This window comes from Saccoglossus kowalevskii, chromosome 19 (assembly GCF_978046115.1).
Source record: "Saccoglossus kowalevskii chromosome 19, keSacKowa6.1, whole genome shotgun sequence".
Lineage (NCBI taxonomy): Eukaryota > Metazoa > Hemichordata > Enteropneusta > Harrimaniidae > Saccoglossus > Saccoglossus kowalevskii.
In genome coordinates this window covers 26,661,958-26,806,136 of record NC_140659.1, presented here as the reverse complement: position 1 = coordinate 26,806,136, position 144,179 = coordinate 26,661,958, and the positions used below count along the sequence as shown (strand labels likewise).

The 144,179-nt window shown below is 34.4% G+C and overlaps 4 protein-coding genes across 4 annotated transcripts; 3 read left to right on the top strand and 1 right to left on the bottom strand.

Moving 5' to 3' along the window:
- Positions 1-35,587: 35,587 nt before the first annotated feature.
- On the top strand, positions 35,588-59,593 carry LOC146731441 (QRFP-like peptide receptor). Its single transcript, XM_085493771.1, has 5 exons — positions 35,588-35,998; positions 37,504-37,923; positions 56,449-56,661; positions 57,055-57,207; positions 59,564-59,593. The coding sequence occupies exons 1-5, from the start codon at positions 35,588-35,590 to the stop codon at positions 59,591-59,593; spliced, it is 1,227 nt and encodes a 408-aa protein (XP_085349897.1).
- A 22,190-nt stretch (positions 59,594-81,783) lies between these two features.
- On the bottom strand, positions 81,784-100,351 carry LOC100377077 (uncharacterized). Its single transcript, XM_002735353.4, has 13 exons — positions 99,812-100,351; positions 90,751-91,000; positions 90,215-90,323; positions 89,983-90,080; positions 88,956-89,035; positions 87,522-87,728; positions 87,140-87,214; positions 86,109-86,209; positions 85,387-85,514; positions 84,698-84,853; positions 84,222-84,449; positions 83,410-83,502; positions 81,784-82,885 (listed from the first exon to the last, which is right to left on the bottom strand). The coding sequence occupies exons 1-13, from the start codon at positions 99,934-99,936 to the stop codon at positions 82,826-82,828; spliced, it is 1,710 nt and encodes a 569-aa protein (XP_002735399.1). The 5' UTR covers positions 99,937-100,351; the 3' UTR covers positions 81,784-82,825.
- A 98-nt stretch (positions 100,352-100,449) lies between these two features.
- LOC100376166 (cilia- and flagella-associated protein 299-like) lies at positions 100,450-107,085 on the top strand. The gene is made up of 5 exons (XM_085494024.1): positions 100,450-100,966; positions 103,267-103,397; positions 104,201-104,434; positions 105,452-105,581; positions 106,742-107,085. The coding sequence occupies exons 1-5, from the start codon at positions 100,856-100,858 to the stop codon at positions 106,838-106,840; spliced, it is 705 nt and encodes a 234-aa protein (XP_085350150.1). The 5' UTR covers positions 100,450-100,855; the 3' UTR covers positions 106,841-107,085.
- An 8,063-nt stretch (positions 107,086-115,148) lies between these two features.
- On the top strand, positions 115,149-136,517 carry LOC100329016 (bone morphogenetic protein 3-like protein). Its single transcript, XM_002735352.4, has 3 exons — positions 115,149-115,713; positions 133,799-134,697; positions 135,840-136,517. The coding sequence occupies exons 1-3, from the start codon at positions 115,431-115,433 to the stop codon at positions 136,029-136,031; spliced, it is 1,374 nt and encodes a 457-aa protein (XP_002735398.1). The 5' UTR covers positions 115,149-115,430; the 3' UTR covers positions 136,032-136,517.
- The last annotated feature ends 7,662 nt before the right edge of the window (positions 136,518-144,179 follow it).

The following is a 144,179-nucleotide window of genomic DNA, read 5'->3' as shown; positions in this document are numbered from 1 at the left end:
TCATTCGGTTCAAGTTGTTCTTCATAACGAATATGCCACCTGTTCACATACTCACGATAGCATAATTCAATTATGAATAAGCGTGCGCACGACACTAGTTACAAGTTACTTGAACACGTAACATACATTAGTGTTCATCGTGGACACGGTCGTTTACATGCTAATAAGTACTGTGTACTGTGGACGGCATACAACATTGTCCTGCATATGTACACTCGGGTGTTCTGGGTTGAAACATTGTATGTGTATTTGTTTTGTTAGGTGCTTCAAAATAAAACAGTTTGGAAGAAAGGTGTTTAGTTACTCTTGTGAAAAGTTACTCTTTAGTTACTCTTTTCGAGAATTTTTTTTAAATCACTTGTGAGAATGCAAGGATGTGATTGGAACTACCGTCCACCAATTGCGAATTAATAAAATCCGTTAGGCCACGAGGTACTTAATTCACCACGTGTCTCGATTTCTAGTTATACTTAGGTTGGTGAGACCATATAGGTTGGTGCTTGACATAAAATGATTTTCTGAAAGTATTGTCACAATATGCGTTGAATTACGTTTCTTTCGGTGATTGTCTAGTTGGCATATATACCATTAATGTTTACTCACGAGTACCCAGACTTTTCACTCAATTGTTTAATACTGTTTGCATAAGGTTGGACGCATTAATCCATAAATGTTCTATCAATAAAAGCTTCAATGACCCCATAAAATACTCAGTGTTTTATTTTGAAAAAGTGTATTTTTGTGTGTTTACAATGTGCTTAATTTTCATCAAAAAGTGTTTTAATAATTCCCTAATACACTTTTCTAAAAATACTAAAACACTACTGTTTTATTATATAATACACATATTTTTAAATACAACAGTGTGTTATCAATTAAAACGGTGTGTTTTAATGAAAACCATTAATGTGTTGCCAAGATTTACAGTGAACTGTTTATACGCGACGGATCTCTTACTAAAGTGACGTAACGTCAGGAGGTTGTAAATGATAAAATTGCATCAAGGTCAATTGATTGTCAATATTTAAACTGAAACTGCTCGAGAGACATTTGTGACAAAACACACATTTATATAAGAGTTAGCTTATTCAGATCCAGCCAATTGTGACAATGATACAGCTCGGAATTAAATGTAGATTGTATCTCACAGATGCCTTTGACAACATTTTACATTTCTCTATAACATTAGGAAAATTAATAATATAAATAATAAATATTTATATATATTTATTATTTATATTATTAATCCTTCAATGTTAAAGAGAAATGTAAATATCGTGCGAATGACACTGTTTTAAAAGCATCTGAGATACAATCAACTCTCGATACCGAGCTGAATCATGGTCATGATTGGCTGGATCAGAATGAGATAACTCTTATGTAAATGTGTGTTTTGTCAAATCTTAATGTCTCTCGAACAGATTTAGTTTAAATATTGACAATCAATTCATTGTACTTCCAAAACGACTAATTAAGTCACAATAGATTTTATTCTATATCATTGTCTTTTTTCACCTACATATAAATAAAACCTGCCTATAGTGACTAAGACGTGTTACATTTCCCTCTAAATACATGTATTTACATGGCAAATAAAAGTATTGCAAACCCGGAATGTTTCACAAGTACCTTATTGGTCACTATTAGAATACTTGAAATGATTCTTTTGTCGCTTTATATACACACTCGATACGAGGACAAGGATATTCCACAAACAATGTGTACATAACATTACCTTCACAAGGAAGATATATAGTTTTTTTTTTAAATTAGAAAAGTAAACAGGCCTCAGTGCATATTAGGCAGTTGGGAAATCGATGCAGTTTGTCGCTGCTTCTGGTACTGTACGAGATCGAAATTACTTTGGATTACAAAAGTATCCGTATTGGTTCCAATTTTGAAAAGTCTAATATAATGATTGAACACGTAATTATGTAGAAAAAACGATATATCCAATGTTGTTTTCGAGCAGAGCTATCCACGACATTTCAATCTCTGGCCTTAAATATTTAACAGCTCATTGCCTCAGAAAAAATGCATTGGATAATACCCACAAAATTGGAAGGCAAAATTTAAATTTAAATTTAATAATATATTACATTTTCTGTATTCTTTTTCATGTAATCTCAATAAGTTAATATAATGATTGTGTATTTTCCTACAAGATGTCAACAAAATTACCAAGAGATAGTACATCCTTAATTTATGCCGACAGAATTAACTGATTGTCCATGTAAACTACTATTTTGGACAAGTTTCCATAGCAACCGGAACAATTACCAAGTGCGGATAAACACACGTTATACATTCGAGAAAGACGTAACAAATAGACTGATATTGTATGTGTGGCATTTGTAAACATCCTTTGTGATTTTCGAGCTATTTGATCAATACATTTATATTGTGCTGAAATCAATTAGAATAACAAAGATTTTTGAATGAAATGTATACGTGAGATTAAACACATTGAAACGAAACTATTCCAAATGCAAAATGTGTCGGCAACTATTCTGATCTGTCAGCATTGCGAAATAAAATATAATCGTTTTTCTCTTCACGTTCCATTATCTGTATTGAAAATTGTCACGGGGCTTATATATAACTCGTTGCCCCTAATTTATTTAAGTCAATGAAAATTTCTGAATATTGGGACCCAATAATTTGTCAATTTTACTGATTGATGGTCTGAGCTATTTTATTGAAAAGATACTGGGTTTCATTATTGATGTGATGATAAAATGCTTTGATTGCTGAACATTCTAGAGCTTTCAATTTGTATTTAATTAGATATACTAAAATACAAACAGTTGCGTATCACTATGGCTGTGGTTCTAATTTATGCTTTATGCTTCAGAGGACTTACATACTTTTTTTGTTTCGTACAGTACTTGTCAGCGAAGAAATCTTTCGGCAGGTCCCCGGGTGGTATTTGCATTGCTGTCCAAACACATCAAACTAAATTGTTAAACGCAGAGGTTTAGATTCTAAAAAAATATTTGTGTGTGTGTGTGTGTGACTGGGAGTGTTTGATGAGGATGTTTTATTTTGTGACGAATATATATCAACATTCTACAATTTGAGATGGGTTAGTTACTAATAATAATGCCATACGCATATTTGAACATCAATTGTAAAGAATCACTCTAAATTACTGTGGGTATTTATGCTAATTGTTGTTGTTTCTTTTTTTACTGTGGGGTGATTACATTTTTTGATGATAATATGAGGTTATTACGAGGATACTTCAAAGTTTGCACGAAGACAGTACAAAGAGAATATCGACCGACGCGAATCGGAGGTCGATGCGACGGTGTACTGTCTGAGTGCATACTTCAGGTATCTTCGTAATAACCTTATTATTATACATCTTTTCTTTCCAAGGATACATCATGGGAATGCCGAAATCCTAAATGTTTAGATCAGAATCAGCGGACTTTTTTGTGTGGAGTCCGGTCAAACCCTGATTGCAGCCATGTTTGTTATTCCTATTAGTGGACGCTCACGCGCGTAATAATTCCATTTTGAGTTTCCTAATATGGTAGGACGAAAATACCACGTAAAATACCGCAAAATTACGGCACGCTGTAACTTACGACGTTACGGTGACAGATGTATAATAATACATATTTTGTGATAAATATTATAAATATGTACGATATGGATGCATTTAAAATCCCGCGTGTATCAAATACAAATGAAACTATAAACACTTACATAAAACAGGCGAGGTATCGGTAGTAAAATCTTCACTTCGAATTTGAACGCAATGTTACAATTGGTGTAGTACACAATGGTCTTAGACAAAGTTACTCCATAAGCAACGGGTTTTTTTACAGGCCGTCATTTAAATATTATATCTTACGAGAAGATGATGGCAAATTCTATAGAGCGTTTATAGATTTCGCTAAAGCTTTAGTTTACATGAGGGTCTCGCATTTCAAACAAAGAAAAAAGTGTTTTACATTGGAGAGAACACATGGACGTTTAAGCTATTAAAAATATGTAGAATTGTTGCTTGAAGTGATTTTATGCCATCAAAACGTTAGCTCAACAAAAAGCGACGATTGTAAAGCAAACAGGTAAATTGGTAACGTAGAACAGCTGTCTGTTAACATATGGAGCCCCTATGTGGGGGTTCCAGCTTTATGCAAATTTGGAAAGCATTCATTTATTAGCATGTTGCAATTTTATTAGGTGCACAAAAAATGCTATAAATATTACTGTTTTAGTTGAATGTGGGCGCTATCCAGTTTTTTCAATGTTGTATATTGCATTTATTATTCTAAGAATTGTTTACAATACGCATTACGATATTGATATTTCACAGTAAAATTACCAAGAATGTGTTATTGAGATTGCTTTTTATGTTGTAAAATTCAAAAAACTGATCAGTGCAACATATTGATGACTTACTTTTTATCTACTGTCTAGGCGTATTTATATTACTTATATGTGTAAATATGTCGTGATGATTTGCATTATTCCGCTTTTGCATGAAGTTATTAATTCTTCCTACCATGATATAAGCACGTGTCGTTTGGTGAAGGTTATTGCTGAAACGTCAAACTTTGTTCTAGTATTTTATTTTATTCCCGCTGCTTTGTGTTTTGACGTTACATTTGAAGAAGATCTCATAGTTATATATAAAATCCCATTATACAGACCCCCCACCACATCCTATGTAAATCATATCCCAGCTATCTGAAATGTGAACTGTAGAATGAACATCTGGCAGGCAATTTGTATTCGATCGTTGACATTATTGAAACACAGTATATTTTCAATAAAACAACTCAGATCACCAATCAGTCAAATTGACAAATTATTGAAAAAATTTTCATGGACATGTTCGTACAGTGATATTACTTATATAAATAGATTAGGGACAACGAGTTATGCATAAGCCCGTGACAATTTTGAATACAGATAATGCAACGCAGATAATGGATTTCATGTCGCAATGATGACAAATCGAAATAGTTGCCGACACATTTTACATTTATAATAGTTTCGTCTCAATGTTTATAATCTCAAGCAGAAATTTTAAGCAGAATGTTTTGTCTTTTACTTGATTCTGAAATGGTAAGGACAGCACAATATAACTGTATTGATTAAATAGCTGGAAAACACTGTGATGGACACACACACATGAAAATAAATTGATGTTTATGTAAACACGCAAAGTTCTCCCACCATGTATAGTAATTTCTCAATGACAATGACAATGCCATTTCACTCTACGTATCTCATGGTTCAATTTTTAAATGTGAAAGTCCTTTTTTATTGTAACCGAAACCAGAACTTCAGTGGTCTGAAACAATATTACAGAAGAATGATAATTGTTACCTGTAAACATTCCACTCTTGTTCTATATGTGATCCAAACAAAAGGCCAGGGTCAAAGCAAAGTTCCCACTCTACTTATCCGAACTAAACAATGAAAAGTTAATTTAATAAATATTAAACGAAGTATAGTCTTTCTCCATTGTGAGCTATTATACAAAAAAATCATAATATGTCTGAACTTGATAGTGTGGGTTTGTAATAACAAAACATCGCCCCCTTTTCACCATTATATAGTTCGTATACTTTTCAGGAATGTCAAGGGGTCGTTTTCATAATCGGTTTTGGTTTAATTTGTTTTATTTTTTGATTAATGATTAGTGTAGTGGCGAAAGCTAGACTAGATTATTTTCTTACATATACACTACATTAATAATACTGTGCAAATGGAAAATCAAAAGAGAATTGCCTTGTTTGCATTATGTCAAAGACTGATTGCAAAGTGTTAAGCGAAAGTAGCAATTAACTACTAATGGGCTGTGAGGGCAGTTTACACTGACGTCTGTTAATTCAGACATATAAAGGCTCGTAATTCACGCAGTCCATGGTATTTTCAATCTCATGTTCTGGTGGTGTGAGCATCTCACCTGAATGACACGTTTTCCACACTAACCTTACTGTGGAGTGATACGATAACGTTTGCTAAGAGATTATTATCTTATATTCTTATCTGTATATATTAACCACTATTAGCATGGACTGTTCCAGTGGTCGGCAATGAAAGTCTGAAGAAATTGGTGAGTTTGACACCTTCGCCCATTGTGTAACGAACTATTCGCCGCGTGGACAATCTCCAATGACTGTCTCCAGCTGCACTTCTGAAATTTACGTACTCACATTCAATACTGCACATACATTAGGTTAGGGTTTTAAAGCTGTCTGTTTTATTTATTTTATCTTATTTTATTTTATGGGTTTATAAAAATTCGTAGTTCGTTCGTAGCCAAAAAGGGCTTGAACTTTTTAGGTGTCGCCTTGGCGTCTTGACACCTAATTATAAGGTGTACTTTAATATTGCAATGTGCTATTTATTATTTTGCTCCGATGGTTTCTTTGTGCCGGGTTCTCCTAAGTCTTGGTAAGCTCTGCCGTTGGTATTAACATAGTACCGGGATGCAAGCTTCCAGGGTGTGTCTGGCACAACTTGCCATCTTAGCAATGTGCATATATATATATATATATATATATATATATATGAATATGAATAATGGTTAATTATTTAGTTCATTAACGTTTATTGATGCATTCGATAAATTGTGTATGTGAGAGTCCTTTAATTACCCCTCCCCCACTTGGTTGAATATATGGGTACTTTTAATAAAGCAATGACAATCCCTGCTAGGAGTCACTTACTGGTATGATTGATTTGGTTTATCCTAGTAAAAGAACTCACAACGTTGTGTGAATTCAGAGTGTAAACACCGGGATTACTCACGGTATTTTATTACGACATATCAGGTCACGTGAGACGTACTTTGCATGTTGGGACACTTCGTGACAAGGAACTCTAATCACAAGTATCCTATTCACGCCCTCTCCGACATGAACATTGATAAGTTCTAGAGTTGAACAATATTTAAAACTAAATTACTGCTGGCGAAAATTGTACATAACACCAGTGACCCACAAATTACGTTATGTTAAGGATCGAATAGGTTAGATATACTAATTACATAATATACTAGTATTTAACGTACAAAGAGTTGTACACAGTCATAAAGATCATGCAAGTAAAAAGTATTGCCAGCCATGCTAAAATAACGCTGATATTCAGATGTAGTACAATATGCCTTTAAAACATGTTAGCATTAATAGCAATTTTAGTACTAAATTTACCCAGGTGAGTTTATGCACGTGTTTATTGGCAATTATTATCGTTTAGTCATTGTTTGGGCTTGTTCCCTACAGGCCATTTAGAACTGACATGTTGGGGACAGTTATGTGCTTGAGGTTGAATCCCATGCTGCGGGCGGGACGTTATGTCAATATTCTATTTCCTGTAAATATTCAAATAAATTGTTGTGATATGCTCGCATATTACTCTTAGTAGTAGTTTCCGCACAAATTTTACAACAAAAACTGTTATGTTGTGTTCGCGTGTTTCAGTCCCGGTTACACAACGGTTATATGGCAGTTATGAAGAATAACAAGCTAAACATATGGAGGTGATTAACATCACTCATTAGCATAACCACACCTTCAATAAACACTTGCCCAGAGCAAATGAACGAATAGAAAGATAGTGGGTCAAAATGCACACTTCGGGTTTGAAAGGTGCTGATCATTTTAGTGTTGACACGCTGGATAAAAACCTTTTTCGGTTTATTATTTTGAAAATGATTCCGGTAATTACCTTGTCACACAATGCATAGTGTCTATACAAATGTAGTTTAAATATTTCATGATTATACACCATTTGTATTGCATTCTACACAATGCTAGAATATGTTACTGAACTTTTTTATCGATTTTTTTAAAAGATTTTATTTTAAGAACATTTGGTCTTAGAGAAACTAAGCTGCTTTAAAACTATGATTGGAAGATACTAAAGTATTCCAGGTCTGGCTCACACCGCACATATTGTGAAAAGAAAAAGCTGCGAACAGAATTACAAAATAAGGAGCTTTTGTTCCAAGACGAGCTAAATGGCATAGTAGTTGCAGACCCGTAGCCAGCACTTTTGAATAGGGGGTTCGAAAACAAAAATAATATATTTGACGTGAAACGTGTGAATTTTATAATATTAAAAAAGTGTCTATGAGCTCTGTTACAGACATTTTTATATTCTCGTTTTTAAGTTCAATTGGTTTACTTTGTGTTACGTTGGTAAGTTATTTCACATAACGTCTTTGAACTATTTTACCATATGATTTTAGAGAAGGGGTTCTGAGCCATTCCCCACCCACAGACAAACGCACCGACACCATAGATCCACTACGGCAAAATGTTGAAAACAAAAAAGACAAGACTATACGTATCTTAGCATTATTGTCTAAGCATTTTAAGGTAGAATGCTACTCACGAGTTTTTTCGCTCTTCGCAGATGTTAGCGCACATAAAAGTGACACGATTTCATGTCGATATCTGTCTACAATTATTCATTATAGTATTTAGTCAATTTTGTATTATGTAATTTTATTTTTGTACAGGGCCTCAGCCCATCGTAGAAAATGTAATGAGTAGAAAAGTGCATAGCACGTTTTATAAAAAGACAATACAACATCCATGTAAACATATGGTACTAAGTTAAGCTGGATTATTATTCATCTCGTCGCTTGAAAACTTTTAAAAGATACAGAACTAGTTGATATATAGTGTGGCTGTTTGTGTAGCGACGAAGTAAGCCCGAACTATCAGCATTATTTGACAAAAGATCAACCCTTAGATCATTTAAAATGGACATATGAAAAAAAAGTGAATTCCATTTTCTACCATGCTAAATTCAAGTATATCACTGCAAAAACTAAAAATGTATTGATCTAACTATATTGTTGTGTGTATACCTAATTCAACATTATGTTAATGGCCAAAACAGCGAAAACTCGTCAGTATATATTTTAATCTATAATTGCTTGCCAATAAATCTCACAGGTTATAATACTACTTTGATATTTCCTAAAGTACACAGCCTGGATGATTGTGAAATTGAGGCATGGCATTCTTGCTGCCAAATTGTTTTTATTGTTTGAGTAAATATCTCTATGAAATTTGCAGTATCTCCAACTTGTTTTACAAACCAGACAATGCCGAAACCATATTTGAACAGGCGATTTTTATGTGGGTATCCCAATTAAGTCTGCCGGTTTTGTCTAATCGTTTAAGCATGATATAACATGTTTTGGGGTTCCAGCTATTTTTTTACTTCAACTAATTTTAAAATAACGACACCATAATGGCAGCCTTCCACATTCGTCAACATCGCTACATTGCTAGTACAACTATTAACGCTAAGTAGATATCTGCAAAATGTTGTCTGTACCCTCTCGATTTCCGAATTTTCGTACTCCCATATCGCTACCATAAGAACTGACCGACACAGTGATTGCATCAAACAAATTAAATGCACTAACCAATGGCATACTACCAAGTTTCTTACAGTATGTAAATGTTTTGGTTCATTGTAAATCTGTTTTTAGAGAGCGTTAAAATAATATACATATAGTGGCAGTTTAGCAGCGGTCTCAATAGACTTCAATGACTACATCTCCTTTTAATGAACTCACTAAAAATATAGTAAATGTTCTAAGACATCAAAACAAAAAACGTGTAAAAAAATATGTTTGAAAAATATGATTCGTCACATAGTTTCAGCACAGGGAGCCCAGGAACTATGATCAACTGTACGCACTCCCTATGAGCGGGGGGTATCGGCTAGGATCTAGTGTAAGAAATAATCTATTTCTTACACTAGATACCAGCCGATACCCCCCCCCCCCCGCTCATAGAGACTGCGTATTACAGTTGATTTTAGTTCCTGGGCTCCCTATGGTTTCAGTGCTGAAAAAACACCGTGGGGGTAAATTGTTGGCTGCAAGGAGCTCTTAAACCTATACAACTCGTGATGATAAATCTTCAGCATTTTTTAAATGATCTGTACAGTGTACAGTGTCGTGTTGTGTCAATCCCGTTTGATCCCCACCGTGACACTTTACTAACTGAGCGAACACTCGCACAAGACAAACGGCCCTATTCAGGACCACCACATCATTCAGAGAGTGATATGACTACCATTACATTATTGTTTTAATGTTGTTTTAATATTTAACATCAGCTGCTGAATCTGATAGTTACCTCACTGAGTCAAGTGATTTAAACGATGATAATTATTTTAACTAATACTGTTTGTTTTATTATATTCTAATCTACGATAATAAATCTATTCACTTCCAAAATTTAGGGGGTTCGACCGAACCCCCCGAACCCCCCCCCCCCCCAAAAAAAAAACTACGGGCCTGAGTTGAATGAAACTCCCATCGCATTGGCAGATCACGCAATACAAATTGCCCTAATAGGCCGACTTCATATCATATTCATTGTTCCAAAGGTGTCGCAATTTTCTATTGACAGTTTCTAAAAAAGAAATTACACTGACTGATGTCAAATGTAATATAGGGTAGATGTGTTTTGTGATAGCTTTTAGGAACATATTTTGTTTTTGTTTTACGAATATTAGATTTATTAGCATTCGTCCATAGTTTTTAAATTATCGATAAAATTGTTACAGAAAGTAAGTTTTGCATACCAATATATTACTCTATGATGATAACATTATTAAACTAAACATAGACGCGAAATATCACATGACTACCGGGGCGATATTCATAATATCGACGACAACGAAGACCAATGAAGCTTAAATAGGAATGCGATATCATGCATACACACTAACTAATGAGAATTGTAAATACATTCATTGAAACTCAGCAGTTTTGTAAATATGGTAAAATTGAAGCCCAGGGCCTGTCAATACACGGTACATTACGTAATACCTTTTAACGGGCAAACTATAGGCCATTCGTCATACTTAAATGTTCCTAAGATCACTTGACATGCATATACACTCCGAAGAACTTATCAAGAAAGTGACTCTCCCAGAATGAATCAAACAGTTAGCTGACGTACTTAAACGTTGTTTCTTGATACAAAAGTCTCTGTTCCGTGTGATGCTTGAACTGCAGAACTGCATTCTTTAAAACAAAATGTCCACCAGTCGGCCAATTTGAACCTAGTCCGAAAAATAAAAGACATCTAGGTCCCATTATGTTCAATGTATGTACCAAGTTCAAACCGAATTTCAACAAACGAGTTGATGCATTTTTGGCTTTAAAATCGGTTCCATTCGGCCACCTTGAATCACATGAAATAAATGCATGCGCATATGTCCACTATAATATCCGATGCATGTGTGCGTTACTGTAGGATACGGACGCATGGGCGAACGGACGCACGTAGGTAGGTCAATCCACAAGTCCACGTTTTCGAAATGCGTCACCGAATGAAGATTAGAAAGTGATTTTCTTGTTTGGACATCAACGAACCACGGTACGCGAGTTTTTTTTTAAATGGCTTGCAAGCGATCATGGTTGTTGGATCAGAGCTGCGAGGTCTTGGAAGTCAGTTATGATAGGAAGTCGGCGACGTAAACTATAATAACAAATAACCGATGGAACCTGCAAACCAACCCTACAAACAACCGTCTGACGCGCTACACCGTTAGAGGGCGCAATTTCACACTGTCCAGGCGTTATCTACTGTACTATTCGCGCGGAGCGGGTGGCACGGACACTTGGAATGAAAGGAAAGTAAATAACACGTACGCAGAATGCCTGAATATCAAATGAACAATTCTTTAAACTGTATCCACGTACTTGTGTAGTGCGTGGTTGCATAGGCTATACTATGCAATGGTAACAGGGTCATTTATTTGTATTGACACTTAAATGAGATCGAGACGGTTCCCGCGGCGGCACCAAGTTACTGAAATTCCTGTCATGGAAAAAAGCTTAACAAAAATGTCAACTTAAATAATTAAAGGTCGGTAGTCGGCGCTCCATGCATGCGCGAGATATATGGGTCTCAAGATGGCGACTTTGACTGTTGCGCAGATCAACGACTACAAACTGAGAAGTTACCAAGCCTTAATTGGGAATTTTAGGTGATTGGAAGGTATCGAAAAAGTCACCGACGTTAATTAGTGCACGTCGCGCCCAGGTCAAACCTCATACTTGTGATTTCCATTAGAAGAGCGCATTGGACTATGGGAAAATCAATATTTATCAACACAAATGTCGCACATTAAGCACTGAAATTTGTACCGATATGTTTATTATAAAAAATATGGTGACACATGTTTGTTAATCTTGAAAGAAAGGAACAAGCGTTCTGAGTCAGAATGTTGCTTACCTAATAGCTTACAGAAATGTAACACCAAAGAAAAAATATGATTACGGTAAACACAATTAAAATCTGTCTGTTATTTGCACTCCGAGTGGGGTCATTGGTCAGCGGAGGAGATACATCGCTTTCAAGACGCTCCTGAAACTGTTACCGTTGTATTCATCCAAGCTTGTATGTGAGTGCAATCAGTCAGAATCTTCACTAATTAAGTCTTTTCTGATACTATGGGTGTCTCCTTAGATGCATATAGAGAGAAAATAGGGCGTTTTTCGAGTCGACATGACTCCTGCAATGAAGATGACGTGGCGTTCGCTACAAATGGGCCCTTATTTGCATATCTAACAAAGTCGGGCCAGACCTCACTAGCCGTGAAAATCTGTTTGTTCAAGCTACTTGTAATCGGGAACGTGGAGAGAAACCCTGGACCTGAAACTCGTTCATCGTCTACGAAGGATGGTAAGGATACTACTAAACTTAGTTCTGAATTTGCAACAAAGGACGACATCAGAGAAATGAACAAATCGATTACCGAGCAGCTCCAGCTTCTTTTGTCGGAAACTCGATCACTTAACAGTAGGTTTAATAAGGTTGAACAACGAATGAATAACTTGGAGGATGACGTATCGATGTTGAGGGAGGAATTTAACGATTTTAAAACCGAAATAAGTGGAGCTAGTTCGGCCAAAAATGACCGGCCATCTATAGGGGACGATATGACACGGGAAATAAGGGAACTGAGAGTAGAGATGAAAATGCTACGAAACGAAAATGACGATCATGAAAATCGGTTACGAAGAAACAACCTTGTGTTCAAAGGAGTCGCCCAACGCTCCCAATCTGAGTCGCGGGAAGAAACGGAAGCCATTATAAAGGCCTTAATTAAAGAGAAACTAGACATCGCGGAAAATATTTCTTTTGAACGAGTCCATCGTATCGGAAACGGTCCAACAGTTAATGGTTCCAGTCACATAATCGCAACGTTAAGCAACTATAAAAATAAAGAAAAAATCCTCAAAAATGCATCGCGATTGCAGGGAACGGACATTTTTATAGATGAAGATTTCTCGCGCCATATTCGATTCAAAAGAAAGCAACTATTCGCCTTTAGGAAATCACTACGACAGGAAGACAGTGCAATTAAGGCATATGTAAATTATGACAAACTGGCTGTTAAATATCGAGATGGTAAGAGGTGCAGATACGAATACGACGAAATAACTAATCAAGTGCGAGAATGCCAAGCGAAATAAAGGTCCGGTCAAAGCTCACCCGCAAATATTCACTGTTCTACTATCAAACTCATGTCATGGAATGTACACGGACTGGCGACAAAAATTAATTCAGGTGACTTTATCTCACTTTGTTCTGGCTATGATATATTCGGCTTGTTAGAAACTTGGTGTACAAAGGGGGATAGGTCCTCGCTTGATATCTGGCCTGACTATGATGTGTACGATTGTCCTGCGGAGAAAAGGAACAATCGAGGAAGGGCAAGTGGGGGAATTGCTGTTTATGTAAAAAAGGAACACTCGAAAGGTGTTACAAGACTAGCAAATCACGTTAGAGGCAGCGTGTGCCTACTCCTTGATAAACAATTCTTTAATTTAGTCAAAGATATTCTTCTTTTCGTTGTTTACATTCCGCCAGAGGGCGCGTCATACTATAACCATAGTGACGAATCAAATGGCATTGTGTCCCTAGAGACACATGTGGTTGATGTTACGTCAGCATACAATGAGGAAGAAATTAACATTATAATTAGTGGAGACTTGAATGCTAGAACTGCATCTGACCCAGATTACCTGCAATACGATGACACACGTCATGGCGTGAGCCTCGATATAGCATATACTGAAGGAAATTTTGATATACCACGTGTTTCTCGTGACACTAAAATTAACAATTTTGGCTTGGCACTATTATCAATGTGTAAAGTGTTATCTCTAGTCACTATTAATGGCAGAACAGATGTGCCTGTTGGTGATTTTACATGTGTTGCAAACGACGGTAGAAGTGTGGTTGATTATGTCATTGTCTCGCTAGATCTATTTGAAATGGTGAATAATTTGGAAATCCCCGTTCGGGTAGAATCTGACCATTTTCCATTGTGCTACACCGTAGAAGTAAATGCGGTACCATTAAAAAGCAAGGAAGCATTTAATAATAAAAAGATAATTATTAATAAGTATATTTGGAGTGACGATAGGTTTCAAACTTTCCGTGCAAAAATTTGGGGTAGAGCTGATGACATAAGAAATCTAACCAACCAAGAAATTGACATTGACAACATTAATACAATTGTACAGAGTTTTACTGAAATTTTGAATTCGGCCGGGGAGGATATGCTCCACTCTACTACAATAAATCAAACACACAACCAAAAACGCAGCAATAAACCCTGGTTTGACCAGGAATGCCGTAATGCAAAAACATGCAAATTGATTAGCCTTCGGCGCTTTCGAGAAATTGGTACAAATCATGATTTGGCATTGTACAAGGATACAAAACGAGATTATGAGAATCTCATCAAATTTAAGAAAAAAAATTACGATATTTATATTCAAGACGAATTGAGAAAAATTTCTGATGAAAAATGTCTCTGGTCTGTTATGAAAAAACAAAAACGTCACGCCTTCACTCCAAATTAGTTGGAGATTGGTGAATGGGCAAACTACTTTAAAAATCTGTACAAAACAAAGTTTAGCGATACCAACGATGATTTGCAACCACATGATAATGATAATCCAAATTTATTACTGAATGCTCCAATTTCACAAAGTGAAATCTTAAATGCTGTTTATATTCTTAAGAAAAACAAATCCGCTGGCCCTGATATGATTATTCCAGAATTTTTGAAATATTCATGTGACTTAACCGTCCCTCTAATCCATACTCTCTTCAATAGTATATTTAACACTGGGCATTTTCCACAGGGGTGGTCCAGAGGTGTTATAGTTCCAATTTACAAAAAGAACAACACTCGTGACCCAAACAATTACAGAGCAATCAGCCTCCTAAGTGTATTTAGTAAAATATTCACTGGTATTCTAAATCAACGTCTAAAAGCTTGGGCAAATGAATATAACAAAATTCCCGAGGTACAGGCGGGTTTCAGGGAGGGGTACAGCACTATTGATCACGTGTTCACTCTATCAGCAATTATTCAAAGGTACCTATCACGAAGAGGTGGGAGGTTGTATTGCTTATATGTCGACTTTCAAAAAGCCTTTGACTGCGTTGAAAGAAATTGCCTTATGTATAGGCTGAGTTTAGACGGTATCAATGGGAAAATGTACAATATTTTGCAAAGTATATATAGCGATGTTAAATCCTGTGTTAGGATTGGAGGGTCTACATCGGATTACTTTCAACTTCAGAGGGGTGTCCGACAAGGGTGTCTAATTAGTCCCATATTATTGTCGTTTTTTATAAATGAAATAGAATCAAGCTTATGTGATTCGGGGCTCAGGGGTATACAGTTGTTGCCAAATGACATGTTTGAACTGTTTAATCTTGTGTACGCTGACGATATTGTTTTTATGGCAAATACTGTTATAAATTTAAAACGTATTATCAATGTCCTGCATGAATTTACCATTAAGTGGAAAATGACCGTGAACCTGTCGAAAACAAAAATAGTGGTTCACCGAAATGGTGGACATTTAAGCAAAAATGAAATGTGGTATTTTGGAAACCAACTTATTCAGACCGTGGGATCATATGAATACTTGGGATTAATTATGTCCTGCAAGTGCTCTTGGCAAGGCACATCAAAACAATTGGCGCTAAAAACCAAGAAAAAAATTATCTGCGTCCGAAAATGTTTCAAACATGTCGAAGCTCTGCCAGTAGATATTTATTTCAAATTATTTGATGTTATGATCTTTCCGTTAATTACATATGGCAGCGAAATTTGGGGTTTCAAGACATATGATCACCTAGAAAGTATCCACACAGAATATTGTAAAAGATATTTAGGATTAGCAAGGACCACATCTTCAAGTATGGTTTTGGGAGACTGCGGACGACTTCCATTATTTTGCTATTACTCAACACGCTGCATTAAATACTGGCTTAGGGTTACCAGATTAGGGGACGAGCGTCTGCCAAATAAAGCTTATAAAATGCTTTTAAATATGCACAATCAAGGCAAACGCACTTGGGTTACTGAAATAATGCTCCTATTAGACAATTTAGGTTTTGGCACAGTCTGGGAAAATCAAGGCGTTGAAAACAGTGAAAATTTTCTACTTGAGTTCAAAAGCCGTGCGCAAAATGAAGGCAAAAAAATTTGGTACTCTGATATATGTACGGCGGAGAAAACAAATCATTATCGACAATTTAAATTTAACTTTGGCAGAGAAATGTACTTAAAGCTTTCAGTCAACACAAAACTTCGTAGAGCATATGCCCGTTTAAGGTGTTCAGATCACCCCCTAGCTATAGAAGTCGGTAGACACAGAGGAATCGCCAGAGAGTATAGAATTTGCGATCTATGTTTGTCTGAAATTGAAGACGAGTTCCACTTTCTTCTAAAATGCCCAAAACTCAACACATTCAGGCAAACATTTCTCGCCCAGTCTCTCCAGGACCATGCAGCAAACACCTTGCAGGATTTTCACAAGATAATGGCATCAGACAACACGACTGATATTGAAAGTGTTGCTTTATTTTGTTTTCATGTATTTAAAATTAAAGAGAAAATGTAATTCAAATCTTCTATACTTTATTTTCAAACCTATGACAGAAATGTAATGATTTATTATTATTTGCGTACATGGGCCGGAGGCCTAAATACGAATAAAGTTATATAAAACACAAAGCCAATTTTGAGTGATTACACTGTGTACGATTAACTGTAATAGTAAACGTATTGCAAAATTATATTGTCAAACAAATGTAAAATATATATGTCGTGGAACAGTGACTTTAATATTCAGTTATAATAATTGTCGCCTTATAGTATTTACTGGACAAACAATACGCATGCAAACGTAATACGAAAATGCTTAATATAATATTCATTATTCAATACAGCTTTAATACTAAAACCAACATAGTTGATGGATTTTTGATGTCGATACCTGCGTCGTTTATATATGTGATTTCAAGTTGGTGTGACACCTGCATTAACCAATGCATGGATGGGGCGCCCTGTGGTACAGATCATTGGATTAGATTCCGTTAGAGATTCATATAAGGTTGCAATGGAAACAAATACAAAACATAACCGGATTTTCATGAAATTTCCACTAGATGTTGCCTAACAAATCCTTACATGCCATGGAAACAAATTTCATCCATTCATCATTTAGTGTCCGTTGTCAAATAATTGACAAAGTTAATGAGACGATAGTGGAATTGTCCTTCAAATATAAACTAAGCTAGTGTATTTAATGAAATATCCGGATTTAGATGTTTTGGAAATAATATTCTGAAACGTTCTTCTGTTCCTTAAATATACAAAGCTATTCAAGACTCGATTTGATCTTGGTTCTCAAAAAGAATTTATAAGCTTATTATGTTAGTATCAGTTTAGAGAAATTTATGTGTGTGTTATAATGTGCGTATATAGTCACATCTAAATAATAATAATAATAATAATAATAATAATAATAATAATAATAATATTAATATTAATAATAATAATAATTGGGATGTTCAATAAATAGTACTTCATGCACAAATGTTTAGTTTAGTATCTTAGCACCAGTCAATAAACAAGAATTGTTATAATTACTTGGTAAAAAACGTGTGAATGTAACCCACACGAATTGTCCAAAATAAATAAAAATAGAAAACACGGAATTATGAGGTGAGATGACGGAAACGGTGTTCATGGTACGCATCATTAGAAAACCGGTTGGGCATGGCTGGCGCGAGACTAAAATATAATTGCGTTTGGATAAATGCAATTATTCAGAAGAATATTCACCTACATTTATCAAGGAATCCCCGCACATATGGCTACTTCATCTTCGTAGTCATGCTTGACGTTTTCGATGTCTCGTGGGTATATTTATTTCCATTTTAATGATGTACTTTAAATTGTGAAAATTAGAAATAAATTAGACAGTTCGGTTTGACTGCTGATGAAGTAATAACCATTAAATTAATAAAGAGTGATTTACTGCTGACCCACTTTAACCATTTATGAGTGCCTAATTACATATTGAATGGGCTCACGTTTCTCAAAGTGTAATCATTATGTTCAGTACTGGATTTGAAGGTCAACTCATGACGACAGTAAAGCGGTCACAATAAGGTGATGTTTATCTCCAAAGTGATATTTTTCTTTTGGGGGGGGGGGTTAATGATATGCTAATCACTTGCGTAGCAATCCATTAGTATGTTCATGTTTAATAGATCAAAAGTTCAAAATAATGTTGATATATATATTTATCATACGCCATAAACCTAATAGCCAATTAGATTCGCGCATTCAGAGATCTATATATTCGCATATTGAATTCGCAGCTGTCAAAGTCGTTATATGCGGCATCTTCGCTTGCCGCGCCGTGAGCTATTACTGTGAAAGCATTTTTTTTCACTGACATTTAATGTTATTTATTTTGATGTTTTGAGGAAATATTATGTTTTGATGTCAAGAATTTGTCATGGAAACAATGAGTTTTATTGTTATTTTACATGTTCACGTAGATTTAATTTAGCGGATTTTACTTAGCAAAAATAGTTAAATTGAAACCAAGTGAATAATTAATTAAGTATTTTGAGACGCACGCACTCAAGCATTTACAGTTCATTAAAAGTTCAAAGTTACGTTGGCACTACGTTGATACAGTGTTACAGTAACAATGTCGGCGCAGGTGATCTCTTACCGGTGTGCAACGCAGCAAAAATAAAAAGCATGATTATTTGAATACTGTTATTACAAGACTGGTAGGAGGTAATACATTTGGGGCGAAAGTATTTGGCTGAAGTGTCGGTATGACCTGTACGATTTAAAAGCCGTTGATGGTGAAAAGCTACCCAAACTTTGAGGTCAGTTTTCTCAGTAATAAAAATAGACATAACAAATAACAGTAAATTTATGTCCACACTCAAGTTGAGTGGAATAAGCTACGTCCGTGCTTTTAATCGTGGAAATCTAGGGTGATATACATTTGGCACGAAGATATTCAAAAAATCAGTTTTTTGGCTGTTACCCTGGAAACTGTGGGCCAGAATTTTTTTTTCAGATTTTACAACCTAATTAGAGTGAAAATGTGACTTGTCTGCCAAGTTTGAATCAAATCGGCCCAGCCAAAAAAAAATCTAGAAAAGTTAAAAAGCCATTCCTTATAAACAGTTACCCCAAATTTGGGGTCAAATTTTTCGGTAATGAAAAAAAATATATTAAAAATTCAAATAGTAACTTTGTACCCACACTCAAGCTGAGTAGAATGAGCCACATCTGAAGTGTATTATCCTAAATTTGTAGGAGAAGATACATTTGGCGCGAAGCTATCCAAAAATCAGCTGTTGCTATGGCAACGGTGGGCCCCCAAAAAATCAGATTTTTCCTAATAACTAGGGTGAAGGTGTGACCTACCTGCCAAGTTTGAGAAAAATCGGCCAAGCCAAAAAAAATCACAGAAGAAATAATACGTGAAAACACTTGAAATCACACACACACACACACACAAAAAACGACAAAAGTGAATATAAAGGCAATCCTAGCGGAGCGGATCGCCAATATTTATCAGGACACAGCTCTGCAAAAAAAAATAATACAAGTCAATTGAAATATTACACAATATTGTCACCAAGTTTCATTGATGTTGTCATGACGATGCTATCGATGCTACGGGGCGACACCCTGCGTGGTGGAATTCACATGCCGTCATGACAACGCATGCAAAGTATTAAGATTATTGGTTGAACGGTTAACACTGTCGATGGGGGGGGGGGGTTCTAGCGTAATAAGTGAGAAGAGGACCGGGGGCATATGGCGACGATTGAAGTTGTAATAAATATCTGGCTGTACTCATTGCCTTGCGAGTTACCCATTCCCCGTTACAATCACTTCCCGTATATTCAACCTGACGAACCATCCACCTATAAGAACCCTGATAGACGAAACTCGCATTGTTTTCAATATAGTTGAAACACATGATTTTATGTCAATTTAGACACAATTGTTTGTTAAAAATGTCTTTACTAGTGAAGCTTCAAAACAAGATGCACATATTAATGCGTTACCGGTAAAGTGTGAGCAATCCTCTGCGCATATGCTATCGTGGATTATTATTTTGACTCCTCGTGTATAGGCATTTATTTCAATATTGTAACTTCCTGAGCGGAGCGAAACTACCACTCGGTGTAGTCACTAATTACTCCTAATGAGTGTAAAATAATATTATGATTGTTTCGTAGATAAGCTATGTGCAATGTTTACTAATACTAGTGGTACAACGCACCGCTTGCCACTCGAGTAGCTCATTAAAAATAAATTTAGTAGCTCGCCTGCGAATTCGAGTTCGCGTTGACTCTGAAAAATTCATGTTACTAGGTAAGCGAAACCAGAGAGTATGCACGACCAAGTTAAGGTAAATGTATTATTTTTTTCGAAACCAGAGCTGTAAATTTATACTTAGCCCAGACCATGCATGTTGTCGACATGCACGGTCTAGCCTAAGTATAAATTTACAGCTCTGGTTTTCAGAATAAAAATACAAACATTGTTGTAGTATTGTACGCTATACTTATCGGGGAAACAATCAAATTTCTTGAAGTTTTTCCAGCCATGTTATCTTATGCAGCCAAGAATGACATAACAACACAGTATAGCGTTTGTGGTATTCCTATACTAGTAAAGCTACACGGTATCGTCATAGGTGGCGTGCAACACAATCAACAAATGACTGTTATTAGAAGCGTCTTAATGAACAACTAAGAAAGTATGTCGTAATAACAATATATTTGTTTTAACAAATACAATTTGTGTCTTGTTATTACAAGCTAGTATATGGCTAATACGTGGAACTATATAGTTAAGATGTTTTTATTACTGTAATGTATATGATTGAATAACTAACTCGTTGTCTTAACGTACAAGTTTGTAAATACAATAGAGAGGATACGTGTTCCATTCGAAACGAGAACGGTTGATTGTCGCTACCCATACGCGTTACCGGGTTCGCATAGAACATCGATTAACATCCTGCAACGGCATGCATGTCTCGTGATAGACAATCGTGTAATCGTAGGAACATATAGGCGATTTTATTTTGCTGTATGATGCCTAGAGCACTGAACATTATGCCTGTTTGGACATTGATTAAACTCTAATGATATCGACAAAAGGACATCAGAATTGATGATGCAGTTTCAAAAGGATGACATTAAACATTTATGCACAATGATGGATTTTCGTTTTCGTTGCTGTAAAATGGTCGACTACAACAGAGAGCATACTGCCTATGCGTTTGGCGTAACCATAGATTGATCTGAAGAAACACTGACTGATGTTGGTATATATTTTCAACATGATAATTTTATCCACAGTACAGACCATTCCCTTTATACAATGAGATTTGTTCGCATTTTCACCTAAGAGCGAGAGATTTAAATTATGAACAGAACACTTACAATATCCAATCGTTTTTGTTTAGTACCCATGTGCGATGAGATATGACAACACATGATATTTAAATATATATATTGACAATAAACTGGGAACATAATATTTATCATAACGTGATTAGTGATGTAAAATAACAATATATTATTATGATATTGAATCATATTTATGATATCTACAACCATAAACATAAATGTCCACCACTCATCATATGTTGTTGTCAATTTGTATGACATGGTTGAAGTAATGAAGCAGCACAACTTGCCGAGAGCGGTATACTTCGGCAATTGGCAGTACTAACTCGAGTGGCTGGTCAATCCTTCTACAGAGATCCCGCTTTTATTCCCTTCATCCAAATCGGATAGCTCCATGTCGCGTAGGCAAGCTAACTCCACTCGAACACTAATTTAACCGTCTCAGACTAATACGGGAACGTAATAAATCAGGGGATTCGCTGAAGTTATGTAACAGTTGTTTAAGGTTTTGTCATAGCCTGACGGAACTCATGACAATGTAGGCACTCTTTTACCTCATGTAAAGATATGGAAGCCAGATAGGAAATTACTTGGATTCAGATCTATCAAATACAGAACTTAAATGGTATGTGAAATACGTGAAAATAAAAACAATACATATTACTCAATAATGACTCACATTATTTAAGATATTTAGGAATTTTTATTTTCATACATATATTGTCTCTCTTTCCTAGCTTTATAACATAACCTTTTCTTTTCGTTCTTATTGTACTTTATGTTTCAAATTTTATTATTTTGGAACACTCATTTGTGCCTAGGTAATGATCTATTATAGTAGTAATAGTAGTAGTTTGTATCATGTATATAATTAAGGTTCTTGAGGTTCTTAGTGAAATATGATGTCGTCCAATGGTGTAATACTTGTGGCAGCTACGAATGGTGCAGTATATCACAATTTCCCGTTATCATTGAATTTACGTTATTTACGTGTGAGCTTCTGGCGTGCTAAACTGCTTATCCCACGCGATGTTACAAATATACAAGTAAATTAGGCTCCGACTATTATACAAATTATTACATAACATTGATATATAAATCACTTTTATTCACGCAAACATAAGGTCATGTATTTTGTAATTAGTATTGCTTATGGATGAGCAAATACCTATCTGTCTATCTAATCTCAATTCTTGATGAAACGCGCACTTGTATTATTCCGTTCAATTCACATATAAACATATGATAGATATTTAATGATTATTGTGGTTTAGATCGTGAGAAAAATTTACCTGTCGATCTCTATTTCGGATTAAATTTTGAAACCATGTGAATCGTTCAATCCACATGAACTAGCACTCGGTATGATGTTTGATTAGCTTTCTTGCATGAACGACTATTCCATCGACATTTCATTATATTTAAGTTAAGTTTTGGATTAGGTTAATTGCGTTTACTGAATCAGTAAATCTAATGCAATCTAATCTGCGGCTAAAATTAGAAAAAGAAAATCTTATCAGTATAACACGCGAAAAGGAATGGAAAAACATCCGATTATGGAAATTGATTGAACCATCGTGGTTACGAGTACGTGCGAAGTTCAAGAAAACAGACACAAACATGTTGGGTTTGATTCATATAAAAATGCGTACTAAAGGCAAAATACAGATGCAATGTTTGAATGATTTGTTAAATTACATTATATTTTCTTAAAAATCTTCGAAGCATGCGAAATGTCAATTATATGCCCTTTATATAGATGTAATTGGATGTAAATAACTTTTTACTTCAGAAGAAATTGTCACGTATAAGCCTATATAAGTTTTAATTTGAATGACCGACTGGTTTGTTTGGGTAAGCCGTTTAAAGCTATATTGTTCCCAGCTAGTGCGATATTACACAGAAATATTCAAGAAACAAGAAGAGGGTTAGAACATGCTGTAATGTTTAACTTTACGGGGGCTTTTGACGGCGTAAGACACAATAACGCTCGCCGTGACATTTTTACCGATGGCGTTAAAATTTAAAGTAACGAATGTGTTGCGCTCAATTTATTAAAAACACGATTTGTGTTTTTTGCATAGTCGTGGTGCCGCGATGATGTGGGCCTAGATGATACTTTGACACTTTTTCAAAACTACACGGTTTGGGAATTGTGCGTGGCAGTAAGCACTAGAAAATCAATTAGGAATATTGTGTATCAGGTGTGTCTGCTTTGCTTATGAGCAACTTACTTCATTACTCGTAGTATCGGCAGTGACATTATATTGTCTAGCCCTGTAATGCTATTCCCAGTACGTTATGATAAACATGATGTGTACAAATTTAGTCCTGGGTGCATATAATCATTAGTTTTATTACGTCCACAGTGATCAGTATTTTGTTACGACGTGTTTAACGGCCTCAGTTTAAATCCGATAGAAAGCTGGCCCTTTGAGTGAAATCTATAGCACAGAGTGTGAAGTAGAATATTAAGATTATGTATACATTATTAGAATATAATTACTACACTTTTGGTTAATGATAGAGAGAACATCATTGATATCTCTGAAATGTTGATTTGATTTCCACTGTTGAAAAATATCCCCTCCACACTCAATGTATATGATATACTGTATTTATATCCGTGTAAAGATTAATGTAAGATTGTCAGATGTTTGATTAAAATGTATTAACATATCTTCCATTGTATGTTTATAAAAACTAAGCCTTTTAATTAATAACCAAAATTCTCCAGGAATATTCTGTATATTCATAAAAAATTAGCGTTGAATTACATTTTTGTAATCGACGCTTTGAAAACGGAATTATTTTTGTTGTACAGTTACGGCCCAGGAAAATAGTCTGTTTCGTCTATTTCTGTTTAAAGAATTGCATGTGCAATGTAGGAATGTACATGTGTTGATGACAATTTACCAAATATTAAAAATAGTGTTGTACACAGAAGATGTGCTAGATTATTCTGATCAGTTTCAATCAATTTTTTGCAAGCAACAATTTTGTAATCATTTTTTAATCATTGAATATTTGTACACTGACAACATTATACATGACACAATCTTTAAAAGCTTCATGCCATTCTAAATACAAGAAGCTTTGTATCACATGCACCAGGACATTTAATTGCAATTTTCCATTGAAATAAACAATATCCTGATTTTATAGATGATGTGAGGTGGAAGGGTGATACTCACCATCACCCGGAAATTGGACATTTATTGCATTGAAAGTCACTAACATAAACATCACTATGCCAATGTACGTGACAGTCAATTTACGTTTATTTGACGTCACGTTCGATGTTGAACTAACTTGTTTTGTAGAATAATATACATTTTACTTGTATCAGGCAATGAAATAAAAAGATAAGACGTCACACATCAACAAAATTTCTTAGTATATGTATGGCCTTAAAAACACAACTGTCACACGTAATTATGATTAGACATTTGATATTGCCAAAACCTTTCACTGCATAAAACAAAGTAGAAATATTATAACCAATCCTTACAAGAATTTACGAGATGTCCATGAACATAAAACAAATGATTGGCAACATCTAATGTACAAGAAAGTACTGCTTTTGGGTTTCAGTAAAAAAAGTATTGTGCGCATACATGTCTCACATTTGAATGGGCAAACGAATTCAATACTGGTTATACTGTCTCCTTGACCTTTGACCTTATCTTGTAAGTATTGGGACCATAAAAGAACATGTGTGCCAAGTTTTAAAACAATGGCGATTGTTTCCTGGTAGTTTATTGTAAACATGTATATACATATACACTCCGATCTTTGACATTTTGTTCCTCAAATAACACCCCGTGTGTCAAGTTTGAAGTTCCTAGCTATTATCCATTATAACACATTACTGAACATACATATACACATACTGTGACCACGAACGTTGACACTTTGTCCTGAAAATGGTCCCAAACGGCTATTATGTGTTAAGACCCTAGCAATCAATAGTTATATAACAAACATACATAAACTCATACTGTAACCCTTAATTCAAAATATGTCATGTCTTGTGAATTGCAAAGGTGTACAAATTTTAAATGGCACTGGCTATTTCCCTCATGTATTTTACCATAGTACACATACACATAAATACACCAACGCACGCATACACATACGCGCCTGATCCATTATATTAGAGGCACTCGTTCCATTAGATACCATTCGATTTGAGACCAATCAATGACCAACTCAGAGTATGCTTGTGACCATCCTTGAATATATGATATACCGACAGACGCCGATAGCTATAGCAATATAGCAACTATTCCGAGTGGATTTGCTCATTTAAAACCCGCTTTTGTTAAAAAAAGAACAACGTTGATTTTTTCGTTGATCATTTACATAGTCTTGTCTGTAATCATACACGCACAGTTATCGAATTGAATAAAATTAACCCCAAAATGTTGCTCTAGAAACAAGAGAGCATTTGTACGTGATTGCATTAGAATTGTTTGGACCAAACTGAATATAGAAATACACCATTTTACATTAAAAGATATATTTTTAGGTATTGATAAACACTGATAGGTTATTTGACTGAAAGTGTACATCGTGTTGAATTATTCAACTCGCCTTACGATCCTTTCATTGCAATAGAGATCGTGTCGCGCCCGTGGTTTCCTTACAGGCTTTTATAGCACAAGCATAAACCACCATTTTATATATATGTATATAATTGATTTGACATGGACACTAAATAATATATATAATACAGTGATTTTATATAATTTTGAATTTTTAAATTTTGTATTTCGACATACGATCTTTTCATTGCATTAGAGACATGTCGTTTTTGATTGTATACAGGCTATTATGGCACGAATCATTTACTGAAGTGATTGCATTTCAATAATTTGAGACGAGAGCGATAAAGTATATATGATACAATACATTGATATTGTTTTGAATATTTGAGTTATTTAAAGTAGAAGCCTACTCATAAATTAAAAAACCCAGAATTTATTCATTTTGCAATAAATTGTACTCCAAGGCAATGTAAGGATATTGACCTAAATAAAATCACCAGCCTTATTTACGAGAAATTGATGGTTGTATTTTAGTGGAAAGTCGCCATTTTTACACTATAACACTTTTACCACAGGTTCCTATGGCAGAGATGTTATGCAATATCTCAAAATCTAGCCTGGTGACATAGGCTGAAAAAATCATATACTTACAGATATTAGAACAAGATTATTTACAAAGCATCAATTAAGATAAGTATATTTGCTTTATGTCTTATCGTGCACGCAAACAGACAAAGAATATTACTATAAAACTAACGATCACTTCAATCGCATTAACACTACAGAAAGACGCGGCAAATACAAAGATTAAATAATGCCTTAACTAAAGTATACAGTTTTTTCATGGAAACATGATATCAGTTTTTTAATTAAAAAGTACATCTGTGTTGCTTCATACCTAGACACGGATTATGCAGAGCCAATGTCTTTTAGTTTTCAAAGTACGGTTACTGCACTTGCACATCATACTGTGCTCTCATATTGACAAATTTGCGTCTGAAATAGTCAAATTGCGCTATGCACGGCACAACTTGTTGTTCGCAAATAAATCAAAATTGATATCTCTGCATGGTGCACAATATTGTGCATATTGCATGCAAAACAAAGAAAATCTTGAAATACATATGCCAGTGAATAATTACAATAATTTAATGTGTTCCGTGACGGTAAATAATCACCCGCATAGTATGAAAAACGCGCATAGCACTGAATACAGAAAATAGTATGCACATTTTATAATTAATATGCACATATGTCAAGACGAAACTAACCAAGAATGCATATTATTACATATGTACCAATTTTCATATTAAATATATTACATATTAAACTGTTCTAAACTTATGAATAAAAAAGCTGCTAATTTTATGCAAAATCCAATCATCGGTACTACAGACAAAACACGAGCAGTAACGACTAATATTGTGTGTTTCACAAATGGTATTCAAAAAACGTCCCACTCTTCGATTAAAGCATATATTTGTTAATCTGTAAGCCCTGTATATAACATAAGCTTAATTGAATAAAAGCACCCTATAGCACAACAATAAATGTCGAAAATAAAAAGTAATTAAAATCCGGTTCTTAGTAGTGAAAAAAATCATCTTGTTCATATTCGAGGGATTTTTCAGATTATCCATACATGTCAACCACATCTATTTCAATTTATCATTGATATGTTCAAGCCTTTATCTTCAAATACTTCCCGTGATACATTGTTTTGGTTTTAAAAAAAACGTATAGTATTATCTATTATTCATTTACCTCCTATCCAGATAGTCTGTGATAAAAGTAGAACATTTCACTGACAAATGTTGTACATTTAACTAGTATACTACCAACCACTTTGTACTTTTTGTCAAACTTAACAAATCAGGCATTTTCAGCCCATTTCCGCAGTCATGCATTTTTTTGAAATTTGTAAATATTCCCATTAACTTACCTGATTATTTCACCAGTTATAATCGTCTTCAAGAGTATAAATGCAAATATACTTTTGTCTACCAAGACATACGGCTTCATTTTTTTTCCAAACTTAATCGTTCGACCCACCCCTTTGTGAAACATATAAATTTTTTTTGAAAAGTAAACTGACTGAAGTTACGTTTCTTAAAAAAACATATCATGTTGTCGGCAAATGCCGAAATATTTATATTCAAACCCCGGTAATTTATTTTTTTCTAGTTTGAGATCATTTGTAATTGACAAAGATAACGTTCCTAGTACTAAGATAAATTATGAATAACAGGGGGAGAAAGGAGCTCCTCGTTTATTATTTCTATTCAACTCTAAATATTTAGTACCATAACTATTACTGTGCCTGCTATATTACAATATAATGCTTTGATGCATCTACCAACAAATTGCTTTGACATCTCATTTGTTTTTTTTCTGTAAACCAATTGTATAAAGTTCCCAACGAGCTTTATAATTACGTAGCCTTGTGTTGCTATTTGTTTTCGTGACTTCCATTTGTTTATCAAGTCCACGCTACTTGCCGAGTGACTCTGAGCTATTTCAGTTTCCTCAACACGCTTGTATATTTGGTTCATTTTTCAATATCCGTCACTTGCAATCATTCATTCAGCATCACCTCATTGCATTCATAAGATGGTAACTTCAACGCTTTGTCAAGGTCTTCATCTTGAACAATTTGATATTGCTGTGATTGTTTCGTGTTAACATTTCGTGAATTCCCTTTCAATGTTTTCTTTTCCAGTAGTAATTTGAGAAGCATAGAGACACTGACTTCGATATCTAAATTGGGATCAACCAGTGAGTTTCTAACTTAATTATTGAAGTGTAATTACCGTATGGATAATTAAACAATTAACATCCTGAGTGTGTATGGTTTCAAGAAAGACTGTAAAATAACAACTAGTAAATTAATGTTGTCACTTGACAAAACCGGTTTTTGAGCGAACAAATCCACTCAGAACATGTATGTATGTAAATGTGGGGATGTCTGTATAACAGGATTTTATACATAACAAATGACTATGAGATCTTCTTCAATTGTAATGTCAAAACACGAGGGGCGGGAATAAAATAAAATAAAATAAAATAAAATAAAATAAAATTTGATGTTTTAGCATCAACCCACACCAAACGACACATGCTTATATCATGCTAAGAAGGATTAATAATCTCATCAAAAAGCGGAATAATGCAAATTATCCCGACATATTTACACATATAAATATTACATATATATATATATATATATATATATATATATATATAATGATTAACAATACAGTTTCGTCGTTTTGCGAAATATTGTACAGCGCCCATATTTACCCAAAACAGTAATATTTATATCATTTTTGTGTACACCTAATACAACTGCGACATGCTAATATAAATTGGTTCCAAATTTGCATAAAGCTGGAGCACTGTATGTTAAATTGTTGATGGCATAAACTCGCCTCAAGCGACGGGAAAACACATTTCCAGATTTATATATTGTAATAGCTCACAGCGTTCATGTGTTCTCCCCATTGTAAAACCATTTGGTTGAAATATGACGCCCCATTTATGCTAAAGCTTTAGCAAAATCTACAAACCCTCAATAGAATTTGCATCTAGTAAGATATACTGGAATGATGGCTTGTAAAATAAACACGTTGTTTATGGTGGTGTAAACTTGTCTAAGACCACTGTACATCATCAATTTTACCATTGCGTTCGACAAGTCGCTGATTCAAATTTGAAGAGAAGATTTTACTAACGATACCTCTTTCAAAAAACTGGACCTGTTTTATGTAATCAGAATATAAATGCTAAAATTTAAAAAAAAGTCCCCCTGTCCCCAAAATATTTATAGTTTTGTCGTTTGATTTTAAATGTATCCACATCGTACATCATTGACCACATAATCCGTATCATCCGCAATAATGTTATTAGGAATTAGATCACTCATAACAACGGGAAAAACCCTCCAGTAATTTTATCCAGTAACATTTGACCTTCAATTATGTGTAAAGCATTATTAGTAACTAACCAATCTTAAATTGTAGAATGTTGATATATATATTTTACAAATATAACATCTATATAGAAAATCACAACGTCTGCGTTTTACCAATATAGTTCATTTTTTGCTAAAAATGCAAATACCGCCCGAGGATCTGCCGATATTTTGTTGTTGAAAAGTTGACTTCGCAACCTTGAAGATTATCGTCAAATCGTCTGTTTTCCGCCAAAGATTCAGTTAGAAACACAAAATAAAAAGGTTAATTTGCCATGGTATGTTTGACTTCGAACTTGTGTTTTAGCAGACGTAATTAGACGTGATAACCGAAATAACTGTGTTGTAGCCAATATTTGTCCTAGAAGAAACAATCTGCCATCACGTGCGTTACAGTACAGTTCAGTTGAAAATACCACAAACGAAAATTATGATGTAAGAAAAATCTCAAAATGTCTACTTTCTACTCTCAGTTTACATCGTGAATCATATCAATGCATCTGGTACACTTTAGATTCTAAGAATGACAGTGATATAAAAAGATTGCGTAAAAAACTGAGAAATATATGCTGAGCCACATTAAGAAAGAATTACAAACTCTTTCTTTATCTAATTGGTAAAGACTGGAGAGATATGTATGAGATAAAGAAATGTGAAGCATTCAAAGCATTTGATTAACTAGAACAGGAAAATCATTGAGAATATTTATTCTCAAAACCAGGAACCAAATGTACTAATTGACAAATAAATGACCGAGTTGAAGATCCTTGTATTTGTGCTACATTACAGGAATCCTTCATTAGGAATATGCTAGCTATCAATTACCCCACGAATGAATCAACTAATTGGACATATTTTGTGCTTCTGAATTCTCAAATGAAGGAGTCACAAAGATAGCAAGTTCATGCCACAACAATTAATAACAAGCAATTTCAATTTTGACTTGATCTTGGGCAACAAATGTTATTCCAATGGGACATAGAACCTTGACCTTGTTATTCTAATAACCTTGTTATTCTAATAACCTTGTTATTCTAATGGGACCTTAGTAACCTGAGAATCCTGAAATGACCTCACCGATATCGGCATAGTAGACATAAGTTAGCAAGCTGAGTCGTACTATCATAATTTAGACTGAGACGTGAAACCTGTTTATATACCAAAGAAATGGGAAATGTGTGTTACTGTTTATTATTTCCAATATTTGTTTGATGACGATTTCTCTGCATTAGTTTGGCAAAAATCTATTCTAGAGTTGTAATAGTTCAATGCCTGATAGAATAAATATCGCCACGCGTATCTATGCTATGCGAACACTTAAACGGTAAAATGGGTAAAGGATGTCACGTGATACGTAATATCGAATATTCGTGGTTCATATTTGGTGGTAATTATTTGTCACACCCTTCACGAAATGAAAAAAATAATTCGTTATATGTCGAAGAGAATGAATTCCCGTTAACATAATAATGATTGACGAAATCCAGAACACTCGATTTGAGACGATTCTGTTCACCCTATGAGCACTGCAATATTGGATGAGACTGACTATGTTTTACATAATATTAATAATGGACTTTTAACAGCTATTGCGTTCTTGGTTCTAAAATAGGCGTATGATTCTATTTATTTTCGTAATTCACTGTACAGGGTTAGTGAAATAGTAATTAGCGATAGTACGTACACTAGGTTTAGTGATTGTCTTACTAGTCGACAACAGTCAGTTTTATTAATGAAATAGCAGATGCCCCACTGCTTGTGGCATGTCGTGTGCTCCAATGATCTATAATGTTATTTATTATTCATATTATTAATCTTCCTAAGATTTCAGAGAAATGTAAAATTTATGCGGATAATACTGCTTTATTTTTTGCTTCTAAAAGCATCTGTGAGATACAATCAACTCACAATTCCGAGTTGAATCATTGTCACGATTGATTGGATCTGAACGAGCTAACTCTAATGTAAATGTGTGTTTTGTCTCATCTTGATGTTTTAGTTCAAACATTAACAATCAATTTATTGAACAAACCCTTTTGAATGAATAACGTGTTTACTGTACCTTCGAGGCGACTAATTATGTTACAATCGATTTTATTCTATATCATTGTCTCTTTTCAGTTATTGAGTGTCAAAGACGTGTTTAATTTCCCTCTAAATACATGTAAATCAAAATGGCAAATAAGAGTATTGCAAACCCGGAATGTTTCACAAGTAACTTATTTGTCACTATTAGAATACCGGAAAGGATACTTTGGTCGATTCATATTCATAATCGATACGAGGACAAGGATTTTCCATAAACAATGTGTATACAACATTACCTTCACAAGGAAGTTATTTTTGTTTGTTAATTGGAAACATCAACAGGCCTTAGTGAATATTAAGCAGAGAAGAAAGTGATACAGTGTGTCGCTGCTTCTGGTACTGTGACGTCACGTTTGCATTCCAACAGGAGTTGTTTTGGACCATTGATATGTACGAGATTACTATGGATTACAAAGTGTCCGTATGGGCTACAATTTTCAAAAGTCTATTATATTGATTACACACTTAACTATGTAGGCAAAACGTTTGACGTTCGACTATTGTTTTCGAGAAAAGCTATCCATTACACTTCAATCTCTAGCCTTAAAACTTAAACAGTTGAATTGTCTCAGAAAAAATGTATTGGATAAATGTGCACATAAATGGAAATAAAAAATAATATATTAAATGTTCTGTTAGTATTTACTCTACCCTAATATTAATAACCAGCAAATAACACCAGCCTTATAAACATTTAAATACAATATTTTTTTATTTTTCGTGTAATTTCTGCTATGTTTTCTCAATGATTTTTTTTATTTTCCAAGAGACAGAGCACCCTTAAATTATGCGGACAGAATTAACTGATTGTCCATATTAGTTGCCATAGCAACATCTCTTGTAAGAAAGTGATGTTGTTGATGCAATCAAGTAAAAAGCTTACTTACTTACAATTACAATTTTAAAAAAATCGAATTGTACGTCATTATGGCAAATTGTACTAATTTCAATGGTACACAAAAATGCACCATAATGTAGCGTAAAAACATATTTGTTGGCCATACGTTCTGTAGGTCAGTAAAATGTGTTCACAGTTCAGTTATTGTGCTGATTTTGTATCTGATATAGTTGTCATGGAAACCTAATAATGTTGGACATTATGGTTTCTATGGACTGGTGAAGAAAGAACCACAATCAATATTCCTACTTTTATATAGATATTCTCAGTTTCTGAAAACTTTAAATGCGTACAGAACCTAATTCAGATACGCATTGCATGAGTTTAAATATAAATTTAAATATAATTGTTTAAAGTGCTAGCACTGGAATTTATTTGGGAAAGAAATTGTTATATTGCTATGTTTTCTCACTATCAGTCTTACATCTGGCCACGTTCCAATTGCTCAGTTATACAACGGTAACTCAAGGTCACCGGTTAAATCTGAATTTGTAAAGTACTATTTGACTGCTACGATTCATCGTGTTGATTGCTATCACTCATGGCTAGATTAACGTTGCACCACGGATTCGCTCGCTTAGTGAAGACGATGCTCAATCGCCATCATAGACTGTTCTTCGTTTTTCCTAGAGAGGAACAAGCATGCATTTCGACACTCGTTGTTTTACTCTGCGGAAACTCACTGTGTACTATCTCCAAAATATAAATCGCAAACGTCGTGTCTAGTATTTACATAATACATTTGCCGTCTCGCCGTATAATACACAACGATTGCAAACAACCTCGCCCAAAACACGAAAACACCGTAAAACATAATTAGCTGTTGATAAAAAAACATATTAACGATACAATGTAATGTAATTGTTCAAACACACCATGTGATTATATGAGTGAATGTACATTCATTACATAAAAATCATTCATATATTATGTGATTAAGTGAATGTATATGTAGATATATTAATAATCAACCATAAGTATTTATTATTACATCATGATTACGCCGATGTACTTTTATTTAATATATAATCATCCTTATACCTTGTGATACAGTGAATATATATTTATTATATTATACCATGTGATGAAGACGGTGTAAAATTATTTAAAAGAACCACATTATCTTTACATGTGTCTGATAAAGTGGGAACAATATTGCATTTCAATCCTTGAAACTGACCTTGATACAATTGGATCATAAACAACCCCTAACGTTACGTCACTTTAGTAAGAGACCCGCCCATTAGAAACAGTACATGTGTTAAACGTACTTCTCAAAACAACCCGGTAATATTTTGTTTCAAAATAATTTAGTTGTTTTGTATATTTAAACAGTCGGATAAAAAGTGTTAATTTGACATTGTAATAGAGATTCCACAATTTGAAATGTTTAGTGCATACTTGGAATTTTCCGCTAGCCATAAATGTGAATATTACATTAGTTGCTTGTTTCCAATATAGACAAGTTCAGCTTAAAACTATACATGTTTTATATTTACGCTCAATGATTGAGCTAACTTAAAAACTAATTTCTTAGTACTTCTAGTCATGTAGTTTTCAGAATTATTTGACCTGTTCTTCATGTCAGTTATTTTACCTATGGTATTACATATATATTTACATCATTCATCAAACACAATATTATTAGGATGGCAACAATCGTTTTTACATTGAATTTAGTCATTCGTTTAGTCAGCAAGCCAGTCGGGTAATTATTTAGTTAGTTAGTTACAAGATTTATTTTGACAAACATAATAGGACAACATTTTACTGGGATAAATAAATATTATAATGTAACATGCTTAGGCAATCGGTATGTTCAAATTGCTAAAAAAATACTCACTAAAATCGTCAGTCACAATTTTGGATATTCGAACCGGCCTGTAGAAGTTACCTTCACTTCACTGTGTATGACATTTAATATGCGTTATTCACGATCAAAATAGAGTGAGTTGAACTTAATTTAAAAAATTACAATAAAACAGCCTGTCTACTTGCACACAAACGTATGTCATTTATATACTGAACGCCCTCACAGTTTGTTTTTCACATATTTCATTTTTTACGGTTATTACATTGCGCATGAACACGATATTATACGCGTGGTAGTATAATCTCTTGTTTCTATGACAACTGTAACGCCCCGATAACGCCGTCGTCATATAGATGATGCATGCCTTGTTTAAAGTCACTCTTCATCTGACTGGATGCTCGATACTTCCGATATCGTGTTCCTGTGAGTGGAGTTATAAAGAAGAAAACAACACTTACTCACGAGGCATCGATGTCGACGTACGTTTACTGTACCTGTGACGGCGAGGTAGAGTGTCCATCGTATTTGGAAATATTCATGGAGTTGTTCTGCCAAGATGTATACAATACATCCAAGGCATTTAACGGAACTATCCCGCAGTACAGACAGTTCAAGAAAGAGATATCGTTCACTAGTCGCGTGTTGCTAGCCATAGTCTGTTCTGTCGCGATCATACTAGCCTTGTGTGGGAATCTTGTTGTCGTAGCTACTCTTTCGAAAATTAAAAGACCTAGAAACAATATGAACGCTTATCTGATCAATCTGGCCGTAGCTGACATTGGGATGGCAATCTTTTGTATGCCGTTCACGCTTGTTTCGGTCGTTTTGCAGGAATGGACATTTGGAGACATACTTTGCCCAATTGTACAGTTCAGCAAACAGGTATGATATTTTCCTACTGCCGCCGTTGAATAAATGCATTACAACTGTGTAATTCGATTTAATTGTTAGCTATGATCGTAAATACTACATAGACTAGTCAGGTTACTCTGGTTTTGAAATTGTTCTTCCACACAATTGATAATTATAAAAGAGACGCCAATATAGAATGCAAACGACACTGAACGAATTTAAGAGTAAGCAATGTTCAATGTCCACATATACTTCAACAGGGTCTAGTTGACGAAATACTTGTGCAGAAAACGTTAGATAATAGTCAGATATATACGTAAATGGATTAGGCAACTGTAGACAATATGTAAATATACGCAAAAATATATGTTTCGCGTGGAAACAAAATTAAATGAATTACATATGAGTTACATTAAGATGAGTCGATTCCTTCATTTCACTGGGCATGTTTGAGCATATATTCTAGTCAACTGATTCTTTTCTTTTTTCAGTTTCTCATGTTTTCTCCTGGTTTCATTTGTGTATAGGTGGTAAATGGTAATAATAACCTTTGCGATTTCCAATTGATTTAGTATGCCAATTACATAGCTAGGCGAAATTGTTAATTTCAAATTATAATTAATTATTCCCATTAATTAGTATTTATAATTATCGAAGGTTTAATGATATTATTCAAACAGCATATGCTTCAAATGTAATGAAATGATTGACTTGCATGTTTGTTTGTTTGTTTGATTATTTTCTATTTTTCCGCGTCGTATTCAATATTAGACAGAAAATTTAAATCACTGACTGTGCGGCTTCGAGTAGCTAGTTGCCATAAAATTGTTCATCCAGAGGTTCAAAACAACACAACGACCGTATATAGGAAATATAGGGAACATTTTGAAACGTTTTGCACTATTTTTCGCGTTTCTTATCAGCTGTTTTCAGTACATGTTTGAACAAACAAAATGTATCAAGTGATTGGATAGTGGATTCATTGCATAGTGAAACCGATCATATCAGGTCATTTACACCTAATCTACTGATTTATATTACCCTCGTACCCGGGGTGATGTGTATAAAATACTAAAATAGAGATAAATTAGGATTAGGCAGAACATTAAAGCTTATATATTGTAGTCAAGTCATAATTGCTCTCACCGGTCCCTTGTTTTAATTGTTGGAGGTTGATTTTATTATTCACACATTAATGTTTATGTCCATACATCAGTGGTTATTTAATAGAATAGAGTATTGCGCAGTTAATTATTTGTGAACAACATTGAATGAATATACACTAATACGAATTTAATTGAACTAATAGCATTATTTACTGTAAAAAGATGTTTTACTTGACAAACATTATAAATCCGTGAGATTTAATCTAGTCATAGTCTTAGGGGTTATATCTGCTACACAATACATGATTGAAGCGCCTTTTTTATGACTATACAGCACCAGTTTATCAGTTTAATATTGTGTTTAGTTTGTTCAGATGTTATATAAATTTCGATATTTTAAATCTTATTCACTTTTGCTTTTGCCCTCAGGTCTCAGTAATGGTCAGTATTTTCACCTTGGTTGTTGTGAGTATAGACAGATACAGAGCAGTTACCTCTCCATTACAGACGCATATAACTCACCAGCGATACCGTAAAGGAATCCTAATTGGACTGACTTGGATTGTTGCCGTATTACTTAGCATTGCAGCACTGGTAAAATCACGAGCGGTAGACAGATATGCGAACATGTTTACGAGCGAATCAAACATTTGGTGTGATGAAGTGTGGTTCGGTGACCGGACGGCGGAAATCACATATGAGATGTACATGTTTGCTGTCATATGTCTTGGTCCTTGTGTTGTCTTTGCTGTGACATATGGAAGCATATCAAAACAAATATGGTCCAAACGTGACCCAGGACAGGAAGAACGTAGCGGAGACTCTAATCGCCGGCAGAGCAAAATAAAGGTAAGAAATCAGGTTACGCCACTTGATAGTTTTTCCTGATACGAATAATCTGTATTATTATCTATATTATTATCTATATTAATATATCAATACAACTAAATGTAAACCATTGAATTTTTTTCCATCGATTAGGCGTACAGAACGGTTTTTCATTATAACAGAACAGTAAAAACTAATAGAGTTTTGATTACAGTATCGTCGTCTCCGCCATATACTTGCACGCCGTTGGTTTGTTAGATTATAGTTCAGCGGACAAACCACCAAGACATAAGGAATTGATCAATATATGAAGTACGCACCAACGGACCCACCGCGAGTTTCTTTTTTTAAAGTCAGGGTTTAAACAAGAACATTTTGGATCAAAATTTAGGAACTGGCAAATATTTGAACTACTCCAAAACTGTAAATGTGCATGAAAAACAGTGCTTATGCTAATCATTATATTGTTGATTCAAATAGATTCAAAAATATTACATATTTGAAAAATAGCGTGTAAAAATGAATACATGTAACATGAACATAAATTAATCAGTAATAGTATTATTTAGATAATGATATTTGAAACTTGAAATATGAAAAGCAATATATGTATTAAATATGGCGAGTATGGTATTACTTATTGATATAGATTCAAGATATAAAAACAATTAAAAACATAAAATAAAACACTTATTATACTTGGAGATAGTGGGTGATAATAGTGTTATATAGCTCACGTAATTCTAATTATCATTTTATATAAATGATTTATACGCTTTAGTGAATATTATACAAGTAAACCATTAGTTATACTTTTTAAATATTTGTATCTATAAAAAATACATGCGCTTGATTGCTTTCAAGCTATGTTCTCTATATGTCAGCCAATAATCTTTATTGTTAATTTATTTATTTTAGTGAAGTAGAAGTGATGAAACAACATGTATTGAAGATAATATTAGTTCTACTTCCTTGTAGCTATGAATATGAATCTTTGATCAAGTGCATACAAATTCGACGACTAAAATAAAGCAGTATTCCCAAAATGCACACATTTCTATATATCCATTTTCAGTAAATATAAGTGGATACATCGTATGTTTTTGTGAACAAATGTATTAGTGTAATGTCCGCATATTTTGTAAGTTTTAAATTGTGATAAATAAATCGACAGAGCATAGTCGCTATGATGTTTTTGCGTGTAGAAATCGGTAGAAACAGAGCCTGTGATATTTCATATTCCATCTCTGCCATTAGTGAATGCTAGACTTTGTCAATCCGAAGTGTATATAGCGATTGTCTCCCACTTGTATTGTATATTACATCCGTAAATAAACATTAGACCGAGAAAAAAACAATAAAGATCGGAGTCAGTCGATCGTTGTAGAGACAATTTAGTAAAAATCTGATAGTCCGGTGGACGTTTGTTTTTCAGGTGTTGTATTTAAATATCGATCTTTCTAATCTTTCAAAATACGTTTATATATATCTAGAAATTGGGTAGTTCGCCTTCAACTTGTTTGAACCCAAACATCCGCCACCTTATTAACATCTAACCTATTGATATGTCTTCTTATGACAAAACATATTTATCATATTGACATAAATATATTTGAATAGGAATGCCAAATTGAATCGCAAATATTGTGTTCACTCAACGAATACAATATTGACTCGATAGTATTCCCATGGTAACCTGACCTAGCACTTGAGGCAAGTCAACAATTTGATTATTGCATGATATCAATGAAGATCCATACTCAAGATTGTTGTCATCATTGACACTGAATTCACACCGCTTTTGACATTTAATTAATTGCACTGTGAATCTTAGGAACACTTCCATGTTTTCCATTAAAACACACAATTTTAATTGAAAGCACACTGTTGCAATTAAAAACACGTTTATTAGTTATTAAAACACCTGTACTTTCTGTCAAAACAGTGGTGTTTTTGGATTTTTGGAAAATTGAGCACTTTGTAAACACACACAAATACATTTTTACATAATAAATCACTGAGTTTTTTACGGGAACATAAATGTGTTATTAAATGTGTTTATTTATAGTGAATTTAAGGATTAATGCTTCCAACTTTATGCAAGCAATACTAATAAAATTACCCGTAAACATTATGGTATATACGCCAACTAGACATAAGAGTGAATAACAAACTTGTTTTGAAGCAGCTATTAAAATAAACACACATGCAATGTTACAATCTAAAGCACACGACTATATAAATGTTCATATACAGGACACGTTTGTATGCCGTCTACGGTATGCATCTATAATAGACACAATGCATATTATCGACTGTATGCAGCATATTTGTTCGAAAACATGTTAACACACGTTACCATTGTCAGCAGACATACTGTTAATATGTCGATAAATTTATTGATTTTAGTATTTTCGATAATAAGCAGCTTTATATATTCATATATTTCGCGAGTGTGCATACCATGTATACCCAGTGTTAATTAGCGATTTTCTACTTGTCCACTGTATATCAAGAAAAACAACATATATCAATGTTAAGTGTCACATACATTATATGAGATAAGACAAGCACATGGTTAATTTAGGATTATAATTTGTCACAGCTGTTCAGACATCGCCACTGTCGCTTATCAAATAGTTGTTCTGGAATAATCAACATACCTGATTAGTGTAGGGTTAAAACATGTAAATATTAAGTACCTATTTTGCATTTATTGCTAGCTTTTGCAAATATATTTCAAGATCCACTCACAGATTGCAATTAGAGCATTGTACTGTTCACTTTACATAAATAAGTATTTGGCAATATTTTATATTGTAAAATTAATAATAATTTTGATATATTTCACTTTAGAAGTCAGTGCAAACATGTATTTTCTTGCCATTTTCTAAAAGACTTTATGTCTTTTGTTTTTCGAACAATTATTAAGTATCCTAATGGAGTTAACCAGTAGTAGTGGACTTGCACAGCAACTGCATATTTAAGACTTTTGAAGTTTCCATATTTAAAATATTGGCAGCAACATTTCTGTCCAGTAATATTCCAGCGTTATTCATATCATATATCACCTAGGCGTTTTACTGACTAAAGATTAGAATCGTCGCATTATGAAGACAACAAAAAAGAAACTACAGGTGCTACCTATTTGTAACTTGAGGTAATCGATTATTGATGTAATATTTTCCTAATGTAATGCTTAAATGAAATGTACTGATAGTTAGTCTTCACTGCAGATTTAGTGTGTTCTGACACCATGTACACTGCTTAACTGGTCTGACGATGAGTATTTGTTGTATTGTTACGTGTGTATATGGTCATGATTTAAATCTGGGTCACAGCTGCCTTGGCCCTATGAATGTTATCATCACAATATATCATAAATACGGTGAGGCATACACGCAGCTTGTAGTATGTTTTTTATTTGTGTTCAATGAAACGATCAATACCTCTTCCTCGGAAAACACTCCATCGGGTGAGGATCTTTATCACCAATATTTGAAAATAGTGTAATGTAATTGGGTGTACCCTGAAACGTATAAATAACGTGTAATAACATATAACAGTTGTATGCACTGGCAACGTGTCAATTTAAGTCATCCATCATACAACAGGTGGTATCTGTCACAAAACGTGTTAATTATTAACGACTACTTTTACATCTCAACAAAGGCGACAATGTCATACAAATAAATGTTTGTGACACTTACCACTACGTAAAGGTGTAACCATAAATTCGGACCAATTCTATAAACCAATTTATGAAACCTGATCAATTGTGTAAGTTTTTTCGTTTGCGTAGCGGCTCGGTCTCTCGTGCAGTTTATGATCGATTTTTAATGATAATTATACGTCGTGAATGGTTTGTTTAAGTGTATCACAATAACACCACCCGTCTGACTGCGTGTCACACATAAACTAGTATTTCATACAAGGTTTTTTAGGCACGAATTTTTTTCCGTCGTTACACACTGAGACAACAATAACAAAATACTACTCTGCGTTTTTACGAATCATAACAATAATCTAATAAAAACGGGGGAAATAAAAAACTGTTGTTACATTGTATTTACACGAATCAAAAGTATAATTTAATAACACTGAATTTAAACACACTTAATAAATATTGAATATGTTGGCAAAGAAAAACACCACAAGGGAAATATTAAAGTCAATGTATTGATCATTAGGTTAGGCATTCTATGTAATATCATTATGATGTGTACAGCGGCGGTGGCCAAGACAACGAACACGCCACAGTACTATTATGCTCGTCTACTCTGTGCCGGTGACACGTGGGGGGAGGGGGCGTTCCAAAATTAAGCTGAAACTCAAAATGCAGGAAACAGCGTTTCGGAGGGTCTAGATTTCCAAATTGTTAAGGGGCAGCATGCCTCCGTATCCTTAGTAAGGTCGCGCCTTTGGCACAAGGTTAGTGACCAGATCTCGCCCCCATGAACAATTTGGTGCTGCCTTATCTGCTACTACATGTTCAAGTATCCACCTTTCTGAAAAAAAACATGACAAGCATCACCATTACAAGCATCACTGCCTGGAGAATAGCGTATTCTTTGTATTCAGTATTTTGAATAATGTTTTCAAAATTCCGAAGGCATATTCTGCTGCATTAAAGTCGGGCGAATATGAATTGAATGCCCATATGATCTAAACATATAATCAACAGTTCACCACGACAATTATGGTGAATTGGCAAGTTATCAACGACGACGACGACGACGACGACGTTTCCGGTCATGAGCGATGGTCACGGTGTACCGTCATCCATGATTTTGCTGCTTAATGGAAAAATGCCAAAAAACAGAGTCCGTGTCGGAGGCACCCTTGCCTATTTTTGCATGGCGAATTCCATGTGCACTGAAAAGTATGTTCAATGTCAAGTTCGGCTTTTTTGCGTGTCTTTTGATTTCGACACCTCTCTCTCTCTCTCTCTCTCTCTCTCTCTCTCTTTCTCTCTCTCTCTCTCTCTCTCTCTCTCTCTCTCTTTCTCTTTCTCTCTCTCTCTCTCTCTCTCTCTCTCTCTCTCTCTCTCTCTCTCTCTCTCTCTCTCTCTCTCTCAAAGATCACTTCTTTCGTAATACATGTATGTAGTAAAGTAAAATACAAATTACGAATATACCTTGCTGCGACAAATAAATTAGTTCGTATATAAATATCTTTTCTCCTTTTGTTTTTTGGTGGACAACATTTCAATTTGATATTGCATGCTTATTTTTCTTTCTTTTGTTATACAAGTATACAATACAAATAGAATCGTACCACAAACTCTCAGGACGGCGGATGAATGTTTAATTTTCGATCAAGGTACACTCACGTGTTGGACATCCGGGTGGAAATCATGGCGTTGTCAAAAGAAATAATTATGTCTCCGTCCGAGCTAGTGAATATAAAAGTTCACCATGATTACTACTGATTACTTTTGATAGGCAGATATATACCCCTTGTCCAACGGCTCGTTATGAGGCGAGTCAGTTACTGTGATGCTGAAGGTACGTTTGTGGATCTGACACCGGGAGGCTATTCTCGATTCCTACGGCAGTGCTTATTCATAGGCAATATTCTGACTGACAGTGATTGCCAGGATTGAAGAAGGTACATCCCCGGCTCCGAATGCCCGTAAAATAAGTACATCTGAGACTTCTGGGACTGTCATTGACAAAACAGCAAAACGTGTCTTGAATTACGATCAGTGTTTTGAACAATCCCCGAAGGAAAATAGAATTGACCATTTTGTATACAAGAGTCCAATAGAACTTGAACTTGAACAACAGGCGCATTGAAGTTGCAAGAAAAGCTGAAGAAATGGATAATATCAGTCAGAAATATTAATAAATGGACGCGCTATCCTGCCCCAATTTGTACAGAGATATGTCTAAATAATTGTGTCGAAATTGTCACACGAGAAGTGGTCATACGAAAGCTAAGTGTAGCTGCGATGGATGCGACGTACTTATAGTTTGTGGTGAATTGGATCTCCATGCCGACACCGGGAAAGAGCTTATGGGACTAGCCAACCTGGAGCAGGCGGCAGAAAGTGATTTGAAGAAATTACGGACTGCATTAGAGGTGAAGCAGAAAGTGTCTGATTCGTTGATGGATACCTTCGAAAGCCGAAAATATTCACACCTCGTAAATAGCAACACAGAAAAATATATGCCAAATGGCTGAGTCCGTCAAATTATCGTTAATGCACGATATTCTACGTTATCACAACAGTCGGAAAATACCGAACAACCTCGTGAGAGAAAGCGGTAGATGACAGTCTGTTATTGACTCTATGGTAACAAACATGACGTAGAGAAAAAAGCGAAAAACACAGTAAACCCGGTACAGAAACAACAACACGGCATTATTTTTCCCTACTACCCCGAGGTATAATGGCCTAGTGAAACAGCCAAGTGCAACTACGCCAATAAATCAACTGGTTGAATATATGATGCGACAACAAGATACACCAATCTATGGAATTACACCGAGTTATAATCACTACTACACGCCATATCCGTACAATCCGTATTATAGTTATGCTACCTCATCTCCGGAGACATTTTACCAGCCCCAATGTCGCACCACGAAACCATCGGCCACTGTGACAGCCCAAGCTGCTCAGTCTATCGACACAACGACGTATACCACCACCGTGCCACCATTTTCCTAGGTTTCTCCACCATCATCTCGACAACTGTCAGAGCTCCTGAATAGAATCATCACTAACTGGGACAATGCCAAAGTTGTGTGTGGGGTTATACACCAATTATATTATTATGTACGCATGCTTTATTTAAGTTCGTTATTGTTTCGCATTCTTTTGTGCTTGGACTCCATAATATTTAATTTAGAACCTACGTTTTTTTGTCTTTCAATGCTCATGTATTCATTTTTCACAAGGATCAATGTTGCATTCGATTTGCGTCAATAATAAATCTTATTCACATTTTTCTTTTGTCTTCACCAACGTCTGGAATAGCATAATTATAATCACGTGTGAGTGTGTTTGCGTGAGTGGAAGTGTCAGGTGAGGCTCAGAGTCGCATTGTTTCCAACGCGCGTGGTCGGCGCCTTTGATTGCGTTTATTCTGTTGTTTTTTTATTCTCGAAATGTATCACTGAATGCGTTTATTTTGCCATGTCTCACATCTGAAAGTCCAAGCTGACTTTGTTTTGGCTGTATACAAATCCAAACAAAATTGTATACAAACTAAAACGACAAAATCATAATTTGATACTAACTGAAATGAAAATAAAAAATAATTGTTTATTTGTATATATACCAACCCAACCCACGATAATTTGATACAAACAAATGAGGAGTGGTGACAGGAGACCCGCCTGGCTGTGTAGTTATTATAATGAACGTGTAACTTCGTGAGTGAATACCCTATTATTTGACGCAGAGAATGATCCATCGTGATAACGAAACAACATAATTTCCATCACAGTCCCCATCCATGACCTTTTTACCGCGCTGCTACTGCGTGGACATATTACACGGACATCGGAAAACAACAACAATGTGTTAGAAAAAATATATTTATAATCTTCGGCTCATAGAGACCAATTTGAATTGATGTTTTCACGATAGTGCCGAAAAATCGTTTTTGGAGTTTTCTACTAAAAAACATCCCAGAAAGAGGGTACGAGTGCGTCGTATGGATACATGTGGTATAGTACAGCACACATCAAACGTCCACATTCTTACAGTGTACTTGCCATAAGTTTAATAAACAATGGAATTAGGCATACACGATTATGGTAGCCCTGCTCACAGCGAACACTATAATATATTGCGTGTTCAAGTAACTTGTGTCGTGCGCACGCTCATTCAACGATTGAATTATACATTTGGGAGTATGTGGACAGATAGCAGTAGTAGTTTGTTAAGATGTTGTCAATGGATTTATATTATTAATATTAGCGTTGTGAGTGTCCCGTTCAATTTTTCGCATCATGGCTGGTCCGAGTCCCATTGTCAGTTTGCCAGAACACTTTGCGGTAAGCATCAACAACTTGCCTGGCAGAAAAACATTTAAAAAAAAAACAAGCAATCAAACCATTTGACTGATAGAAAAATGAAAGATGTATGAAATATAATGGATGTAGTGCAATATATGCAGAATCGAGGATTGAGTGAAAATGGGATCTCAATAGAGTAAATCTATTTTCTAGAAAACATGTTTAATTAATGATTTCAGTTGTTCCCTATGTACCTTTTTTAAAATGTTATAATCAAACTAATTACTGTTTTATTTAGGAATAAATACTTACTTTATTATGTGATTTGTTTATTGTATGTTATGATTACTGTATATTAGTGCAAAGTGCTTGGTCATATTTTGTTTTCATCATATACACTTTTCGTAAACTGTGAGTATGTTTTTTTAGCGTGGGACAGGTTTATAAACACTTTAAATGTTTTACCACGAAACATCAAAAATGTTTTATTTTAAAACAGCAGTGTTGTAAAATAAGTAACTCATTTGCAATTTCAAGAAAAACACTTACTGTGATTAATTATAAAACATAAGGTGATTTTAAAATGAGGAATAAATGTGTCATATTTAAAAACACTTAGATTTACAGTGTGGTATTATGTCAAAGATAACTACTTCTGAAAAGCCAAGGCGATCGTTAATAGCTGTCTGATATATTGCGTTGATAGACACACAACTATCGGTAAATTTATAGCATTTAAGGAAAGGTAGCAATGCTTATTACACGCTCACTCTAGCGTGCTCTCTCATCGTATTTGGTTTGCAGCATCATAGTTATTTCATCTGTGGTCATCCATAAAAATACATTTTGATTCATATTTTTTTTTATAACGACATTGCTTACATATGTTGTTCAGTTCTGTTGTTGTTTCTTGGGGGTCAGAAATGTGTTTACGCAGCTTGTTAAATGCGGTTCCGTTTAGGAAACCTCAAGCTACTTAATTACATATTAGGGTCGATATCAGTCTTACAAGCAATTCTTACAAGCATCTTGCAAGATGTTTTCGGCTGTTGTCATGGTAGGGCATGAATGTGGTAAAGCTAACGTCGGCTTATAACTAAAACCGGGCCCCGTATACGAAGTTCGCAAAAAAACATTCAGTCCTTAGAAGTCACTTTATTTTATTACTAGGACATATTCTGCTGTTATATTTATTCTGTACAACCGTTTTGTGATAGTATTTTCTCGATTGAATGCAGCATTTACAGTTCATTCAAAGTTCAACGTTGCGTTGGGATAACGTCGATACAGTGTAACAATGTAGGCGCCGGTGATCTCTTACCAGTGCGCAACGTTGCCAAAATAAAAAGCATGATCATTTGAACACTGCTGTTACAAGACTGGTAGTATGTAATACATTTGGGGCGAAATAATTCGGAAATAAGTTTTTTGGCTATTTTCGTGGCAGCGGTGGGCCATGATTTGTTCCCAAGTTACGGTACGACCTGCCCGTCAAGTATAAGATAATCAGCCAAGCCAAAAAAATCACAGAGAAATGAACAATCCGTTGCTGGTGAAAAGTTACGAATTTCTTTGTAATAAAAATAGACATCAACAAAAGCAATATTAAGTTTTGCCCACACCCAGCCTGAGTAGAATTAGCTATGTCCGTGCTTTTTAATCCTAGAATTGTAGGGTGAGGTACATTAGGCGCGAAGGTATTCAAAAAATCATTTTTATGGCTGTTGCCATAGTAACGTTGGGCCAGAATTTGTTTTAAGATTTTACAACCTAACTAGAGTGAAGGTGTGACTTGTCTGCCAAGTTTGAAGCAAATCGACCAAACCAAAAAAAAATCACAGAACAGTTACCCCAACTTTGGGGTCACATTTCTCGATAATGAAAAAAAATATCAAAAATTAAAATAGTAACTTTGTGCCCACACTCAAGCTGAGTAGAATGAGGTATGTCTGAGGTGTTTTATCCTAATTTTGTAGGAGGCGATATATTTAGCTGTTTCTATGGCAACGGTGGGGCAATTTTTTTTTTCACATTTTGCCTACTAACTTGGGTGAAAATGTGATCTGCCTGCCAAGTTTAAGTGAAATCGACCAACAAATCACAGAAGAATTATTACGTGAAAACACTGGAAATCACATACACACAAAAGTGATTTAAGGGCAATCCTAGCGGAGCGGATCGCCAACACTTTACAATTATTCACGCCTGAATAATCGATGAATACATGTTATGACGCATAATGAACAACGTAAGCTTGTTTTTAAAAATAATTTGTACCTTCATTTTAAGTCATTTTAAACAAACCTTTAATGTTTCCACGCTCAGACATTTGTTTCACCTTTGCGTACTCGTGATTGTTCACAGAATTCAAAAAAACAACGGTATTATGTATTATGTTACAAACGTTATATGTATATATGATGCATATGCTGTTCTTTTTCTAGAAAAATATACAGTTACCTGCAACATCCTGGCTTCACGTATGTCTCTGTAATGTATATTACACCCCCGACCTAAACTACTACTAAGTGATTTCCAAAGTAGAGACAGTCATGGTGTACACCCACTTAATTATTTTGATTTGTGTTAAATTTGTAATGTATGAGGTAGTATGACTATTACTGATATTACCCATATATGCTAATTAATATGCTAATTGCTAAAAGGTAGTAATAAATATACATACGTCATATAAGCCAGGATGTTGCATTTAACAGCATGAGCATTAAGGTCCCACTCTATGCGTAAATCATATGGTGTACAGGGAATCACAATTACTCAATGTATGACCAATCACAATTCACGAAGCATTGCTTCGATTATGTAGAATGAAGAAAATATTGGGATGACGTAATAGCGTCATATTTCATTCGCTATACACGACTTAGTAATGTAACATTCTCGCCAACTATAATAATGCGACGTATCAACTGACCACTTCCTGGAGAGTAGTAGTTACGGATGTCGCCTATCGAACCCATATTTTAATAGAAGTGAATGATCTTATTGAACGTATGTACTTGTGTGAGTTACATCATGACTAGATGATTGCACGGTATATTCTATGTTTTGGTTCGTCTGATTACCAAAGTACCCACAATGGATTTATTTAGTGAGGTGACATGCTTATTTGTTATAACATACTTGAAATTCTTAATCTGTTTGAAATAATTTCGCTTTAAATTGCAGCTACCCATACAATAAACGTATTGACTACTTCATACCTTGATTTCACTTTGATTGTTTACTATTCGGCAACCATAACTGAACAAACATCACCTCTAATGATGCTGTGGAATAGAGTGAATAATTTAATTTTAATTTAATTAATTTATTCACAGTAAAATATAAGACGAAGTAGCAATTTTTCAATCCGATGTAATCACCCACAAGGTAGCTGACCTGTTTAACGTTATTGTGTTAACTAACAATCATATATAGCCAATAGTCTTCTTACCACTATGCACTATGCATTCAATTATTTTGGAATTAATGTATGACCCATTTCCACTTTAGATTAGCTTAAGTTATTTCTATCTCCATTCACCAAACTTTTAACATTAACTAATATAAATAAAAAAGACTAAGCACCAAAACGCATTCTTGCCGTCTTCCTATATATAAATGCAAATTTCGCAGATGTGCATCTTCCTCACCTTTGTCTACATTTTATAGAACATCAAAAAGTTGTTTTACTTTCGTATAAGGTGTGAAACATAGATAGATAAATCTTTTGTGGATTTTGATGAATCTTTCGTAAATCATTGTATCTATACTATATCTTTCATAAATCTGGATTTCTCTTTTCATATTTCTTAATACTCTTTCTTGCTTTCAATGTGATTATCTTTATCGATGTTTCTTTGGCTTGTTCACATTTAATTATTTTTGGCCTATCGATATTTTTGTATTACTTTCTTTGTCGCAACTATTATTTGTATTGCCATGAGGTCAAGGATGTCTATTTATTTTTGCTTTGCTTTTCTTCCTTAGTTATGAACTTTTGTAACTACAATATTAATTATTTCTTCAAAGCAATCCCAAGATGGCTTAGATAATTCTAATTTTTAACTATAATAAAATCTATTTCTAACGACTATGACTTTATGTTTTTTATCCTTCTGTAAGCTGTTACTGAGTAATTACAAAGATTGTAGGTTTTTTTTTTCAATTTCCTAAACCAAATTGTAATTTTGCATATCACTCGGTTATTTCATTTCCAATATTCATTTGGACAGCTCTTGGAATGTTTTTTTGACTTTTCTAAATCATTTGCTGAATTATGATGTAATTAATTTGTTTTCTAAATCGCTTATTACGACTTTGTATTGAGTTTGACATTTGTTTCACCAATCTAACCCGCTTTTTCTTACTTTTGCTCTGACCCATACTTTCCAAGGACAGTACCACATTTCCGTTTCCAATGGTTTTGGTCTCCCATGATGATGACTATTTCCATTGCTCTTTTGGTTTTTCTAGCATGTCGTAGAATTTGTTAATTCCTACCTCGCCACTCTCTAAAATTGCAAGAACGGGAGATGTATATTTATTTACTAAAAACTCTTTCAGTGTAAGTACGGCCTAATAACATATGTATACTAATCAATCATACTTGCAACTACGCTTAGCATTATTTAGTTTTATCAACAAGTGTGTCGTGTTTATATTCATTTATTCGTAATTCATATCTTTTTAGTAAAGATTATTTTTATATATTATACATTAATAAATATATATATATAGTATAAGGCTTGACAGTGAATGCCGAAATTGGTTTTGGTGAATTTTGAGCATAGCGAGACCAACATTTGGTCACCTTGGATCAGATTGTCGAACAAATCGTCGTGCCTATGTGTCAAAAGATGTATGAAGTAAGTGTGTTGGCATCACAATCTCCCACAGGTATTACAGTCTCTTAAACCACCAACTAGAAACGCGTACTCTGGTTATATGATACACTTATTCCATATGGTCAATCGGAATGTTCACTCCAACAAGTATAATACGTTTTGTTACGGAATCAGAATAGGCTGATAAAACTCCAGAATACGGTTCCAATATATACAAAACAAAATAGAGGCAACTATAAATAAAGCGAAGTAAAACAAACAATTCTTATGAAAATGTACAGTAAATTTAAATATACATTTCTCCTAAGATGCGCAAAATGTCGAGCGATACTACCAATATATATACTGCAAATACAACTAAATTATGCAAACGTGAAACATTTGTCAACCATTTTGACAAGCCAAAGCGCACATTGCATACCATGTGCTCGATTAAACGTGCAGCTGACCACATGCACGCAATGCGTTTGGACACAAATTTATTGCATTAATTATATGTGTTCAGAACGCATTCCTGACTGCTTATACCATTTATTTAACCACGCATTTTCAACGTAAAACCGCAACAAGTAATATAACAATACAATGAAATACAATAAAAGAAAATCAAAATTACATAGGAACAAAATGTATACCAATGTATTCAATTTGACTGATAATATTTTGCATGTAACAATCATTTTATATTGTTTTAAATATATTTTCGCCGTTTTGAAGGCACACAGGTGAATGCAGGACACGTCATAGAAAGGATGAGAAACAACTCCCCGATATACCGTGAGTTCTCTACTCATACACTGGCTGCACTAATTTAGTTTTAGTAGTACTAGGAAATATAATTCTCTTATCAATAAATCATTGTCTTATTATCTTGTCACTTGTTGACACTGATTACTCGGAAGCTGTGACCAGACCCGCTTTACGACTTCACTAATTAAAATAATGTAATGGAATTTATTCGGGGTTCCACTGCAAAATGAACGTTACCCGGCCTATTAATTTAGGGGCGATAAACGACAACACTTTCTACTGTGTCGCACGGTGTTTTAGCGGACACACAGCACGCACTTTCTTCTCCGGGGGATCCTGGTAATAAAACGATTCACACACGGATTTTGGATGAAAACAAAGTAGTTATATTCTCCATGAACCATCACATCAACGCCATGCTGCTCGAACCGAATTACAGAGTGTGTACATGTCAATCAAAAATAGTCATGTGATATTATATACTCAACCCGATAGGCTAATATCTGTAATAGGCGTACATATAATACATATATGGAGTGGAATATTCCACCACTACCTGGCGACCCGAAAGGTATACCTAGGTTAACAAATATCGTAGTTTAATAATGCAATAAAGCACAGGTTTCCAATACAATAACTTCACCCTCTAAACAGCACGCTGAAACTTTTGGGTCAGTTGTTTTAAAGTTTGTAGCGAAGAGCTATGGCCAGTAACACTATGATATGTCTCCCATTATTGCGGGACATTATCATCAACAGCACGGCCGCTGATTGGATACTCGTCAATCAATTGACTGGTGTATAAATAAAATATTTCATTCCAAATAGTACAAAATATTAAAACAAGAAAGCGTTATAACAATACGTAAGCCCTGTGATCAACACAACAACCAAGATAATCTATTGCCAGAAAATGTTTTACAATAAATAAATATACTAAATAAGATATTAAAATACGAAAACTGAAGACTAATGACATTGCTGTTAGTTGTTTAATCAGCTAACGGTAAGACCACTCAAATGGCACTGTACACTTATGGAGTGGGTATGGAGTGGCCATGTGATACGAAGTGACTTGGGACAATTTGGCAGTAAACAATGACTTGGAACATGTTGACGTGTTACGAAGTCACCATTTGACACGAAGTGAATTAGAACGAAATGCTCGTATAGGTCGAATGATCGCGTTGTACGAAGTAGTGCACATGTGGTACAGAGTAACCGTCTTAGAGTAAGCATGTGGTGCAGTATAAGATGACTTGGGACGACGTGGTTTTGGTACGACGTAATTTCAATGCGTGTGTATAACACGCCACTGTGTTTCTTCATTGAATTTTGTATTTACATTTTATTCTTCAAAGGATATTGCATTGGTTTCCCGTTATTACCCGCTGTTTTGTTCGAAGGATGTTCCGCTCTCTATGCTAGTATGCCGTTGGCTAAAAATATATAACTATGGGATTCAAAGAATATGTTACTTCAGAAATGTGCTATGCAATTGCAATAGCAATAACCTCTACTACATCCTCAAGTGTTGTATCCCCTGTCTAGCAATTGGACTTGAAGGCATTATTCCGTATTCTGAATACATTTTCTTTAAAAAATGCATGCAATACAATTGTGTTTAAAATCTTGCAAAACTTAAGAGCAGGTTTTACGAATCGGTTTCAGGACTACCAAAATAGATCATTTTATCAATAAGGAGTTCAAAGTCAATTCCAACTGAGTTCACGTTTGAAATATGATTTCTAACAAAATAGTAGTAGTATTCATCAGAATGAGACTAATATATAACAACATATCATTTTCTCACCAGATGAAATTTGATAGATAATATTGCCATAAAAAACAATATAAAAATAGATCAATTGTGATGAATATCATGGACGTAATCATTGTGTAACCATATATTTTGATTTTGGGTTTGTGAACAACAACCATGAAAGAAATCTGATCATCTGTTTCTATGGCACCCAACAAAAATAACTTCGCGGGTTATGGCGATCATGGCACAGTCGTATTACTACATGTGAATTCGTGTTACTGCCATTAAACAAACTCTGTCAATATTTTGAATTTTACTAGGAAACAATGGAACAACACCCTCCATTTGTAGCATCTATGTTAAAGTACACTTAAAATATTTAAACTAGCGTAAAGTAGCGTAAATAAACATGGCGTGTGAAGACTTGATGAATGTGGAAACAGCGATTTGTTCTACTTTACTATTGTATCGTTCGTCACGAACATAAATTACGATGCTTTTTTGACCTGTGAGACATATTTGTGAAAGTATATGTCGTTTTATAGTAATTTCACCTAAACGTTTTTAATGAGTATCCTTCTTCGCTTTTCGGCCCCTGTGTAGTAACGAACTCAATAAATCACTACAGACTTGGAAGTATAACGACCAGAATAATATACAGAATCACACCGCATAAACAGTCAACGTTGATTGATTTAAATACTAGAGAGGTTAGTATTCTGTTCGGAATGTTATCTTTCCTGTTATGTAGACTACACATTAATGGGTTTAACAGCGCATCGACATCCACCAAATAAATTTACAAAATACTATATGCCTGCTGCTGATGGCGATGTTTGGAAAATGCTTGTTTGACGTTTATTTAGAATATGCATTCCCGTAGAAATAACATTGTTTGGTTGGGCGGGAGTACACCATACACAATAATCACAGTTTTTGTATCTGTAAACAAAATGAAACAGTTAATCATTCAGTCCTTATTAAAGATTTACACACTTCTCTTGTTCTTATCTAATTAATCACGATAAGTCTCATACAAATGTCTACTCGATTATAGAATTATTCAAAGAGGCTATTTTCTAGTGCATATTTGCATGAAACAAATAATCAACTTTCATCTCATTTTAAATAATTACACCCAGGTACAGTTACAAAAGCTAAAATGTGTTATTCATGAAAATGTGTTGCCTTTTAAAATGTTCGTTGAACAGATCTGTCTCCCGTATTCTTATTTCAATACACGGTGCAAATAATTGTCCAAACTAAATAAGAATATATATTTGGTCAGGTTCAGTTCCTGTTATTCAATTTGAAGTTTGGAATGTTCCTATATACTAAACACGTGCTAACCCAAAACTGATTAATAATACTATTATAACAATGATACAGATGAGAAACATTGTCTAAAATTGATTACGGGATATACCGCAATTATTTTATCATTGACTTAGTTGGTCATTATGGGGAAAGTCATATGTACATACTGGTTATCACAATAATACATGCTATAACGACGAACAGCAATATTTTATGGTCATTTGTGAGCATTAGACCTGATAAACGATGGTTAATATAAACCTTTACAGTGTGGTTGAATTATAAGTATTTTTATAAATTATTTAGTACAAGTATTTAACGGCAGAAATACGCCTTAAACGCGCCAGATAACAAGTTCATTTTATATATATATATATATATATATATATATATATATATATATATATATATATATATATATATATATATATATATTATAGCTTCATTGCTCATCTGTGTGTTATTTTTAAGTATAACATTTGAGGTGGCAAACTCGTTACATTATTTCAAAGTTACTTCAGTGGTTTCTGCGGGTAACATTGAACTATCGTGAGGAATACGGATATATGCAAATAAATAGACAGTAATAATAATATATTCCTCGTGCAATAACGCCAATATGTTGTCAACCTCGGAAAACTACGTAATTTCCAATATTATGTAGTGAAGCAGCCACTGTGTTTGTGGATTTTAATATTCATCGTATTCATCATATTTAATATTCACGTTCGATGTGTAATCAATGAAAGACAATTTGTTTGCATAACAATTGAATGTATGAAAATAATTTCCTTTGTACTGATATCGACTGACTGACAGCGAATGATAGAGATAATGTCATTATATAATTATGTTTTTACATATTTTCAGAGTCGGCCATATCAAAATTACCAAACAAAATGAGTTTGTATTTTTTATGTTGAAGCAAATATCTTATATTCAATTACAAAATTCTCTCATATCAAAATTCAAATTTAAGCTAATCAATGCATGAGTTGGAGCCAACAAGGATATATACACTACTGTGAAATACCGCCTACGTTTATGTGTAATTGCTTTGCGCTCAGAACGGATTTATTCTCAATCTCCGGATAGTTATATAAGAAAACTGGGTAGCAAATATCAAATTGCGTTATCGTTTTAAACTCGGTATGGACTCGTTTAATTTCAATTTTCGCTATACGTATTCTCATGGAAAATGAAATCAAACTAATAATTGAGGAGTGTATAAATCCAATATACTTGTATGAGAATTTATGAAGTTATATAAACTAATATACCAGTGTATCACGATTGCGACTGAATTAGGGCTGTTTAATGTATACAAGCCGGCTACTCTCTACTACAGTGATCTTGAATAAATGTGTTCAGAAAAAATAATTCTCCAAAACCGCGACATTAATTCAAACCACGGGTTAACATTGGTCTCCTAATTATCATTCAAATAAAGTAGACGGGAATTCATCTAAATGCTGACCCTTGAAAACGGCGACACAGACTTTGTACGCGTCATATTCAGTTTGGCAGTTTGTAATTTTATATGTCCGCTCCATACGTCAGGTCTGTGTTGTGAATCATAATTACAGGGCCATGTGTTATCACGGTTTAATATTATAATGTTCAAGATATAGGGTAACTCCACATACACACTCGTGTAATTTATGTATGAAACAACCGTATTTATATGATCGTGCAACTGGATAACATTTCGTATTGCACGACTTTCCTCATGCGTGTTTCAAATTATAATATATCACGATGTATAAACATGAAAAGCGAAAACAAATATCCGTTTTAATCGGTTATTATGAATACGATGAGTTTGCAAAATGTCATCATACTATATATTTGTATATAGTTCATAGTACAATTAATGGTGTTTGTTGTTTCCAGGTAATACGAATGGTTCTTATGGTCGTGCTAGTCTTCTTCATATGTTGGCTACCGCTCCAGACGCTTCGTCTCGTTGTTGTACTTGACCCCGACGTGATGGTCGGAGAGAGTGGATGGCTTATTTTAAGACTATATGTATTCGTTTATTTACTGGCTATGTCGCACAGCTTTATGAATCCCATAATATATACATTTCTACATGAACATTTCAAGGTAAGTAGTGCTCAACAAAGCACACGCGAAATTCAAAGTTGGCACTCACCTTAGTACACTACAGTCACCGACCCCGAAACAGTCTTAATGACCGTCAATGTGATTATATGAACATCTGTAAGCGGAACCAATAACGGCACAAACAGCGATATATATAATAGTCAGTATGACCCACCTAGTTAAATCTTTTCTCGGGGACTGAGTACATGTCTATCAGCAGTAAAGAACATCTGAATAGAACTCATGCTGTGACATGACATTTACTGTACTTATTAAATCAATTTAATATGAAGGATCACTGATACGCGTGTGTTAGTAATATAATATTATTACATTACTAAGACATTCGAATTAAACATTAATCCCAGTTATGAATATATTATTGTTCAACAGAAGGATGCACGAGAGGCCTTCATGTTGTACCGACGTTGTTGTTGCAAGAACGATAATGCAATGCGGTCTAGTATAAGAAGTTCCCGCTCCCGCACCACATCACAGTCAAGGCTGTCATTCATGAAAGTCTCTTCAAGATTGGATAAAGGAAGCGTAAGTTCTTCACTGAGAAATAACAAAAGTAATCGCCTGTCGACGTTAACGTAGATGTATATTGGAGTTAGCTGATAATGCTGTGTATATATATATATATTATAGAAATATTAACCCAGGCCAAAGTCGATATACAGATTTGCTGACCCGAGTAGACCGGGACTAAAACAATGCTCTCTGAGAACCGACAAGTCTGTCTATCGACCGAGGCTGGCGTCAATATTTGTATTATTATATTAAAATATACAAACAAATGAAAGGTATTATTGCAAGATTTGTCCTTCCCAAGTTTCCAATGACAACATCCAAAATGTTTTTCCATTCACAAGTAGCTGTTTCATCACATAATGGTTCGAATGTATTTATATTCCATAATACCTTCCCAAATTAATGTTACATTAACGATTTGTATGGGTATCAACTTGCTACGTACGACTGCGCACATTACTAGGTGGAGTGTCAATCGACCTGAATAAAAGGCAATACAATGACATATTTCCGGTTAAAAGAACATGTACGTACGATACACAATGACTAATAAAATAAAAGCACTAAACGTCGGTATACGACGTCAACAATTCCTGGAATGCTGGGCAAGTAATCAGCGCTAGCTACGTACGGTACGGCGGCTACGGTCTTATAATACGACCAATATAATTGTGTTGTTCGATGATTATCTCCTGTTTACAAGTATTCACATCAAACATAACTCGGCTCAAGTAATACAAGACACCTTGTTGAGTCGAAAATGTTATAGTTCCACCCTTTCATAAATTACAGGCAGTTCTCCGGGGAAACGCTGACAAACCTCAATGGTGAATCAGTATTTCTTAGATTTCTTAGATCGATCGTAACGTCTACGCAAGCGCAGAAGCCAAATATTACGTCTTTGGCCGCTAGGAAGTCAATAGTCAAATATATAAACCACTGAATGCGCGAATCGGTTGGGGCTATTAGGTAAGATAATATAATTTATTCGGTTTTAATTTTCTGTAATCATTTAAAATGAAATACTAGTGAATTGTATATCAGTTGTTATGTTATTTTATATTATTGGTAGCATTGCATGTATTGCTTTGAGTCTATTTTTAATTTTTTGTAATTGTTTGAATATGACTATTGCACCTGAACAGTCAAATATCTAATGTATTATTATATTTCCTGCAATATATATGTCATATTATGCTATCTATATCATAACTGTATGTATGTATTGGATTCCTTTCTATATAATTGTCGTAAAACGTTCTCTTATTATGTTATAATATAGTCAATGAATTACTGTATTACGAAGTCATTACTACTTTGCGTTAATCATGACGTATATTCAAAACTGGATTATATTCGAGTAAGCCCATTCTATCTTACATGTAAAAATAGATAAATAGTGTTAAGATAGCGTGCATGAATATCTGTCTTTCACAGACCACTATTGCGATATATTTGTTCATTAATTTACGTTATCGGCAAACATGTACATATTTTGATGATGTCATCGACGTATGAACAGTTATCACTGAATCTTAATGTGCAACGAACCAAGATGCCCGGGATTTCATTATTGAATTATTGATGTGTTCACATCCTGTCAATTTGCTTTTTGTTAGTACACCTAGAAATACAAGTATAACTAATTTCGCATTATGATTTCTGCTGTAATTTCCTGTCTGCTGGCTAGCGGCTTAAATTACATCATGAATCTAAACGTAACATTTGGGACTCTTATCATGTTTGAGTGAATTACCAACTCATCAAGAATATTATATTAGTAAAATTCAATTTCATTCTATGTATATGTATGTTTGAAAAAGAAATAAACAACGATGTTGACAGAGCGCGTACGAAACTGTATTGTGTGTCAGTGTGTGTTTTTTGTGATAGATGATGGCTGATTTAGCTCTTACATGAAATTTGTTTTTTTATTGAATTCCATGGAATTTTTCAAAGTTTCAAAAAACATGTTCTTCATCCTACAGATACGTGACTAAGACATGGCAAAATATATTAAACTTTAATTTTAAATTTTTAAACATGTTCGATATTTGAAGTCATTTCAGTTTTGGGAACATTCTTACAAAATCGCAGTACAACTTCAAAAACAAATATTCTCACCAACCAAGAAAATTTAGACGGCAACACACAGTCACTACTAGCAATCAAAAGTGGAGAATACACACGTTTTAGATCTGTACTTTTCAACAAAGTTATCGTTTGATTTAACTATATGTGAACAATGAAAACATTGCCATGAAAGGAAAATAGACATTTCCATTTATATTGATATAACTGTCTTTTATCAGATGTCTGGGTCTTTCACTATTTTTGGGCATAATCATTGCTTTTCTTTTATCTATAGGGGTGTGTAATTGAAGAACACAGAAGCTAATCATTATTCACACCTACACCTTTGTGTAGTTATTTTTGACAGTCGTGAATTTCAATGAAGCAGTACTTACACTTATCTATCAAAAACGTATGCACATGCATTTTATATTTTCTTAGGGGAAAAATGCCAATGCAAAGGAAATCTCAATTTTGCTTTTTTGTTTTTTTTGTGTAAAATTAAAAAAGACTATCCAGCTATATTGACTGAAAATATCCATAGACTGTATAGAGATTCCAGGAACAAGGTAGAGAAAAAATACATCACAACAAGACCACGAGTAAAAGAAAGCGGTATCACAGTATAGCAATGTAATAACCTCTTTATCAGAATCGAGTCATATGCTGCTGGCGGCAAATATATATGTTTACACATTCCAATGCTCTGTTTGGAACTAAGTATAAGTACTGAAAATATACTGTAAACTGTGAATGGTAGGGAGAAGCCGTGATATTGCATATACCCATATGATTGCATTCATGTTGATCATGAATAGCTATATCGTTCAGTAAAATCATTCAGTAACGTTTAAAGAAGATTAAAATAAAATAGTAATGTCCATAAATCCATCACAACATAACCTGTCATATGACCAATGTTATTTTGATTGAGATCGATTTGAATTTACGATCGGTTGATGTCAGAATAGCGTGTAATAAATTACAGAGTGACATATAAACAGTGCACAATATGTTGTTAACACATAATAACACAATTGCACATGTTTATATATGCATAGCAAGATTAGGATAAACATATCAACAATGGCAGAAGGTCTGGCATCAAACGACTATTTAATGGTTTGTGTTACAGCAGTTCTGATAAATGATATTTATTACAATATATTTTGGACAGACTCATCTATTTTACTTGATTCATTTAAAGGTGTACATATGACAGAAGGACATGGCCTCGTTCTGATGTTTGCGAGGGCGAGGCAGGTATTTTCCCGGATGATGTGATGTATCATGCGGTCGCATTTTCAACTGAAATACTCTCCCCTGGGCACAAACGGTACGGGATTATATGCATAGCAATACTAAATCGTATAATGTTCCCAAGGGTGAAAAAATTGCCAGTTATGGATTCAGTTTCATCACGAGAAATAGAATCCGTTGCATACATTACGGGCAACAATACATTAGTTCTGTAGTACTTAAACTACACATTACGAAATACTAAATTCATTTTGCAGCAGTTAATTATTTCATTACCACACCAAAGATATCCATCAATCCATCCATCTGTAGGCAGATTTTTAGTCAGGCAAACAGAAGCAAAGTGATTTATCTTGATCCTTACCACATTTATTGAATATGCTGGACATTTGGTTTTATCCCATACATGATTTACACTGCAATATTTGCATGTATTGGCTGTATATTTCTTTTTGAATTATCTGTTTTCATATTTGTTACCATGTTATTTCTGCGTCTGTGATGCATTCACTGCATCGGGAGTATCGATTGCTGTACCTAATATCTGAACTCTGTGTACTTTTGACATCTCATTTACACAAAGGGACTAATAAATATATCTCTTCACATCTGGTAGAAGTCGTCTCCCGGTAACCTATCTCTGGAGGTCAAACCCATAACAACCCACAATCTCAATGACGTAAGCTCACGATATATCTCTTCACAGATCCGTATAATCAAATTTCACTCTATCAACATATTTTTATGCATGAAAAATCATCAATTCTTGCAGATAATGTGGTTAGACTGTTAATACTACAAAAAACACCTGCACGAATACGATTATCTTTCCAATCAGTGGTTGTAGCATAATATTGTCCTAGTACATGTTTCCACTTTGTAGAGACATCCCCTATTCACATTCATGGGCTGCGGGGCTAGTATTTGAAATGTTTGCCATGTTAAATCAATCCGAATATACACAATTTACAGTTTGACAATATTAATGACAGTTCTGACGAGTGAAGGTAAACAAATTATTTATCCCAGGTGTCGTGATACGGTTGTTGCTATACGGTAAAATTTAAAATAAATATAGTCCAATTTTCAACAACTGAAATGTGTGTTGAAGCGTTCACGTGCATAATGTGTATTCTGTATACTTCCATGAATCTTCGTTAACAGATGTGCTTATAATTCAGTGTTTTGCTAAACATAAAACATAATCAGTTTAAAAGTTTTCTGTGACGTAAATCCTGATTCAGACACATTGCCTAGTAAATGCAGTAATTGTACAGACGACTAGGCAACAATAGTACTGTGTACATAGACGGACGCCATATTTATTTAACAATGTTGTATGATGGGTAATTTCTAATAAATGAACTTGAACTTTACTATGAAATAACACGACAAGCGTGTATATACCAACAATAATAAACTCATTTGCACTGAGCAGAATAAAGTACAATAAAATCGCATTCTAAATTACATATAGAAACATACAGACATCGAAAGGTATGATTTGTGGTGTAATCACATTAGTATGCGTAACTGAGAATATATTCGATCAGTATAGCCTAATTATCGTCCATGCTTGCCCGAAATGTGATTACTCTAATAGCCATGCACATTATTGTATTTTACCATTACTAAATGGGTCAGTACTTAGTCACAAAGATCACAGTGGAATGGACCATTAAGAAGAAACTGACCAAAACACTAGGAATAGATGACATAAAAAACGTGTAAAGTAAAACATGTTTTTTTGGGGGGGGTCAAAATTATGTGTTTTTTTTCCAGAGGAAGTTTGCACTTTATATTAGTGAAATGAACACACTCAATGTATCTCAATGAGTTTTGCCTACATTGCCACTATTACCCAGTACCGAAGATGACAATGTTGCTCAATCATATTATTGAGAGTTTCATATGTACAATAATGCACATGCGTATTAGCAAACAAACTAATAAACATAAGGGTTTGTGCCCGAATTGGTTTGTATAAAATCGATGAATTGAACACAATTTAGCCACGAATGCGGGTTATGTGACGAAAAGTCGAATCAGGTTTGTGCACCTGAATCAATCAACATGTGACATACCACATATTTAATTTGCATACATAGTGATCACAATAAACTGATATTGATACCTTATTTGTATCAACAACATTAATACAATTTCCTGACTGCTCAAATTAATAACTCTGTAAATATGACAATGCATGTTATTGTATATACTGTGGTAAAATATGGACACCAGAACAGATGGTATCACGAGTGCTTTTTTCTCAAATTAATTTAATTCAAGGATTGTGCATGTTATCTCCGATACTGTAATAAATAGATAGTAGGCCAAATTGATATCATCAACATCAATACAATTTCCTGTTTTGCTTAAATTAATAAGTATGTCACTGATTATAAGCATGCTACTGATTATAAGCATGCTACTGATTATAAGCATGCTACTGAATGTAAGTATGTTACAGATTATAAGCATGCTACTGATTATAAGCATGCTACTGAGTATAAGTATGTTACTGATTATAAGCATGCTATTGATTATAAGCATGCTACTGAGTATAAGTATGTTACTGATTATAAGCATGCTACTGATTATAAGCATTCTACTGATTATAAGTATGTTACTGATTATATGCATGCTATCGATTATAAGCATGCTACTGAGTATAAGTATGTTACAGATTATAAGCATGCTACTGATTATAAGCATGCTACTGATTATAAGTATGTTAATGATTATAAGCATGCTACTTATTATAATCGGAAGAGGTTGTGTTACACTTTATTATAACACTACCGACTTTCCGTTTTTGACATTGTGAAATTCTTCTTTCGAAAAAAGCATGGGAACACATGATTTCGACGGGAAAATTAAGAAATATTTCATAATAATGTATAACTAAATGTATTGCCTATGCACACTAATAATAAATATTATTTTGTCCTCAATAAATACGAAAGAATTTCACAATGTAATTATGTTTTTTCACAGAAAGTCTTTATCGTAGTGTTCTATAAGTAATTCTTGTTTGTCATAGTACGACTATAAGTCACCATGCCATGTAATTGGTTTTCTTTTTAATTGTTTTGTCAATAGAATTGCGCTACAGGCAAATCGCTCGATGACACGTTCATTATTCCGAATGACTTGTCTATTGGCAGAAGCTTTTTTGCACATGTACATCATGTGTTTACTGAACTGTGTTCAGAAAATCACCAGTAAAAAGATGTCCTGGCTCGAAATTGTTTTTTCCATAAATTAAACCGGGAATGAACGTGACAAACGCTAGGTTAATGGTAATTTAAAATGTATATGTCGAAAGTGCATGACTCTCACAGCGATGTGATGCTATCAGCATACTCCTTGCCTCCGATGACTGACACTACACTGACAGAGTGCAAGTAGGCTTATCGTACTGTTATCGTATCTGATGAAGCATGAAACGTTTCGAGTGCAACCACGACTATTCAGTGCAGCTGAGTATAATTTTTGTTATAAAATTCATGCTTGGGACAATTTATTTTTATATATATGTGATCCAAAAAGAACCATGTAGTATCACAGTCATATATATATCGGAATGTCATCGCAATTCGCAGTTCACGTCACCGACTGATCTGCTCTTTTGAACAACTCACCCGAGTTTGCTTCATCACAGAAATCATCCAACCATAATGTTGAATAAATTACGGTTTTATAATGTAGTTGATCATTCGCAGTTATTAAGTGCTTGTCTCATACTTTTGTGCAAAAGATAGGTATTAATTTACTTTAGTTAACATCGAAGGTGTCAAATTAGTACGATATGACAAAACGTTTAATTCGACTGATTAAATGTCCGCATTTCATAAAACAAATATACATGAACTACGTTGATTATTTGCGTTCAGTCTATCGAGTGCCATGATGAGAAAATAAATAAAAAGGTATTAAAGATCAATGGACATAATTACACACACGATCATTTATCTCATTTTATTACACAGGAATGGGAGCATAAATTACAAATGTCCACCAGGAAACGTGCTAACTAAGATGCGGGAGACATTACAGTTATATTTATTCAACCAATATTGCAGCGTGACTCGTGATAGAACCTCATTATTACCTCGTCACTCTAAAGAACTAAAACTGCACTGTTTATTCGGTATTAGTATTATTCGAAAGCTTAATAGTGAATGCTGATTCGAAAAACAAACAAACAAACAATAAATCAGTATAGAAAAGATACATGGTTTATTCATCAATTAAGTCATAATACAGTACCATGTTTTCATTTGTTTTCTTCTATATCAAAACTTTCAAGTGACGTTTTCATGTCTATAGGTGCACGTTGAGCCGACTCAGATATGCCAATCTAATTAAAGATCTATATCTGAGGAATAATGTCCCTGCTTGTTCACAGGCCTAATTAAATGTATTCAAATGTCAAATCGGTTTGATCTCTACTTATGCATCATTATTTCAAATAAATTAGGATAAAATAAACTGATTAATACAAAATAACTGTAAACGTTTTTCACATTAGTTTTTCTCGAACTCCCGAGACAGCACTGATATTTATCCTAACCTACTGAGATACCAACAGCATTGTTATTGTGGAATATATCTGCGAATATGTTTTGTTTGAGACACATGTATACAGTAGGAAATGTATAAAAGTGACCTTGCGAATTCTAAAGACAACAATGAAATCATCAAAGCAAAATATGGTTTTCTGTGTGATCATACCACATACATATAAGTAGTTGCTGTGTAAATGCAAATGTTCACTTTCTAATTATACTAAATAACAGCAAAAAACTGAATTTATGCACTTAGTAAAAACGCTGCGAGTAAAACTGAATGTGGGGTCGAAGACCCCCCCCCCCCCAAAGAATGACAAACACACACGCATTAATATGAAATACTAATGTGGGGAGATATTGAAAATGTAATTATGGTAGAAAGTCTATGAAGATGGAAATGCCCAGGGCATATTTAGCTAAATTGCGGCACAAATTCCGAAGTTCAAATATAAAGGGCAGGTCATTAGCGCTGCTTAAACTTGAGATAATACTCAATACGATCACGGAGGTTTTCAGTAACGACTTTTTATTTTTTGATTAGCCTAACAGCAGTTTTGAATTTGAACAGTTGGTTCAGGCGTAAATTTCAAGTGAAAATAAATAAGTGGGGAATAAGACGCTATATATTCCCTGACGCCGACTCTGAATATTTTACGAAAACCTTTGGTTACAGTAGGAAGTATAACTATAAATACTGTTCGGAACTCGGATTGGATTACATCAGAACCGCCTCGCCCTTACATAACAGAAAATGAGTTGGGTTTTTCAATAAAAGAAGGTGGTGGATTATTCCCACTTATAACATTTCGAGTCAAAACTATATATATATATATATATATATATATATATATATATATATATATATATATATATATATATATATATATATATATATATATATATATATATATATATATATATATATATTTGTCAAACGATTTTCTTGTCTTGGGTAGAATAACTGAATGAAAGTATTTTGACCAGCAAGCTACCTAAGTGACAATAAACCCACCAGATCATCACCAAAATAGATTACTCTTAATTATATTATACCAATATATTGATGGTGTTAATCCATTGATTTGATTGGTCCAAACACAAAATTTGCATATGCAATCCATGGTATATTGGCTGATAATGCACGGCTAAACCAAGTAGCCCTGGAACATGAATTGACTACAGGTTTAATACGGAAATACATAAAACCAGTATTATTTGATTTTTAGGGAAATATAGTGGTTGAATTTTGGAAGAATATTGAAAAAATACTGAATTAAAAACATCTGAAAAGATATATAACCATAGTATTGCTTTTTGTTGATGGTGGGATCCAATTTGTGGGCGTCTGCACCTATATTTTCTTTACCTTTGATTGCTATAATGCGGTAGCTAAAAGATTGCAAATATAGAACCCACCGCAATAACTGACTCATGAGCAAGATTGGGAATGGTTAGAATTACTGTTACAATATTTTTTTGCGGCTCGTGCATATATGTCGTGAATTGTGCAATATCTCGTGGTATACCCGCCTTTGGCGGGGGGTTATTGCTAATTAGACAACATGTCAAAATAAAATATAATAGCATACATGTATCTATGATAGTATTTACCATATGTATGCATGATGTCACGTGTCTCGCATATTTTCAGTTGTTCCTAAATCGAATTATCAGTCAATGGCATATTTATGTTCTAAAAATACAATTTAATAAACATAGTTTTTATGAAATACCTCAACAACAACCTCAATCATAATGCTAATTAACGTCGATGCCTAACCGCATTCGTGGCACGCACATTCAAAATGAAATGCCAGTCGGCATTTTCATAATTTGTTACTATATTTTGCATACAGGGATAGTTTACACTAAACTTCACATCTGTGAATGGTTTGAAGTATTTCCTTTTTTAATTTAAAACTATTCAGTGATGTTAATAACCCAATAGCTATATAGTACCGCTTGCAATAGATAGTGAAATCCAGACTATAAATTAAGGGAATAATAAATTTACACATAACTACATGATCTAAACAACTTTTTGTGTGTGTTTTAATGAGGTAATTACAAGCGGATATAATAATTAGGATGTAAGGCGAGTATAGTTACCTAACTATGATACGTAGTTATCAAACAACCACGTCAACTACAATTCAACAAATGGGGTTATTTGCATATAGGAAGGGTGGTATCCTCTGATTTCTGCATACTCATGGAATGATGGGGTAATCCCTAACGCATTGGATCGGAATTAGAAGACCCACTCAATTAGTTAACATTCAATCAAGAACAATAACTGTGGTACTGAAATGATTTCCCAAAGGCAGGTTCAGTTGATAAAATAGCACATTTGTCAAAATATCAAACAGAATATTTATATTTGAGTGGCATATATGGTCATGGGAATTCTACAAGCATACCTTTGATGGAAAATCACTTTTAGCGTGCGATATCGCACTAATCTATTCAGTATATACAACATCGGGAAATGAGTTTATGAATACTAAATTTGAAACCTGATTAAAACTTTCATTCCATCATTGTAATGTATAAATAAATAATTGGTCTGATTATAATAATAATTATGTTGCGCAATCGCAAATCTCTAAGTAACTTGTAATTACTATCCTGGAAATACAGCAAAGCAGCTAATGTATTATCATAGTGAAATATTGGATAAGTCAATTATAGGACACTGCGATTCCTCTGACACTATTGCATTAGTTAAACCTGCATTATTTTCTCTTTATAAGGAAATTACATCAGGTAAACTAAACCATACGGCTACGAAATTATTTAGTTTGAGCACTTTGGCACGAAATTTGATACTGCAATATCCTACACAGAGACTAAATCCTTGTGTTATTCAGATGTATAATCCATATGCACAGAGACAACATTTTCCATTGAGACGCTACTCTTAGCCAAAGAAAGTTTGTGCAATATGCTGCATCGAATCAAATTTCCGAAATGCGAACACTTGTGAGATATTGAAAATGTAATTATGGTAGAGAGTATATGGAGATGGAAATGCCCAGGGCCTTTTTAAGTTAAATTGCGGCACATATTCCGAGGTTCAAATATAAAGGATAGCTCATTAGAGCTGTTTAAACTTGAAGTAATATGCAATACGATCACGGAGGTTTTCAGTAATGACGTTTTATTTTTGACAACAGGCACACTTTATATGACCCATAAATATAGTTTTGAACAGTAAAGAGGTACACGTTATAGTATGTGTTGTGCTCTTTTAATGTGTGCAGATGAAATCATTGTATTGTTGTTTATGTGTATTTTTGATCATTTGCCGAATGTGCGACTGGCTTTTGGAATTTATTGAACTGTTAATTACTTGGACGATGTTTCCAAAATTCTAGCAGTCTAACTAACACAAACGGATGGTAATGGAGATTAGTAATGTGGCTGTTCATTGACATGACGTGACATACAATGTAATGCGAGAAAGGCCCCTATGATCATGTTTAAAATGTTTTTAATGAATAGAGTAATACAGTTTCTGTTGGTTCAGGCTTAAATTTCCAGTGAAAGCAAATAGGTGGGGAATAAGACGCTATACATTCCCTTACGCCTACTCTGAAAATGTTATGAAAACTTTTGGCGACAGTAGCAATTATAACTATAAATACAGGTCGGGACTCTGAAATACAGTCAGACAGTCATTAGATTACATCAAAACCACTCGCCCTTACAGAACAGAAAATGAGTTGGGTTTTGGTGGATTATTCTCACTCCAACATCTCAAGTCAAAACTATATATATATATATATTAAACAATTTTCTTGTCTTGGGTAGAATAACTGAGAGAAAGTAAAAAGGTATTCTGACCAGCAAGCTACCTAAGTGACAAGAAACCTACCAGATGACCACCAGAATAGATTACTCCTAATTAATTAGACAGTTGCCAATCGTTACAACATGTCACAATATTATAGCATACATGTATCTATGATAATATTTACTATTATAATATGTATGCATGAGGTCACGTGTCTCACACATTTTCAGTTGTTCCTAAATCAAATTTTCAGTCAATGGCACATCTATGTTCTAAGAATACTCTATTGCAACAAATTTAATAATCATAGTTTTAATGAAATACCTCTAACAAAGTGAAATCACAATACTAATTACAGTCGATGCATTCGAGGCACGCATATTCACAGATACGGCCGCCAATGTCTCTTGATATTGAAATAAATATTACCTTTATTGAGTAATATGTCAGTCGGCATTTTCATAACTTGTTACTATATCTTGCATACACGGATAGTTTACACTAAACTTCACAACTGTGAATCGTTTGAAGTATTTCCCTTATGTAATTTAAAACTATTAAGTGGTGCTAGTAACCCATATAGTATCTCCTGCGATAGATAGTAAAATCCATACTATAAGTTGAGGGAATTATAAATTTACACATTACTACACGATCTAAACAACCTTTTAGCATGTTTTAATGATGTAATAACAAGCGGATAAAATGGTTACCTCACTATGATACGTAGTTGTCTGTTGGCAAATAGGCAACCAAATAACCACGTCAATTATTATTCAACAAATGAGGTTATTTTTTTATATAGGAAGGGTGGTATCCTCTGATTTCTGCATACTCATAGATTGAATGGGTAATCTCTAACGCATTACATCGGGGTGAGAAGATCCACTCAATTAGCTAACATTCAACAATAATTGTGGTACTGAAATAATTTCCCAAAAGCAGGTTCATTTATCACAATGTCAAACAAAATATTTATGTCCGAGTGGTGCATATGGGAATTCTAAAAGCATGATGGAATATCACTTTTAGCGTGCGATATCACACTAATCTATTCAGTATATAAAACATCAGAAAATGAGTTTATGAATACTAAAACCTGATCGATCCCATCATAGTAATGTATATATTTTCTTGATTGTTGAACGTGAACTTAATAAATGATCTGATTATAATAATAATTATGATGCGCAATCACGAATCTCTAAGTAACTTGTAATTACTATGCTGAAAATACAAGTTAATAATTACATGAAAGCAACTGAAGTATTATCCTAGGAAATATTAGATAAGTCAATTATAGGACACTGCGATCACCCGTACACCATTGCATTAGTTAAACCTGCATTATTATTATTAGGCGAACTAAACCATACGGCTACGAAATTATTTTGTTTGAGCACGAAATAGGATACTGCAATATCCTACACAGAGATTAAATCCTTGTGGTATTCAGATGTTTTATCCATATGTACAGAGACAACATTTTCCATTGAGTCGCTACTTTCAGTCAAAGAAAGTTTGTTCACAAATGCAATGTGTAGCGTAATAGGTTGTCCCTATAATCACTTGATCCCTCTTGTGCCCACACTGATAATACGCATCAAAAACGGGCTATTTAGTGTATATAAATATAACGCCTAGTAATTACATTGGCCGAGAAGCAGATTTTAACATCTGAAATACCATTTCATACTATTTTACCTCAACTGATGAATCCAAATTCCAAAGGTGTATATTTTTTTACTGTTATGGTGACACTGATCCATACTTTTAGAGGGATACTGTGCGAGCTATTTGCATATATACTTGAAGAACATTCCCATCACCAGTGGGTGACATCAGTAGTGACATCCCGGGTGCAACTAGTGTTGAAAGCATAATAGAGAAGGTGAAAGGCAGCAATGTCACAGTTGCTTCAGATGAATGAATAATATATTTATCGATGTTCAAACTACAAAATCGGTGACGGTTGACATTCCATATTGACTGGAAATCACTTAATTAATAGATCCGTTTTGACAACTATATTTCTGAGGCAGATGTTTCCATGTCCAATTTCATAAATGATGAATGAATAAATGTTGTGGATAATGAGTTATGTTCTCGCCATTGTGGCATAGAATAATGTGTAATTAGTTTTCTAACTCATCACGTATAAATATAATTTCGCATGGAGAAACTGACAGTAATGAATGTACAAGAACGATGACCGTTTATTCAAATAAGTCATGGCTCGTTTAATCCTGAATACACACGCACAAATTACGATTGTTTTGTAGATATTCATCTTTCAAAGCAGAGATGGGATATATGGCCTCTCTCTCTCTATATATATATATATATATTCGAGCCGTGTAAAATGATAAGGAAAGTCCTCGAAAGTTGGGATATATGATTTTTGACCCTAAAATTCCAAATTTATTAAATTACTGCTCTAATTTAGAAAACTGATATGTTTGTGTCTCTCACAGGAGTTCCTCTCTCAATATATATTTTCGACTCGTGTAAAATGATAGGGACAATGATTGATAGTTGGAGCACGGCTATGTGGTTGCACGAATCTAGTAAAGTTCCGAGGTATGCACCAACAAGGCCACATGCTTAGCTTATTCATTAGATTGACCATTCTTTCATATAGCTCGTAGTTCTGAAAATCGATGGTTCATATCCGAAATATAGCGGATTAAATAATATTTCGTGTTTAAATAGTTAGAGGAAAGTTGTCCTATTGTCATGATTGATATTTTCATGTATTAGGTGATGCCGCTTTTCGTACTCATAGCGACTTTCACTGATGACCCCTGGATATCCACACCTGTTCGTAACTTGTCATGATCAGGTTCATTCGTATGATAGGGAATTAGTAAGTGGAACAACTGGCTGATATAATGGTCGACAGTGGAAGTTGGTTAAGTCAACGAGACGCCGATAAGTATAAGAATTATGTTCCGACATCGGGGGGCAATTAATCTGACATTATGGCGTGTTGATTACTTTACGTGATTGGTTATATGTATGTAGACCACGCTTCAAGCTCAAACACATCTCTGTATTAGGCTAACAGTTGAAAAGTGAATAAAGCTGATCTCAGTTAGTTGTGGCAAGCTCACAACGAGGCACGCAGTGTTGATGTGGCCGTGGGAGAGTTCCGACGTGGCGCTGAGAAGAAAGGTTAAAACGATTCGATTCTCTGTGTGTCTTTGTTCGATAAAAAGGTGGAGAATTCCCCAAACTTGGTACCTCTGACGTGAAGGTTTAATAACACTCAATTATATTTTCACACTATCCAGGTACTTTTCAAAAATGGTGAGCGGACTGTTCAAACAATAGCGATGGGCAAGAAAGTAATATTACAGTTGCTATCGATGTTCTAGCTGTCTTATATAGACTTGTATTCTCTGACAGCTCGTCTACTTAGTTTAGTCAGTAGAGTTGGCTCCCCATGGCATGTGAGATTTAAGGAGACCAAGTTCAAGTCCAGGGTCTTGCCGCTGGAAAAGGGCTCTTTCAAAATTGAAGAAGAAGATGCACTCTAAATTTCAGATTAAAAACTAATATCGTCAAGGAAGAACAACATCGGTCTGAAAATCCTGGCAAAAATACAAGAATTTATGGGTGTTCTAAAATCACTCCGGGTGGTTCTACAACATCCCCTGAGTGAACAATAAAATAATGTGACGTCACGATTATTGTTTAACGCATCGATATTCCTAAATAAAAATAATTGTTGACAATAGAAAAAAAAATAATGAATGTCAGCCTGAAAGAGGCCCATCTCAGGTGATGGTCATAAGCTTGACAATACGCCGTTAGTCAATAAAATGGGAGGCCGTATCACCCTTGAACAATTCCGATCAACCCAATGTATACTAACAATCATCCATATTTGTAGTAACAACCATGTCTATTCGTAATAACAATCAACCCTATTTTTAATAACAATTAACCCTATTTGTAATAACAATCAACCCTATTTGTACTAACAATCATCTATATTTGTAGTAAAAACCATGTCTATTCGTAATAACAATCAACCGTATTTGTAAAAACAATCAACCGTATTTGTAATAACAATCAACCCTATTTGTAATAACAATCAACCCTATTTATAATACCGATCAACCCTTGTACTAATAATCATCCATATTTGTAGTAACAACCATGTCTATTCGTAATAACAATCAACCCTATTTATAATACCGATCAACCCTATTTGTAATAACAATCAACCCTATTTGTACTGACAATCAACCCTATTTGTATTAGCAATCGACCCTATGTGTAATACCGATCAACCCTATTTGTAATACGATCAACCCTATTTGTAATAACAATCAACCCTATTTGTAATAACAATCAACCCTATTTGTAATAACAATCAACACTATTTATAATAACAATCAACCCTATTTGTAATAACAATCAACCCTATTTATAATACCGATCAACCCTTTTTGTACTAACAATCAACCCTATTTGTAATAACAATCGACCCTATATGTAATACCGATCAACCCTATTTGTAATAACAATCAGCCCTATTTCTGATAACAATCAACCCTTTTTGTACTAACAATCAACCCTAGTTGTAATAACAATCAACCCTATTTGTAATAACAATCAACCCTATTTGTAATAACAATCAACTTGTTTGTAATAACAATCAACCCTATTTGTAATAACAATCAACTTGTTTGTAATAACAATCAACCCTATTTGTAATAACAATCAACCCTATTTGTAATAACAATCAACCCTATTTGTAATAACAATCAACCCTATTTGTAATAACAATCAATCCTATTTGTAATAATAATCAACCCTATTTGTAATAACAATCAACCCTATTTGTAATAACAATCAACCCTATTTGTAATAACAATCAACCCTATTTGTAATAACAATCAATCCTATTTGTAATAATAATCAACCCTATTTGTAATAACAATCAACCCTATTTGTAATAACAATCAACCCTATTTGTAATAACAATCAACCCTATTTGTAATAACAATCAATCATATTTGTAATAACAGCCAACCCTATTTGTAATAACAATCAACCCTATTTGTAATAACAATCAACCCTATTTGTAATATCAATCAACCTGTTTGTAATAACAATCAACCCTATTTGTAATAACAATCAACCCTATTTGTAATAACAATCAACTTGTTTGTAATAACAATCAACCCTATTTGTAATAACAATCAACCCTATTTGTAATAACAATCAACCATATTTGTAATAACAATCAACCCTATTTTTAATAACAATCAATCCTATTTGTAATAACAATCAACCCTATTTGTAATAACAATCAACCCTATTTGTAATAACAATCAACCCTATTTTTAATAACAATCAATCCTATTTGTAATAACAATCAACTTGTTTGTAATAACAATCAACCCTATTTGTAATAACAATCAACCCTATTTGTAATAACAATCAACCATATTTGTAATAACAATCAATCCTATTTGTAATAACAGTCAACACTATTTGTAATAACAATCATTCCTTTTTGTAATAACAGTCAACACTATTTGTAATAACAATCAATCCTTTTTGTAATAACAGTCAACCCTATTTGTAATAACAATCAATCCTTTTTGTAATAACAGCCAACCCTATTTGTATTAACAATCAACCCTATTTGTAATAACAATCAACCCTATTTGTAATAACAATCAATCCTATTTGTAATAACAGTCAACACTATTTGTAATAACAATCAATCCTATTTGTAATAACAATCAATCATATTTGTATAAACAATCAATCATATTTGTAATAACAATCAATCCTATTTGTAATAACAGTCAATCCTATTTGTAATAACAATCAATCATATTTGTATAAACAATCAATCATATTTGTAACAACAATCAATCCTATTTGTAATAACAGTCAACACTATTTGTAATAACAATCATTCCTTTTTGTAATAACAGTCAATACTATTTGTAATAACAATCAATCCTTTTTGTAATAACAGTCAACACTATTTGTAATAACAATCAATCCTTTTTGTAATAACAGCCAACCCTATTTGTATTAACAATCAACCCTATTTGTAATAACAATCAACCCTATTTGTAATAACAATCAATCCTTTTTGTAATAACAGTCAACACTATTTGTAATAACAATCAACCCTATTTGTAATAACAATCAATCCTTTTCGTAATAACAGCCAACCCTATTTGTAATAACAATCAACCCTATTTGTAATAACAGTCAACACTATTTGTAATAATAATAATAAGTAGTAACAATCGCTATAGTAACATATGGTGGCCGATAAAGATTATGCTGCATTATTAATATAGTAAAACCCTAATGCGGACCCAATTATTTCGCGACCTGATCCTCATCAAGTCTTACACATGGTATAGAGTTTGCTCTCGTGTGCCGCATAAAAGTGGTTTCAATCATGTTGTACGGTAGATCTACCATCTACGGACGCACTCAATGACCTGAATGTGAATTCACGATTTGCATTTGTCAATCACTTGATTCTGTATCATGTTTAGTGCGCAAGCTCGTTGTGCAAAATTCCAATATCTAATTGAACCTAACGAACTCTAGAGGGGTTAGGGGCAAAACTATGTGTTTTCTGAATGCCAAAAGTATGTTCAATGTAATAAGAGGGGACTCTCTAGTTCATTCTACATTAAAATTTCGATTATCGAATATCTACGATTTCTAGTAGAATATCGGAAATAGTAGATTTATATTAGGCTTGGGAGAGTACCATCGTAATCACAATGCGTCTGCCGCCCACGAACCTATTACTTATGTCTTGTTTATCCTTTTTCTTCCGTGAAAAGCTTTCAACTGCGACCCGTAGATGTATCGTAGTGGATGAGGTCAATTGTTTACAAATATATTGGTATTACGAATAGGGTTGATCTTTATTATTTAACTAGGGTTGATTGTTATTACAAAAAAGGTTGATTGTCATTACAAAAAGGGTTTATTTTTATTACAAAACAAATACAGATTCACAATTTGATTATATAGTGCGCATTTCATTTGAATCCCTCAGATGCTTGAAGATTGTAGTTTTTTTCTGTGACTTTCCTAATTATCGTTGATCTAGAAGCACGGGGCCGGGAACAGCCACTGGTGGTGCTATGTGCAATCGAGACCTATTTCGGCTTGCCGTGGCTTATTTAGATTGTATTGTAAAACGAGAAAGCAGTTGTTAAATTCGGTGACCAGTTTAGTTTGATAAAAAAGCGTTTACAGTCAAGACCGAATATACGTGATTCCGGCGTTTCATACTGAATGCTTTCTAGTAATAATATCACTTTCAAATAATATTCATGAGATATTTCTACGTCATAAACTCGTTAAAGTTAGCATATTGTGTTCGTAGTGCGCATGCTTTAGGCCCTTTTCCGTATTCCACAACGCATGCGTCATCACAGTGAGGTCAATTGAAATTTACGTTACATGCATCGTTACGTTCAGCACCGTGGCCGTCAATGGGTTTCACCACATTGATGGTGCTAAACGTTGTCTTCGGATTCGATGCCCACATATAAGCGACGCTACCAGATATATACAACAGCTAACAAGCCAACGACTGCTGAGGATTTGTACACACTTCCACCATGTCATACGCTGTAATATGCAATGACATTCCTGGTTTCCCCATAACTCTGGGTATGTTAGGCCAGGTAAACTGGAAACATAAAGTAAGCGGAAACGAGGAAAGAACATTGGAATCAGGGAATTGCATGTACAAGCCACAATGTTATCTAAAGTCAGTCACTATTTTAAATTATTATTCTTTACAATTTAAAATTATCTCTAGTATACATTCTCACGAAACTAAGCGTGAATCAAAACAATTTTTCTAGTATACACTTAAATTATATAAATTTTACAACTGTATATTAGCTTATTCGAACCACATTATAACGACATTCTCGCATGACAAGATGTGTTTCTACCGACAGGTTTTTTGGGAGTTGTGTTCGTCACTTGCGCATGAGGCAGATGACCGTAACGTGTCCTTGTTTACAGACATGCGTCTACCCTAAAGCCTTTGCGTTTTAGCGTACGTTGCTATTGTCGCTTAAGCCCCTTTCACAATTGGTGCCAAACAGACTACAACGGCTTGCGACTCGAGATTTTTCCCGTTGTACGACTCGTTGTAGCCGTTATACCACTTATTATACGATCCAGATGCGACAAAATGGTCGCATCTCGGTCGGGAAAAAAACCGTGCTGCTCCGATATTTTGAGCGACTGACGCGATGAAAAATAATTGCACGACAGGCAGTACGAGTGTTGTGCGACTTTGCACGCACTCGTAAGACCCCGAACGAGTGTTGCACGAGTATTTTCATGTCGTACGATGATGCGTTCCGTCGTACAAGTCCGTTGTACCACCCTAAGACTATTGGAAGACCTGTCTTGCCCCCTTTGCAACGTTGTACGATTTTTTTTTCACCCCCAATATAAGCTCGAGAACTCCTGAGCTTTCATCCCAAATGTCTTGATTTTATATATTGCTTGCGACTCAAAGACAACACTTCTACAACAGGACAGAAAAAATATTTTCGAAAAAAAAAATGATCGCACGAGTGAGGCGACAGTTGTGAAAGGGGCTTTAGGACTCAATTCCTTTCAACTTAGGACTCAACTCTAAATAAATCCTCTAACAACCTGTTTGATATTGTACATACCTTATTTCAGATTCTTCATTTTGTGACTATAATATCAATTATCATTTTAGTGATTATTTTGGTACTTTATTATTTTTTTTAGATCCAGCTGACACCAACCATTGTCATTCGATATACAGATAACATTTATTTAACAAATAAAATATAAAATTCACACAACTACACGTCAGTTAAAAATATTTAATCAGCAAAATCCATCAGTGAGCTTTCTCTAACATACAGGTTTTGTCCAATATAAATAGGCGTTATTCCATTAATATTTCTATTAATATGGTAACAAAACTCATATTAAAAACACGCCAACAATCTCTAATCCTATTACATTAACCTTAGATGTACTGAATACGGCTAGCCTTGGCATTGAAAGTTTTAAATTAAAGTTATAAGCCATCAATTTTAAATTAAATGTTGTGCTTCGCGGCATCTATGTCCTAAACAATAGTGGCTCAACCTTTAAAGTCATGATCAGACATGCAAAAAATCATATGTCCCCAGACAGACGCACTTCTAATAATTTGAAACAATATACAGTAAAATGTTGGCTTTACGTTTTATAGAATGATGACCAGTGAGGGACAAAATTAAAGTCGTTCAATCTTAATAACAACGTATGTGTTAAAGTATCATATAATCTAATTAAAATCTGATGTAGGTATACGTTATTTTTTGTTTATTTATGAATATTATCTGGTTTTTATATATCTCGGTGGCCGTAACAACATCTGATCCAATGCAATAAGGAATCTCTTGCAGCGCGAATAGTATTCAACCACTTTTGTCGGCCAATCACAGAGCGCCTTACAAAAAGTTGTCCGACTAGTGCATGCTTTCGAGAAGACAAATTATTGTTTTAGCTTGCGGAAAAATCGATCGAAGATGGTGATTCAAAGGTGAGTTTAGCTATTTGTATGCAAATATTGTAGCTTTTATGGGTAATTGCGATTGGAGAACAGAATATATTCGAGTTAAATGCGACGTAAAATAACATTTTGTATAATCGTGGTTCGTCGTCCATATTTATTATATAATCGTGATCCTTCGCTCATTTTTAGTTCTTCTGCCATGCATTGTATACACCTATATTCCTTCGCCGACCGGCCAATTGCTTTAATTTTTTTTATTCTCGATAATCATAATAAATCATTATTGAAAAGGAATGGAGAGCTACAGTTGATAGCGCGGTTAGGTACTGTACATATATATTACATTTCACATGATCAGTCAATCAATCGATCGATCAAATAATTATTTTACTAATTATTACATTATTATTACATTTGGAATTAACAAAACAACAGAAATAATTACAAATAGGTAAAATGGGAATTAGAAACAGCCGTAGGCTAATTTAGCCTGATTCCTCAGTGTTTGCAGAAATAAACGAATTACACTGTCTTAGAAATCATGTATCATAAAGGCATGTATTAGTTTGATCTGGGCATCATATTATTGTAAATTTAATCGTTACCACATAATTTGCGAGCAAATGCACACCCTCCCTGTCTTCGCTGTCCTTTGTTTTAGTGAACGACCCCAGCGCCATACTGGACGAGTTGATACTATGCGAGTCTCAGTCATATTATCGACCCTAGTGCGAACCAGCGAATCGGTATAACAAGTTAACTCATGTGAAGTGCTTTACTGTTTTACGCTAATCACAAAGCACCGAGACATATATTATTTATCGCCCAGGTTCCCTTTCTCACGTATTCGCTTCCACCCAATACTATTCGTTGCTAGTTACAAAATCAAATGTAACTCTTTTTGATCGTTACGTAATGTGGGAGTTACAATGGGAGTTACATATACAGATGTAACTGTAAGATTAACACACATGTATAGTACACAGTATATATAATATAGCAAGTACTTTCTCAAATTTGTTATTACGGGTAATCTTTCTAAACAATTTCTCGAAACTTACCAAATTGAAGTGTCAATTTGCAAATGGATTACATGTTGTGCGTGACAGAATACCGACATTTGGAGACCAGACTAACATGGCCAAAAAAAATGGCGCTGTAGTCTCTATAACAATTTATCAGTAGCTCATATTACGCTCCATACTGTGGACATAAACTACATGTTGATCATAACACAAAAACTGGAAATATTATGTTCGAAGTTTTTATTGGTAGTTATTGATAAAGTCTTCATTTTATGAACTGAAAGGCTAAAGTTTTACTGAGAATTGCTTCAAACGATTAGATCTGTGTCTATCTGCGTAATGTGATTTCCGATATGCATGGGTTTGGATTCTTCGCCACTATTGTTTATGATACACATCGAATGGTCCACCTGCCGCGAAGCAGAATTAAATTTCAAATTGATTTTGAGTATTGAAATCTAAATGTAATAGTTTATTAACAAGTCTAACCGTATTCTGTAGACCTGTATTATTAAGGTGGATATAATAGGATTAAAGAAATAAGATCGGTGTCCTTTCAATTAGAATTGCCTCGCCATGTTAATAAAAATGTTTAATAATTGTTTTTTTATATTAGACAAAGCCGTGCAATAGAAAGTGTCCTCTGTTCGATTTTTCAGTTCAACGTGATAATTTACTAGTAATTTACTAGGTGCGTGCCCAATTCATTTCTCGCTGATGTTTGGTTGTGTGGATTTCCATTCCATTACGTATTAATTAGATTCTATTCGTTATTGTATTTTACAAAGAATACTGTATCTATCGCATGTGGACAGGGGTGTGTGAATGAAGAAATCTGAAATAAGGTATGTATTACATCAAAGGTTGTTGATGTAGCCGCGTATCATCAAACGATTTAAGAACAAATAAATCCAGCTTGTGAAAATCATTTCGACAGAAACAAATCATGAGAATATCTTGATCATGCGTTTTCGTATAAGCTAAAATGTAGTTATAAATTTTGTGTAGATTAGATTATTTTAAATGTAAAACAAGCCATGCATGGCACAGTCCCCGTTAGTTTTTAAAATTTAAGATATATAGTTTTGTTTATAGTAATATAGCTGGAATATAACCATGACATGAATATGATTTTGAGGATTGACATTTGTATCTGATCGTCAAACGAGTACTTGTCCACATTTAGAGATATTGCTCTGGAACAGCATTATTTAAAACAAAATCAGCCATTTTGAATACATGTATATATCTATAATATGGTGTATAATGAATATTAAAAACTTGAACATAATCAGTCAAAGCAAGTCAGCGATATGGCACCAGAACCACATTAAAACAGTCGGCCATTTTGAATCTTATCCGAAAAACAAAATGATGTACATCAAGGACCTATAATGTCCAATGTATATACCAAGTTTGAACAAAACCCATCTGTAAACAGCCGTCTTGAATCAGATCGTGAAACAAATTGATGTGCATATATATAATGTAATGTATGATGTATGTGTGAAGTTTGATTGCGATTGGTCCAGGCATTTCTAAGATACAGGTTCGGACGCACGCACGCACGCACAAACATAAGTCGCTGTTTTTGGACTGCATCCGAACGGGGACTAACTTTAGATTCGTAAGAATGTATACTAGTTTGTCAATTCTAGTAAATAATTTAAAATAGTTATTGACTTGTTCGATTTAATACAGTACAATAATATCTGACACGATTCGCCAGTAAGTTTGTTATTTTAAGCTACACTTGGTAGCCATTCTGTTGTAATGAGTATAAGTTGATAAGTTAGAGCATGTTGATTATTCGTGCAACATTATAAAGCATCTCAACATGGCCAATTTGGTATATGTCCTACCACTCCAAGGTGCTAATTTTTGTGTCCATAATAAAACATTAGCTAAGCAATAAACATATAAAATATTAAAATTAATGTCCAACATACATTGTTATTTTTATGGATGCAATTTCGTGTTTCTAATGCATCTTTTGTAATTTCAGGAACGTTGTGATTCCAGTTCATGTATCTGATCCACTATATATAATTCTGAGTCCAATAATGTGCACTTTTCCAGTGTATAACCTTTATGTGTGGCTTATGCTGTGAAGGCATAAACAATATACAAAAGTTTCCATACAAACACATCACCTCGATTTACCACTTAATATATCAAGTTTCATGACCACTGGCCAGGTTGTGGCGAATCAATTAAATTGTTCACGCTTATAATATAGTGGCCAAAGAGGAGGTTTAAAAGCTAGGTCTAAAACAGAAGCCAATAAACATTACACACATCTTCTCTACAGTTTTATTGAGCACCAGCTAACATAGCACACATGTACCGCTCAGTACTAGAAATCATTAAATGCTTAGCATTGAAATATGTGTTATTTAGAACATATTGTTTATATACATAGAAGTTACAATAAATTTAAGGCACTCGAAAATACATTCATATGAAATAGATATAATACAATTCATGCAACTAGGATAATCTTTGCATAATTGTATATGTACAGAAATTGTATTTATAATCAAAAATAGTAAGAAATATGTAAAAGTGATATTTTTTGTTAAATATTTCGATTTTAAGGGAATATTTACATTTCAAGTATGTACATACTGTAAATATTCGATTAACTTTCGGCTAACTAAATATCTACACAAATAACACAATGGCACCCACATAAATGTAATTCTCAATTAAAATCGTTTTGAATACTATATAATTTCTTGCAGACACTTGTTCAATACTTGTGATGTAATGGCTTTTATTCGATAGATATGTTCGAAACACTTTTCAACCAACTTGCAATGTGAAACGAATCTAACCTATGATTAAATTAGCAATACGATGATTTCAATAACAAAAATCTACTGATGAGTACTTGTTTGTAATAGTAAATTGGCGAATATTGTGAAGGAAATTTAGGAGTATTAAAATGCTTCTGATCTATGCGCTAATCTACATATTTCACAAAGAGTTAGAAACATACATTCCGTGTAGGCATTTTGTATTGACATTATAATCCCAGGAGAGTTAAAGCTTAAATCAATTAAAAAAATGAAAGCAGGTACACACAGTTTCCTACCACGAAAAGAATAGCCTTTGTCGACTATGAGTCAAGCCAGATTAGTGCGCAAGCTTAGACTCAGAATAGTATAACTTGATATATACTTTACATTTTTAAGATGTTTTGAGTTAAGGTATGGCTCATCAAAAACATATACAAGCACCATTTAATTCTTGTCCATGTTCACCTGATATTTGATTTATCACCATCAAATAGTGTATCGCTAGTGTATTAATTAATTCATTGCATTTAAGAATAACTCTGCGCCGTCTCACTTTTTTCACCAATTCGTAGTAACCGCCTATGTTCCTATAAATATATAAACAAAAATAATTAATAAATGTTTTATAAGATTTTAATGAAAAAACACTAGTCCTTTTAACCAGCATCTTTGTATCTCGTAATAACATTTCTATATGATAATAATATAAGGTCGATGGAATAATACCATAAGTCGTGCAGTAAAATGTCCAAGAGCAAATTGTTAATGATCACAAATGTATGATCATGCGCAATCTAACAACTTATATTAACTCCATCTTTACAAAATTTGTTTAAACTCAAAAATTAATAACAGAGACAGTAATTTAATGTCATGCATCTGACTTGTTGTGAAAATTACAATGATTTTAATCAAGAACCTAACCATTGAAATGTGATCAATGTATCAGATATAATATAACAAAATGCTTTTTAAATAGTAGATCCATTAGGAAGATTCGTTTAGAATGTATTTTTACACGTATTTATTATAAGAACATGTACAGCATCTAGTAAAAACATCGTCTGAGATTTACTAAGCATATGTCATGATGATTGTACTATTAACCTACCCTTTCTGTTTCTTCTAACAGGTATTTATCTTCCTTCATTTTGGCTCTGTGGTGTTGGAGCATGATGTAGCTCTCTTCACGATTGACATGGTACTACAGAATACAGAAAGAAAATTAAATAAATGTTGCTATTACACATTGAATAAAGTAAATAAATACAGACCACATTACACCATATACCATCGAAAACAAAAAAATCATATACATTAAATGATTTTTCGAAATCTTGAGAAGAGAAGGTTTAATTGTTGTAATATGGATATTTAACAGGTATTATATAAGATCAAAAATCTTAAAAACTAAGATTAAGCCATCGTCAGAATCACGGTTTCGCTAAAGCCGGCCATTCATAACAGGCCCATGATCGTGTTAGGAAAAGCCGTATTTCACTGCAGTTAGATTGAGTCATTTAATTGGGCGCGCCAATCAGCGTTTCAGTATCATAAATGTGAAGGTCGGGTAGTTCATCACAGATTAAAACAATGGATGTGCGCTGATTTACCCGGAGTCAAGAACAGGAGGTCTATAATTCCATTTCCAACTGATAACATATCGATTTGTAGTCTTCAAAACAGTCCAAGTAATGTTGTTTCTTTTGTGGGTTTTGATTGGAAGATGCAAATGAGCCGAAGTGAATCTTACAATCGACTGAGGGCGTGCGACTTATAGTAAATAGCGGTAAAATCTGCCAAAGATGATTAATGTTGAGAATTCGGCCGAGTAAATGGTCATTGGCTGGCGAAGATGAGATTAAGCTAAAACAAACATTATAATAACAATTTTGACAATTGTGAGGAGTGTGACAAACTTACCTTATATAAGTCAGCTTGTTCTCTCTGCAATTTCTGATCTAATTCTTTTTCCTTTCGTAGACACTCTACGGCATGTTCTTTCATTGTTATCGAGTTGTTCCTCTTCATTTCCTGTAACTTGTTATGTAATCTTTTACATGTTTGTTCTTTCTGTTTTCTTGAATATTCTGCTTGTCTGACTTTATTGTATAGCTCTTGTTCCACTTCTTCGTGTTTATTAACATATCTCTGCAAATAAATCCTTTATATAAATTTGTATCCACCGATACATCAGTGATATTCGATGTGTGTGTAGTACTAGCACGCATGTACACTATTTTTAGGGTCTTCAATTTCGAATTAAATGTTCTCCTGCTTGTACTTAACCTACATCAGAAGACAGATACAATCAGTCCCGTTCAAATGTAAGTCTTCTTCTAGTTAATTAATTAAATCTGTCTGCTCTACTGTATATTTCAGTTTAACCATGCACTTACTAAACAATGTTTTAATTTATCCTCGTGTTCAAGTCTTGCTGCTTCATGTTGCCTCTTGGTAAGCCGCTCCAGATAGGCATCCAACTCTTGTTCATGCTGCTGCTTTCGATGTTTTGTAAGATGTGTGATATTTGCCTGACGTTTGATATCATGTGCCTGGAAAATAAACATATCATACAAATATTAACAGCAAGTAATGTGATGAAAGTTGTTAATGCTATGAACACAGCTATTCATATCTGTAAATCATCAACAAAATCCACGTGCTCCATCTGCTCCATCTGCTCGAAGGAATGCCAATGCTAGTTTGTCTGGATCTTAGCTATGTTGACAGTAAGTTGATGGGTATTTAATAAATGATGATTTTATCAATCCATAATAGGATAACTAATTCAAATGTTTCACTAATTGTATGAGCACAATGGCAGTGTTGCACTCTTGTATGTTAAAGGGCGGTGGTTGTCGCCCAACGTTCTGTTCGTTAGCACTCATAGCGACGTACACAACGCATTGTTTGTTTGTTTACGTGAAATTCAAATACGAGATGCTCAACGACTATCGCCCTTTACTGATCAATTTGCAAATCAGAGTAAATTGGCAACGCAAAATTAAAAAGTGTGGTTTAAATCATAATCAATATTCAATAGTACTTTGCATTTTAGTAAACAAACATTAAAAGTTAGTTTTACCTGCACACGTTGGTCAATTTGTCGGCTTTTAAGATCCAAGTCGGCGTTGACTGCTGCTTCTTGTAACTGTCGTTGCGTATTGGTATTCTCTACAAGTCGGTTATGTGTGTCTTGCATATGCCTTCCTTCTGTATATACAGAAAACAAAACAATACAAAACCCGTTACAGTAATCAGTATATGATTAAGACATTTGTGGTAAAAGCATTGTAAAACTAATATATGCCCAAATAAAATACACTTGGCTTTCCGTTAACTGGTTTACAAATTATTGGTATCTACCCAGTTTTATTATTTTTTATTTCTCTCAATAACCCTTAGGGTTATTGCTAGAACATAATCATGGTTTAACTACAGATGTGAAAAAAATTACATCCTAGTTAGTTTGGTAAATAAATTGAACATGGAATCACAGTTTTTATAGGCCTGAATATTGTAATCAAATTTTCAAAGTGTTCTCCATACAAAACACACATAACAAGGCAATCCAAATATTAGTGCAAGTTTAACTACTAGTACTTGGTTTTCCTAGCAAAACTACTGCAGTTTTACAGTATTGCAAAGTATGAACAAAATATAAATTCGCATAAAAAGATTTAATCTTTTGCTTATTAAAGTCAACCTCTTTCCCCTCTCTCAAAAAACCAACATCATGTAACACATAAGAAATTGTGATCTAAGATTATCAAACAAATTATATAAAAAATATGCATTTATCATTACCTTCTCTGCCCTTAAGTGCAATTCGTGATTTAGATAAAGTCAGGTCAGCACTCAGTTTCCTTGTATTCATTATATGGTTGCTAGCTTTACCTTGATTTTGCCTGAGATACATAGCAATGAATAAAACAAATGTCATTAGAATGGATTTTGGCTAGGCTTATATACTTTAAATTACTTCATTTTTACGATAACGATTTGTCTAGCTAAAATGTATTTTACGATAAATATAGCTGTAGATAATCAATAAACATAACAATAATCAACTGTATTACAGTTATGGCCACATACAAGTTTGAAATATTCAAAGAACAACATGTGAGTTCGTCGCTGTTAAAATGTAAATATAGAATATTATACATGTATTTAACCCTTATATACTTTAAGCAAATAAACAAAGCCGAATCAACATTTAGTGTACGTTATAGATAATCAGAAATAAATAAAAATTCTTTTGAATTTAAAATTCACTCCAAGGTTACCTACTCAAAGCAATCAAAATTGCATTGTTTGAAGACAGTTTAGATTTACCATAGAAAGAAACCCATCATATGCTAGTAAAACAGATCTAATTAACATGTTTTGAAGAAGTGGAACGATTGCAAGACCATAATTGCTTTTCGTAATCTAATTCCCAGTGATTAAGGTTTCCATGTTCATTAAGAAACAATTTTATATGACAATTACAGCACACTCGATAGATATGATATCTTCTTGTTCTTTCTGATTAAAGACGAAAACATGACATCGTACATATTAAAGCGGGAGAGTAGTCACCTACGCATGCGTGTCATTGTTTACAAACAAACGTCCATCCATAAAACTTTGCGCTTTTAGCGTGTGTTGTTATCATCGCTTGGCACTCAATTCCTGCGCGTGCATAGGTGACGTCCTTACCGCTTTAAGATAAGCATATTTCAAAAATATTACTTTGAACACGACATATATTCACTTGTCAAGCCATATTTAACCATTCAACCATTCAAAAAACGGTCTGTCTTGGTAGACCATATAGTGCACAGAATTGTAGTTACCTGAGTCTCCTGTCTAGGCTTGTCTCCATTTCATTTGCTTCCTTTACTTTCTCAATAGAATCTTTCTTCTCATCCCTGAAAACAGATAAAAAAACGTCCATGCTATGAAACCTCTACAATATCACTCTTCAACAAAATTTGACCACCCAGCTTGTCGTACTTTACTGGCTTCTAAGATTTTGACTGATCACTGATTTGTGCTATTTACGTTCTGCAAAATGTTGTACACCTCAGAATTTTCTGATTGGTTGGTTATATAGGTCGACTCTTATTTAGGTTTGAATTATTGAGAGCAAAAATTGGCAGTACATAGTTTTGGATATTAAATTTGCATTTGTATCCTATTTTTTCGTATATCTTAAAATCTTTGTCTCAAACTTACTTTTTACTATCTTCCTGAGTGGTCCTTGCCTTTATTGTTTCCATATTTAATGCTAGCGCCAACTCAGCTAGCTCTTTTTTCAGTCGAAATGTCTCCTCTTCTTTCTGTTTCATCTTCTGGGTAAATTCGTCATTCAATCTCTGCACTTCTGTCCTACGTAATTCAATTTCAGTAGCTGTTCGTCTGTATTTACGTTGTAAATCTCCCCTGTTTTATAACAATGACATTTAGTTGCATATTTGCAAACACCTCACAGTGAATGCTTGAAGACAATAGATAGCATCATATCTTCAAATCACCTCAAATAAAAATCAATTGCAACGTAAGATCTATTGCTACTTAGTGCATGGACCTCAGTGCAACTAGGGTAGATTGGAAACTCTGGTTCCTACTTGGGCGAGTGTGGCACAAACTCAATTGCAAGGCTAAATCCACTGGCCGAGATTCACAGGTGCTTGTGTTCAACAGGCCTGGTTAATGCATTAAATTGCAATAATGCCATTATGATAGGAAGATGTTCCGACAATCTAGTCAGGTAGTCCCAAATTGGAATATGGTGTCTGTGACAAAATGTACTATATGTCAGCACTTGCACTTGACAACAATGACAGTAAATGCCCACAACTGTCACCTGACACAAACATTACAAAAAAAGAGTATGTATTTACTTTTGTGCACACATTTTTATATACGATACATCTGGAGTAAACAAACGCATGCTTATAGTATAAATAGTCACATTCAAATCCAAAAAAATGATTGGATTGACTATATATCTCTATTCTCTATCTCTATTCCAGAAAGCAATCATACAGCCTAGATATAGTGACCTACTTTGTTAATCAAATCACTAAAATTGTAATAACACTACACATGCTTATTTGATGTGTAACTGTCATGAGTTTATAAATATTTTATATGGCTTAGTTGACTTCAGTGTAGATCTATAGCAAATTTAATTTGTGTATCTACTGAGAATATAATAATGTATCAATGAACTAATGGAGAAATCTTCTAAGTGAAAAATTACAAACATATCATCAAATTGTCACTATCTTCATTCTGTCTCCAAAAAATTCTAAACGATGGAATAATTTTTTTTATAGAATAGGATAAAATGAAATGATATTTGCCGGCTGTCTTAATTGGAAAATGTTTAATTAAATTCACAAGTGTACTTAATTGTAGGGACATAATAAGGTACCAGTGAGTTCCATATCCAATATCCAGTGGTGTTTGAAACAGGTTAATAATAAAACCCTGCACACAAAAAACATAGTTTAACTAGTTTTCCAGTTCAAGTAGAGTTTTGCTTATAAAAAAAAAAGACAATATCTGACAGTGAGGGCGCAATTTACAGTTAACAACTTAGATGTCAGACACAAAATTCAAGATAAGTTAGCATGTACTGCAGTTATAATGAAATGAACTTACGTCAGAACCTCAGCTTTTCTGCCTTCATCTTTGTTTTGCTGTAGTTTAGACTGTGCTTTCTCAATGCGACTTTTAGTATTCTACAATAAGCATATATATCATAATTATGCAAAAATTGAAACTTTCTAATGTTTATAACAAACTGTCATAAATCGCATGACAATGTTCATTGCTTTATTATGTACAATCATGAAGCTATAGCATTCGTTTGTGTGTTACAGTGAAGCAGTTTCAGAAACATGTTCTGATATTTTCAAAAATCACTATTTTTAGAACAATTGCATAGAAGAAAAATTGCATATTTTTACACTTTAAAAGCTAGATTATTGAAATAGTTCAGGACAACAAAAAGTACCCCATCAGTACCCCAGGAGTACCCCAGGAGTACCCCAGGAGTACCCCAGGAGTACCCCAGGAGTACCCCAGGAGTACAAATTATTGCAAAATGAATTAATTCTTGGTATTTACATTTATGAATAAGCTTCTACTTTAACAAACATGTTTTAGTCACTAATTACTGTTATTATTTGTCAAGTTAAAATATCCGAAAAGTATGCAACTTTTGATTTAATAAAATACTTGTACACACCTATGAACATGTACATTGATGCATGTTGCAAAGTGATTCATCATTAACTAAAAAACTATTCTTGTAGTACACATTTCTTCATTCAATAAAACAGTGAAATGTTCTAAAACGCAAGTGCACTGATTGTTTTGGCAAATACATTAACAATCACTGTAAATGTGTAATAGTGGTTTTGATTTTACAATGCTGTAAGCGCTGCATTTTTAGGTTATGATATGACAATCCATTTTATCCTTAATATGGCATATCTAACGATATGAAGAATATATATATATATTACATTTTTAAATATCTTAAATCACAAAAACAAGGAAACCAAATCAACTTTATGTTCTAATAAAATTACATATAGTAGTACACAAAATACGAAAAGGTCAGTCATTTGAAACATACATGTATTGTAAAGAAACTGATTTATAAACTTTTCAATTTACTTACATTCTCCTTTCTGTGTGTGATTTCCCTCTGGATTTCATATTCTTCTTTCGTGGTTCCGGTTAGTTTCTTTTCTTCTGAAACTCTTTTTCTATTGATTGCTATGACAAAATAAAAAACAACAATTGAACAACTAGGAAAAATTAAGACAGTTACAAAGGAATGAGGAATGATATAGTGTTTTACAAATAAGTGTGACCATTGTTATCAGCCCTTGATTAGCACGTTATCTCACCTGATTCATAATCCCGCAGAGTACGACGTAAATGCTGTCGACTTTTGATGATGTCACCTTCTGATCGTTTCAGTTCTCGTTCTTCTTGTTTATGTTGCCACATGTGATCCTTTCATTTAAATAATGCATAAAACATGAATAATTTAAATATAATTAAAATAAATAGATGGTCATACAATAATAACTACTTTTTTTCAATTGACTAAAAATTATGAAAAAGGAATACCAGTATATGATTTTTTTTAAATATAATTCATGGTAACAATTGTTTGTAAGGTTACTGTATGGAGCATACAATTTTTTTTTAAATTGGAGATTTCATGAAAAACACATAAGCACATTTACTGTTTTACAAATTTTAAACCCACATAATTTCTTCCTAAAATTTTGATTCAGAAAATTATGTGTACTTGAACAAAAATTAACAAACAAATATAGAAAAATACAACAAAATTGTTGCACCCACGTTTGGCTGAAAAATGTTTTAAAAAATATTACCGGTAAAAAGATATTAAATATAATATAATGGCTTTTACCTCTATGATTTTCATCCTTTTCTCAAAATCTTTTTTATCTTTTTCAATTTTGGCTTGGAGGTTAACAACAGAAGCAATTTCTTTGCCTCGTGCTGATGGTGGAGCACTGTGTGACCCAGTTCCATTGGCAACTGTAGTATCAGATGATTTATTCCCTTTACTGTCAACCACTTTGCCTTTCAGCTGATAAGAATATGTGTATTTATGGGAATCCAAGAAACCATTGGGACCAATCTTTCTTTCTTGTTCCCTGTTAAAAAAAATTATATTTTAATGAAAAATCTATCAACACCATCATAATTCTAAACAAATTGATACATGTAATGAATGTGAAAAGGAATTATTGCATGGATTACCCAACTGTCGATTTGAAAAAAACTTTTGTTTTTATGTATGTGTGCAGCTGAACTGGAGAGGGCAGTATGCAGTATGTAGTGAGGCACAATGGCAAGAAACTACATCCCCAAATTATCTGTATTTTCTTTAAACTCTGTAACCACAATAATTTTGCTAAAATCAGAAAAAAAATTATTCACAGTAGCAGAATTTCCTTGGGATCTTTCAGGCTGTTATGGGTTCAACAGTGTGTCCATTTTTATGTATTTTTCTTTACTTTTTAAACTAGAAATATTTCTAAATCAAGTTCTCATGTCTGAATTAAAAAATAATTATGTTCATTTATAACGTGGCCTGAACTTCATTAGGTTTCAAAAATGTATGGTTGTAAAGCAGCATATCACAGTATATGACTACCGATATATTATAATATCGAAAAAAAACAAAAACATGTGCATTCAAAATAATTTCCACTACAAAAATATTACAGCATATCTGAATTACTGGACATTGGTTAAATAAAGCCGGTATGTTAATGATGAAAATTAAACAATTACATGCATATTTATTAAAGAATGGAAAAACTAGTTACATCTGTATAATTGCGTATTTGTTTTCCGCATGTCTGTCACAGACACACTGTAGGAATTAAATTGTTGTGATGTTGGATGGATTCACTAATTAATTATTCAAAAGATCAATACACATGTAAATTTGTATACAATTACTTGGCAGGAGACAAAAAAAAAATAGGTTAATTTGAGTGAGAAATAAAAAATAATTGCAGCTTTCAGCTCGATATTTTTTGATTTTATTTCAAAAAAATTGTTCGTACATAACATTTAGTCAGGTTTTCTCTGTAGTTCTGAAGGGTTCAGCATGTGTGAGGTCAAAGGTCAATGTAGTCAATAGCACATGTACATCATATATCACATTTTTCAAAATTTGGTAAATTTATTGATTGTCATGGTTACCTTCAATAAATATGTGATAAACATGTATATGAGTATTGTATATTATATATATTAATTTTGTTTTCACACATAAAAGTTGTATACAAAATGCAATTGTTATGTTGTTTTAAATGGAACAAACTTAATTTCATTATTGTGGTTGTGATAATACGAAACAGTTAAGTTCATTAAGACCCCTACATCTCAAGATTAATTCTGGTAATATGTCAAGTATTATATCCACAAGTATATACTGGTTCCACGAGAGTTAAGACCAGACTGTTTAAAACACTCTATCCTTCTGTAATGATGCTACGGTACGTCAAAGGTAGGGTCACAATTTATTTACGCTCATAGCTTAAAAAGCAACATATATACATACACTTATAAGTGTGCCAGGGTAATGTTAGTTACTTGATACCTCACATGATACAGTCCAACCATTGTTACTGACTACCTGCCTATAGGAGATGCTCAATTGTTTGAGTTATGGACATCGAGTTATGAACATAGAGTTATGAACATAGAGTTATGGACATCGAGTTATGAACATAGAGTTATGAACATAGAGTTATGAACATAGAGTTATGAACATAGAGTTATGGACATCGAGTTATGAACATAGAGTTATGAACATAGAGTTATGAACATAGAGTTATGAACATAGAGTTATGGACATCGAGTTATGAACATAGAGTTATGAACATAGAGTTATGAACATAGAGTTATTAACATAGAGTTATGAACATCGAGTTATGAACATAGAGTTATGAAAAAATTGAGTTACAAAAATGGCCACGCCCATATTTTCCAAGCCAAGACCACTTTTGCACAGCTACACCCAAATTATAACTCATTGGTTAGTTAACAGTTAATCGAACTTTGAGTTACAGGCAACATAAATTGCTATCGTTGTTTAACATCCACATTTATCAACTCAAACTAGAATTAAAAGTGGGCGTGGCGGTCACTATACACAGGTTTGACAGTATTTGTAAACAGGCAATTGAATTTAGAATCAGGACAAAGCATAATCCATTCTTGTCTTAAATCTTTTGTAGCAGGAATATATCCTGTGGAATTAATCTTGGCTGTTCAAAAATTCAAAGATGATAATTCAGTTATAGTTGTTACCATTAAGCGGATTTCCTTGACTTTTTTACAGTGTGTTTTTATATTATGCTTTTGTTCACAAATCGTCATATAAAAATATATAGTCACCAAATTAATTTTCACACAAAAAATGTTTATTTTCAAAAATTTGCTTCTATGGTAGAAATTATATTTACAAAAGTATATTGTAATACATGTATTATACATCTGGGATCGTAACACCATAAGTAACAGCATGCTGTAGTATTTTATGGGGTATTTTCATCCTACCATATTAGGAAATGCGAATTGCAAATATGGAATGATTATACCTGTAAGCATCCTCTAATAATAAACAAACATGGATGCCCCCAGGGTTTGACCGGACTCCATACAAAGAAGTTTGCTGATTCTGTTCTAAACTTTTTGAATTTTTGCATTCCCATGATATATCATTGGGAGGAAAAGATCTATATTAATATGGTTATTACGAGGATACTTCTTCGTAATAACCTCACATTTACATGTATCTACAAAAAATAGTTACATGCATTACAAAAATCAATGTAGTGTCAAATGGCTATTTTATTTTAAATAATGCTTTAACATGTATTACTATGAAAATAGCTCCAAATATGCTAATTTTTCCAACAAAATACATGTACCTGTTAAAACATAACAAAGGTTGGCAATGCTAATAAACACTTATATAACACTTTTAAACCAAATATTGTGATAAAATTGTCATGCCAATTTAAGAGATTAAATGCCTAATAACAAAATTATTTAGTTGGTGATTGTGAAGTAGAGGCAGAATATCAAACACAGCAGAGGATTATTCTCACACCAGTACACAGGTATTATGTGTGCAACTACAAGCAACAAATGATAAACACAGCACATGAACAGACAATACATAGTTTCACTGAAAAATAAATGCAATTCACAGATGTAAAGCTGACTGTAACTGTAACTGTAACTGAATGTACAAGAGGTTTTATGTAATACAACGGAGTACAATAGTACAGGATATGCTGTCAATATGAAAAGAAACACCCATTACTAACTCAATAAATAGTTTTGAATTCACCTTAATGTCTGCACTAATGTATTTGTATTAATTGTGTATAAATAAAAATAAATGCATGTGAGGCCAACAAATGAAAACAAACTATTGGTGAAAATAAAAGTCTTTTTCACAACTGGGGATAAAATAAATAAATAAATAAAAACTAATAAATAATTATTTGTTTTTTAATTGTTTTGGTGATAATTTGTTGGCACCAGTGTAAATTTGTATTAAATATTTTCATACAAGTGTATAAAAAATTGGCAAGTTGAGGTGTATTCTGCTGTGGTATGTAATCAAATATGGTTTTTAATTATACTAATTTGCATATAAAATTACTCTAATCTGCATAAACAATTATAAAATACAAAACTAAAATAGGTAGTACCGCAGATATAATTCATATAGTCTACTACATTACCAGACATTGACCCTATAAAACGTTGTTACACATAAAATTTGATAAAAGGAATTCCATTGAATATCAATACTTGTTTTTTATTGAACATATATGATGTCACACATTCTTTGTTACTATAGTAACAAAACACTAATGAAGTATTTGCACAGAATATCATGCATTGCGTAAATTTGACCTAAGAAATTAAATTTATATTTTTCTACAAATTCTTTGTTAATTTTGGACCAAATGAACATAACTTGTCATTGACTGTTAATATTTAATATTCAAAGCATTAATAAGACTATTTATGCTTTACTATAATAACTAGTTTCCATCTTTTTAATTAAAAATGAAACCTCAAGGTATTAACTGAATTATAATATTATTTTTCACTTTTAAATACCTGAACAACTCAGTGTATATTTATTTAATTATCATTTCAATATCATGTGTGTCTCATTGTATTTATTCTTACTGTAATAAAATTCCATTAGCGATCTGCACAATTAAGTTAAGTCAATATAGGTACAGGCAGGAAATAGAGTATGGACACATTACAATAAATCAATCTAGAAGTGCAGAAAAGAAGACATTACCGTACATCAATCTATTACTATAAAAATGATAATTTAAACAAAGATGATATTTTAACTTATTTAGGTATGGGCCAAAGTATAGACAGCAGCGCAAATTTTTTCCACCTTTTTTTCAGAGGTATATGTAGCATTTTCTTGTCTTTTTTCGAAAATACTTCACACTGAACTATTTTGAGAGAAAAAAATTTGAGAAAATGTGGTAGTGAAAACAAAGTTGACCAGGAAATTTCTGAATTTCACTTAAAAAAATATATTCCAATATTTTCCAAATACATAACATTATATATACAGACAAAAAGCAAAATCCTTGTATCCATGTATTACTCAATTGTAACAGTTTGTGAAATGTTAAATTTTTGCAATCTGTCATTTATTTTCACTTTCATCAGCAGATTTATCCGATTACGGGGTCGTGCAATTATGGTGCTTGTGTCATATCACCTACAGGTTGCAAAGTTATTCCCTTTTTAAAGCGGGAGAGTCGTCACCTCCGCATGCGTCAAATGGCCATAGCATGTCATTGTTTACAAACAAGCATCTACCCATGAGCCTTTGTGTTTCAGCATGTGTTGTTATCATCGATTGGGACTCAATTCTCACACGTGCATAGGTGACGACCCTCCCTGTGATATATGCACTAGGATAGGACTGGGACTGGGATTTGATGCTAATCTAGCAGAAGTCATTTAATAGTTCCACTTTAGAAATACATGCAACTTAATAAAATCTGAATCTCAGTCATTTTAAAATGCTATTTCGAACTTTCATGCATGCATGCTTCACGTTCTTGTCACTGTTTTTTTTTTTTGTTCTTTCATTAGAACATCACAACAAAAATCAAATAAAAAGCTCTGTTTTCATGAAAAATCATAAATTTTAATGAAAATTTTTGAATGAAAATAAAATTAAGTCGCCTATGCACATCAGTTTTAGAAAAAAAAATATAGCAGAAATATTGTTTTTTGTGCCTAATGTGAAATCATAACAACTGTTTTCATATCCATGGCTATATAAGGAAACTGTTTTTTACAAACACATGCAAATACAATATAATACTGTAGCGTACACACATAAATACAATCACTCTGTGATAAAAGAATGTTAAATAAGCTTTTCATTGGAATAAAGAAATGCAGTGAACTGTATACACTTGGCTACCATGTCTTTATTGAAAAATAACTTGTCTGTAGTCACATTTCTATACAATCTTGCATGAACTGTTGATCGACAGGCATGGAAACACAGATACGTGCAGTGAAACAAACCGGTGTATTTAACTTCCACATGCAAGTGTCTGTGTAAACAGTTGCAGTAAACTTGGTTACCACACTATGTGAGAATTGGTGTGCACTGTTGGAATTTATTAGCATACTGTCTAGCATAGAGTCATGTTTATATGCATAAGAGATTATTTTATTAATTCAATTAACATGAAATACATTATTATACATCTCACACTGAAAACAATACAATACAATAAAACCGTCTGTAAAACCACATTTACTAGAAGCACAAATAACCATGGTAAAACACAGTACAGGTGCATTCAATTATGTTATATGGGCGTGTTTGAATCTCATCTTTATTTACAAAATGCGTGTTATGGTGATGTCATATTTCAATAATTTGTCTTGTTTACATTAAATGCAGTAGTGCTATAGCAGAAGCATCTAAATGTAAAATCCTGTCACTGAGCACAAATTTCTGTTGTCATTTTGGCAATTATACAAAAAGGAAAAAAAATGTATTTTAATAAGGTCATCTTGAGAATATCCACTCATGCAGTATGGAATACATCAACGGATCAACCTCTGCTATGTGTCGGCCAATAACGATTGCCGAACTACCTTAATTTGTGTATACTTTGCAGTTTTCTCGTAACAACCTCACATTAACCCTAAATAACACAACATGTATGTGTACACACTTTAACACTATAACACCCACTTAATATGGTCACAAAGACAGATATACTACAGTATGATACCACTGTGTACAAGTGTTTAGCCTTCTGATGTTGCTGGGGAAACCGAACCAATCACTTTAAATTTAAATGTTTTGAATAGCTTGATTTAAGAGAACACAAAACAATCTTAAAGTGTAGTTTTAAAATTGGCTCACTAGATTTAGTGTTTTTAATTGAACTACACATTTGTGAATTTTAGAAAACTTGTGAAATTTAGCAGTAAACATTACACTGACATTCCAACACTCTCGAATCACAGTGACTTTCATGAATAATGCCTACTTAATTTGTCTTTTTGTCAAATTTATAAAATACAAAATCCCAAATTCACTTTTTTATAATATGAAACTTCAATTACTATAAAACATTTGCACACAGCTTTTTTTTCTTCCAAAATGTAACTATATAGGTATATAGGGTTTATTTTGTCAATAGTTGCTTAGTGTTTGTTTTGTTCTTACAAGCTTTCTCTCCTCAATTTCCCTAACATAAAAAAAAAAACCCACAAAACACAAATTTACATTTATTTACATTATATTACAATTATTCATTTATCTCTTATTATGAGATATGTATTTATTTCACTCATTTACAGTATTTTTAGTATTTCCTTTTATTTTCATTTTTTTTATTATTACATGTTTTTGACTTTATTGTATTTTATGTCAAGATCTCAAATGGGATACGATAGCAATAAAGAATTACTTACTTACTTACATAAACATTTACAAACATTTACTGCTGCTTCTTAAAGGGTTGTAACTATATCAATTTTAAGTTAAATTAGTATCACAATAGCTTTAGAAATTTTAATGTATACGTGAGAAACCTCCAAATGCTTTTAAGACAGGACAATTAATACAAGTTCACATAGATCAGACTCAGGTTGCCAAAATACGAACAGGAAATAGCAAAAAAGCTGTTCTCATTTGATATGATATATTCCTAGACATCAAGCCTATACTCATTTTGGGGAATCACTGACTTGCTTGATAAATAAACTATTCTATCTTTTTCTGGCCACATCAGTGATTTCACTTGGCTACATTTCTGTTCCTGCCTCATCCAAACCGAGACTTCAATACCCCCTCCCCTCTTATGTGAAGTTGGGCTATTTTGACTCCGAATATTTTTGTACTTTTCTATGTAAAAATCAGCACATGCATCATTTAAGTAATATTATTATCATTTTCATAAATCAAATAGATGATTGTTTAATTTATCACACTGTCAGGATATTTTTATTCTTGGCTTGTTACTAAGCAACTAAAGATATTATATAAAATGTTTTTTCAATATTTATGCATATTTGTATCACTAGACCCTGTATTATTCCTAATGAAATGAAGCCATTCACAGAAGACATTAGATTTACCGTAATCATAGACCTTTCTAAGGTCTATGATTTAATTTCACTATTTCGCGAAAGAAATAATTGATTTAATGGACTAGACTTGTATATTCACTTGGTTTCAATCTAGCAAATAAAAAGGAAAACAAATGATAACAAATCCCACTGAGTGGTCTAAAATGTTATCAAATAACTCTATGATTTTAATAATTAATTTATAATTTTCATGCAAATTATTGTTTGTAAAAGTGGAGCAATGTCAGCTTATCTACTGAGAGGTTGGACTTCATTGTTTTTTATTTAAAGTTCACACTGTTAGTTACATAAAAGGACTAGTGTACTGAGGTCTTAGTTGTGACCTCAAATAGTATAGAGCTCAGCTTTAACCAATCAATCTGTCCATCAGAAAACAAATAAAGCATTGTTAAATAATGCCACACATTGAAAACTCCTGCAAGTGTGCGGTGGTGCTCATGTGCATGGATTATTTTCCAGAGAGCAACTATGAGAACCAAGATGAAAACAAAACAATGATACAGATCTCAGCATTGAAAATAGTCCGAGAAACAATAAAAACTCAGTAATGTGTATTCAAAAATACAATTTTCAAGGTCGAATAGTTTTAACTGAGATACAACCTGGCTGATTTAAGGATATGATGGGTACCCTTCACAGAAAAAAATCTCTGTACATAAGCTTCAAGGCAATTATTTCTTGGTAAACTGCAATATATTGGGGAGGTAGATGTATTAAATCTATGAATGACCCAAACAAGATCTCAAGTAATTGGAAACATGACAAACGTAGTGAGTCCAAACCTAGAACCTAGTCAACTTGAAGATTAGTCACTGTTTGACTCGACTAAAAATCTCAAACATGTCATTATTGTTATATTAGTAACCTACCTATTCTACCATACAACAAATAAGTCATGCCCAATTATATGCACCGTATTACAACCAGCTCATTGCTCAGTGGGTTAGAAAATCCTGGACAACCATGTTCAGGACGTTCGGCCTTGAAATATAACTCCGTCTGCTACTTCAGTATTACTCTTGACAAAAGTAAATGGTTTAAACATCTTTTTTAAAACGTCAACCCACACCGAGTACTAATATTGTATACCAGTTAGATACCTATGTGACAATGTAAACAGTGATACTGCGTTACAAATTAGCAAACAGAACATTACACGGACTTCTTATTTTACCCAGCTTTCAAATTAAGATATCTATTATCATTCTCGTCAAAATAAAAAATAAATAGCTATATTTCTCGATAATGGATCTCCATACCTTAGAAAAGCGGCATATTCTTTGGCGGCCTCGTCGTTATCTTGACCATTTGCAGCGCTAACAGGTCGCGCAAGTAGCTGGTGTCGTAAGTTACTTCTCGAGTCCGAAGCGTTGAACGCGGACATGTCCACTTAGTGATGCACCGTCCCTGTGACGGCGTCTCGTACTTCAAGTTGAACAAGTGGAGTTACTGTGCCGGGGTATTTGTCTAAGTTCCACGCGTTACTGGCGTGACTCCATTCGTCCACGCGCCAAGACAACAGGTTCAACTGGTGTGCTGGATAATAAACTGTGAAAACACTCGTCCCGTGTTTGTGACTTGCTGTGAACCCACGGCCAATCAAACCGTGGGCATATTAAACAAAAGTTTGGCTGCAGCCTGGTCAACGATCTTTCAGTTTACACTGCGATTTATATATCGATTGCGGGCACGTTTAGCTGAATATTACCGAGTGCCAAGGCGGTGGCTGGACCGCTTAATTACCGCGAACAGACTGTTCGATACTACTTAGTGGTAGCCACAGTGTGGCATTGAACAGGCTGCACTGAATGGTAGCATAGTCTGTAACCATGGTTGGTAATTTATGTTAATAAATGCATCAGACTTTTGACCCCATGTTTAGTACTTGGTGGTTATGGTTTGAGTGAAGGATAGTGCTGACTGTTTTTATGAAATAACAACATTTTAAGGGGGAAATCATTTTGGATTGCCAAACAGTCCGAGGCGAAATTCGGGCATTTTAAGGAAATCGGAATTGTTCGGAAATGGTCGGTATTTTCCGAGTCATTGACCCGTGGGCTACGTAGCAACGACTGCTCACATACACTCAACGTGCGGAAGAATACTACGTCAGGATATTTCTAACTTAAAATATATTTCTTTTTATTTCACCAATTCATTTCATTTGTGTTCAAACAAAAATTGCAGAGATACAAAAATTATATGTAAAACCAGTTTATACACATTATTTTATAGTTTAATCGAGGGACTACGTTTTATCAGCGCAGACGTTGTGACTGTTTACTATCACAATAACAACCAACATGGCGGACGAAGAAGCTACAGCTGGAAGTGACAACATTGTCACAGAATATAACACTTATGAAGATTTTCTCGACTCACAAATAACGTCACTGGATTTGTACTATCTTGAGGTAAAATTATGGTATTTCGACGCTTATTAGTCTTGCAATATTGTACATAATAAGCCGTTGTCGAGTCACTTTGCTGGCACGTTGTGCTCGAGCCGTCGGTTTTTCAGCTCAGTTTTTCTCAGACAACTCATGGTAAATGAAAGTTCTATGGGAAAGTAAAGGCCTTGCAGCTCCGTACAGCCTTTTCAGCTGATCCAGGGGTTAGACATAAATTGCAGCTTTAATTGACTTGTGATAGTCTTACCCAAGTATTGCATGGTTTGGATAAATAATTACAAATTTTGCAGTGCATGTCTTCCGGGTATCGTTAGTAATACTAGTAATATAGCGATGCCTTGTCCTATGTAAAACCCTGTTTATATACCATCAACAACATTACATCAAAAATATCCATTGAAATATTTGATATTTAAAAACATTGAAATCCTATATCATCCTTTGACCTGGTACCAATTCTATTCGTTTTGACCTATATTCACTTGAGAAAAAACCAAATAACCTCTGGTAAAACAATTATAAACTGAACTTCAGTGAATAATTGTCACATCAGGGAGGGAAATCTTCATATAATCCAAAGCTTAAAGTTATTAATTTTGTCATCTCAAATTTGAGAGTTGACTTGTCTAAATCATGCTTCATTTGTGTTGTGTTACCAGCAAATAGAATGGATGCAATTTTGACTGCTGCTCACATCACACAAATTCAATAGCAGTGTTGTTTTCAAATTTTGTATTGACAATTGTCGCAGTAATGGAGTTTGTCAAACCTGTCTATATTTGAACTTTCAACATTTTACATTTTGAAATCCAAATTTGCTGCAATATGCAAGACCTAAGAAATCCAAATTTGGTAGCGTATATAAAATTCCCTGGGGAAAATTAGCATATTTGGTGGGAGATACCATGGAGGTAAAAAGAGTACCAAGGGCTGAGGGAGGTTATCATCCAACACCAAATATGCTAAATTTACTTAGAGGTGTCTTACATACACCATATACCAAAGCACATCATTTTTAACCTTATTATAACATGCTCCCACAAATACGCTACAAAATAACTGTTTATATCACATTGTTATATGTAAATTTCCAATTTCCAACCTATTTTTAAAACACTTAATAGTATTATACCATGGGTAATTCTGAAAACATAATACCCTGATTTTCACTATTATTGAGTTATATAATGATTTTCACATGGATTTGGGGTTTTATTTTTGTAAACCTGCATTCTAATGTCAGAATGTACTCGTCGTGTAGTGCATGTTCTAGATTTTATATTTGAATTCAAGAACTAAAATACATTCCGTAAAACATGTGCATAGATAGGCTAGGTTTTAGTAGAATTGTTTTAGTATATTTCAACGAACTGGCAATAATAATAACCATATACTATTTCCGCACATTTTGTTTATGTGTTCACTTTATTTGTGTTGTGTTACCAGGAATTAGAGTGGACATGATCTTGTCAACTGCTTGCACCATACAAGTGAAATATCATTGTGGTTTTCAGCATCTATATTATTAAATACAAAATAACAAGAACAAACTACATGTACTTGTGTGTCTTGCACGTGTACCTGCACCATTCCGATTTCTTACTGGTGACATAAGTAGAGATCTATTTCTGGCCCAGGCTGAGCCAATCAAAAGCTACTGTATTTGTATGATACGACATTTTGTTATTATCATTTTCACATTTATTGTTCAACTTTCTTTGATTTGGAAGGACTACGACTTGGTGACTATGATTATTTTGGATATTCAAGCAAGTGTAATTCCGATTTTGAAAATGTTGCATCCTATGTTTGCTTTTCAAGGGATTGCTCATTTCTTGTTTTTTTTTAATTTGTCACTGTTTTTTTCCAAAACAAATTATGTAATCATGTCTCGAAATTTTCATATTCATATTGTCAAACTTTTCTGTCTCGATTTCATGAACATGTCTTGGCCATGAACACATGGTACATGGTACACACCTGTTGCATGTGGTAATAATACCCCGGTAAAATATTTTATATACATGATGTAATACCGGGTACCGATAGTCCCAAGACTCCAATACAGCTTTAGGAATGATCAGAATGCTTGTGATGAAACAAATTAAGTAGACTTAAAAAATCAGAAAAATTTATATTACCCCCAATTGTCAGTATTTTGACTCCAATGTGTTTTTTAGTTCACATGACCATATTCAGATAATCAGTCATTTTAAGAGTATCTATGGTATATTTCTGAGAAGAACTCCTTGTATCTAATCATGTAAAATTCATAATGACAACCTGAAAATATTTTATATTAGGATGAAGAGCTTGCAAGACAACTTGTGGAACTTGGATATCGTGGAAGTGGAGAAGTCCTTAAACGAGAAGAGTTTGAAGCAAGAAAAGCTGCTGCTGAAGCTAGCAGGTTGTCCAAAAGAAGTCAACAAAAGTAAGTATGGAAGGCATTTGTTATAGGGGAAACAAAAATGAGTAATCATATGAGCTGTATTATCCACCAACCAAAGGTGAGAGGAATATACAGAATGTATGACGCCAGCTCTCATCAAGTGATGTTAGGTAATAACCTTTTTATTACATGACCAACTTCAATTTTCAACAAGCAGCCTGTTGGCTGAGATAGCTCAACTGTTAGCAATGCGCATTTTAATTAAAGAACTGGAGATATCATTAGAAAATGAACAATATGTATATTAGTATCAAAGCAATCAGACTTGCTGTTTTCAACAATAATTTTAAAATATCACTTTTTACCAAAAAAGACAAAAATATTAAATTAGAGAATTGAAGATATCATCATAAAATGAACAAATCTGAGAGAGGTCTATCTGTAGTACCTATATATATATATATAACATCAAAGCATTCAGACTTGCGGTTTTCAACAAGTAGTCAAAAATATTACTTTTTACCAAAAATTACAAAAATATTCACCAGAATTAGAGAATTGAAGATATCATCATGAAATGAACAAATCTAAAAGAGGTCTACCCAAGGTACATATACACCAAGTATCAAAGCATTTAGGCTTGTAGTTTTCAAGAAGAAGTCGAAAAAGTAAGCCGACAAACGACAAAGTGCAATATTCGGCATCACTAATATAGTTCTTGTCAATGCATCTGAATCCAATCTAAAATTATATCCCTGTGATAGAAATGGTAAGATGTAGTATTTAAACATAGAGGCTTCAAAATTTGCACATATTATTAATTTTTTTAATGTTTTCCCCCATAGGACACTAGCAAGCTCAGGCAAAGACTTGAAAAATCTCTTTTTAAAAGCATTAGCACAAAGGGAAGAAGCTAATCGAAGTGGAAAGATGACCACAATTATATTCATCCGAGATAAAAATGCACGAGGTCAGGAAATCTCAGGTTATATAGACTACGCCCATAGATTAAAAACTGAAGACTTTGAACCATATTTCTCTTGTAGGAAGCGACTGTTACCAAGGCCTTCAGATCTCAGGTGAGAATTTGTACTCAAAATCTACATTTTCAAATATTATATGCCACACTATTTTAGTAAGTGCTCACGATGATTGGAAGATGTTTTAGATAAGATGACACCAATTATCAAGGTCAAAACTGATCAAGGCAATGACTCCATGTATTTCAAGCCAAGTTTTGTTTTATTGCATATATTAAAAAGCTAAAGATCAAGAACATTTGTAATTTACCGGTAGCAAAAAGTCTACTCTAATGTAAATGTTGACACTTTAACTACCGTCAATCACTTCAATTTTGGAAAAGATAATGAAGTTTAGTAGCAATGAGTACAACAAGTACATGTAATGAATGCCCTAAAATGCTATATTTCAGTCCTTTCTCTATAGATTTACTCTTTGATATACTCCTCTATAACTGACCATCTCTGTAAGCAATTACATCAGTACATCCTGCATAAGTATTTTCTCTTTATTCTGTGATTTTGCATGTTTTTGTGTAAACTCAAACAATAAAAAAAAAATTTTTTTCGTTTATGAAAAGCATGCAATAAAATTCTTCTCCTTTTTTCTGATAGATATAATTTACTAAAAATTATATTAAAGAACAATAGTACACTATAATAGTATGCATTGCTTTGTGACTCTCTTTTGTTGTATGAAGGTGTTATCTGAAGTTTGATATTTTGAGTACTGTGAAATACTTTATTTTCGCTGGAATTAATTTTCACTGAAAGGCTTCTCGGGCATTTTGTATGGAATTTATTTTCACTGATTTTTGATGAGTTTAATGTGAAATATAGGAAAACAAGTATATTCGCTGGATTTTATTTTCCCTTTAGTGAAAATAGTGAAAATAAATTCCAAGCAAAAATACAGTATTTTACAGTACTTTGATTGGACAACACAAAATGTTGGTACATTTTTAGTTTCGTTAATTTTGCTTATTGTGGAAAAGATAAATATTTAATTGCTGTACAGTGATATAAAGATGTGGCAGCTTGATTAAACGTAAAAATTACTTTTCTCTCACTCTACAGCTTCTATAACTGGGAAACACAGACGTCTACATCCAATCCAACACCCAATTATCAAGTCATTGCTGAAAACGCTTCTGGTTTATTGTTTAAAAACAAAAGAGATCGTAAGATACTTAATGTTGATCCAAAGGTGAGATTTATTTCCATCAATATTAAATATCCCTTGTAATATGCTATAATGTTAACCATATCATAATCATAGTTGTCTTAGTATTCATCACAACTCAGTAAGTAATCTAGCCAAAACAAGTTCTAGCCAAGTGGAGAATACTGGTATATGTAATCTTCTGTATACTTTTATTAGTATTGGTTAGGGACGATGTCAAAAGATCGATGTCGGATAAAAAACTTAATTCCTTTAGTTTTTTTCCAAACCCACTGAAACTTAATTGATAAATATTGGTCATGGCGTCAGACTACATTCACCATTAAATACAAATTGATAATCGGACAGTAGTATTGCATAGCAGTTGGTTTTCGGGTGGGTGTAAAAAGAGTTTACAAATGCACCTCATTTGACGCACAGATTTACACTCGAACCAAACCATTTTTCTGTTTTTTTCCCTTTTCGGTTATTTCTGTCCATGATTTGATAGAATTACAAATACTCCAAGATTTGTAAGACTTCATTAAAAAATAAAATCGTTTTTGTAGGATGGAAACTTTTTGAGGTCAAAACCCCCCACCCCCAAACTAAAGGAAATAAGTTTTTATCCGACATCGATCTTTTGACGTCGTCCCTTAATGCTATCAGGTTAGCGAAAATAAAATAAAAAGATTTGGGGTGACCAAACAATATTTTGAAAAAACAAAATTTCAAAATTATCATGAAAAATGACAAAAGTTTGCATTTTTGTAATGGTTTCTATCGTTGAATTATTTTTTGAAAAAAATGGGTCAATAGTTGCATATTACTATACAGATCACTAGTCATGTAACTGTTATTTGTGGAAAATTGCTCACTCTTTTAGTAAGGCAAAAAAAAATAATTGTTTTGTTGCCCTCAGCGACCGATCGAAAATTATGAAATATTGGGTTGCGTTTTTTTTTCCCCCATATACCTCAGCTATTTACGATACCCTTAGTTTTCATGAGTTTAAAAAAAAATCTGACCGACCGACCCAATTTTTCAATTTTCCGACTTGAGGGCTACATAATTTGTTGTTTTTTTTGGCCTAATAATGGTTTCTCACAAAGGAAAGGCTTTATTGCTTATTAAGAAGAAATAAAATCAATCATTTAATTTTTTTATGTTTTCAATTCACAAATAAGTATGTTGTTTTTTTACAGGCCCCAACACCTGGAGACAATTCTACTCGAACAGTGCTTGAATGTCGTCAATACACACAAGTTGTCATATACGATCATATTACGAGACGAAAAACATGAAATGTCTAATTGAAACCTATGTTTAACTTGTACATATTGTTATTATTCGTTTCTTCTTTTATTTTCTTTACGAAAAATGTGTAATGCTTTTTAAACTTCCAATATCTCAAAGTTCAACTAGGTATAGTGGTCCCATGTAACATAATCCAGCATGTGCAAAATGCATTGTTTGCTTACTGAATGACACCTATGGCACTTTTATAAATATTATTTGAGATAAATGATGTATCCTGCATACAGTAAAACACGTCTTTTTAGCATGTTATTTTAGCTAATTTACCAGATCCATAATTTTACTAATTCAAGACGTCATTAATTTAAAAAAAAGTATAATCCCCCAATGATATAGTTGGCACTTTATTTAAATTAAGTTCGCTAAAATAGCCTGTAGCTATTTCAACATGTTTTACAGTAAATTCTACTAAAGCATTCTATAATATACATTATTATATTAATCACCTTTTTTCTGTATGTTTCTGTAAAAGTGTCATAGTCAGCCAGTTGTAAATTTATTTAAAACAACCATTCTTTAGTTCACTTGCAATTACTGGTGGGGATTAATTATTTAGCTTTACAGACCTGAGTTAGAAATTACCATCCGAGAAATGGTTGCCATGGTGAACTGAATATATGTAGTAGCTGTTTGTTTTATTGTGCTAAATAAAAGACTACCGGTACTATATTGAATTTATTCAGAACGTTTGTTTATTTCAGTGTGAAATATGTTCATGTATAATATTTGACACGCTATATACCCAAACCTTGAAAGCCCAACATATTCTTTTGCGAGTGATACCTATTCACTCTGCTAAATTGTAATTTTTTCTCACCACACTAAACTATTTCTGTGTCTTTATAAATTCACCCATTACATATTGTAGTCCAGAATTGCCCATTTTTTTCCCCTACATACTGTAAAATACTTTATTTTAGCTGGAATTAATTTTCACTGAAAAGGCCTATTGGGTGTTTTGTATACAAGCAAATGACAAATGCATTGTTTGAGAACAAAGGTATGAATCTTCTAAATGTGGATTGATTGGGAAAAGAAAACCTCATGATCGAGCTACTGAATACTGCAATATGGACGTATTTAGCCATGACTTTCCTGTGGTGTAAACCATTGTGGTGATTGCCTTGGTCATAAACAGAACGGAGCTGAGATTTGGTAGCAGTTGTGACATACCTGTAGCTTACAATGTAGAAGAAACACATTTCTGAATAATAATAGCACACCTTCAATCAGTGCATTAATTTCAAGAATGTCATGTAACGGTAATAATAATTTTTCCTAAAACATTTCTTGTATTTTTTCTATAATTTCATACCTGCCTTGTCTGTTTTTGTGTTTCTAATGTGACTAAATATTTTGCTTATTTTTATTTTTTTAAATCATGACATTCCTAAACACGCTGATATTTTCTTCGCACTGAATTCATGGGCCCTCTACCGACCATTTGTTTTGTGTTTCAATTGTCCATAGAGGGCGCACTAATTAGCGATGTCTAATAGCAACTGGCCAAATTACAATCGAGTGGTGGGTGGGTCACAGTCAAGTACAAATAAGCCATTCACTGCTAAAGAACAAATATAATCATTCTTTCCGATCAAGTACTTTAACCTTCCCCTCTTGATTCAAATGACATAACCAAAAGACTTAAGACATCACTTACTTCCTATAACACACAACACCATATTCACATAATTGTCCATACATGTATACATTGTCACAGCAAAATCAATTCCAAAAAAATTACCAATGGCTCAAGCAAATCATTTGCCCATATTAACTATAGCCTCTTTTGTAAGCCATCTAATACTTGTGGTTTGTGTTTCAATTACATAACGTTAGTCCAAAAATGTCAGCTTCTATTATATGAACACTCAGGAAAAACAGAATCCCATTATCAAGGTCACGTTTATTTTGCTCTGGTCCCGCTAACTCTGGATGTTATCCATTGAGCATTGATTATTTTTCCCTTCGTTTTCATTCCGCCGTTTCAAATAATTAATTAGTAAACTGTAGAAATATAAATGAATCAATATAGTGTTTTACTACCAAATTAGTGAATTTAACACCCGGTGAACGAGTTGTGTTAACTCGTCACTAGTCCTATATGAAGTCGAGCACTGAAGATTTGTTTGCCAGAATAAAATCTCCAAACATGTGTCTCCAAGCCTGGTATTTATTGCATAGTGTCCATAGCTCGTTGATTGTTATTTGCAGCAGGTGATCGTGCCAATAAAATCTGAACATAAGCTTGTTTACACAAGTATAGCGAAGTGCATTCCATTCGCCGTACTTTTGATGTGCGTTCAAATAATTCGTCCTACCATCACATGTGAGAGATCGGATGATGATTCAAGTTCACAAATACTTGATTTAGGGATTGACCGTTAAAACTGTGGGAGGGAGAAAATATTATGAAAATTACATTTTTCTTGAATTGCTGTACATTCGGTTTTGCATTTACAATTGCTTTTTGTAATTTCCCCCCAAATCTTCAAAATTGTCTCTGTACACATTATTTGCCTCCAAATCTGCCTTAGTTCGTAGTGGTCGACCCCTTATTTACCACTCTCCCGGGTCACTCCACATACGTACAAGTTATGGAACTTTAATTATGCAAAGTACGCCAGCGTCTTGTAACACAAACGAGGTGACGAAATGTAAATAGATAGAAATATCCAAATATGGGCCATGACGTAAGATAACTCAACTGGAATTGCAGTCACGAGCAGAAAAAAAAGTCACAACACGATATGGAAAACGGAAATGGGGTGAAACTGAAATGCCCGTTGTAGGCCATAGGGTGAGAGGTCACACGCAGAAACAGCAGATGCTAGCGATCATTCCCGATTCGGATTTTTAATATAGAGTCAAATACGTGTCGTCTAAGTTAACTTTTATTTCACCATCCACGTCGGTTCACTGCCACATTACTAGAACTCTATCGCATTGCCCCGTTACCGAGTGACCCGTGCAACGAGCACATACACACGTAGTATTATCGTCCAGAATGAAAACCTTCATACCATTGTCAGTGATGTTATAAAACGTTTCACATTGAATACGATGTCACCAAAGCTGAGATATACAACGATTGAAAATTTAAAAAATGAATGAACAGGAAACAATTGCGAAAAATACCAGGACAACACCGGATGGTGCGCCCTCCGAAAATGAAAAGAAACAGTTGGCGATACTCATTTATTTAATGGGGGTGGAAGGTGAGTGATGAGTAACACATTACTCACCAGATCAGGTAAGAATCCTTGTCGTAAATACTGGGCCACATTTTATCCATAATTGGGTGCGTAGGAGAGTCAGTAACTGCTCTTCAATATACTATAGTCAGTACCTGGTATGGAACTTATGAAATACATGTACCGGTATATTAAAATATAATAAAGTGTAAGAACTTTCCTTTACTATGATTCCGTGTATGCATAGCGCTACTCATCTATTCCAATATTCCCTCACTTATATAAAAAGATTTGTAGGGTGAATGGAGGTGCATTTGTAAGATTATTTCGGTTAGATTTTTAAAAAAGTCAGCTTTTCAAATGATCTACCCTTTGAGTAGAGCATAATCAAGCGGAAACAAATGAAGTAGGAACACGGCGATTTCTGGCGGTAATGGTGATTACAGTACTGCTTATCCTCGCAAGACGCGACTGAAGTACATTGATTATATCACCACGCAAATAGGGAATGGCGCGATGAAAAACCAGCGAGTTGTTTGAACCACAGACAAATGTCTGTTCCAAGTTATCTTTTTTTTTGAGCTGCATTTTGTAATTTGTATATATTTTTATTATTTCATGCTACATTAGCCAAAATGACACTTGAACTAAAAAACACACATATGGTGAAATAATAGGATCTTCATGAAAGATTAAAATAAATGTATTACATTGACATGTTATAATGTGGTTACTCACGGTACCACAAGATCTCAGTGTTACATGGATTAAAAATAGGAAAAAATGGTTAAAAAACTTAGCACATTGACGTACATTCGTCAGTGTTTGTCATTTATGTTCCAATGGTTGTGTGAGCACCGTATTCGGCTCACGTTTGTGTATATTCGCATTTAACGGTCATACCAGAGTGTGGTGCAATATTTCTCCACGGAGGTTGACCTCCATCGTGACTGAATCTTCACAGCGGCTCGACGTTGTAACAAATGGTCAACGATTATCTTTCGCTGAAAGCATCAACACATATTGCTGACTCTCAGAGAGCTTCGTTAAAAATGGAATGTCCTTTGAATACAAGTCAAATAACCAAATCGATGTATAAAAACCAAATAACTACTTCCAAATTTGGACTTAAATTTGTAGTGCATTCAAAAATATGCCTGTGAAAACAGGCGCAACTCAAAGTCACTAATAATCGAAAAACGATAACCAAACATTGCTAGATTTAGATCCAGTACTAAAACGTTATCATAAGGGTATTGATCATTTCTTTAATAAATGGACACGTGGAAACCCGATTCTGAGAATTGAAGTGTCGCTTGATCCCGAAGATAGACGAAGTTATCCATTAAAAGAGTGTCCTCATCTTTGGCGTACATAGCTTTGATCTATAAATGACGTCATCGCAAACGCTTTTGAGTGGTTCTTTCCAATGTGATTAAAATAGATACATTTGATCTGGGTAATACAATGAAAATCACCCCTATACGTATTGGTACGCCCCTTTTATCTTTCTACTTTTCTAGCATAAATACTAAATCGGTGTGGTCTTAATGAGAGGGAATGTTAGCGTGCAGTACGGATGAGTGCACATGTCGCCAATGTCAGAAATGTAGCCTCCGGTCGTTTTGTTGTTTTAAAGAGTAAGACAAATGTCATATGCTACTGAACAAACAATCAAAACATTTAAGTTAGTTTGCTATATCTTGAATTAGCAGTATTCTATCTCGTTATCAGGTATTCCATCATATATTCCAAATATATTGTTCGTGTTTTATCCGGGTTGATCGTCATGGCAACTGAGAACAAACTAATTTGCGTTAAGTAATTGACTGAATAAAGGACACGTACCCATTATCTGCAGTTCGCCTTCGAGTTGCATCACAAATCAAGGTAGATATAATACGTGCAGACCTACACATGCACGCATTGTGGTCGTCTTTACTATAATTATCTAAACAGATTTAATTTCTTATTTTCAAATTCTATCATTTCACGGTGAGAGTAAAATTACGTTCATTTGAAAACTGAATGAGACTAGTATTTCGCATGATATGAGATTATTGCGTTATTGTATTAACCGTTTACTAGTATTCATATGGCAGCGGGCGGGGGATGAGAGCCACCATATTTGTTGAAGTTATCTGCTGATCTCAAAACAACCTTGAACTTGGGCACCGTAATTCGTGCCCAGCGGTATAATGCAATCACAGTACTTGACGCAGATAATATCTCTTTAATTTATTAGAGAATTATTAAACAACAGACACTCAGAAAATGAGTATTATTTATACACGGTCTATGGCGTACAATTCTCTTGCTTGACGGGAACACATCTCTCATCGGGACCGTGGAGACTGATTGAGTATGAGAAACATTGAAAAACAGTATCGTATTTAGCATTGTTGATGGAGTAAGATCCTAGTTGCTAAGTTTATATTATTGGAAATTAGGTCAATCGGAAGAGTGGTGGCGTAAGTGTGACCTTTTAATAGCGTGACATATCGCTCGTGGTTATGTACGGACAATAACAACATGTCAGGGAGAATCATCCGCCGCTACGTTGATCTTAAACATTTACCCGATCGCACCGGGAGAGCTACTGGGCAAATTTTACGAAGATGCGTTTTTCCTCCATGTACATATTAAGTCTTTTTATAATAGTATGGTATATGTATGTGATACAGTGCATAGTAATCGCAACATCTATGTACCAAAAAATTCAGTAGAGTCGCCATTTCCGTACATGAGGCTGTAACCTCCACAACTGTTAACAGCGTGATAGTGTCGACGTCATCCAAATCTCATTAAACTTATAAAATTGTTTATCTACTCGACAATCTAAGATAAACTTGATGTAGGGTTGGTTTATGGGACGATTCATCAATGTACGTGGCACACGGTTAACGAAATAAACATCTGTTGCAGAGTGTTCTGCCAGTGTTATCGTTGCAATTCAAGACACTCGGTGAATGTAAACGGCTCCATATTTTCGCATGAACATCGTTGATCGGCCGATGACTTTTCCATGTGTGCCACTTTAATTAAACGCACGCCCAACTAAAATTTGTGTTAAGGTATGGTTATCATTCACTGTCTCAGCAGTCCGACGGTCTGCAGTTGAGGCAATACATGTTTTACACTCACCGATCCGCGAGGTTATTCGTTCTCGCGAACTGCAACCAGAAATGTTTAAAATGTTAAGAACTCCTAATAAAGATATGAATACTGATATTGTGATAAATTAGCTAGATAATTATTTACAATGTATGCAATCAAAATGTAAAATTTTAAAATTATATTTTATATCATAATTGATTTTTCTTATGGTCATCATAAAATTGCGATACATTGCATCTTATCAGTACATGAAAGGGAACCAACGAAAATACTGGAATGCTGTAATAATAATAATAATAATAATAATAATAATAATAATAATAATAATAATAATAATAATAATAATAATAATAATAATAATAATAATAATACGCATGGTGACGTCATGTAACGAAACATATATTTATGATAATAATGTGTAAATAAATATGTTGTCTATCTATAGGTGCTGTTTTCTTATGCGTAGCATTGAACGTCCTACTATTTGTCTCATATGTGTTTATTTAGTACCAGTGTGATCCTAATTTGCTCAAGTGTTGCATGAAGTAAATAAATACGAGGAAATTGACAAAAAGCAGTACATGTCGAATACGATGATTATAATTGTCGACCGTTTTCAGATATGGACATCCATCCATCAAATTTAGCGATACGCTTCTCTGTATGCGGTGTTGTTGTTTTCATAGAGACATTTTCTCTAGTTAGTATATATGCTTTTCATCTCAGTAAAAATGAGCTGCCACCCGTATTATATTAATTGTCAGAACGTCGTCTCTACTAACTGTCATCAACGTTACAAGTTACACCGGGTGTTTTGTTCAACCCATGTATTTATTATAATGTAAACCCCTTGTCCGATTTCACACAGGGTCAAGTGACCTCTAGGCTTTTTCTCCCAATTAATGTTGTAAACTCCAAAACCTTCCACGCTGGCGCTTAAACTTGTTTTAAGTGCCACTTGGAGACACCAATTCCAGAAACAATCTCCTATACGCTCACAAGTGTGTGTCAAACCTTGCAATCCACATACTCAGTTACTAGTATGTGGTTTGGTACCCATTTCAGGATGAATAATTAAAGCGAAAACAAAAATATATATTCACAAAGGAAGACATTTTTATTGTGCAGTCCTTTTCTATTGCAACATCAATTCGATGAAATTTCCATCATGTGGTGATGTGAACATCAACAGACTGCTACTTCTCAAACACTATAAGTAACATATCACCGGCCTCACAAGGAACATGAAATAGTGCCACCACGACGCATGCGCCAACTTAAATCGTTAAAGTTGACCGCCAGTGAGATGTCATTGAATTACACTGCTCATTTTGACAGTAAACTAAACTGACATTGCATGTAGGGAAAGGCTCTCAAATGACCATACCAGACTTTACGACGTGTACTTAGGCACATTTTGCCATGCTCTCTGCTTGCCTTAATTACACTTATAGTGTGTAAACTAGGAAACGTTAATCACACATTCATCGTGAATTCGTGTTTTGTAAATAGTGATGCGACGGGGATACCCCCTTTTGCAGTAAGTTCGCCATCACCCTCTCACCAATTTTAGGTTCTGCTGTAATCGCATCGTGGCAACTGAGCTACAGTACGGTAATTTTATGATATATTCACACAATGTGGTATTCAATTTAAAACAGATTAAAAAAAAGTAAATTACTTTTTCTTGATCCACTTTGTCCCAGTATGTCACCAGTTTGTTTTTTTCTGATGTTAGAATCTAAATTCTACCAAATTTGGGTCAGATAAAGTTGTGTTGTTTGATGAACTATTGGCGCTATCATACATTATGATACCCCCTTTCAGTAAAGTGGTATAACCCAAACGCTAAGTGCCCTTAGCTCTTAAGTGTTTTTTGAGGCGGAGTCATACGTAGTCATCTGGAGGCGTGTTATTCTTACTCATAGCATCGCTACAGACCCTTGTCATATATCACCGACTCCGAATCGCTGTTTGTTACTGTAACTTTTACGCGCCGTTGGAAACAGGATTTTCGCGCCAGAGGATAGTTAGAAGACGTCCGACTATATCTCAAACTTGCTGGAGTTCTGACCCGATTTGACGAGTTAATTGGCACTGTCAAAGTTCAGCCGCGAATTTGTGTGTGAATTGAGTTGAGAAAAGCCTCGCAGGGCACCAATTACAGGATCAGTGTTAAGAGTAGGGTACCATCAATACATGAGTCTTCTCATGTGAACGATTGGTTTTTGCGTTTGACAAACCAGTGAGGGATTTAACTTTGAAAATGAAGACGACAACTGCCATTCGCGTCGCATCGCTGTGTGTTTTAATCTTCTGGGCGACTACTTGTCAGACACATCGGTTAGATGGAGACAAAGTTGTCGCCTTGCAGGAAACATTGAAACAGCTTCTCAGACTGCCGGAATACGAGTTGGACGATAAGGCTAATTTTGCCGACAGACCGCCTCGACACATGGTGCACTTGTTGGAGCATTTATCGCGAGCGAGAGAATGGAGCGACGATGCAAAAAAGTGGAACACGATTCGTACAGTTCGGGCTAAGCTGGGTAAGCATCTAATTTTCCCTCTTAACTCGTAGCTGCTAATTCTTATATTTGTTTTCATGTCCGGCAGAGCGGATAATGCCTGCTCGAAGCTATCTGCTCAAGACATCGCTACTTCTTGGTGGTAAATGCTGCGTATCCTTGTAACAAACTATACCCGAACTAGTATACACATACGTGCGTTTTCTTTAAATCACAGCATTATACGACAATATATCTTCCATGAGATGTATTCCATACCAAACATGACGGAGCTGTCTTTATATAATAGACATGCCATAATACAAAGCTGGGTCACTAACTTCTACGCGTTTTGGCTCTAAGTGTTTTTCTATACAAGAAAAACGCCCTTTACAAACGTTTAATGTCAACATAGCCTAGAATATATGCCCCTTCCGATGGGTAAGGGATATAATTGATCGATCCATTAGTACAACGTGCTGAACTAATCTGTTATGGCCTGTTAAATGGGACAATATAGACTGTAGAACCGATTACATGGAGCAGTCCTATGTGTTCATATAGGGCCAGTCGCATGAAGCAGTCCTATGTAATCCTGTAGGACCGATTATATGAACAAATCCGTGAGACATATTACACGGTGAACTCCTATGCGATTCAGTAAGGAATGAGTATATGAAAGATTCATGTTTGCTAATTTTGTTTTTACATGAAACAATCGTGATCGCGATTGCATAAACCAGTTCTGTGCGGTTTATAGTAACAATCACTGACTACACTGGCAAACAACGCTCCCCTAGAAATGATCTTCGCTGTATGACCGATTACTACACTATAATATACTCGTATGAAAATCGTACAGAGGATTAGTCGGAAGAAACCTTAAACAAATTGAACGAGACAATTCGAGTTAACTCGCACTTGTAAAATGCAGAAAAACTCAGGAGATACAATAGTGACATTCATTGTCCGGAACATCGCATAGCACAAAATATTACAAAATATACGACTGATTCATTTTTAAAGGGTCAATTGCCAGTGTGGGACAATTCACCTGATTACACGACAATATCACGGCGGACTCAATCCCGTTTCCACACTCGGCCATCATATTATCTACCTTATTTGTCGCATAATGAAGGTGACAGTTCGTAAGCCAACATATCAGAAAATACGACATACTAGCTTATATACATCTACAATAACGCTGCGGGTCGAACTCTCGGGCTTCTAATAGATTCATAACTGAATGACGCTATAGTAGTTAATTAATTTGTATGATTGCTACATAGTATTACGCAATATCTGTGTAAGTATAACCATGATGTGTTTCCGTCTAAAACAAAATATCTAATCATATAATTTATCCTACTTCACCCTGTATATATACTTGTGCTGAATAGCGATGCAAGTCACTGAAGGATTCCCCTTTAGATAATATGAACAACGGCATTGTATACTTACAACCAAAACTCTGCATGTACCTCCGTTTACCACAGCGTACATTCTCTTTACTTTGTCCCAAGAAGACAGTCTTTTATATCCGTAAACGGTTCCCACATATGCAATCCTAATCGCGTATACAAAGGCCACATAACAGCGATAAATTCTGAGTAGAACCCGCAGTGTGATATTTTTATGTTGTTGTCGGGGTTATTGAAGGGAAAAATCCACTTGTGGGACAGACTAATAAAAGGACACTTTTTATCTTGAGAAGTTGCGAAACCGCTTTGTTTGTTTTGTTGAAATGTAAACATGGTGATGTTTCAGTTTATTGTTTGGATTGCCTATTTACCTCCTCACCCCTCTTATTGCAGTGTGACGTGTTGCTTGCACATGCTGAGGAGGAACAGTCGATTTTAAGCACCGTGTTTGGTCAGGTCCCGGGAACACACTCAGTCACACATTGTGATTTAAACCGGGTAATTTTTGCTGCACGCATACGTTGGTGGGGATAGAAACATTTTATTTGTTAATCGAATAGACGGTACAAGTTATCTACATCAATAATGCAATTGTCCCACTTGAAAAACTTGAGCTTCGCTCAAACAAAAGTCTTTTCTCTGTCATTTAAAATTAACTACCGTGTACTTGAACGACGTCCATTTTAACCTGTAACTCTGACTGCGTCTTGTATACATAGAATCAAAATATTGAAAGGAAAGTACGATTACTTTAGAATACCGCAAGTAGGCTAATATTGAGTCTTCAGTCGATATACCACCCTCGTCGTTTTAACTGATAATGATCGCTATTTCTTTGCGTTTGCGGAAATGATGTTGTATGTTCAACCAACAACAAAACCAACCCACCCAAATAGATAATTGCCACCTCTGTATATCGGCAATTTAAAAAAGAAGGTTGTCATTGGTCCAACATTTGCGTTAATAGTTCTCCGAATCACTGTCAATTGTACTGTGAAAATTGGTTGCTTGGACATGGTCAATGATTTTTGGTTGTGGAGTTCCAGTATTTGGATAAACCCTCCGTTGAAGCATGAACGCTGACTTGCTCTTGGGGACGGTGGTGAACCCAACTAATGAAGAACAAATTAGTTTATATACCTGATATTATCGAAAGTGAGTGAGATTAAGTGTGAAAGCATATAACAAATATTTTTAATTCGGGAAACACCCGGCTATGGGTGTGATGGTGATTTTAGTTGGTGTTCATTATAGCTGAGCGACTAGCCTATAATATAGTGTTCAGTCATCTCAAATGTTCCAATTGGAGTTCAGTGTATTTCACAGTTTAATATAAGAGTCGGGTGAAAGGCATAGAGTTACTTGTACACAATGTTTGCAATGTGATCTACCATGCTAAGTCTAAGTGTGCCTGATCTTTGACATACCCTAGCGCAAATTTCTGTATCGTTTGCGCTGCCCCAAGTTTGCGTCGCGTTTGATTGAAAATACTTCAGCTACCCATTCTTAATACTAGTGTGGTTTGGCACCGAAAGTATCAGCTCATCGCCAAAAGTTTGAAGCGACAGTTTGCCAATGTATTTTGAAAAGGCGTGTTGCTCTGTCGACTGGCTTTCCGCAGAACGTGACGTAGGGTAAATACTGGCATGATAAACAACTTCGGGTTGAAATGCCCGCATCTGGACACCAGGCAGGATATCGTGCTAAATCGGGAAAAGTTTTTATTTTCCTCATGAAAATTCCTACGGTGTCAGGGGGGTGTATAAATTGATCTGAGAGAATTACGGCGTACAATCCGAAACAGAGATCGTGGCGTGAACAAAATGGGTTCGGGATAAAAGATATGCATGTGCATGAAAACGACATCTTTCATCGCCGCCCGTCCCTCGATGCACGGCCCGTCAAATTGAAGGTTCAACCTGAAAGACTCGTGGGATTTGTCGTTCGACGGAAGTGGTATGTTTTGTAGGGCAGACCCGAGCCTAGATGTTCATGTAAACACTGGAAGCTTGATGTCCAAATAGTTGCGTCGCAGGCCTACGCAAACTATGCTGGTTGGAATCTTGAAGCCCATTCTCTGCAGGGAAGACAGTGATCACATATGTTCTTTGTTTCGCGCTGACACATTGGCTCCGGTCGCCCTGGATTTGCGGTATTTCTTGTTTCTGTCAATACATTGCAAATGAATTGAAAGCACACTGTATTTAGGGTTGGTTTCCTGAAACTTTTAAACCGGATTGTGTATTAAATTGAATGAATGACTTGTGGTACAATGTGGAGTTGATTAGATACTTCCCTTACAACATTGCCGCGTACGCACACCGTACGTTGTTTTCTAGTTTTAGGATTTTAGGAAAACGCGTCTGTCAAGTTTATTATCAAATTATGGTTTCTTTGAAATGTAGACGTGAGGGGAAAGATGCGTGCTTGATCTTCGTTCGGACCGTTACATAATTCTAGTACAATTGCAAGTTTAAGATCAGCTGCAAATTTACCATATCCCCCAGAGGATAAAATCGCGTGTACAATTCTATTATTGGACGTTGGGAAGGTAAGGATTGCTGACTGCCATATAAGTAACTTGAACTTTGACCACGTCAGTTGCTTCTTTGCACAAACACGCGTTTCGGTCGTGAACATACTAGTAGATACATGCTGAAACTAATAACAAACAAACAAATAATGTCAAACATATTAGTATTCCTCAGCTTGATTTCAGCTAGGTGGCGCACTTGTCAAACCGTTAGGGACGTGCGTCAATAATCATATTTGAATCTACCGTCTAACACACAACCTGACCGGATTTAAACCCGATAACTCTATCGGTGGTAGTATTTATTTATTTATTTATTTATTTATTTATTTATTTATTTATTTATTTATTTATTTATTTATTTATTTATTTATTTATTTATTTATTTATTTATTTATTTATTTATTTATTTATTTATTTATTTATTTATTTATTTATTTATTTATTTATTTATTTATTTATTTATTTATTTATTTATTTATTTATTTATTTATTTATTTATTTATTTATTTATTTATTTATTTATTTATTTATTTATTTATTTATTTATTTATTTATTTATTTATTTATTTATTTATTTATTTATTTATTTATTTATTTATTTATTTATTTATTTATTTATTTATTTATTTATTTATTTATTTATTTATTTATTTATTTATTTATTTATTTATTTATTTATTTATTTATTTATTTATTTATTTATTTATTTATTTATTTATTTATTTATTTATTTATTTATTTATTTATTTATTTATTTATTTATTTATTTATTTATTTATTTATTTATTTATTTATTTATTTATTTATTTATTTATTTATTTATTTATTTATTTATTTATTTATTTTAAAGAGATTATATACAAAGAGATTATATACAATAAAAACGAAGAACCAAATACTACAGTGCCTTTATCGAAAGTATTAGAAAAATTATCATAAACATTTTCAAGAATGTAATCAGACGTGTAAACAGGTATTTCTGAAATTACGGGGGTATTGCCAAAATAGGGTAGAACATATAATAATAGATTATACAAATATTTTATACATAGATGGATTTTCATAGCCAACTTACTAATTTAGTAGTCTGTGTCCTCAGATTATCCACAGACGTTTTAACTTTACGACAAATCACAGTAATTCTGTTTGCGTAAAAACAACTAAAATCACCCTTTCAGGACTAAAGCAGCAACCGACACCACTTCATTTGATACTGCAGCTAGCATGCTATTTTAGTTAATTTAGCTAATTTGTGGTTTTACTAATACGAGATGGCTAATCGCTAATGGCACTATATTGTAATCGAGATTCTGTTAAATAATGCACAGATACAAATTCTTAGAAATGGCATGAAGCTATTTCAATGTATTTTACCTTATTAAAGGGTGGTGGTCATCGCGCCGCGTCCTGTTCGATATGGGACTCATGGCAACGTACACAACGCGTGTAAATTGCATTGTTTGTTTACATGAAATTCGAACACGCGCTGCGCGACGACCACCGCCCTTAATTAAGACAGACATTGCCAGTAGTACTGGCGTCGCGCCGCGTCTCTCTCATTTGGTATGAACTGCCATGCCCCGTTTGCGCGGAATTCGGACGCACGCCACGCCATGATAACATCATAGCTTTGATCACGTGAAGCGGTTACATACCACGTAAAGTAGATGTATATAATATACCAACAATCGTTTACTTTATGATACACATTAAATATTGATAACTTCGAGGATTTGTTTCAGCATTTTTTATGTTACTTACGTGTACTCAAAATCATTTAAACTTTCAACTGAAATTGATTTCAAAGCTTGTGCGCATTTTCAAACAAGTGATAAATAAACTTGAACACAAAACAAAAGCAATATCTGTATTGCTGTCCGAGATTGACTTAATAGATTGGATGAATGGCTTATTAATTTTACATCCATCTGTAATATCACAACTACAGTTCACCTCTATGTTATTTTTTCTGTGTATTTGTCCTCCCCTCGCATATCGCCACTAGTACCAATATCGCTGTCATGTAAAATCGCTGACATGACTCCCTATACGGACAGCAGTTTTATGTTGTTTGCGAGCCACACCAGCGCACGGAAAGTGACATCGCTCGTCTTAGTGTATATGTCACTTTGAAGTTATCATACGTAAGATCTGTGTTTACGTAAACGCTTTACAACCGACGGACATAGTTGGCAGTGCCCTATTTTCGATAGTCCGGCCGGGAAACCAGTTGTAACTTCTTGCGTATTCTAAATGCGATAAAAACAAACACCGCAACGTAGTGTTTCTGATTTATTATTGTGCGTCTCGTAACGGGATGCGAGGCGCAGGTGGTCCATTATTACTGTACAATTCAAGGCCGGTTAAAAGTAGATTTATTAAAAGGAAATTAAAGTTAGGAACCGTCATAAGATGTTCAATTTAATGCAAAAAGCATCTCACAGGTAGAGATTGCCAGGCTTCACGTTTATGGAATGCGAACTGTGTCGTTTTCGATACGATTCCAAAGCGACGTATACTAAACGTGTATAACCCGAAAATCTGCGGCGTGCTGCACGACGAGCATTTCGCTATAAATACACTGCCTATATGATTAGAGGTGTTTTAAAGCAGAGTGTGTACTATGCCCCACGCTAAGAGATGTGTACCAAAATAGTTCTGTCATGGAGCCCGAGCAATCTATGTCATTCAAACATTCAACAACTGCAATTAAAATGTAACAACACGTTCCTGTTAATCATTTAGGTGTTATAGGAGCAGAAGTACCCGGCTCGTTGTACTTGCATGATCAATATTCACACAAATGTCATGTCGTGTACATAATGTAAATTAACCTTACTTTTTCAAGTTCTCTATATTGATATACATATACACTTAAATTGTAGTGAAGTTTCCTTTATTTTTAGTAACTTGCAAGCTCGGACCCACGCGTACTCACTAGACTTTTGTATTACTGAGATTACAGCGCCAAATGAAAATATATATGTAGTTTATACGCATTGTAAATATATAATTATACGATGTTTTACAAAAGCACAACAAACATGCTGTATATATAAACTTCAAAATATTGGATCTGTATCATTTCGGCGGGAGCATTGTTGAAACACGCACAAGCTCTCCGTAATTGTATTTCAAGTGAGAGATTTTCTATCTGGTTACATAGTCAGAGTGAATATTGGTTCGTCAAAAGAAGAACGCACTGTGGACGGAGTGTATCAAGCACAACGCGTTTGAACAACTTTCCTATTCACGCGCAAGTTAAATAAATCAGTGATAAATCGCTTAAATACGTCATCATTAATTCCATACATTCACAATGTCTATTATCAAAAGCGAATATCCATCTACTCTATTTGGAGTTGTTTGTCTCACCATCCATTCAGTCGTTTTGTGGAGCCGTGTTCTGTAAAAGTCACATCGACAGTAATTACCTAAATACAGTGAATTATGGCCAGAAAAGTAGACTCTCCTGGGTGGTTACAATTACGGTTCTTTTAGACCCTCTCAACACACAGTAATCACAGGTAATTTCGTCATGCTCTGTCGCTTGATTGGCATTCATAGCTCAAAAACAGAATTGCCAAAAGAATACAAAAACAGGGGAGAAATGTCGATGAATTCATCAGCTGTGCGTACAATGTTTGTGGGTTCGCACACAAAAATCTATAATAAATACGAATGTATAATCATTTCCACCGCATGCGCAGTGGGTTATTTGTTATGCAAATGTTTTATTTCACAGCGCAGACGACAAGGTTCTTAATGGTGACCGTTTTTCGATGAAACTCTTTAGGTGTTCCCGTGTGACAATATAGTATGCTCTACAATAATTACTCGCGAATGTTTTCGTTTCTTCTTCCGTACGTTGCTTTCAGTGGAGAAAGAAACAGCATGAATTTAGGTTCTCGCTTGGAGTCCGACGTCAGTCTGACCACACTTCTTGTTATGGATGAACCGGGATCATTACATACCCAGCAAGATAGTTCTACATTTACAGCCTTGGGTAATATCGCTACTTTGTTGTAACTCAAATATTAGCATAGTCGTGCTGATTCTCCTGATGAGCGGACAAGAAGTCATGCCGCTCTTCTGCTTCGGGCAAGAACATATTTCAACAAATACGTCCCAGTCATTTTACGCGGAAGCTTGCCGGAAAAACTAAACGCGTTGTTGGTTAATTAAGTATAGTAAAACATGCCGAGTTTAGAAAATTTACCCTGTTTTCGGAAAATAATGGCGTTGATGTAAGCGATGTGATGCGCCGCCATTTTGTTTTCATGGCACTGGCCTAATACGATAACTAGCATGTTGTTTTAGTTAATTTAGCTAATCATTAAATTCGCTAATTCAAGATGTTGCTAATTTCAAATAAAGTATATGATGAAATCATTGAAGTTACGATTCTGTTAGGCATTGAGGCAAAAACAGTTTACCGAGCTCCAAACAATGCTGAAACCGAACTAGCCTTTGCTACACACAGAGCGCTAACCTACTCCAAACTCCGTCTAATCCCGATTTCTTCCCACAAGATACAATTTTGCACTCGTGGCTAGCGCAAACAATTCTACACCAATTTTAAAATAATATCTAGAAACATCTAAATGTTAACAACATCAATTATACAATAATTGCATGACCTTTATATATAATACAGGATTTTAACTTTTAGTCGATGTCTCCAGATCTGGTGATAACGATTGCGCCAGATCTGGTGATAACGATGTCTCCAGATCTGGTGATAACGATTGGCGTCAATATGAAAGCTCTATACTGACACCTTGTCGGCAGAAGCTCCATTTTGTACTTTCAATGAGATGTTGAACTGTTCGAGTTACGGACATTGAGTTACGAAGATCGAGTTACGAATACATCGAGATACAAAAATTAACACGATTATATTTCAGAAACCACGCCTACTTTTGCGAAACCACGCCCAAATTGTAACTCGATGTTCAATTAAACTTCGAGTTACGGGCAACATATATTTTTGTTTTTGTTGAACGTCTACATTTAGTATCTCGAACTTTAAATAACAGTTAACCGAACTTCGAGGTATGGATAACATAGATTTTTTTTTGTTTTAATATGTAAATGAGAAACCATGTGGTAATGAGTCATATAATATGGCATATACTCATGAGCATTTTTCGGGCGACCAAAACAGTTCCTAACAGTCTAGGTGTTGTTTCCATATGCGTAATATGAACACCCTAGCATTGTATGTCATTAGAGCTCATTTGATTAAAACAGACTAGAAATTGCCATGTCCCTTTGTACTTCGATTAGCAACCAGTGAAATCTTCATAATCTGTTGCTATGCTATTTATTATTAACTCGCCTTTCGTCAATTACTCTACATATACATATTTTAAAAGCTCGGGTCAAGGAAGCCACCAATATTTTGCAAGTTGGTCTCGCCACGAGACTTGTTTTGGCCTTCAGATAGAGTTCCAATCTCTTCCGTCAATTACAATTACTATGGTTACACCAATTACCATTGTTACACAAGTGAGGGCAGTGAAGAACGCGATGATGGGAGGGAATGTAACACTATTTGAGGGGAAAATACATCTTTCTCGCCCTCAACGAGACCTTGACATCCATCTGCGTATTAGGTCTAGGTTTGTGTGATGAAATATCACAACACGATTGTACGTTATAATTACGTGTCAGTTGAAACTGTTCTCAAACTACGGTTGTATATCACTCAACAATATATTGCACACAGTTCACGTACGACCCCGATGTCCACACATTCGTAATTCATTTTCAACATTTTTTCTACAATAAATTGAATTTTTACGTGTTTATCGCGACAAATTATTGTGTCCACGGACGTGTCTGTAAAACAAAAAATAACTTTTATATTGTTACGTTGTTTACGTAAACTTATGGAAAATTAATGCCTTGTGTCGTGAGGGCTGTAGCACTTCAAGCGACAGAGTGCGATTTTAACGTGGGTATAATTGAAATCGACGTACATTAGTTGTTATGATGTTGATATTATATAATTGTACGTGGAAAACGCTAAATTGTGACGCCGTTAAGAGGGAATCATTTACATCGGAAAGGCTTCGTCGACACTAAAAACAATGCAAACCGTTTCCCAGTAACGTTTCAGTATAGTTTAATCCAACAAGCAGCCTCTCGGCTGAGATAGCTCCGCTGTTTGCAATGCACATTTCAATTATAAAACAGAAGATATCATTAGAAAATGAACAATATGAATAGTATCAATTCAATGATACTTGCTGTTTTCAAAAAAAATTCAAAAATATCATTTTTTACCATACATGATTGTGGTTTTTAACAAGAAGAAAATATAATTGTTTCCAAAAATGACCAAAATATTCACCAAAATTACTGTAGATAATTAAAGATATTATTACAAAATGAACAAATCTGAGAGAGGTCCACATGTAGTACCTATATATGTAATAATATCAAAGCAATTGAACTTGCGGTTTTTAACAAGAAGTCGAAAATATCACTTTTTACCAAAAATGACAAAAATATTCACCAAAATTAGAGAACTAAAGATATCATTACAAAATGAACAAATCTGAGCGAGATCCACATGTAGTACCCATATATGTAATATCAAAGCAATTGGACTTGCGGTTTTTAACAAGAAGTCGAAAATATCACTATTTACCAAAAATGACAAAAATATTCACCAAAATTAGAGAATTAAAGATATCATTACAAAATAATCAAATCTGAGAGAGGTCCACATTTAGTACCTATATATGTAATATCAAAGCAATTGGACTTGCGGTTTTTAACAAGAAGTTGAAAATATCACTTTTTACCAAAAATGACAAAAATATTCACCCAAATTAGAGAATTGAAGATATCATTACAAAATGAAAAAAACTGAGAGAGGTCCACATGTAGTACCTATATATGTAATATCAAAGCAATTGGACTTTTGGTTTTTAACAAGAAGTTGAAAATATCACTTTTTACCAAAAATGATAAAAATATTCACCAAAATTAGAGAATTTAAGATATCATTACAAAATGAACAAATCTGAGAGAGGTCCACATGTAGTACCTATATATGTAATATCAAAGCAATTGGACTTTTGGTTTTTAACAAGAAGTTGAAAATATCACTTTTTACCAAAAATGACAAAAATATTCACCAAAATTAGAGAATTTAAGATATCATTACAAAATGAACAAATCTGAGATAGATCCACATGTAGTACCTATATATGTCATATCAAAGCAATTGGACTTTCGGTTTTTAACATGAAGTCGAAAATATCACTTTTTACCAAAAATGACAAAAATATTCACCAAAATTAGAGAACTAAAGATATCATTACAAAATGAACAAATCTGAGAAAGATCCACATGTCTTACCCATATATGTAATATCAAAGCAATTGGACTTGCGGTTTTTAACAAGAAGTCGAAAATATCACTTTTTACCAAAAATGACAAAAATATTCACCAAAATTAGAGAATTGAAGATATGATCATGAAATGAACAAATCTGAGAGAGGTCTACCCAAGGTACATACATATACACCAAGTATCAAAGCATTCAGGCTTGTAGTTTTCAAGAAGAAGTCGAAAAAGTAAAACATTGACACGGACGACGGACGACGGACGCCGGACGACGGACGACGACGGACGACGACAGACAATCACTCATATGATAAGCTCCGCTCGTCAAAGTCGACAGCGGAGCTTAAAAAGGGTCGTGTTAGATTTTTAACGAATAATTACGCAATCAATTTAACAATTGTTCGAGTACGTAGCCTCAAATTCAAACTAAGCTCTGTGAAAGTGTGCTACACAACACTTTTTGCTCTGCCTTCCACTCTAGGGTTCGTCTCTCAGAACTGAGCTTTGGGAGAACTGTGGGATAAACAATTAATCTAAACTTGGGCAAATCGTAGACTTGGTGGTGGCCTTGGCACTCCATGTGTACGTTAACTACAACTTGTACTTCATACACAGAGCTCGCAAGCCACGCAGCAAGGCAGTTGAGCCTCTCAAAGGTCACATTCGGACAACGGCACTCAATGCTGTTTAAAACGAAGACTTAATGCCGAGTTACAAGCAAATTTGGTTTCAATTTTCGTATTTTTTTATGGTCCAAGTAGCGAGCAGCCAACTCTTCTCACAACCTTTAGACGTACTTCTCTCTGGTTACGAAAAGCTATTTGACGTATAATCGAAATATGCTATGGGTTTCATTTAACCGTTAATTGCCTCTCTAACAACCCAAGCATGTTCCACGCTTCGCCAAACACAGAGTGACATCCATTACATTACGCACTTACGGCAATCTGGTCACTAGGAAAAACACCCGCAAGTCGATCACTGGCAACTATCAAAAGATTTCTGTCTTAATGTGAATTGATTTTTTACGACGCAATAACATCCGGGAAGTTCTTGTTCAAACAGATAACGGAAGTTTCTCATTGGCACCTCTATGGCGAGTAGCGACGTTGCAATAGTAATGGAAATTGGTCTGCGGAATTCTCGATGTGTTCGGTCAGTTTATTACTACGCTGTCTCGTCAATCATCGCAGTTGTCAGGTGTTATCGCGGTTTGTAGAAGCAAACGTCCCGGGCATTCCGAGAATATCTTACTATCAAATTGAGTTTAGCTATGGCAAACACGCCGACCGTAGATTTCTTCAGTACTTAGTTGAATGCATTTTGGATTAGCAATTTTTGTTTCCGCAGTGGTCAATCTTACCGAGTGCCGGGTGTTTTATTTTACAGATATTATCCATATGTGACTTCGGCGTTTATTTAGTCCGATATCCATCCCAGCATAGACTTATTTTTTGTTTTGTTTTGTTTTTCAATAAAATAAAATATCATGGGAATGTGTAAATGGAAAGTCAGGTTATTTGGCGTTCTGTGTCGATTTTATGGTTGTAGGTCAATAACAAATTTAATACTTGATAAATAACGAACGACTAACCGTTTGACGTCACAGAACTGGTTTGTTGCTAGAGGGCGCAACTGAATGGAAAGGTGCGATTACATGTTTGAGAGGACCAGAAACAATGCACACGGCGACACAAAACATTTCACGTCTCTCTATGACTATGACTCATTATCTCGAGATTGAATCGACCCTGTGTTTTTTTAACGTGTCTATATTGACATACGACTAGTATTGCATTTCAATACATTTCCGCGACAATCATGGTAGCGAGCAAGGAAAAACCACGAATCTCTCGAAATACTAGCTTACTTTGCCATAGATCAAAAGGTCAATTACACAGTGTGGAGAAATAAGAAAATATTACACTACATTATTACACAGAACTGCCCATAATATATGAGATATAAAATCGTGTGTCACCTAATTTCCCATCAGAATTAATGACATACATTGTACGAACTACGGACGCAGACTATGTGTTTTTTAATATTTAAACGCATACACTTGTTTCTTGTTAAAACACATTTTCTGTTACCGATGTAGGCATTTGTATCGTTCAAACCATCCCCATCCGTTCGACTTGAGAAACAACTCTGAAACACGACCACGATCAGTACCTCGTCTATCAGCGTGGCTATCTACGTTGTTTACTCGCCAAATTTGTTAGACGCCGGAAAATCGACAATGTCTCCATATTAATTTTCCAGTAGTCAGGAGGGCGTCACTGTACGGATAGTGCGTGTGTCAGTGATGTACCGTTTTTTTTTAAAAAAACAACAACATCCAAACTAAATATATGACGCAAATTGTGTATGTCTATGATTTATGAAGTTATCAAAATATTAATTCAAATTTTCAACCCTCGTCTGAATAAAATCAGCACCATAAATATGATTGTTTTGTCCCTAAATAAGTGGTCTATTTCTCATTAGTTGGAGTGGCGCGATAGCCATCTAATGGCACAGTTAATGTCGCATGGATGGGTGGATAGAAACGTACAAGACAGTGAATTATTTAAAAAAAAGTAATCTTCGGTCGAGACGCCATATGAGGCATAGTTTGCATAATATTGATGGAGCTCAACGGCACGCGAAAACACCCTACTCTCATTCGCCATACCTTGAGTTATGTGCTGGTCTCCAACAACAAATTAGTGATAGTTTATATTATTCTGTAATGAAGATATTTTTGTATTGCCTATGATATTTATGGAATAGCTATAAAATGTCTGTCACTGATAGCGTCTTCTTGTGAGTAGTAACTGTAACCCCAGTATTGATTTTATCTGCAGATAAAAACTCATTTACGTACTTTTATTATACAATGTATACAGATCAAATATAGCAGAAAATGGCCGACATTCAGCCATATGTATTTCAATTGTTGTGTTCAGGTACTATTTGGTCAGCGCATACATATACATATGCTTTTATATGAAACATCATTCACGCAATTTTATTCCACAATGACCAGATCAAAAATAGCAGAAACTCCACAAATACCCGATCAAAAATAACATAAATTCAACATAGATCGGACCGACATTCAGCCATATCTATACGGAAATATATGGCCAGCGTGTCTCACTCAGTATTCATAGGTGTACCACACACAAGCATGGCAGACACCATAATACGAGTTAGTATTTTTGAAAATTATTAATTATTCCGGGTTATTTTATGAAAGAGGACAAAAATTTATGTCGACCTCATACGTTAAAACAAGTTGGTGTGTTACCACGGAGTACATTAATGTACGCAGAACCTAGAAAAAACACGTTTTGTTCGTGTATGTTGTATTAGGATTTTGGGAAAGGCTATAATAACTATAGTAATTAGAGAGTTGAAGGTATCGCCACAAAAAGAGGAAATCTGATTAAAGTGCACTTGAAGTACTAGTATCTAAATATAATATATCGAAGCAATCGGGCTGCCTTCTTCTTGCAAATAGCATTTTTACCAAAAATGTCTAAATTAGAGATTCGAAAATATCACCACGAAATGGACAAATATAAGAGGTCCACCTTAAGTACATATAGACCAGCTGACGTGTCCAATAAGTAGTTGAAAATTTAAAGTTGATGATCGACAGACAACGCACGACAGTCAATCAGTTCTGCTCTGCCAACTTAGTCGACAGCTGAACTAAAAAGATGATGTATCATTCTGTGTTACCACTGGGAAAACCAGAAAACTGATTTGTTGGTATATGATGTATCGTTTTGCCTTAACTGCGTTAATTTAGGATGAGAGTGTCGTCGACATTTATACAGAAGATGCCATTATATGTACTGAGGGGACTTTTGTGTCGGACTGTCAGTCAGGCTGAGGCATATTGTTGATTTTTTTACCCCATCTATTTGACAATGCATGGGTTATTTCTTTTGCCAAATTTTCACATAAAAAAATTACTTTCAGTTCTAACCTTGTATTTTACTGAATGTACCAATATTCACGTTTATTCGATGTATTTACAGCCTTATAATTGTAATATAGTACCATGCATTGTTAACAATACATACGAATACATTTCCGGTAGTTGTATATTTCACAGCAGCTTTTTTATTTATTTACCATCATGCAATTTCATGAAAATGCGCAGTCTTCCCCAAAATGTTTTCTTTTGTGTATATGCGTATATTTGTTTGAAACAAAATTTCTTTTCAATATATGAATACAACTTACAGTAAATTCGTTTTCGTTCTCATGTAAATGTTCCTACATATAACAGTTACATGTAGTATGGTAACACATTTATCTGCATTTCAGTTTTTGCATTTTTCACGCAAGGTGGGCTCTAATAAGTCGGTTTCCCCTAAAATATTTCAAAATAAATATATAGATTGATTGAATCACAAGTCGAATATGTAAGTCGGCAGATCACGTTGATAGTGGCGACGTTGTTGCTCGTCAGCCTCACGCCCCTGCGACAGAAGAAAGACGATGACGATCACGTCATCTATCGACGGTCAGCTTCTGTGACAATATGGGTCAAAGTTGTTTTGTTATGATTCAAGTGCTGTTTTCTAAACGAGAAACGAAAACACAACCAAATAGAGTTGTATAGTTGGGATTGTAATGAAAGAACTGGAATGCCAACATTTTCTCTTCAACTCCAAGATATCGTATATTCTTTTAATTTACCTTAGACGAAAGTGGCCGTCAAGAACTCGTAACCAAACACCATGGTTACATTGGTCTGGATAATCGAGGACGCTGCAATTGGACAGAATTAAACATTATTTGAAAGAAAAAAACAAATCTCGTCAAACAAGTGTCTACCAATACACAGCCCAAACCTGTTGACCTAGCGCACCCAACCAAGAAAAACAAATAAACAGTCTACGAACACGACAGAACTAGCGCCAACAACCCGAATACGACTAGTCTTTCAAAGTTGTATTTTCTAGTACATGTATTCGAAGCAAACAATTACAAATTCACAGTAACAAACGATTTTCACTTTGCTAAATATTTTTTTCGGTTGCTCTTAGTCAAGAATTATATATTATTTCTAAATGCCAATATTTCCCATCTGCTCACATAACGTAACAGAGAGTATAGCGATATGTCCAGCATTATAATACCACAAACAAACAAACAAACAAGTCATTCACTACTAAACCTTCGGTCAGTGCACCCCAACAACCATCCCAACTGACTTTCCACCAAAGAACACAAAGTTGTTTACACGTACGGGCAAGGTGATATGTTTATGGTTACTCCAAAAACAGAGCAAAAAGTAAAGTTTTCATTCTGAATAGTGACAGAAAACTAAAATTCAGTCTTCAAAAACACCATATCTATAACATTTTGTAATAATTAATAATAATTAATCAGAATTTGAATGAGTATATGTACTTTGCATTACGTGTGTTATAAATTGTATGAGTTTATGCTGAATGGTCGATGGAAGGCGATTTTAAAGTGATCTAACTATTCGTTATTTTGGTGTGCACAGTTATGATAGAGAATATTGTTATGAAGGCTATAATGCGAATATTTTTGAATGTATATTATATGTGAACATATTATTAGAGTGGTGTTGGTTGATTCATTAAGTTATTTTGGGGGTTGTGTGTAACTCGCTGACTTGGCAGTGAATGACTTGTTTGTTTGTTCATAGTATTATAATGCCGAACATTATATTTACAACATTGCATATTCTATAAAAAAAAAAGGTTGTCACACCAGAACCGTAAAGTCGTTCTAATACCAGTGTCAGATTTAGAGAGGGGGCTTAAGAGGCGCCTTCCTACTAAACATGTTGTTACTCATACCATGCAGGTAAACAGTGTTTATACCTCCATGCTCATATACATATATCCCACAATGCAATGTGGCAATGACGTCATTGCAAATGCGTGTGCCCTCTAACTGGACATCCTGCATCCTCATCTTGAAAATGACCTTCTCCGCACTGTGTCTGCCTGTCTTACACAGTCAATGAGAGACGTGCGCTGAGGTCAAGTTGTGAATTGTTGATAAACTCAAACAAGCACAGTTATGCAGAGAGATTAACAAACCGACACAAACCGTCTGGCATGATAATTCGAGTATGATGTAATATTATGTACTATTATCACGAGTTCCATACAATGTCAAAAGGAGAAATGCTTAAGATGGGCGAATTTACCGGAAGTCGAAAATACGGCGTTTCGCATGTGCACGCGTGCCGTTTTGGGCTGTAACGTAAAATTGCACGCTTGTTATTGTGCTTCTGGGTGCACCAATCGACGTCACAAAAATGAAATTTCCCTCTATCGACTAACAGCAAACTGACATGTTTGTATCTTCTGCCATGACAAAGCAGGAGTATTTTTGCATCACAGTCTCGCTACTTCGGGGAAAGTGGTCTATAATAGCATATTGTTATTGTTTCTCTAGCACATATTACATTTCAATTCTCAACAAATATGTCGCCCTCTAGCGACAAAGTGTCAGTTCATTTGTGAAGTAACTTAATGAATAGGCTATTGTTTTGATCTCAATTCGTCCATCGATAATGCAGTTGTGAACGACGTTGCTTTGACCAATCATCATTCACGTCATTGAGGTCACAGGAACGCTCGTCTCCAGGGGGCGCCATCTTTCGGAATGGTGTACTGTTCAGCTATTATTGAAAAAATGGTATGATCGCCAAATAAATTATTGTTCAAAAGTGCGACATTTTAAAGTAAATCTATTTTTCTAGGCATGTTACACGTATCCGCCCATTCATTCATGGAGTTTTTCTCTGTTGTAGGTCCCGGATGTGGATTAAACAATGTATACAACGTGCACCTGCCGTCACTTCCGGTAGAAGAAACATTACTTTCCGTGCAGTTTCATTTTTACAAGGTGAAGACTGATCTGCGCAAAGAAGAGTTCGACGAAAAACTGAAATTAGACATTTTACAGAAGAGTGCGGGAAAAGATTCGCAGTGTCGGGTGACGAAATCTTTGAACGTTCCGCTACCAAGTTACGGGTGGCAAATCGCTGATATAACCAACGCGATTGAATTTAACACGGGAGATATTAAACTTGGTGCGCAATTTCGAGTCGAGAACAACTTGCAATCCAAGATGACCAACCATACCAGCTCGTTATATCGTTATGGTAACAGATTCCTGCGACACGCTAACCCGTTTGTTTTGGTGTTCGCAAAAGATCTAACCTTGAAAGAGACCGAACGCCCGATTCCAGCCGAGAGTGATCCCGACAGCTCGGGATATTATACTAATGCCTCGCCTGATGTATTCAACGACGGAAATCTTACGGTGGCTCACCGTAACAAACGCAGTATTCATACTTACGCGTTGATGACCAATGAATACCCGGAAGTAGTGGACGAGGAGACGATGTATAACAACATGCCCGACACCTTCCCGAAGTTCACCGAAAGGAACCGGAAGAAACAATCAAAAAAACGAACGAGACGCGTGAAATCGAAACGTAAGCACACCAAGACTCTGCTGGAGAAGCAGCGACAGAAAAATCGAAAGAAAGAAGAGGACGAACAAGACCAGTACACGTGGAAGTTATGTGGCCGTCACGTGATGCGCGTAGATTTCCAGTTGATTGGTTGGAATGCCTACGTCATATCCCCGAAATCATTTGATGCGTTTTACTGTTCCGGAGAATGTCCATTCCCAATGACTAAGGTAAATAAACTTAGCAGTCACTATGCAAACCAGAGGGTGTTGTGCTTGCACCTACTGCACTTTTTCATCTTGCACAAAGACGTATTTCATATTATCGTCGATGAGGGCAGTATAAGTCGTTAGTTGAAAAATACTTTCGGTGTCACATCTCTAAATAAAAATGTCCGTCCTTACCGGGGACGATTAAATAACGTTTTTTTGCCCGATCTATTATTGTCCATATTGCAAATTATATTGTTTTATGGTGCTCCAATTCAGGCAGAGGCGTAGTCGCGTGACGATTGCGTCACTTAGGTCGAACGTGGTGGTGCATCCAGTGATTTTATAATACTTGAGTGCTTTAGCAAATAATCTGTATCATATCATCATATCTTCATATCATCACTTTATATTTATGACCCCAAAACCGTCAGCTGTATGGTTCTCCTACTCACTACAAATTTACCTTGGGTGCCGGTAGTTCTCTCAGATTTATTCAGTTTGTGAAGATATGTTCAATTCTCCAATATAAGTGAAAACTTTTATCATTTTGGTAAAAATGGCTAATTCCTATTTCTTCCTTAAAATGGCTATCCCAATCACTTCGATATTGTATTTGTAGATGCCTTGGGTAGACCTTAGTCAGATTTGTTCATTTTGTGGCGATGTCTTCAATTTTTATCATTTCTTTGTAAAAAAATATTATTATGGATTTCTTCTTTAAAATAGCCAAGCCCAATTGCTTTGACATCTGTTCATTTTGTGACGATAAGCTTAATTCTCTTAATTTAAAGAATGTTTTTGCCAATTCTGGTAAAAAAAATGTAATTTTCAACTAACTATACAGCGTATCCGATTGGCATCTTGTTTTAATTAGCATATGTTGATCACCCGGGCATTAGTCCTGTTCTGGTACTAATAAATGAAACTTCGTTCTAGCCGATAGAGCAACCGTCTTGAATTGAATTTGATATGCCTTAATATCTGTATTTATTTTCAGCATTATACATGTGTTTTAACGTAGCCTTTCAAATATTTGGTTAAATGCTTTAATTCAAGTTCGCTGGCCCCAAATTTAGTTTGATTTGTTATTTAGTGTATTCACATTATGTACTGGTACTATCATTTTACGCACGTTCGCTATTTCCTATCTTTACCCACAGGAATTGAACCCGTCTAACCACGCTGCTGTTCAAAGTATCGTCCACGCGCTAGACGCAGTGAAGGGGGTGCCACCGCCGTGTTGTGTTCCCGATAAACTCTCCCCGCTAAGTATTCTGTACTTCGATGAAAGCAGGAATGTCGTCTTGAAAGTCTACCCCAATATGGTCGTGGATACGTGCGCGTGTCGGTAGGGCGGCATGGGTCTTTATGTCTCATGGCTGTGCTGTATTATCATCGATGAGGACGCCGTTTTCCCGGACCATATCAACAGTTGTTGCGGCTCTGAAGTAAGAAAAGAACTGTTTTACAAGAGCGTTACTGAAATGGTTAGTCACGCGGCATCCTCGACGAACAGGGAAGATGATTAATAATACAATCCTAGGAATATGTGCGTTTTCCTGAAAGTCGTTTGTTTGAATAAGGCCCTCTGTAAATTTCGACTGTAAAAACAAAAGAAAATACGTCATAACCAATGAGGGAAGTATAATCAATCTCGGCTTGAAATATATTGTTTACTAGTACCAGCGATGTCCGTTTATAAAATAATGGTAGTTACAAACTTGTATATAATTAAATAAATCCTCGTCATTGTGCGGCAACGTGGCTCTTTATATATGTATAGAGTGCATTTAATGGTTAACTTTATTCTTCAAATAAATGTATTCATGTTTTACCAACATTTTCGTATTTTGAAAAAAGTTTTCTGTATTTCACAACTAGTTGTATTTTTTATGTGACCTTAATTACTAGGTAATGCACCGGTTATAACTTACGCCGTCTAGCGACAATGCGCTTCTTGTGACGTAAATAAGTATGCCGTTTGATATTGTTTTGATCTGTAGTCGCCGCCATTAAAAATAGCTTATTCTAAATGAAGAAGAAGAAGAACAACAACAGAACACAGTGCTCGTTTTGACCGACATTGCCTTAAACATCTACGTTGTTTTTACTTTCACACTTCCACGGTTCGTCGCTAGAGGGCGCGGTTTATACATGATTGATGTACCAACTCTATCTTAAAGCAGTATTGTTGGTAAAGCTTAGTTGAAGGCCTTTTCAATTTTTAGTAGATTAACCAAAAAAATCAAATTATGAAAGTTACGACGTTCGCAAGGTACAATGATCAAAACGTGACGCATTCACTTGTTTGTCTGCTAAATTATTGATTGTCTTCATTGCAATAAATATTGTCATAAATTGCTTTTCGAATTCTACCTACGGGAGTGCGTTAAACACAACAACCCTAGTTATTCAACAACTATTTACCGACAATATAACTTCAAATAAAACACAAAAAAATACTTGGTTTTCATTAATTACCCAACGCATCGACTTTTTTGATAGTCAATTTTGTCCGTCTTTTCTAGAAGATCGTCCTCTTTTTGATAGAAATGATCACACATTGCAGTTGAAATATGGCGTAAATTGTTGTATTCTAGTCTTGTCTATATCACAGTGTTTTTTTTTATAGTGGCTTACCAGCATATATGTATATTAAAAAAATACATGAATCTTTATTATTATTATATAAACATTTCAATTTAACATATATTCATATTTAATATTATGTATTCTGTATAATTTATCTAAACAGTGTACTACAGTAACAACGCAGGGATATTTATTCGACTTTTTGCATGTTAAGTTGGGGCTATGTTTCGGCGACGACAGTTTGCGCCCTCACGTGTTCCAGGAATCGTTATATTTTCAAATATTTATTTATTGGTCCTATATAACCGTTATTTTTAGTATGTATATTATTGAAAATGTAATTATCCGATACATACGTGCCCCAGTAGTCTAGTGTCCTCCCACACTGATACGCATTTTTTTAACTAGGTTTAAAATTCATGCATAATACTGTATTCGATGTTTACTATATGAGGTGGAGGCACTTGTTTACGTTTCGCGCGCGTGGTATTGGTTAGTCGTTCGAACCTGGAGATAAAGTTATGGCGTTGTTCACTGATGGTATTAGCTGGTAATCTGTTGGGATTGGTAACTATGCGTTAATAGAAACAACCTACGAGCAACGGTGTCACATCAGAGCTAGTGGTGCTGATCTGTGCTCGTCATTTTTTGTCAGACATGTGCATGCTGAAATGTAAAAAAAAAAATGACGTCACAATGTGCCAGAGTATTAAACTTAAAATGTTTTCAATTACGGAATGTTATCGAGTACCTCCGCCACATTTTCATTTTGTTATATATTACTGAAATGTTAGAAAATTTAACCATCTGGATTTCATTGAATGTTTCTTGTACAATACTTGTGTTTTGGTTACTGGTGTCAGCTCAGGTCAAAATTGATTTTTTTTTCAGACAGGGAAGACGCGTTGTGAATGTTATTCATGTATTTAAATATACTCATTTAAATTTAAATGTATCATTGTACTTTACCCTATATAAAAATGTTAATTAATTAATTGACATAGTTAGTATCGTCATTGATGACATTTTGTTGGTGCTGTTGTCGTCGTTATCTTTGTTGTGTTGTTGTCATCGTTGTTGGTGTTGTTGTTTTTGGTGTTATCGCTGTTGTCGTTGTTATTTTCATTGCAATTGTCGTTTTGATCGTTGTTGCTGTTGATTGTGGTTCTGTCATCGCTATTGTCGTCGTTGTGTTTTTGTCGGTTATTACCGATTCTTAAGTAGTCTGACACGGTCACGTGAGTTGCGCCCTTCGCGGTGCTCCAAACCCAACACCGTTCGGCCGGCGAGGGCGCCACTCACGCCTACATGTCACGCTAATTTCTGAGTAGAATGTATATGAGCATTGAAGTTAGTATTACTCTATAGGCCGTCGCACTTGTTTACATTTAGCGCACGTGTGCGTGCGCAGTGACTGGTTGGCAAACATCTTCCGAAGTACATATCCATGTACGTATTCTTGTTTATAAAACAACTTAGTGAGCTTGAAACTTTGAACCTTTGGTCAGTGCTTGTTTTCGTCATAGAATATATTTAAAGGGCGGTGGTCATCGCACCACGCATGCGCGAGTGAACAATGATTTTGACTGTTGTGCAGACCAACGACAAATTGCGTTTTTGCAATGCAACCCGAGTAGTCCGTCGTAATTTGACTTGCAAGGCTTTGGTTTGAAATGTTGGCAGTCAATGTATTAACAGCGTTATAGATATAATGATGTATCAACGAGGCATACTGCAGCCTGACAATTTATTTGGGTGAATTAAACAACATTTTGGAGAGAGATCACTATATTATATTGCACACAGGCTCTCCTTTTTCCGATGTAGGTGAATTGAATAAGAATATGGAGTCATCATACAAATTTTCTTTGAAGAAAATTGACGTAGATTGTGGATCGAAAAGGTTCGGGTTCAAGGCATTTTACCCTACCCTCGTTTGTTTCCCATTGATATATATATCAAGTATCCCGAATTTGTTCTTGCTGTTATAAAGTGAAAACATAAGGTAGTGTCCTACAAGATACTTACTGATGTCAAGAAGTATGTTTAATATTAAAAAATTCATGTAATCTGCTGTTCAATTTCCATTTTATACGTATTACATTTCTTCTCATCTTAAAGTAGATTGATATTGAACAAAAAAAAACAAAAAAAGTGTCCCTTACATACGATTAAATAATTACTCGGAGACTTATTTTGACATTAATTATTGATATGTTCAGTATGTTCTATAATAAGCACACATGTTAGACATAAATGCCATTTGCTTACACAGGGCGACAACCGTGACCATCAACAAATATCGTAATACAAAACTAATCCCACGTGAAAATGAATAATTAATCCGATCATAGGTTGTTATTATAAGATTGTGGGAACTTCAAGGTCTCACCGGTGTTAATGAAAACACAAGTTTTCCTTGATGACAACACGATAAATTCGCAATAAAATTGGTTTGAGCTCTTTCGAAACGAGCATTGGAGCACATGCATATGATACCCAAATGGATTTCTGATCATCGCGTTTCCATAGTAACATTCGGTGTATTGGTAATTTCTTCCTTGGGGTGAAACTCAGTGCAATCATGAATTATACATTCCATGCGCAGAATTGCTACCTGCAGCGAAATAATGTAACAAAGCAATATAACCGATTTAGCCAGCGGCTATGATATAGTATTACTTCGAAAGAAAAGTTTTCTTTTTTCCCTCTCTGCCATTCTAATAATTCCCCGAGATACCTATATACACGCGATGGTTTCTCTTGAAGTTCCTCAGACATATCGTATGGAACATACCTGTAAACGTTACTGCTGGGCTACCTCAGTGACCTGGGTTTAATTATTAATCAGTAATAGAAGGAAGGGTTGTTCTTTCTTCAAAGGATTTCCGTGACTATAGGCTATCAATTACCGTGGTAGGGAATACACAGTAAATGATAAACACGAGTCGTGCATTTGCCCGGGCGATATTATATGTATTGTGTTATTTATAATGTAGTGTAAAACTTATTGGGATAGGAATTGCTCTAAAATGTGAACGTTCTGAGAAATGAATATATATATTCAAATTATTTGATAAGGGTTGTCTTCAGATTGTATCGTTCGCAATATACGGGCGCTGTTTAGCGTAAAATATGAGAGAGACCTAGCTCGAGCCATTCCATTAGAGCGCGTCCGTTCCATTAGAGAGCGTTCCATTAGAGAGCGGTCACGTGTCGTGTGATCACCTGACAAGTGCTGGATACACGCTCTAACGGAAAATACCGTTAGGTTTAGCGAATTTACGAACCGTTACGAAAGAGTTTGCTCGTTCGAAGACCGTTTTTGTAAAAGCGACAGCCTTGGTCGATACACTGTTCATTTACACAATCTTTCCTGGCACCATACGCACTCACACTGTTAGCGGCGGAGTGAAACGCGCCCATGTCATGCCATTAACCGATTACTGACGTCTATGTATTTCATGTCTTTGGCATGAAAGCTATAAAATATATAAAATACAATGCCTTGCTATCGTTTGAACATTTCAAATATTTAATTAGTCTAGCGTTTTTTTTTTTCATTCCATTACAGACGAGTCGCTCTTCATTCCATTACAGGACGGTATGACCCAAACCACCCTCTAACGTCGCTCTATTTACTTGAATTGATATGGGAGCTATTAAATATATTTAATACAATATATTCAAACAGTTTTGAACATTTCAATTATTTAAGTGGCCAAGCGATCGTGTCATTCCATTACAGACGAGTCGCTCTTCATTCCATTACAGGACGGTATGACCCAAACCACCCTCTAACGTCGCTCTATTTACTTGAATTGACATGGGAGCTATTAAATATATTTAATACAATATATTCAAACAGTTTTGAACATTTTAATTATTTAATTGGCCAAGCGATCGTGTCATTCCATTACAGACGAGTCGCTCTTCATTCCATTACAGGACGGTATGACCCAAACCACCCTCTAACGTCGCTCTATTTACTTGAATTGATATGGCAGCTATTAAATATATTTAATACAATATATTCAAACAGTTTTGAACATTTCAATTATTTAAGTGGCCAAGCGATCGTGTCATTCCATTACAGACGAGTCGCTCTTCATTCCATTACAGGACGGTATGACCCAAACCACCCTCTAACGTCGCTCTATTTACTTGAATTGACATGGGAGCTATTAAATATATTTAATACAATATATTCAAACAGTTTTGAACATTTTAATTATTTAATTGGCCAAGCGATCGTGTCATTCCATTACAGACGAGTCGCTCTTCGTTCCATTACAGGACGGTATGACCCAAACCACCCTCTAACGTCGCTCTATTTACTTGAATTGATATGGGAGCTATTAAATATATTTAATACAATATATTCAAACAGTTTTGAACATTTCAGTTATTTAATTGGCCAAGCGATCGTGTCATTCCATTACAGACGAGTCGCTCTTCATTCCATTACAGGACGGTATGACCCAAACCACCCTCTAACGTCGCTCTATTTACTTGAATTGATATGGGAGCTATTAAATATATTTAATACAATATATTCAAACAGTTTTGAACATTTCAGTTATTTAATTGCCCAAGCGATCGTGTCATTCCATTACAGACGAGTCGCTCTTCATTCCATTACAGGACGGTATGACCAAAACCACCCTCTAACGTAGCTGTATATACTTGAATTGATATGGGAGCTATTAAATATTTTTAATACAATATATTCAAACAGTTTTCAACATTTCAGTTATTTAATTGCCCAAGCGATCGTGTCATTCCATTACAGACGAGTCGCTCTTCATTCCATTACAGGACGGTATGACCAAAACCACCCTCTAACGTCGCTCTATTTACTTGAATTGATATGGGAGCTATTAAATATATTTAATACAATATATTCAAACAGTTTTGAACATTTCAATTATTTAAGTGGCCAAGCGATCGTGTCATTCCATTACAGACGAGTCGCTCTTCATTCCATTACAGGACGGTATGACCCAAACCACCCTCTAACGTCGCTCTATTTACTTGAATTGACATGGGAGCTATTAAATATATTTAATACAATATATTCAAACAGTTTTGAACATTTTAATTATTTAATTGGCCAAGCGATCGTGTCATTCCATTACAGACGAGTCGCTCTTCATTCCATTACAGGACGGTATGACCCAAACCACCCTCTAACGTCGCTCTATTTACTTGAATTGATATGGCAGCTATTAAATATATTTAATACAATATATTCAAACAGTTTTGAACATTTCAATTATTTAAGTGGCCAAGCGATCGTGTCATTCCATTACAGACGAGTCGCTCTTCATTCCATTACAGGACGGTATGACCCAAACCACCCTCTAACGTCGCTCTATTTACTTGAATTGACATGGAAGCTATTAAATATATTTAATACAATATATTCAAACAGTTTTGAACATTTCAGTTATTTAATTGCCCAAGCGATCGTGTCATTCCATTACAGACGAGTCGCTCTTCATTCCATTACAGGACGGTATGACCAAAACCACCCTCTAACGTAGCTGTATATACTTGAATTGATATGGGAGCTATTAAATATTTTTAATACAATATATTCAAACAGTTTTCAACATTTCAGTTATTTAATTGCCCAAGCGATCGTGTCATTCCATTACAGACGAGTCGCTCTTCATTCCATTACAGGACGGTATGACCAAAACCACCCTCTAACGTCGCTCTATTTACTTGAATTGATATGGGAGCTATTAAATATATTTAATACAATATATTCAAACAGTTTTGAACATTTCAATTATTTAAGTGGCCAAGCGATCGTGTCATTCCATTACAGACGAGTCGCTCTTCATTCCATTACAGGACGGTATGACCCAAACCACCCTCTAACGTCGCTCTATTTACTTGAATTGACATGGGAGCTATTAAATATATTTAATACAATATATTCAAACAGTTTTGAACATTTTAATTATTTAATTGGCCAAGCGATCGTGTCATTCCATTACAGACGAGTCGCTCTTCATTCCATTACAGGACGGTATGACCCAAACCACCCTCTAACGTCGCTCTATTTACTTGAATTGATATGGCAGCTATTAAATATATTTAATACAATATATTCAAACAGTTTTGAACATTTCAATTATTTAAGTGGCCAAGCGATCGTGTCATTCCATTACAGACGAGTCGCTCTTCATTCCATTACAGGACGGTATGACCCAAACCACCCTCTAACGTCGCTCTATTTACTTGAATTGACATGGGAGCTATTAAATATATTTAATACAATATATTCAAACAGTTTTGAACATTTTAATTATTTAATTGGCCAAGCGATCGTGTCATTCCATTACAGACGAGTCGCTCTTCATTCCATTACAGGACGGTATGACCAAAACCACCCATAACGTCATCCTATTGATTTGAAATGTGAGCTATAATATATATTTAATATAATGTATTCAAACAGTTTTCAACATTTCAATAATTTGATTAGCCATATTCACGTATTATGTGCTCATCCCGTTACCTATAGTTATTCCACAAACCATCGATTTAAATTGATAAATATAAACAGAATATGGTAAACACATTGTTAATGCTTGAAGTAAACATGCCTATTTATCAGATAAAAAACATGTTATTTAATTTAATGAAGTCATGAAACACACAACGTCATAGTAATATTTCCTTTAATTCAAAGTTGGTTAAAGCGGGGTCGTCACCAGCGCACGCCGGAATTGAGTTCAAAGCGAGGATCATAACACACTCTAAACACGCTAGATAACTGATTTCCGGAGGGTGTAAAAAGTGAATGCCTACTGAGGGTAGTTTGCTACCACTAAAAATACTCAGAAATCCAGCTAGAGGGATTGGGTTACTGTAATGGTAAAGATTCTGAAATA

Bases quoted from the DNA above. Each gene is read 5' to 3' on its own strand.
- LOC146731441 (XM_085493771.1), top strand. From the start codon at position 35,588: ATGTCGACGTACGTTTACTGTACCTGTGACGGCGAGGTAGAGTGTCCA. The intron at 37,924-56,448 runs GTAAGAAATCAG...TGTTGTTTCCAG, and splicing joins GCCGGCAGAGCAAAATAAAG to GTAATACGAATGGTTCTTAT. The intron at 56,662-57,054 runs GTAAGTAGTGCT...ATTGTTCAACAG, and splicing joins TTCTACATGAACATTTCAAG to AAGGATGCACGAGAGGCCTT.
- LOC100377077 (XM_002735353.4), bottom strand. From the start codon at position 99,936: ATGTCCGCGTTCAACGCTTCGGACTCGAGAAGTAACTTACGACACCAG. The intron at 90,081-90,214 runs GTGAGATAACGT...ATTTTGTCATAG, and splicing joins TCTGCGGGATTATGAATCAG to CAATCAATAGAAAAAGAGTT. The intron at 85,515-86,108 runs GTAATGATAAAT...CTGTATATACAG, and splicing joins TGCACTTAAGGGCAGAGAAG to AAGGAAGGCATATGCAAGAC.
- LOC100376166 (XM_085494024.1), top strand. From the start codon at position 100,856: ATGGCGGACGAAGAAGCTACAGCTGGAAGTGACAACATTGTCACAGAA. The intron at 103,398-104,200 runs GTAAGTATGGAA...TTTCCCCCATAG, and splicing joins TCCAAAAGAAGTCAACAAAA to GACACTAGCAAGCTCAGGCA. The intron at 105,582-106,741 runs GTGAGATTTATT...GTTTTTTTACAG, and splicing joins TACTTAATGTTGATCCAAAG to GCCCCAACACCTGGAGACAA.
- LOC100329016 (XM_002735352.4), top strand. From the start codon at position 115,431: ATGAAGACGACAACTGCCATTCGCGTCGCATCGCTGTGTGTTTTAATC. The intron at 115,714-133,798 runs GTAAGCATCTAA...TCTCTGTTGTAG, and splicing joins TACAGTTCGGGCTAAGCTGG to GTCCCGGATGTGGATTAAAC. The intron at 134,698-135,839 runs GTAAATAAACTT...CTTTACCCACAG, and splicing joins GTCCATTCCCAATGACTAAG to GAATTGAACCCGTCTAACCA.